Source organism: Staurois parvus, unplaced genomic scaffold, assembly GCF_062004578.1.
Source record: "Staurois parvus isolate SC_StPar_1 unplaced genomic scaffold, SC_StPar_1.0 ptg000682l, whole genome shotgun sequence".
Lineage (NCBI taxonomy): Eukaryota > Metazoa > Chordata > Amphibia > Anura > Ranidae > Staurois > Staurois parvus.
Window position 1 is genome coordinate 11,104,539 of NW_028318478.1, and position 105,568 is coordinate 11,210,106.

Below are 105,568 nucleotides of genomic sequence, written 5' to 3' on the forward strand. Positions count from 1 at the left end.
TGGCATCTAGCTATGCTGGAGCTGTGTGTCCTTGCTCAGTGAGGTGTCAGATGATATGTATCATATATTTCTGGTGGGTGCCCTCCTGTGTGGTCCAATGATTTGTGTTTAGATCCTCTTGCCATCTTATTAAGTGTCATGCAATACTCTCATAAAATTTGGATAACCCTGGCCACCAAAGGTAATAATTTAATTATTAGCCCTGGAAACAATATAGATAGTGAAAATAAGCTTCAGGCGCTGCCTATGATTGGTGCCAGTAGCCAGGACTGCTCCCTGTGGCTTGAATATCTACTGTATGCAAAGCCATGTCTGCTGCTTTTTCCAATCCTTGAGGAAAAGTCAGCGGTGGAGAGGACAACAGAACTGGTACTGTGTGTCTTCAGAGTTCTTTGGATTTGGGTAATTTATTACTTTGGAGCAGGATAATTACTTTTTTCAGTACTGACTAGGATTAAAGTAGAACTATAAGCAAAACATTTTTCCATTTTGGATAGGGGGGCATAACCCCAATCAATTTTTTTTTTTTTCCCACCTGTGTCCCATTGGGGAGATTCACCTTCACTTCCGGTCCCATAGACTAAACAGGCAGTGAGAGGAAATCCCTGCAAACTAATGGAATTCCTTGGGAATCCCCAGGCCACCAGAACTTGTCAACCCATTGGAAAATTTCCCCTCTATTACTTTTCTGGGGACAACCCAAAATTTAAGATATTCTTTTACTTTCACTGTCAATGATAATAGGTAAACAGGACATATAGGGATGGTGAATCTTCTCTATGGAGAAAGGGTGGGGGCACAGACAGCAATAGAAAACTAACTGGTGTTCTAATCCATCTCTTGAGATACTGCGAAAGATGTCATGTCTGTTTTTGTTCTCTGCAGTACATTTTGAGGATTGAGCGCTGTGTTAGGGTTGTATTTTTATGGACAAGCAGTGGAGAAATATTAGTCAGCAGACTGATCTCTGCCACCATGAGGAAATGCAGCAAAGAGAAACTTCTTCAAAGTAGAGTATTATGTGCTTCATCTGGGAGGGTGGCAAGAGATCGGCCACTTTGGTCTTGTCCCTGGGATCCAATATGGTGGACACCCAATAGTGTTTCCTCTACTTGATCATCTGAATGCATGGGTCCTTGAATAAGCATTGAAGCATGAAGAACCATATATGTTACAAATGTCCATCATCTGAAGACTTGAATACCTCATTATTACTGAGGACAATGTTGTCTTCCAACTGCTTACCCTGCCAATAATGCCTGGGGCTTGGGAATGATGAGGAGCCTGTCTGCCTTCCTCCTCCCCTCTTCTCTCCCCTGACTTATTCTCAGCCCCCTGCTGCCTCTGAATCCCAGGGATGAAAGCAGTGGACAGAGATTGCTAGTGACCAAGACATCAAGTCAGGCCAGACATGTTCAGAGAGATAAACCATAATCTTATGGTGTCACCTATCCCCGCCTGATTGCTGCCCACCATTTTAGTAACATTTTAGCAAAACATTACAGTGCAAAATCTCATATACTAGCAGAGGTAGTGTGTGATCACTTGCTGCTGCTGTAGCCTCTGCAGCATATCTAGGGTCAAATTCCAGTGTGTGGGAGTGTTGCATATCAATTTCTTGGCAGACAGCTGGTGTTGATTCTGCATTTATGCAAGGCAAGCTTTGGCCAGAAGCTCTTAAATTGTGTGCAAACCTTCTGGCCTGGTGAGGGCAGGAGGGATGGCATGTCCTGGAATTCAAAATATTTTGACAGGAAACGCTGTGCTTTGAGGTTTAGAACATGAATCAGGCAAGCCCGAGGTTCCCCAGAGGTGAGGTGGACAGCAACTTTGTGCCATTATCACACAAAGCCTTGCTGATTTTCAGCTGGCATGAGGTAAGTCATTCCTCAGCCTGGGCATGGAGAATGGACATTAGCTCCTGCTTGATGTGGCTCCTTTCCCCCAGGCATACAGGCAGCAACGATGCAATGCAATATTTTGCCTGGGGCAGTGCGTAGACTCTAGGGTGCCTTTTAGGGTTCTGGGATGATGATGAGGACTTTGAGGATGAGGCCAATGAGAAGAAGCAGGTAAAGCTCACAGAGCCACCACAAACTCCCATAAAGAGGATAAGGCAGCAGCACAAAGTAGAGTGATATTTTCGTGCTGCATTAATTTCCCAGACACCATAGGGAAAACCCAGTGAGCAGTGATATACAGTATAGCACTGCATTCTATGAGTCACACATTCCTTCACATGAAGGTAAAGATCAGGGATGGTCTTCAGAGAAAAGTAATGACAGCTGGGTACCTGCCACCCTGGAGCAGTACAGGTCATAAAGTGGCAGAAAGTTTCCACCAGTTTGCATGGAAGCAGTTGGTGTGCCAGCAGCTCTGCCAAGCTGGCTTTGAGAAGCTGGGCTTGCTTCTGCACCATTTTTTTCTGCAACAGCAACTGGGGAAGAAAAGTCTGAGTCAACCTTTTCTCAGTCAGGTGCTGCTTCCACTGATCTCTGTGTTGCTGAATCACGTATTTGTCCATTACAGTAGAACCCAAGCTGATGTCAATCTTTCCATTGCATATGCACTTCTGTCAAAGGTTGCAAATCAAAATGCTATTGTCAGCAGTAGACACAGTAAAAGATGGCTACATTGCAGAGGTAGCTGGACTGGCCTTTGCCTTTGAGGCACTGCCACCTGAAGGATTTGCTCCATGCTGTTCTTTTGTTCTTAGCAAGTTGCCCCTGACACTCAACACTTTCTCCTTCACTGCTCTTCAGCCTCTATCTCTGAGCTTTTGTCTTCTCCCTACCATGGCACCCATGTGCGGTCTGTCACCTCATCCTGCACTGCCTCTTCCTTGCTGAAGAACTACTTTGCATTGAGCTCTATCTGCTGCATATTTTCTGTCTGTTGCTTCTTCCTGCCTGTGCTCCTCTGCCTCTAGCGTTACTGAGCCACCCTCTTCCTCCATGGTTATCCCATTTCTTTTCTGTATGCCAAAAAGCTTGCATATCATTTAAATCTTCCTCCCTGCTGCAAGTCTGCTATGGTAACTATAGTCAGTAAATTCCACATACACCTCAGTTTGTGGTTGGATTAGCCAAGCAGGGGGAAGAAGGTGCTTTGGCAACATTGGCAGCCAAATGGCTATTCTGCACCTTGGAGGATATTTGTGTGGAAGGTTTATCAGGTAGTCAAATATCTGCTGCGTGTGCTGAGACTATACTTGTCAGCACACATGTCCTACCGTTAGTCACTGTGGCCTTACCTCCACTATGTCCTGCAGGACCTGCTCGCCATCTATTGTAACCACATGCAGCACCTCTGCCTCTCATTATATGTTACACGTACACATCTGGGCTTGGAGTCAGTAAGTCAGCACTACGTTAAGGTCCAGGTCCGGGTCAAACCAATGGGGTAGGTAGGCATCCAGGAGGAACAACTGCCCTGTGCACAGTGTTTTAATGTGGGGGAAGGTGGGGGGTGCCATGCTACCAATTCAACCTGTAGCAGTAGACACCAATGGCAATTTGTGACATTACTATGCTAAACTGGGTTGTGACTGGAGAGCCCTTTGCTGTCAGCCTGGGACATGACCTGTCATATGAGTTGGTGATCGCCTGTGCAGAGAAAGGCATGGGGGTGCTAGAGAAGTGACATGCTCCATCTGATATCATATACTCATCCCTGTCCTGCAAGTATGGTGCCTTCTGCAGCTGTTCAGGTGACACTATCATATAATATGTATTATGGAAAACAGAAAAGTGGAACCATAGTGCTCTCTATTTATAAAAAGATTTATTAGCGCCCAGATTAAAAACACTTACAAAATGTAAGAAACAAGCCAGCATGCAATGTATAATTTTGTTACACAGCTCTATAACTTTCACACAAACTAAATAATATACACCGATTTTGGGTTATTTTTTATCAAAGAAATAAAATAAAATACAAGTTGGCCTAAATTTATGAAGAAAGATTATTTGCAAAATGTTTAAACAGAAACTAAGAAAAAAATGGGATTCTTTTTAAAAATGTTGTTTTTTTTAATTTATATAGCAAAAAACAAAAAAACGCAGTGGTGATTAAATACCACCAATAGCCCTATGTGTGTGGAAACAAATTATAGAAATGTTTTGGGTACAGTATTGCACGACCGAGCAATTGCCAGTTAAAGTAGTGCAGTGCTGAATAGCAAACCGTGCCCTGGTCATGAAGGGGGTAAAACCTTCTGGAGGTCACATGGTTAAACTGAGTGGATTGAGAGAAGAACGATGTCAGAGTGTGGCTGTGGTCACAAAGGGGCATTCACAGTGGCCTAAAATATAATCATTTATTACAGGTCCTTATATAGCGCCATCAATTCACACCGCTTTATAAATGTAACGCCCTGTAGTGTAGTTAATTTATGTATAGTTAGAGACTTGCTAGAAGTCTGGGTGTGAGTCAGGAAGGTTACTTTAGTTTAGAGCTGGAGGGCTTTACAGGTCAGTCCTCTGGTACCTCCCCCTGCTCTAGAGACTTGGAGAAGTTTCTAGAAGCCAGTAGTCGGAGGTGAGGTAGGCCTGATCTGCATATTTATGGGAGTCTGAACAACCCCAGGCAGGAGACCTGGCAGTGTGGGAGATCGGCCCATAAATATGAGAGAGCCTGGTTAGCAGAGGAGTCGAGTGGAAGATGGAGTGAGGAAGTACTGCTGGTGTGGAGCCTGGGAGGGGTTCGGGAGAAGGAGCTTGAAAGAGGGACCTTTGCTGTTCTACAGTCTGCTGGGGAAGGATTGCCTGTCAGCAGAGGAAGAAGCCAGCCCAGCGTAAGGCCTGAAAGCAGCTTCACCTTTTAAAGCTAAAGGAACAGGACAGTGTGAGTACCTCTACACCCCCTGGGCCTACAAAAGAGTCAGGTGCCATACTCCACTAGTTCTCCCTGGGACATTATCTTTATGTGTCTCGGAATCCCTTGTCCTGGGATAATTTATCAAGACAGCCAGGTGGATGAGGAGATTGTCATCTGAGGTCTTTTAACCTCCCTAGCGGTATGATTATTTCAGATTTTTGGTGCTGAAAGCGGTACCATTATTTTGCATGGAAATATGTAGTTTTTTTTATTGTAGGCTGTAATATTTAGGAATAACTCACTGAAATCTGTACGAACAAGAGTCTATTAAACATCCCGGGTATGATAAAATTTGAAACACGAAATCATAAATTATAATTTAATAAATATTCATAAAAAATAATAATATAATACATTTAATTCAAAAATATAATCAAACCAAAAACACTGAAATTTGAAATATAGCGCCAAGTTCGCACATCGCTGAGCAAAGTTGCAAAATCGTTTTCAGTGTCTGATGATGAATTTCCCCACGAATCATCACTCAATTCTGCAAGTGGTTCTGATTTACTATCGCTGTTCTCTAGCTGGTCTAAACCCGCTTTTGACCTAAAGGGACACTTTTTGGACGCCATGGACTTTTCTAAGTTTCCAGGCAGAAAGAACAGACAAAATGCAGACAGGAGACGGGACAGAGCACTAGGGACAAAATGTATGTGAAATGGGTTGAAACAGCAATGTTTTACTATGTAAAATCGTTTTGAAAAAAATGACATTTTTTTAACATTTTCAAATTTCCCACTGCCGGTGCCGTATGTCCCGACGTCACAGGAGCCGGATGCCGGCATCAGCCGGAGGAGATGGCCGGGGACGCTGCAGGGGACACATCGCGGGAGCGCAGGACAAGGTGGGTGCTGCAGGGACTCCCTATGCAGCGCCGCATGGTAAGCCCGAGTGTAGCTCGGGATTACCGCTTTTGGTACTGACATTTTACCCCGAGCTACACTCGGGAATACCGTTAGGGAGGTTAAGAAGACTGAGTGCTCCTCGTAAGGACTGTGTGCTGATCCTTCAAGAGACATTTCAGAGGGAGTAGAAAGTTCAGGATCAATTTTGTTTTGCTTTTTGTTCATAGGAAGTTTATCATCCGAGTTGTTTCAGTTCCATTGGGCATCCCATATTCACCTAGGCCTCATCCAAGTTGTTTAATTCCTAATAAAACAACAAAACCAAGCTCATGGACTGTTTACTGACTTTGAATACAAGAGTGGAAAATGTGTGTTGCCTGGCTGTAACGGAAAATAGGGGGAGCCAAAACCAGCGGCTCTTAAGAAGGTAGTGCTACATCAGTCCCTACTTTCAAGGAGCTTACAATCTAAGGACCCTAACCCGCATTCATACATACCCATTCTAGGACCAATTACCTACCAGCATGTCTTTGGAAGTGGGAGGAAACCAGAGTACCCGGAGGAAACCCGCACAGGGAGAACATGCAAACTCCAGGCAGGTAGTGATGGCAGGGAGAAGTGCTAACCACTTAGCCACTGTGCTGCCCAATATGGGATCCCTTAGAGCTCATTCACACATCATCATTATGAAGAATGAAGCAATGCTCAGTAACGCATCTATAGCGTTTATGATATATTTATCACGTTTTTGTTGTTGCGTTTATGAAGCATTGAGAACGATTTACCAATGCTTGATAAATACCCATGAAAGTGCTGCTTTTCTAGTGGGAAGTTCTTAACCACTTGCCCTCCAGCGGATTTACTCTCCTTCCTGACCAGGCCATTTTTCGCGATACGGTGCTGCGTTACTTTACCTGACAATTGCGCGGTCATGCAACACTGCACCTAAATGAAATTTATGTCTTTTCCCACAAATAGAGCTTTCTTTTGGTGGTATTTGATTGTTTTTTAATTTTTTGCACTATAAACAAAAAAAGACCGACTATTGTGGAAAAAAAAATTTGTTTTTACTTTTTGCTATAAAAGATGTCCAGTAAAAAAATTTTAAAAATCAAATTTCGTCATAAATTTAGGCCAAAATGTATTCTGCTACATGTCTTTGCTAAAAAAAAATTCCAGTATGTGTAAATTAATTGGTTTATGTGAAAGTTATAGTGTCTATAAATGGCATTTTTTTTTTATACTAGTAATGGCGGCAATCAGCGAATTATAGAGGACTGCTGCGGGTATTCTGACACTGGGGGGGTACTGACTGTCACTGACATACCCAGTGACACTAATACAATGATCAATGTTAATAAAAAGCACTAACACTGTACTAATGGCACTGGGCAGGAAGGGGATAAAAGCTGGGACGATCAAAGGGTTAACTGTGTGCGTGCTTTAAACTGTAAGCACACTGCTTTGTATGGCTCTGCTATGACAGGGGAGATCTTTGTATTGTTTACACACAGGTCTCTCCCCCCGATCGCTGGGTGTTGGTGGGGAATCACCGGCCGGGACCCGGTGATCAACAGCTGAGGCCGCACGCCCCTCCTACCCAGAATGCAAAATCACTTATATATATATATATATATATATATATATATATATGTGACTTTGCACAGCCTTGCCGCGCTGTAGCAGCTATAGAGCGGCAGGAAGCTGTTAATGGGGAAATGGTGTACTTTGACCAGTGGTTATGTTGTGGTGTGATAGCAGACATTTCTGTGACTTCTCTGTAGACTTTGATCTCTTTGACCCTTGGCTTGGTACAGCTCTACTTTGCTTCAAACAAAAAGCTTTGCCACTAAAAATAATGTCTAATGCCTCTGCTCCTGTCTGGCATTGCCATTGGCTGGTTGTTGCTTTTACCCGCACACAGAAAATTGTGTTATCACATAGCTGCTCTGTACAAACAGGAAGTGGCTGGAGCTGCTCTGTCCTAGTTCTCTATTATTTCCCATTGCATTCTGGGATACAGGAACCTTCACTGTCTCTCCCTAGCACCTGGCTAACACTTTAATAATGCTTCACTAATATGTCATAAATGCTACTAAAGCGGAGTTCCACTCAAAAGTGGAAGCTCCACTTATTTGCCTCCTCCTCCTCTCCACTGTCATATTTGGTACCTTTGATCAGTATTTTTTTTTTTTTTTTACACAATTTGATTGCTTATAGCAAACAATTTCTTTGCTATAAGCAAGCATTTAACTGACTGAAATCGATTCATTCAGGGTTTTTTTGTTGTGATTAGCTGTGATTGGCCACGGCTAATCCCATGACACAGGCTGTGATTGGCCCAGCCTGTTCATGTGATCACTGTGACCATTCACAGCTAGACACACTTGTATACAATGGATGGCATGAAAGGAAACCATGACCATTGTTTACAACTGTCATGTGACCTGCTGTGATTGGTCACAGCAGGACACATGGTACTGGCAACGAGGTCTGTACACAGATCTGTCATCGGCCGTGTCCGAGGGACAGATCTCGCCACAGCGTGCCACAAGGCGTGATCCAGGAAGGACATCATATGATGCCCTCCTGCATCAACGAGAGGCCCGCCGGGCTGTTATTTTACTATAGGCCGGGCGGGAAGCAGTTAAGGTGCAGTTATAGAACATTACTATTGAAATCAACAGAGGTAGCTGACAATGTCCATGCCTCAAGAAATCACTATGCTGCTTGATTTGTACAACACAACGCTACTGCTCCTGTGTGAACAGCACTATGTGGTGCCCACTGTCATATTCAAGGGCTATTATGAGGCTTTAAAAATGCTGAATAAATGCTGTATTTACACAGGGTAGTGATGCACATGGGAACAAGCCCATAGTGCCCAATGTTTTCTAACATCTACACTACACAACTACCTAAGGTTGCCACCTCATCCCTTTACAAGTGAACACATAGGAATTACACAGGTTCTGTGGCTGAGTAAGGTGGTCATTAACCTCCCTGGAGGTATTCCTGAGTGTAGCTTGGGGTAAAGTTTCAGCATCACAAGCGGTAACCCCGAGCTACACTCGGGAATACCTTGCAGCGTTGCTCCGGAATCTCTTCTGCACTTACCTTGTCCTGCGCTCCCGCGATGTCCCCCCTGCAGCCTCCCGGCAATGTCTTCCGGGAGATGCCGGCATTTAAAAATGTGAAAAAGTGACATTCACTAAATACACTAAAATCACATAATAAAACATTGCTGTATCAAACCATTTCACATACATTTTGTCCCGAGTGCTTTGTCCTGTGCCCTGCCTGCATTTTTACTGTTCTTTCTGCCTGGAAACTGAGAAACGTCCATGGCGTCCAAAAAGTGTCCCTTTAGGTAAAAATCGGTTTTAGACCAGCTAGAGAACAGCGATAGTAAATTAGAACCACTTGCAGAATTGAGTGATAATGATTCATGGGGAAATTTGTCATCAGGCACTGAAAACGATTCTGCGACTTTGCTCAGTGTTGTGCGAACTTGGCGCTATATTTTTCAAATTTCAGTGTTTTTGGTTTGATTAAATTATTGAATTAAATTTATTATATTATTATTTTTTATGATTATTTATACAATTATAATTTATGATTTTGTGTTTCAAATTTTATCATACCTGGGATGTTTACTAGACTCTTGTTCGGACAGATTTCAGTGAGTTAAAAATTACAGGCCTACAATAAAAAAATTACATATTTCCATGCAAAAAAATGTACCGCTTTGAGCACAGAAATATGGACATAATCAGACCGCTAGGGAGGTTAAACTCACGGAGTGTCTTATCTGCAATTAATCATCCACAGAACCTGTGTCATTCATACATGCTCGGTTGTAAAGGGATGATGTGGCAACCCTTCAACTACCTCAAACCACTTCTGCAGTGTCCCCAGTCCAATAGTAGACTGCCGCACCCACTATGGTGTCCTTTTATAATGCAGCGGTAAATGACCGCTGCTCAGTTCTCTGGCACTCTCAGAGAGAGTTCTCCTCTGAATGCCGTTTTATGAAGCTGTGTAGACAGGGGTGGACTGATAACTCATGGGGCCCCCGGGCAATAAGGGATCATGGGGCCCCTGTCCTTGCCCACACTCAAAGCACACCAAAAAAGCCTATAAAAAAGGTACCAGGGGCATTTCATGAGGCCCCCTACCAGGGGCGGACTGACCAATTTCAAACTCGGGCAATGCCCGAGGGCCCGGGGTCAATAGAGGGCCCCATGAGATGCCCCTGGTACCTTTTCCATAGGCTTTTTTGAGTTTGGGCAAGGACACAGGGGCCCTATGATCCCCTATTGCCCGGGGGCCCCATGAGTTGTCAGTCTGCCCCCTACTGACCCCTGGCCCTAGGGCAGTGCCCGAGTGCTCAGTCTGCCCCTGGGTGTAGATCGCTCCTCCGAATGGAGAAGTGATCAACAAACACTTTGAACGCTGGAAAACGGCTGCTGTTACTATAATCTTGTGAGATTACAGTAAGAGATCAGACAAACACCGTTTACTAAGCAGAGGTAAATTATCGCTGCTTCGTTTGCGGTTCCCCCGATTCTCTGGGCTGGAGAATCTGGAGGGAGAACACAGATCACCACTGAATGGCTGACATCGCTCCTTCATATACTGGCCAATCTGTGTGCTCAGATGATCAGTGCAGAACATGTTGTCCGCTGGTCATCTGTTTCCGAAAGATTGCCGCTGACGTCTGTTTTATAAAAGGACATTATACTTCATCGGAGCTCCCGCACATAACCCCGCCCACCATAATAACTATAGCAGCTTCCACACACAGCCCCACCCACAACCTTCAGCTTCCTACAAAGCCCCACCTACTACGCTTGAGCTCCCTACGCAACCCCGCCCATTACACGGAAGCTCTTATACACAGTTCCGCCTACTACACGAAATACACTTGAGCTCTGCACACGGCCCCGCCCACTATTCTCATTACACGAGAGTTCCATACACAGCCACGCCCCATGTACAGCTGCCGGTTGTTAGAACGAGACGTGAGGCGCAGTTTCCGTGCGGCTGCGCAGTGCGCACAGAGGAAGCTCCTTGTCCCAGCAACATGGCTGAACTGTCAGCTGTCCTGAAGCGGCTGTGTAGAGTGGTGCTCTTCCTCTCACAGCTGTATGTGTTCTCTGGGCGCGGTAAGTGGTCTCCGTACAAGGTGGGCTACATGTGGGCCTTCCTCTTCCTGTAGCGCGGAAGGTACAATGACAGGACTGTGTGTCCTCATCATAGGGTGGGGGTTGGGATTTCATTGCTGTCATAGTGACCTGATGTGAGAGTGTGGAGGAGTCATGAGGTGACCCATTCTATAGGCATGTCATTGTATTGATGGGTGTTGTGTTCCTCATACACAGGGCTGTACACAGTGTGTTATCATTCCCCGGGACACATTGAGATGAACTGGAAGATGGCGCTGTATGCAGTTGTATGGTCGGATCCAATAGAGCATGTATGTTCTGATCACACCCAGTTTATGTATGAAGCATACGTCCATGTGTGCGTTGTATGCAGTTGTATGGTCAGACCCCATAGAGCATGTATGTTCTGATCACGCACTGTTTATGTATGAAGCATAGGTCCATGTGTACGTTGTATGCAGTTGTATGGTCGGATCCCATAGAGCATGTATGTTCTGATCACGCACTGTTTATGTAGGAAACATACGTCCATGTGTGTACTGTATGCAGTTGTATGGTCGGATCCCATAGAGCATGTATGTTCTGATCACGCACTGTTTATGTAGGAAGCATACGTCCATGTGTGTACTGTATGCAACCCGCCATATAGCCGCCTACAGCGCCATCTTCTGTTTCATGGTTGGCAGCTGTACGCAGCAGCTGGGGTCCCCGGAGAGGCGTAACGCAGACTCTGCATGCTGTAGGGCTCTGTGGGGAGGGATTAGATCCCCTCTCAGGTTTTTATCGCTTTTTCTATTTGTCCTGGTGACTGTTATCACTGAAAATTAAGGAAAGTCCCAAAGTTTGGGTTGTCTGCAGAACAGGAACAGACGAGAAATCTTCCAATGGGGACACTAGTTCTGGTAACAACCAGCGATCCACTCACTTTGGAGGGATTTCTTTTCACTTCCTGTTATAGCTATGGGACAGACCTGACAGTTATAACCCTCCCTTACTGTATCCCTACATTGCTTCAATCTTTTTTCAGTAGTGGCCCCCCAGTCTACAATGTAAAAACTAAGGAAACCTGAGCCTGGGAAGAAGCACACAACCACCTTGATGAAATTAACTTCACATCAAAGGACCCCCTTCATCAGTCATCCCTTCATGTCCGGGGCCCCCCCCCATATACATGAAAGCCTCTCCATCATATCCAAATCACCTCTATCCATGAGAGCTCCCCCCATGACATCCGAGTCACATCTATCTATGAGAGCTCCCCCCATGACATCCGAGTCACCTCTATACACGCGAGCACCCCCGTCACATCCGAGTCACCTCTATACACGCGAGCACCCCCGTCACATCCGAGTCACCTCTATACACGCGAGCACCCCCGTCACATCCGAGTCACCTCTATACACGCGAGCACCCCCGTCACATCCGAGTCACCTCTATACACGCGAGCACCCCCGTCACATCCGAGTCACCTCTATACACGCGAGCACCCCCGTCACATCCGAGTCACCTCTATACACGCGAGCACCCCCGTCACATCCGAGTCACCTCTATACACGCGAGCACCCCCGTCACATCCGAGTCACCTCTATACACGCGAGCACCCCCGTCACATCCGAGTCACCTCTATACACGCGAGCACCCCCGTCACATCCGAGTCACCTCTATACACGCGAGCACCCCCGTCACATCCGAGTCACCTCTATACACGCGAGCACCCCCGTCACATCCGAGTCACCTCTATACACGCGAGCACCCCCGTCACATCCGAGTCACCTCTATACACGCGAGCACCCCCGTCACATCCGAGTCACCTCTATACACGCGAGCACCCCCGTCACATCCGAGTCACCTCTATACACGCGAGCCCCCCGTCACATCCGAGTCACCTCTATACACGCGAGCACCCCCCCCCGTCACATCCGAGTCACCTCTACACACAGGAGCCCCCCCCATCACATTCGAGTCTCCTCTATACACGCTAGCCCCCCCCCCGTCACATCCGAGTCTCCGCTATGCACGCGAGCCCCCGTCGCATCCGAGTCTCCTCTATGCACGCGGGCGCCCCGTCGCATCCGAGTCTCCTCTATGCACGCGGGCGCCCCGTCGCATCCGAGTCTCCTCTATGCACGCGGGCGCCCCGTCGCATCCGAGTCTCCTCTATGCACGCGGGCGCCCCGTCGCATCCGAGTCTCCTCTATGCACGCGGGCGCCCCGTCGCATCCGAGTCTCCTCTATGCACGCGGGCGCCCCGTCGCATCCGAGTCTCCTCTATGCACGCGGGCGCCCCGTCGCATCCGAGTCTCCTCTATGCACGCGGGCGCCCCGTCGCATCCGAGTCTCCTCTATGCACGCGGGCGCCCCGTCGCATCCGAGTCTCCTCTATGCACGCGGGCGCCCCGTCGCATCCGAGTCTCCTCTATGCACGCGGGCGCCCCGTCGCATCCGAGTCTCCTCTATGCACGCGGGCGCCCCGTCGCATCCGAGTCTCCTCTATGCACGCGGGCGCCCCGTCGCATCCGAGTCTCCTCTATGCACGCGGGCGCCCCGTCGCATCCGAGTCTCCTCTATGCACGCGGGCGCCCCGTCGCATCCGAGTCTCCTCTATGCACGCGGGCGCCCCGTCGCATCCGAGTCTCCTCTATGCACGCGGGCGCCCCGTCGCATCCGAGTCTCCTCTATGCACGCGGGCGCCCCGTCGCATCCGAGTCTCCTCTATGCACGCGGGCGCCCCGTCGCATCCGAGTCTCCTCTATGCACGCGGGCGCCCCGTCGCATCCGAGTCTCCTCTATGCACGCGGGCGCCCCGTCGCATCCGAGTCTCCTCTATGCACGCGGGCGCCCCGTCGCATCCGAGTCTCCTCTATGCACGCGGGCGCCCCGTCGCATCCGAGTCTCCTCTATGCACGCGGGCGCCCCGTCGCATCCGAGTCTCCTCTATGCACGCGGGCGCCCCGTCGCATCCGAGTCTCCTCTATGCACGCGGGCGCCCCGTCGCATCCGAGTCTCCTCTATGCACGCGGGCGCCCCGTCGCATCCGAGTCTCCTCTATGCACGCGGGCGCCCCGTCGCATCCGAGTCTCCTCTATGCACGCGGGCGCCCCGTCGCATCCGAGTCTCCTCTATGCACGCGGGCGCCCCGTCGCATCCGAGTCTCCTCTATGCACTCGGGCGCCCCGTCGCATCCGAGTCTCCTCTATGCACTCGGGCGCCCCGTCGCATCCGAGTCTCCTCTATGCACTCGGGCGCCCCGTCGCATCCGAGTCTCCTCTATGCACGCGGGCGCCCCGTCGCATCCGAGTCTCCTCTATGCACGCGGGCGCCCCGTCGCATCCGAGTCTCCTCTATGCACGCGGGCGCCCCGTCGCATCCGAGTCTCCTCTATGCACGCGGGCGCCCCGTCGCATCCGAGTCTCCTCTATGCACGCGGGCGCCCCGTCGCATCCGAGTCTCCTCTATGCACGCGGGCGCCCCGTCGCATCCGAGTCTCCTCTATGCACGCGGGCGCCCCGTCGCATCCGAGTCTCCTCTATGCACGCGGGCGCCCCGTCGCATCCGAGTCTCCTCTATGCACGCGGGCCCCCCGTCGCATCCGTGTCGCCTCTATACACGCGAGCCCCCCGTCACATCCGTGTCGCCTCTATACACGAGAGCCCCCCATTACATCAGAGTCACCTCTATACATAACAGACCCCCCCCCCCACAACAGAGGCCTCCCTATACATTAGAGCTCCCATCACATCTGAGTCACCTCTCTACATGAGAGCCCCCCATCAAATCCGAGTCACCTCTCTACATGAGATTCCCCCCCCCATCACATCCGAGTCACCTCTATACATGAGAGCGCCCCCCCCCCCATCACATCCGATTCCCCTTTATACATGGGAGGCCTCCTTGTACATGAGATTCCCCCCATCACATCTGAGTCACCTCTGTACATGAGAGGCCCCCCCATCTCATTTGAGTCACCTCTATACATGGATGTGTATGTATATGTTTAGTTCCTATTTAAACTTCAATAACTGGACCTCAATTTCCTCAGCTGAAATTCTGGAGATATACCTTGGTCAGGGAGCATCTTGGGCTGTAATTGGATAGTGAAGGAGCAGCACACTGACCCCTGTGTTCTTACCTCTAATCACCCAGCCCCTTCCCATCATACCATGAACAAAATGCTGGTTGCTTATTGCCTGTTTCCTTTCAGTCTTAATCCTGGATTGTAGGGAACCACAGGAATATAAAAACAGTTATTGTTTTAATCGCCCCAGAGTTTCCAGATCTACCTTATATTCTCATAAACTGCAGGGTGGCTTGGGAGTTCCTAACTTTTCCAAATATTATTTGGTGGCTCAAAGCTTTCAGCTGTCCATGCTCCACTCCATGACTGATATTCCACTCTGGGTACTTCTGGAACTGCCTAACTGTGCCCCGATTTCCTTGCATTCCTTGCTTTTGCTTCCACATAAATTGTGCCCCTTGACTTTGAGCCCTATTATGCTTCATAGCCTGTGGACGTGGGACTGTTAGATATTTGGGCAACCTAATGTCCCCTTTTCTTCCTCTTCTGCCGATCACTCATAATCATCTTACCCCCAAGATTTGAACACCCTCATTCTTTCTCCTGGTGGACCTGTCACAGTTTTATGAAGGTGCACAGCTTTCTAACCACCTGCTCATTTCCATCCTGGGAGACCCTCCAGGAGACACAAGATCCACAACAGGGACACTACCATTATCTGTAACTACGACATTGGATTTCGTCCCTCCGACACACCTCCACACATCCTTATTGCAAAACGTTCTTTGAGCACTTGTCAGCATTCTCTGGGATCCCCTGGTCTCATCTTGACACTTATGCCTCTCTTGACAGCAGAACTTCCCTAACATCTCTTGCTTATGTGGCTCAATGGGAGCGAGATCTTGATTCACCTTTCGAGGGAGAGGACTGGAGCAAGACTTGGAAGATGGTGGCGAAGTGCTCTTTCAATATCACTACCCTAGAGGCCACCTACAAAGTTCTCCTGTGGTGGTACTGGGTCAGATTGCTAACAGCTACCTCAGTAGTTACAGGTGTTTCAGGAACTGTGGTCAGTGTGTGGACGTTCTGCATATATGGGGGCTGTGCCCAATTTTGATAGGTTTCTGGTCTAGGTTTTTTGGCCTGCTGCAAAAGCTGTTTCATATAATGTGCGCAAGGATGCCAGATTGCCCCACACTGGGCCTTTACACACCCCAGCAGAAATTGGCTTCCTATCTTTTTATCTGCACCAAACATACAATAGCTCAGGCTTGGAAGACCTCCTGTGTGGCTTTTCAGGGTTTGAAAACCTGGATGACTGCCATGATGATCAATGAACCGATGTCCAGCATCCTCAAAGATTCACATCCGAAATTCAAAGTTTTGGAACCCTGGATAAACTATTCCTTCCCAGTCTTACCTCCCACCAGTTATGACCTCTTATAGTTGCTGCCCATGCCAGTCCTGGGTCCGTGATACCCTTCCTTTTCTGACTTTTCAATCTGTGTACTTCCTTCTTTCCTCTTTTTAGGCTGATACTTATAAGTGGGGATTACTACCTCTTGAAGGACAATTGGACGATGATGGTATCATTGGTTTTGATTTTTCTACAAGCTTTCCTTGGTTATGGTTAGAACTACACTGACTTATCATTGCATGTTGCCGACTTGTATCACCTTTTGTGATTGTTTAGCTCTGCCCTGCGCATGCGAATCGTGAGCTGGAAAAACAGTTGTTTAAAACATTAAAATATTATGGATTTTTGAAACGTAAATATAACTGGTTAAATTGGAGGATTTATATTTGCAGTTACTGCTTCTTTACATAAATTCAGTAGATTCTATATTCTGAAGCGCAGTGAAGAACCAAAACGTTAAGATCACACTATACAGTGCATTCACTGGACAGTAACCACTGCAGCTGTTAACATCAAGTAGATGAATCCAGTAACTCTAGAGAAGAACAAAGCGCTATGGTGAATGTAGTAATGTAAAAAACCCACTAGGGAGTGTCTGGGTCAGGATGGACGGCCTGTCCGCTCAGAAGGAATGCAGTATGGTGGTGAGATGAGATGCGCCTGTCAAATGCAGGGACCACGTGATAGTGGCGTCCTGGGATGACGTCACCGCAGTATCCAGGACACGGAGGGGAAGACCAACATATGGCCGCAAGCTGAAGCAGAAGGCCTTTTGGTAGATACATTGACGACATTCTGCTGATTTGGGATGGCGCTTTAGATACATTTTTATAATTTGTGGAACATTGTAATTCCAATACTTTTGGGTTATTCTTCACCTATGTTTTCAACCCACACAATATTGTCTTTTTAGATTTAAACCTATCAGCAGAAGATGGTCAGATCTGCACTACTAATCACATAAAACCTACGGGGGCAACTCGTATCTACACTACTCAAGTTGTCGTCACCTGGCCTGGAAGAACAATATTCCAAATGGCCAATTCCATAAGTTGATGAGGAATTGTTCTAGGCTCGATGATTACCACATGCAAGGTGCCCTGTTGTCAGCTAAGTTTTTAGAAAAAGGTTATTCCCCCTACCCTGATTGACGAAGCCTTTATAAAACATGGTGGGTCTAATGAGGCACCTAAAACCAAAGCCCGAGACCAATCCAACACAGTGAGGTTTGTCACAGGACTCAGTGTAGCACACCGGGGTATCACCAAAATCATACGTAAACACTGGCACCTTGATCCTAGACTGGCTCCGTCTCTTCTCCATGCTCCCCTTATGAAGCGCATGCGCACGAAACAAGTCCTGGTAACCAGCCTTGCTGTTCAGCTTGCGGCCGTATGTTGGTCTTCCTCTCCATCTCCTGGATATCAAAGGTGACGCAATCCCGAGACGCCGCAATCACGTGGTCCCTGCATTTGACAGGGGCATCTCATCTCACCACCACACTGCATTCTTTCTGAGCGGACGGGCCATCCATCCAGACCCAGACATCCCCTTCAAACCACAGGCTTGTGCTTTTATGTGTACTCACAGTTTATCTTAATAAAGGTACACCCCCTAGTTACATTACTACAACCACCACAGTGCTGTGTTCTTCTCTGGAGTTTACATAAATCCAATAATCAAAGTATACCTAAAGGCATAACTTTTTATTTTATTTTAGAACCCGTCAGGTTTTTATTGCTGTCTGTGCCCCCATTACGGAGGTTCACTCCCTCTCTTTGTTCTGTTTACCGTTAACACATGCCAGCAGCAGGTTTATGGTAATGAGGGGTTTTAATTGATTGAAAGATGTCCTGAACACACCATCTCCATCCTATCTCTGTAGTGGCTGGCCTGTATATTCTCTCATCTTGATCCTCCATCTGTATGTGACCTCCTCCTCTCTTGTGTACCGCTACAAAGTGCCATGTTTTAACCCCCTAAATACCAGCTTGTTTCTTCACATTTTTTGCCAAATTCTTTTGAAATTGATCACATTGGGTGTCTATTTTTTAAAAAAAGGGTTCATTTTGAGGGGGTTGACTTTTTAAAGTTAATTCACTTCAATGGAAAGCCTGTATTTAGCTTGTCAAACTATTGACAGGCTCTCCTATTGAAATAAACAGAGTTCAGACTGTATGGGCTGAGGATTAGGGATTGGTAGATATTGTAGAGTTGATACACAACATTATTATACAGGATTTATATAGCGCCAACAGTTTGCACAGCGCTTTACAAAATGAACATCAGGAAAGTCACACAGCAAAGATTGTCGGGGACTTGCATTTCAGGTAAGTATGTAATATGGCAGAAGGGGGCCCTAAGAAAAGTATCAACCACAAGTGCACTTATCTTTTTATAAAATCTCAGGGGACCACAACGGTAAGATATTCTCTCCTCCTTTTAGGTTGGCACTTTCACTCCTAGCATCGTAACAGCTGTCCCTTGGCTATATGGCAGAAATATCCAGGGAGAAACTAATGGGATTTACTGTAGACAGAAAGTTAAATGAGGAATGGAACAGCGGTCTTGAGAGATGGGCTGGTCCTTTGGTTGCACATCCAAAGCTTTAAGATTTACCCACTTCCAAAATGAATAATGTAATTGCTGGTCTTTTTTAACAGGGTAGTAAGTCTAAGTGGAATCTCAGTGAAAGAAGAGTAAACATTTTGTAAAGATTTACCCTTTAAAATACAAATACAAACATTGTGCCATACTGTTCTGTTAACTGGAAAGCACCATATGCTAAACATTCTAATACTTTTTTCAGGATCATTGAGTTTTGAGCACTTCCAAGCTGCTGCGCAGGCACTGAAAGACCAACCCTTATCATCGTCTGTTCCACCTACCACCAAAGTTACAGGTCAGTACTACCAGCTCCAGGTTGGCACACACAGATCTGTGTGAACTTTGAAATGCACTCCATGTCCCCCTTTTTTGTGGGGGTGGGTGTATTTTACAGATCTTTATTCATTGCCTACACTAAGTAGTGCATGGTGCATATCTAATTCTTTAGCTAGTGTTTGGCTTTAAAGCTTAAAGTGGTTGTAAACCTCAGACATGAAATATGGGCTCATATCCCACTATAGTATACACTTGTCTCAATCCAGAGTACTGAGTGTCATTTAAGTCCACTGCCTCATTAATCTGCTATAAGCATGAGTCACGTCTGATTAATTTTTCTGACACCAAGAGAAAAATGGTGATGTGGAGGGCACAGTCTGTGATTTATAACGTCAGCTCTGTTGCTGTGTGAAGGGGGGGGCGGGGGGGCTTCCCTTCCCTCAGCTCTTTTCAGAACTGAGAGATCCTGTGTAGATTCTTCACTTTGAATGGATGTAGGGGAAAGAGAACTGCAGATAAACAGGTACAACGTATGTAGGAGGATTTGTTTCATCTCTGTATCACCTGAGGCAAGTCACTTCACTGAGTTTATGTAAGGGTTTACAACCACTTTAATTTTGGTGAAAAAAATGCTTTTTGGACAAGAATGGGCGCTGCCTTTTAAAGTCCTTCTTATTGTGTTTCATGCCTCTGGGGTGGAGTCATGCTCTTTTATGTGATTTCCTGAAAACAGAGTAACCGGTAAGTCCAAAGCTGGCCATACATTGATCGAAATCCGGCTGGTTCAGTAGGGACCAGTTGAATTTTGATCCATGTATGGGCAGGCTGGTTGTACACAAGTCAATCTATCAATTGACTTGTGTACAACCAGCCTGTCGGATATTTTTCTGAACAGTCGGTGCCATCTTCTATAGCTGGCAACACTAATCATTGTATTCTGATGGAGGGGATGGCTGTCAGATTGCAATACCACAGTGGAAAGGATTCCCCCATCCACATAAAATGGATGGAGGAATCAGATCATTTTTTTTTTGTTCGTTTAAACCCAATGGTTGAATGAAAAAAATGATCAATGCATAGGCTGCTTAGCTTTTGATTTTAACTAAACCGAAGATTTAAATATTGTAACGGCGCAGAGACATCAGTACACAGGGCATCTAGTTTTGGAGTTTTTACAATCCGTCATGTACATGTTTATAATACATAAAGAATATATCCCCTAATGAGTTTTATTTTGGATAATAGAAGAAACATTGTTTCCTAAATTTGACTGTTTTCTCTTTTCAGAAGTCATACCGACTCCTGGTTATATAGCTAAATGTCCAAGCAATGACCTCTGCACCAAGTTACCTGCTGACTGTATGACGTGCAAAACAAACCATTCTTGTATATATGGAAAACCTGTCATTTTTGACTGTACATCTAAACCTCATGTTATGTGTGTGGTAAGAAAATACTACATGTATGTTGAAAGCTTGAAAATATACATTCTTAGATCTAATGAGTATATCATGTATCATTGTTTAAATGTTTTGCCTTTGCTGTTGCCCTGCCATTTCTCTGCCATTGCCCATGTCATTGCCTTTCCTCTGGTTTTCTACTCTTGCTCTCTATACTTGTATCTCAGTTTGTACTTGTTCCAGCTCCATCATTTAAAAAGAGCTGAAGCCAGGGCTGTTAGGGCCGCTTCCCTCCATAAATTGCACAGTAATGCGCTGTGCTATCCTGTGCGATTCACAAGTGATCCTGGTGCAGTGCACTTTCATCACCAGACTGCACCAAAAGTAGTGTATGCACTACTGTAACATGAAATCCGGTGCAGGCAAATGCACTGCGTTTGCAACCTGCGTTTGGGGTGTCATTAACCACTTCAGTATCGGGCGCTTTCGCCCCTTCCTGCCCAGAACAATTTTCAGTTTTCAGCGTTGTCACAATATGAATAACAATTGTGCAGTCATAGAACACTACCCAAATGACATTTTTATCATTTTTTTTACACAAATGGAGCTTTCTTTTGCTGGTATTTATTCACCAGTGGGCTTATTTTTTTGCTAAATCGAAAAAAGACTGAAAATTTTGAAAAACAAAATGTTTTTCTTCATTTCTATTTTAATAAATTTTGCAAATAAATGATTGTTCTTCATAAATTTAGGCCAAAGTGTATTCTGCTACATTTCTTTGTCCACAAACTATGGTATATATCTGAAAATCGATCAATCCTGATGTCCTCATTTCTTGAGGCCCGAAAATGTCAGGACAGTGCGAATGACCCCTTTTTTGAAAGGAGACAGTCTGAGGTATTTAGTAAGAGGCATGGCAAAATTTTTGAAGTTGCAATTGTTTTTTTATTTTTATTACATTTTTTTCTTCTTTTTTATGAATATTTTATTTCTTTTTTAACAAACTGTGACCAGGGCAATACAATGTTACCATAGTAACCTTGTACTACTCTGGGGAAGTGATCAGGATTTTTATTTTATTTATTTTTTTTTACACATTATGATTGCGTATAGCAGTGAATTTCATTGCTATAGGCAAGCATTTTACTGAATTAAATCAATGAATTCAATAAGTATTGTTGTGATTAGCTGTGATTGGCCACAGCTAATCACATGGTACAGATGGGCTGTAATTGGCTCTGTACCAAGTGATCACTGTGACCAATCGCTGCTAACAACACAATTGTACACAATGAATGGTATGAAAGAAAGCCATTCATTGTTTACAATTGTCATGTTATATGCTGTCACTGCAATCACGTGGTACCGATAGTGGGTTGGTACAGTGATCTGTCATCGGTTGTGTCCGGTAGAAACAGCAGGTGACAGATTGCAGCTGCGTACAAGGCACGCTTCAGTAGGACATCATATGCTGTCCATCCGGAACAATGAAAGTCTCGCCCTGCCATCATATTGTAATAGGCGGGCGGGAACTGGATAACACTCACACTGACCAATCAAAATATGATTATAGCCGTGATCAAAGTATCTCAGCGCTGCTGATCAATGCTGGCCAGTTTGATTTGGTCTGATTGAATCTGAAATGGAGTCTAAATTGTTCGGATGGGAAGTAATGGCTATAATATTGTTTGCGGATTTGTTTTGCACATTGAATCAAAACATTTGAAGCAATGTTGGGCACCATTAGTGATGCTTACAGTAGTAGTAGAATCCATTCATTTTGGTCATGTACCTTTCTCTACTGTTTTTTCCTTTTGGGACAGTAGGCAGGATCTATTGACATTGGAAAGGCTTGCTCAAAGTAACATTTCTGCTGGCTGGCCATGTCTCTGAAGATGGATGTGGTAACATCATGACATTACCACATCACTTTATTGCTGCTGGTGACACTGGGGTTGATTTACTAAAACTAGAGTGCAAAATCTGGTGCAGTTCTGCATAGAAAGCAATCAGTATCCAGGTTTGTATGACAGATGAATTGAAAAAGCTGAAATTAGAAGCTGATTGGATACTATGTACAGCTTTACCATATTCTGCACTTTCCAGTTTTAGTAAATCATCCCTACTATGCCATGATATGGCAGACATCCTTTTGTTACAGATGTTTGTAAAATTCTGTTTTGTTTTTTTTTTCATACCTATTAAACTACATGTATAGTCTTCAGGGGCTTAATTAGCTGTGTATCCTCCTAACGGACCTTAATCGTCATTTTGTGCACAGGATGACAACCATCAAAGACAGGAAAATTTCACTATAAGCATGACCTGTCAGTTTTGCTGGCAGCTCCCGCCTTCCGATTACGAGTGCAGTAAATCTAATTCCAGCATCTGCAAGACTGTGGCCTGTCCTCGACAACGTTACAATGCCACCTGCAGTGTAAAGGACCATGTGCATTGTTTAGGTATGTGAACGCACCATCAGGATTATGTCATTATGTCAAGGACTAGCACACACAGGACCGTGACGGAGAAGTATATTGTGCTTGTTTAAAGATACAGTAACCTTTCACCATGCACTTGTATGTATTGAAGAGCTTATCATGTGTCATTAATCTAATCATATTAGGATACTGAGTGTATCTAATATCTAAGCTTTCAAAACTTTAGATTTCCTTTAAACGGCATTCCCAGAAAATATGAACACCCGCAGAGCATTTTCAGAGACTATTTTGTAGTAACAGAATAGACTAAAATCTGCTCTAAGGTGTGTGTGTGATGCCCATCTGAGAGTTTATTTTTTTTAAATAACGACCCATCCAGCTTACACCACAGATTCTTTAAAGTGGTTTCTTATCCTTGCTTCTCTGACAGTAAAGAACCCCTTACACAGTTTAAGGTTAAACTGCTTCTCCTCCATTCAGTACTGCACAGATACAGCCCAATAGAACAGAACCATTTGTTCCAGTCTTTATGTAAACCACTCAGGCTGGCTGTATATATAAATATGGATTCTTCAGTACCTTATCAGAAGTTAAAGTGGTTGTAACCTCTTACATATACCTAGTGAAGTGACTGGCCTCAGGTGATACACAGAAATGAAACAAATCCTCCTACAGTTGTATCTGTTTATCTACAGCTGTCTTTCCCCTACATCTACTCAAAGTGCAGAATTTACACAGGATCTCTCAGGTCTTAAAAGCAGGGGGTGGGGGGCTGAAGTTACATCAGTCAGGGGAGCTCTGAGAGCTGATTGGAGGGAAGGGACCCCCCTTTATACAGCACACAGAAACAGAGCTGAGGCTGTCAAGCACAGGCTGTGCCCTCCCCTGTCACTATTATTCTATTGGTGTCAGGAAAAGTGTGTGTGTGTGTGTGTGTGTGTGTGTGTGTGTGTGTGTGTGTGTGTGTGTGTAAACATGCCGTGTACTCTGGCAAAAGGTAACTTTTCAAAAACTTCTATGTTCAACATGGTATAGCTAGTAATATGTAGTGTTTAATTTGCAGGTAGACGTGTGTTCCCAAAGATGTTATATTGTAACTGGACCGGGGGTTACAAATGGTCCACGGCACTTGCACTAAGGTAATGGTAACATTTTGTTGTATTTTGAAACTACTACTGCATATGTTTTATCCTTCATACAACATTATAGAACAAAAGGTCAACCTGCAGGCAGGTATGAAAAACACACACACACAATTTAATTCAGCATTTATGAAAAATGTTACTAAACCGTCCCCTGATTTAGGCTACAGACGATGCTGTGGGCAGGACTTGGCCAGGTTCTGATTGATAGCCAACCCCCTGTGATATTCCCCCACCCCTCTGTAGTGCAAGCCAGCACATCCTCCATGAGAGTGACAACTCTGCTCTGAATTCAGAAACGGTGCAGCATCCTTGCCACACCACACAAGCTTCGTTAAGTGGACTTCACTGGCAGGCTTAACGGGTATTTTTGGAACTTTGCAGAGGGACTAAAAAGACTGTTAGTGTAGCTGCACTTTTAATTACCTGAGGCAAAAACATTACGTTTTAAAGGAAGGCCATAGTTGTAACAGACACCCATAATGGCACAGGACGGGGCAATCTACATTTAGTAACAAGAGACACACAGGTATTCAAACTTCACACCAGCAGACAGTCCCATCAGGAGGGAGGGCTGCTGGAGACCCCCCCCCCCCCCACCCCCCACCACTAAGCTTATACACATAAACGCATACATCCCATAATAGTTTGCTCCCAAGCCAGACAAACAATAGAACAATGGGATGCAGCCACATAACATTGAACAATTAACAACCCCCCCCCCCACCTATCTCCTAAACATGTCTACACAGTCTGAGACAAAGCTCACACAATATTAAGACAGATCACCCTGTACTCCTAACAGACACAGGGTGATTTACACATGTGGGATGTGGGGAGGTGAGACAAGGGTCTCCCCACCTCTCCAAAGTGAGCTGGGTTCCATGGGCCCCCCACCCAAAGTGACTCCTGTCACAATAGTTCTAATTTTAATGGAGTGAGCTTCCATCTAAATATACTGTCTGTGAAAGCAACCTGACTTTTTTTTCATTTTGTTCCTATTAGAGCCCATTATTTTATTATCCCTTAATTTATCCTAAATTACTGATTAACCCTAATTCAAGCGGAGCTCCAATCTATTCTGAAAAAAATAAGTCAGCTGCTACAAAAACAGTAGCTGCTAACTTTGAAAAAAAAATGGCCACTCACCTGTCTCAGGATCTAGTGGTGTGCTCACCGCAGCTGGGTTCACCTGCCATCCTCTTGTACCCGGTGCCGGCATCTTAAATGTGGGCATCCAGTTGTGGCAGCTTGTGGCTTCACAGCTGGGTGCCTGCTGCGCATGTTTGAACAACGCTGCACATTGTGAATGGTCCCACAGTCTTCTGGGACTTGTCAAGGAGAACTTCTGCTTCCAATCGCCTAGCTGCCCGGAGCAAAAGTGGGAAGCGGGTACCTGTCAAAATCTAAAGGTGCCAATACTTCTTTTGGGTGCAGCTCCGCTTTAATCCTTACTTCACCATCATCCACCGCCCTCCTTTCCCATAGCTAGAATTTTTCTGCTGACTTATTTTTGTTTTACTTCTATTTTATTCTAATCATTAAAGAAGTAATACTTAGGCCTCATGCAGACTACTGCTCTTAAACATGAGTTTTGGAGCTTTTAGCATTTTTTTTTTTTCTTTTTTGCCGAAGCCTCTGAGCTCAACTCCATAAAAGCCATGTACACATAAGCTTTTATCAGAGTTTAGCAGCAGCAGAGTTTTGGGGCAGTTAAACATCCCTCTCCTGAGAACTGAGAAAAACACTAACTGCAGCAAAAACGTGTGTGAACATGCCTAAGTGCTAACTGTGTTTAACGCTTGGGCGTTTATTCATTTCAATGGCAAGTACTCTGACCAATGAAATGTATAAATGTCCAAGCGCTAAATGTCTGCTGCCAATAGAATAAAAGTTTCAGTGTTCATGGAGCCTTCACCTTCCCTTTTTTTTTTTATCAGCAACACATCGACGTACCACAGGACTACATTTCATTTTTGTTTCTTTTTGCCCCACAAAATTAAAAAAAAAAACCCTCATTTTATTTGTAAATAACTATGTGGTGATGCTCATAATTTGTGTCATTTGAAAAAAGACAAATATACGATAATGTTCATACTTTTTTTATACACCATAACACTTTTTTTTTTTTTTCTGTTAACGCCGAGTGTTATCACACGTAAATAAAGTGTTTTTTTTTTATTTTTTATTTTTTTATAATGTGTTTTTGGGGGTTTTTTTGGTATTATGGTGTATGGATTGCATAAAAAATAGTTTTTGCAAGATATCAAAAGAAAGCCTTGTCTTAAGAAAATGATATATTTATTACTTTGTGAGGCAATGATAAAATTGTCAGAGACACATAGCAGAATGTAGAAATTTCTCAGATAAATAGGGGTGTACAAGTGTGAGAGATGAAGTGATTAAAGAGACCCTGTTGCCAGACCATTCATTTTGACAGCAATCTTCCAATAGGATTATATGTGTGTTATTTATTGATCTCGAAGAGCAAAAAGTGACCATGAGTTACTACAAAAGAGTCATCGTAATAAAAAAGATAAATGGTGAGATATCGTATAACATACACCATAGTAGACAAGAAGCACAAATAATATAGCGTAGAGCACAAGAGCATCTTGTCGTATTTAATGTATTGTATGCATGTTATTTAGCTCTAAAGGCCTCCCTTGTTTAGCCAACCAAAATTCCTGATGCTGCTGCTGGGTGCTGCCATCTTGGATGTGATGTCAGCAGACTCAGAGCTGTTACTTAAGTGACGCTCTATAACAAGGTTAGGCAAACTTGTCACTCCAGCTATGATAAACCTACAAATCTCATCATGCCTCTGGGAGTCATGCCTGTGGCTGTGAATCTTGCAATGTCTCATGGGATTTGTACTTTTACCATAGCTGCAGTGCTTAGGTTTCCTTTCCCTGCTCTGTACTTCTCCTCTTCACCCTGTGCCTGGCAGCTGTATAAAGGTTATGTAGTTAGGTGAGGAGAATAATTTGGCACACCCTGAAGAGGAAAGGGCAGTGGGATGCAAGGAAGAAGAGGGCTCTGCTTATGAATTGATTACTCTGGCACGTTGCAAATCAAATACTTAACTATTGAAAGGAAAACACCGCAAGTAAGGATTTAAAATCCAACTCTGGAAAAATGTTAAATTGTCCCTTGCAATGGAGCTGCAATTGCACTGCAAGGGTTAATTGTGTGCTTTGTCAAGGGGATAGGAGAAACCATTTTTCTTACCCCCAGCAGGCAGTCCTCCCTCACAATCCAGTGGTGGACTGTGCCTTAGTGTCCTCATGTCCAGTACAGGGTCGTGGACCCTGCTCTGGTCTTTGATGTCAGGATCCTTGCTTGTTGGAGCACAGGGGAGCAGACACTGCAGGGACTGATCTAACAGCAGGAAGGAGGTTCAGGTAAGCAAATCTCGTTTATTGTTCCCCTAGACCTAAACAAGGTCCTTGTAGTGTGAGTACAGCCCCACTGAGAGATAATTTTTAAGTTTGGCTTTAAATTTCTTCTTTTTTTTTTTTTCCTGCAGTCTTACTAGTAATCAAGTTTGTGACAGGGTCTCTAATGTAAACCTGTCATGAAAAACAAATAGAGGCCACCAATACTGACTTCTCACGAATTACTTTGGTGCAATATTTTAACAACTAACCTTGAGCAAGCATGAAGATAATGAATTCTGATTTGCAGTATGTTTACACTGTGCCTTAGGAGGAAGACACAACCAGGCAACTTGCATTTTTATAGGCAGGTCATCAATGGCAGCCCCCATATTTTTTATAGCAGGTGTACTTTAAAGCCCATTTGCTTTTAGACCTAGATATGCTTTCTATCACATACCAGTGGATGTTTAGAACATTTAATATTTCTGTATGCTCTTGGATCATTATTGGAATCTGTTCATGGATGTAGTATGTTTTACATATGTTTCCAATTTTATGTTTTGCAGTATCACTCTTGGAGGATTTGGTGCTGATCGGTTTTACTTGGGCCAGTGGAGAGAAGGACTAGGGAAGTTGTTCAGTTTTGGAGGCCTGGGAATTTGGACTTTGATAGATGTGTTTTTAATTTGTGTTGGATATGTTGGACCTGCAGATGGATCTCTTTATATTTAGCTTATTGGCTGCAAAAGAGAGAACAAGCCCCAGCTTTTTCACAATGCTTCAGTTTGTTCTGTTTTGTATATTTTATATAATGTACAGTATCTGTACTTAATCTGCCTTTTCATTAAGGTCAAATTGACTCAAAAAACTTTGATGCTTCTTGGAACTTAAGTTAAAAGATTCCAGTTTTCCTTTCTTTGAACTGATGTAAGAAAAGAGTTCCTCTGAGCTTGTTATGTGTTTGAATGATGGCACCTCTGTATTGTCAAATTTTTGTTGTTTGAACCTTATTCTTTGTGTTTAATAGCTTTGGAGTTTCCAAATACAATAGTAATTAGAACAAAAATGTTACTCCTATCTGATATGGTTTAGGCCTTTTTCACATTGCATGGAATTAGGGAATGCACAGTATAAATGTATATGCACGATCACACTTGAATTCCTTTATCCACAGTACTGGAGGGAAAGATTGCAACCCCAACTCCATTTTGCTTTCAAATGAGTTCATAACTGAGAGAGCTGAGAAAAATAGAGCTGAGCTGGCTCCAGGTTGGTTCTACAACAAAACCATTCTCGACTTTGTTTTGTCATACAGCTTTTACAGAATGAAACCAAACCTCTATAACTTCCAAGTTCCTTTTTTCTTTGTTACACTTGTATATGCAAAAGAATACTTGAAAATAAATATTTATTGTAAATACATCTTAGGTGTGCATTGTTATTCATTTTTTTTTTCTCTTGTGCATGTAGGTCCTAAATCCGGTAATTCTAGGATGAATGGATAGATTAAACTGGAGCTGTACACACACACATCTCCTAATAGATATGTTATGCTTTATCAATAAATGTGCTGATTAGTAGAAATTGTGGGTAAAATGTTTCTCTTTTCATGGTAGAATTTCTATAATATGCACAATATATTTTCTAACTTAATGCATTGGTGATATTTAAAGCTGATTTCCATGTTTCCTCTTATATTAAATAGTTTGTTTGGCCAAGTTGGTCCAAATAAAATATTTCCTTCAATAACTTTTGCAGTGACTCTAAGCACTGTATGAACTATATGTAGCTTCAGCTACATACAGTACACAATGCTGGGTTTCGGCTGTGAGACAGACTTCCTGTCTCACATCCAGAACTATACAGAGTCTGTCTGAGTGGGCTCAGCCATTCATAGACAGCTTTGTATCCTGTGAATGGTTACAAATCTTCCTCTGATTGGCTAAGGTGGAGAAGCAGGCTCATGATGTCACAATCTGACTCAGCCAATTAGAGGAAGCTTAGAAGAATACAAAGCTGTCTATGAATGGCTGAGCCTGCTCAGACTGAATCTGTATTGTTCCAGAGGTGAGATGGGAAGTCTCTGTCTCACAGCTGGAAGCAGGTACTGTGTACTGTATGTAGCTGAAGCTACATATAGCTCTTACAGTGCTTAGAGGCAGTGCAGCGCTTGGTGTAGGAAAGTGCGTGTGATATTTATTATATAATGTGGTTCAGTTCATCTTTATGAATGCTCCTACAAAATAGTGGGAAGTAACCAAGCACTGCACCAAAACTCATGTAGATATAAAGTGAGAGCAGAGTTTTTTACATTTCCCAGAGTCTTCTATATTTGAGCCAAACGTAAGACACTAGTATTGGTGACTATCAGTGATTTTGCTCACTCATTTCCTGTTGATGCTGTGGGACAGGAAGAGAAGGAAATTTTTCCCAGTGGGACACAGATGGTATGAAAAAATTGAAAGGGATTATACTCCTCCCTTAGATCTTGTTCACACTGGTGGTTGGCGGTAAAAACATGGTTCATCCCCCAGCCTCTCCTCCCTTAAGCTGCAAAGGCAGCAGACTGGGATGAACCAATGTAGCTGTGCCTGACAGTCACTCTTATTCTGCAGGATTGTTATCCAGCTTTTCATTTTCTCTTGGCTCTTTATAATGTCGATGTTCAACTTAGAATTGCTCCATGAAGATTAAATGGCCATATAACACATGTACTGTACCTTGATAAATACATGCACCAGGTGTGACTTCTGTCCACACTTACTAGCCACCCTATGCAACTCATGGTGTCATTCAGCAACCCCCTGCTAAGTCTTGTGATTGCAAAGCCTGACTGGGAAACACTTCTGTGCTCTAATGCTGTCAAATATGTACATGGCATGAGTTACATGGTGTTACTAGTAAGTGACTGTCAGTCCCCAATGCTGCTTGCTGAACAACCAGAGTGTGCACCGATGTCACGCATACATTTATCAAGAAGAACTCCAGATATGATCTGTATTGCACGGTTACATTGGTTCAGTTTAGCACAGCAGAGGTACTGTATATCTCATACCTGAGGGACCACATGGGAAGCTGACAGTCTCTGTAGTAGTTGACGCTACGGTAGTAATAGCCATGATCTTTCAGGTTCTTTGCCGAGTGACTTCCCCTCTGCACACTGATCGCAGGGATTTGCTAGCTCTGCACTGTCACCATTCACAGAACATTCACCATTCAAATACACTGCAATCTATGAATGGCAGCGATGCAGAGCGAGTGCCCACCACAATCCCCCCCCCAGTCAGTGAGCAGAGGGGCAGCCGCTCACACAGGATCTGGATGATCGCTGCTATCACTGTAGTAGGGTCGACTACTACAGTGATTGCCAGCAGTCCATCAGGTATGAGATATGCATATTCTATGTTGTACCAGGCTGGAACAATGTATCTGTGTAATACCTGGTGTTTAACTGGTTCTGTGCACACTTGGGTTGTTCTTCAACCAGCATTGGGAATGGACAGCCATTTACCAGTGAGACCATGCAACTCATGATGTCATCCCCCCCCAGCATGGGGCCTTTCAGTGACACCATGAGTTGCATGGTGGCATTGGTATATGGCTGTCAACTGCTGGCTGATTGCCTCCACACACACCCCAATGATGGCTGTACCCTGCCTTGCTTCTGTCGACAAGCATGGAGGGTGCTGCTGGGTAGACAGGAGAGAGGCCAACAACCATCTGTTCTTACTGTCCAGAAAGGGAGGCCTAAAATATCAGTTCCGGGTCCGTTTCACTTTCCCCAGCTGGAATTGGGGAAGAAGCTGATGAAATGTGATCTATATTCCATCAGTTTTATTATAGGACAGGTGAGACATTAGGAGTCTTTTAGACCCCTGATGTCTCATTAAAGGGAACCTTTCCCCAAAAATCATCACAGAGGAATTTTTCCCCAATGGATGAAAAAAGTTTATTAAAAAAGAAAAAAAAAAATGTAAAGTTCCACCCAAGAATTGAAAATCACGCTGTGAATGCATGTGTGAGGGAAGCCTGCACTTGGACATGTCGTTTGCGCTACATGTTACATATCGTTGTACACGGCATAGTGAGACCAATAATTCTAGTCTCATTATTTCCGGTTGACTCCAACCTAAGTTAAAGTGTCGCCTATAAAAAAAAAAAAAAATACATAGGATATCAAAACTTGTTACTGTTTTATGTTTTGACATGTTGGGTATCTACTTGTCACAACATCATGTTTGATCATCAGAACTAAAGTGATTTTGTAAACAAAAACAGCTCCGGCAGTGAAAGAGTTACTCTACAGGAGTGATGGTAGGCTGGCCTTCTACTTTCAGTGTGCTGGAGATCAGAGCCGCAGAATTCTCATACAGACTAGTAGATCTGTGTATTCCTAGCTGTTCACACTGATCCCTATGCAGATCTCACACACAGTGTACGGGTAGCAGAGCCATGTCCCTCACATGTAGTGTGTAGGGGAGTGTGTGTCCTAACATGATCTGCACTTCTCCAGTATCAGCAGTGTAGGCGGGATTAGAGCTCTCAGCCTATAAGGAGGAGGATAGAGGAGACCAATCAGCGGGTGCCTTCCTTCCTTGCTGTGTAAGTATTGCGGCGGAGGAGATGTGAGCGGAGCTCGGGGTGATCGGAGCGGGACGATGTCCGGGGAGGATCCGCACACCTTCTATCAGCTCCTTCCCAAAGTGGTGAGATCCTCCACATAACTATTTATACCAATCCAAAGGCTCCGCCCCTCACTGCTGCTCCAATCAGGAGTTCAGTCCAGGAATGGGGGGGATGTGTGTGTCGGGCTGTCAGCGGTGTGTATACTGCAGGTAATCCTGCTACATAGACCCCCAGAGATCTCATCTCTCTCCTCTGAGTCCTCTGATCAGCCTGTATGGAGCAGATCGGCATGTTCCAATGTTCCCATTCCCCTCTGTATTATCCAATGTACAAGAACAGGGGGACTACAGAGCATGTTGAGGTCACTTTTCAGAGGTGTTTGGCAGGAGGCAATATGATGCCCTCACACTGTGTTTGGGGGCCGGTCAGTCCAGATGCGTTCCGGGTGCGTTTCTGCATGCGCATTTTTGGTGCATTCCAGTACGTTTAGAGGCAGGAAAAATAAAAACCCCACTGCCATTGCGTCTGGGAGCAGCAGAGTTTTGGCAGAAGGAGTGAATACGTTTTGTGGTGTCCCAGGAGTTTTCTTGGGCATATTTTTTTTCATTTGGAGGAGGGGAGGTGCTGCGTACTCAGTTAATCACACCCTCTTGCCTGCATGTCTGATCGAAGGGCAGATGGATTCTAGGAAGTGAATACTACCTGAACCATCCCTTACTATAGGTGTGGCTAGAAATGCATGGGGGCAGAGGCGTCACTAGGGTTGGTGTCACCCGGTGTGGTAACATGTGGTGTCACCCCGGTCCCGGGCTCTGTGTTGGGAGATAGAAGGATGTCCTGTGCAGGGACCGGCCAGTGATGTGTGATGCAGAGGGGCGACTGACATATAGAGTAGGAGCCGCCCAATCAGAGGGGGGGGGGGGCGGGCTCCACTCCGGTGTATCAGGGACAGGCAGGGTGTGAATTGGCCTGCAGCAGCTGCTGTAATCCCCGGGATCGGACAGCCCCCCCCCCCTGCCGGGACCCCGACATCTCACCCCTCACATGGCATAGCTGTTCCTGGGGCTGCAGGTGGGATGAGGAGCCCCCCAGTACCCGGGGGGAGGACGGGGGACACTCCACTGGGATGGATGACAGCCACTGACAGCTCTTCTTTTCATTTTGGTGTCACCCCCGGTGGTGGTGTCACTCGGTGCGGCCCGCACCTGCTAGTGACGCCACTACTTAGGGGGGATGTTTTTCAAAGTGATTTATCAAAAAAAAAAAAATCATGGAGACATGGATGGATGGTTGAGTTGCTTTGAATATTAAAAAATAATGAAATAGTGTTTTCAGTTTGTGGTTCTCAAATACAGGTTTGTTCCACTTTCACATTTGAGTTTGACTTGCCTGGTCTAAAGCTTATGTTTATTGGTGATATCTATTGTTGCTGTAGGAGCTCCATGCCCATCTAAATGGTTCAATAAGTTCCTCCACCATGAAGAAACTGATGGCTCAAAAACCTCATCTTCAGGTCGAGAATGGGATGACCATGATAGACAAGGGACAGAAAAGAACCTTGGAGGAGTATGTTTCCTTTCCAGTGGTATTTCAATTAATATTTGTGCTGCATTGGTCCTATATACATTGGTCACTGTATATCATTTTTATTATTTTGTAGCTGGGAGCACAGCCTTATCTGTGCATTTTTTTTAATGCATAATTTACATCTGCTTAGAATAAGTTCACATTGTTACAAAGAACTATTGTTGCATTATGAAATATTTATATTTAGTATTGCTACATTTACTTATATAGATGGCTGAAAATTGGAATTATACTGTTATGTGAATTTGATGTTACTGCCTTTGACATGTTTACATCTCATTTATAACATATTATTATTTGCTTTGCAGATGTTTTCAGATGTTTCGAATAATCCACCAGATAACAGATACAGCTGAAGATATATTATTGGTATATATTGCACATTTTGTGGATAATATTTTCACTTGTTTGTATCTCACCTGCATTGGTGTATGTTGCTTTCTATGTGCCCTTGCGTTGATGTGCATAGACTGAAATGGTCTGTGAATGAGCCCTAAAACAGAACTGGGTGTGTTTGACTTTTGCCTGTTGATGTATTGACAATGTAGGTTACAAAAGATGTTATTAAGGAGTTTGCTGCAGACGGTGTTAAATACTTGGAGTTAAGAAGTACGCCAAGAGAGACCTCCACAGGTATACATCTTCTTTGCTACTCTTTTGTTTACAAACATATTTATATTCTCATAGTCTATAAGGGTGTGAGCATGTGGCTGATTACTGGCTGAAGCTGATTGTGGGTCAGCATGCTGGTGGGCTTAAACCCCAACTGTCCTACATCTATTGGGCTCCATCAGTGAGATCTTGTTGACGCTCTTGGATCTGCATCCCCTTAACTATGGAGTGTCACTTCTCTGCTCCATTTACCAAATTCTCCATAAAATAAAGAAAAACCCGAACAGTAGAGTAAGGCAGGCCATACATGATTCATTTTCTTTCAATCAACCAGCGGGTTGAACAAAAAAAAAAATCGATTCCACTGTACACACGTTTGAGGTGGATGGGGGAATTCCTTAAGTGTATTCTGACAGTGGAAAGACTATAGCCAGAAGCACTGATCGAGTGAAAATTTTCCAACAGGCTGTTTGTACAGACGTCGATCGAGAGTTTGGCTTCTGTACAAGCAGCCTGCCCATAGATGGATCAGAATTTGGCCAGGCCCTGCTGAACAGGCCAAATTTCCATCCATTTTTGGCCAATTGCATCAGGTGGACAGGGGGTCAGAAAATGAAGCTCAAAAAACACATCTGTGGAGTTTCTGACAGACCGTAAAAGTCATCATGTTGACATCATAGTTCACATTAACAGTGTCTGGGCACTCCAAAATATCTGTCTTGGAAAAACTGGACCTTCAAAGTTTGACATGTAGAGTATTCTGTAGGGCAATATATCACTTTAAAGCAGAACTCCAGGTATGATCTTTATTGCATACCTACATTGGTCTACTTACATTGGTTCAAGCTGGACTAATCTAAATATATATATATATATATTATACCTGAGAGGCTGATGTGGAAGCAGAGAATCACTGTAATGACTGGCACTACTACAGTGATAGCCGTGATTGTCCAGGTTCACTGACCACGAGGGTCAGTCGCTCAGCACTGCCCCATGCATAAAATACCTTGTATTTTGTTTTATGAATACTATGGGGGTTACTTACTAAAACTGAAGAGTGCAAAATCTGGTACAACTCTGCACAACAACCAATCAGCTTCAAGGTTTCATTGTCAAAGCCTAATTGAACAAGCAGAAGTGAGAGGCTGATTGGCTAGCATGCACAGCTGCACCAGATTCTGAGTGCACCAACTTTAGTAAATCTACCCCTATGTATTATCTGATTGGACAAGGCGGAATGAAGGGTCGGTGATGCTACAATCCCCACCTCCTCCAGTTAGAGAATGCATTGATTTTATTAAAAATAATACAAGGTGTTCTGTGAATGGTGGCAATGCCAAGCAAGTGACCTCATGGTCAGTGGGCAGAGGGGAACCCAAGTGTTCATGGCAGCCCCAATAGGCCCTCCAGTATGAGATATGCATACTTATATTGTTCCAAGCTTATTTATTTTTTTACAGGTACTTATATAGCTCCATCAATTTACAAAGCACTTTACATATATATTGTACATTCACATCAGTCCCTAACCCTCATGGGGCACACAGTCTAAGGTCCCTAACTCACATTCATACATACTAGGGCCCCATCACATAGATTTGCTGGAAGGAGTAGAGCACCTCCTGTCCTCACCAAGAGCAAGACCAGACCCTGCCCGCTGCTGGCTATCATGCACATCCTGCTGGCATGGAAGGTATCGTACTGAGCATCACACACAGCAGATGGGTACTGGGACAAGGAGGCACAGGAGGAACTGCAGACAGGGACAGGCTAGGGGTCTCTCACACACATCCCCCCCTGTGACTCCCCTCCCTCTCTCTCACACCCCCTCTCTCTCTTTCTCATCCCCTCTCTTTGACTCCCCTCCATCTCTCTCACACCCCCTCTCTCTCTTTCTCATCCCCTCTCTTTGACTCCCCTCCCTCTCTCTCACACCCTCTTTCTCATCCCCTCTCTCTGACTCCCCTCCCTCTCTCTCACACCCCCTCTCTCTCTTTCTCATCCCCTCTCTCTGACTCCCCTCCTTCTTTCTCACACCCCCTCTCTCTTTCTCACTCCCTCTCTCTGACCCCCCTCCCTCTCTCTCTTACCCCCTCTCTCTCTCACCCCCCCTCACCCCTCTCTTTGAGATTGAGATGCCTGGATTTCAGTCCATGGACACCTCCACTCTTAACTGAAAGTCCAAGGATCTCTGTGTCTCCACCACCATGCAATAGTTCTACTTCATTCCTCCTCCACTGAAGCATGCAGCATGTATGATGGTGGAGATGCTGAGATTCCCTGGATTCTCAGTTAAGGCTGGAGGTGTGCACACTTCAGTGTAGGAGGAATTAAGTGGGACTATTGCATGGTGGTGGAGACTCCAAGGTTCCCTGGATTTTAATTGGGAGTAGTAGTGCCTTAACTTTGGTTTCAGCGGAAAGAATAACACATCAGCGTTTGCATCAGTGGGAGGAATTATACCCTGTCACTGGTATCAGTAAACGGAACAATGCCCCATGCTTGGTGTCAGTGGGAGGAATAGTGCCCCATGCTTGGTGTCAGTGGAAGGAATAGTACCCCATGCTTGGCGTCAGTGGAAGGAATAGTACCCCATGCTTGGTGTCAGAGGGAGGAATAGTGCCCCATGATTGGTGCCAGTGGGAGTAATAGTGCCCCACGCTTGGTGTCAGTGGGAGGAATAGTGCCCCATCATTAGTGTCAGTGGGAGGAATAGTGCCCCATCATTGGTATCAGTGGGAGGAATAACACCCCATCATTGGTATCAGTGGGAGGAATAGTGCCCCATGCTTGGTGTCAGTGGGAGGAATAGTGCCCCATCATTGGTGTCAGTGGGAGGAATAGTGCCCCATCATTGGGGTCAGTGGGAGGAATAGTACATAGCTTTATTATCTCAATTTAAACATAACAGCAATAGCTTAATAGCAATAGGGTGCAATAAGGCTTAGATTGTAAGCCTTATTGCACCCTATTGCTATTAAGCTATTGCTGTTATGTTTAAATTAACATAGAGCTATGTTATAATTGCAGTTTTTTATATTTTGGACTCTTTATTCTAAAGAAAAATGTAATTTCATAAGCTGTAAGGGGGCGTGGTTGGGGCAGTGCTGGGGGTGGGGTTGGGGGATGGTCCAGGGTGGGGATGGAGGCGGACCTGGGCAAGATTGGGTGGGGCAACTGGTGGAGAGTAAGGTTTGTGCCTGGCTAGTAGGTCTAGACTCTAAATTTTAAGCCCTGTCCTAAGCACCCCTTCACATTTATTACCACTTATGTAAGCATACATATTTTTCCAAACTATCTCTTGTGCTACATACTATATAAACCATCTCAAGTCTATGATATACTGTATCATTAGCTGATTCCTTATGCTGAGAGCATGCATCTAATCAGGCAGAGGTACAGTTGTGTCCAAAATTATTCAACCCCCACTGAAATTGAGTGTTTTGGCCAGTTTGACATTGCTTTTGATCATTCAGTCATCTTGCTTACATTTACATTAAAGAGGCACTTGTAGGTCAGACAAATATAACATAACAGTTATAATGAAATAACCACAAATGTCTTTTCTGTGCTCACAGCATTATCAGTTTTATTCAACCCCCAAGTGACATTCAATCTTAGTACTTAGTACAGCATCCTTTTACAGTTATAACAGCTTTTAAACGTGAAGCATAGCTTGACACAAGTGTCTTGCAGCGATCTACGGGTATCTTCGCCCATTCTTCATGGGCAAAGGCCTCCAGTTCAGTCACATTCTTAGGCTTGCGCACTGCAACTGCTTTCTTTAAGTCCCACCAGAGGTTCTCAATCGGATTTAAGTCTGGTGACTGCGATGGCCACTCCAAAATGTTCCAGCCTTTCCTCTGCAACCATGCTCTAGTGGACTTGGAGGTATGCTTGGGATCATTGTCCTGTTGAAAGGTCCAACGTCTCCCAAGCCTCAGGTGTGTGACGGACTGCATCACGTTTCCATCCAATATCTCCTGGTACTGAAGAGAATTCATGGTACCTTGCACACGCTGAAGCTTCCCTGTACCTGCAGAAGCAAAACAGCCCCAAAGCATGATTGACCCTCCACCATGCTTCACAGTAGGCAAGGTGTTCTTTTCATCATAGGCCTTGTTCTTCCTCCTCCAAACATAGCGTTGATCCATGGGCCCAAACAGTTCTAATTTTGTTTCATCAGTCCACAGAACACTATCCCACAACTTTTGTGGTTTGTCCACATGGCTTTTGGCATACTGCAGTCGACTCTTCTTATTCTTTGGAGACAGCAAGGGGGTACGCCTGGGAGTTCTGGCACGGAGGCCTTCATTACGCAGTGTGCGTCTTATTGTCTGGGCTGAAACTTCTGTACCCACATCTGACAAATCTTTTCTCAGTTCCTCAGCAGTCACACGGGGACTTCTCTCCACTCTACGCTTCAGGTAGCGCACAGCAGTCGAAGTCAGCATCTTCTTTCTGCCACGACCAGGTAGCGTTTCAACAGTGCCCTTTGCCTTGAATTTGCGAATGATGCTTCCTAAGGTGTCTCTTGGTATGTTTAACATCTTTGCAATCTTCTTATAGCCATTGCCCTTCCTGTGAAGAGAAATCACCTCTTCTCTTGTCTTCCTGGACCATTCTCTTGCCTTCACCATGTTTGTAACCACACCAGTAAATGTCTAGAAGGAGCTGAGTATCACAGTCATTTTAAAGCTGCCTAATTGGTGCTTATTATGCTTGATTGCTGCTCGGTGACATCCACAGGTGTTTTCAATACCTGATGGAAAGCACCTGTATGAACCTCTGTTCTTCAGAGTGGTAGTCTTTAAGGGGTTGAATAATTGTGGCAATGAAGAAACCACATAAGAACCATTTACTACTGTATTACATAAACAATTGATGTCATTTTAGTTGCATTTGGGTAGTTACAACGTCCTTGTAGGATTTGATTCTGAATACAATTCCAAATGTACACTATAGTCCCTAAACCCCTTTACAGCATTGGGGGTTGAATAATTTTGGACACAACTGTACCTCCTGGGGAACACGTACACTGGTAGTGTTGTACCTGTAGTAGATAATCTCAGTTATCAGTAAAAGACCTTCATGAGCAGGTTTGGTTTTGGAGTACATTTTTTGGTAATTTCTCTTCTATGTACTGTATATATGTTGTCCAACTGGCTTATATACCCCTGTGTTTGCATTCGGAGACATTTATCATGTTTTTCCATCTATCATACAAATGTAATATCATTACCGCTTTACCTTGCAGGGATGACAAGAAGAACTTATGTTGAGACGGTGCTTGAAGGCATAAAACAGTGTAAAGAGGAGGAAGTGGACATTGATGTGAGGTATGATTGAGTGTATCTTGGTGGCAAAGTTGCTTTATTCACAATGTTTTTTACATTAATAATAAATAACAAAACCCTTACACATATTCTAATATTTTTATTTTAAGAATTAACATTCTCTGATAAAGTTAAAGCAGAACTTAACTGTATGTGAGCACCACAAAACCAAAAATGCTGTTTTATTCTTTTTTAATATTCATAGAAAATTCACCCATTCATCCTTGTTTCCTTGCTTTACTTCGTTGAGAAATCCCTTTGAAAACACCCCCTAGCATTTCTAGCTGTGGCATCTTGAGTAGATAATTAATGTAGCCTATATATTCTGGAATCCATCTGCCCTTAGCTCAGGCATGCAATCAGGAGGGAGTGTCTAGCTGAGAAAGCCCCTCCTCTTGATGAAAGAAAAAAATGATCCATGAAGACTCCTTGTTACGTGTTGCATCATTTCGGCCTAGGCCAGGAAACTGAAAGCAACTGAATAAATTTAAAAAAATACCCAAGGTTTAAAACAAGTAAATTTAATATACCTTCCTATCTATTTGCTAATACTAGCATCATAAGGATTAACCCCTTCCCCCTGCCACCTCCCAGCCCTTTAAGAGCTTTTAAATGTCAGGAGGCGGGCATTTTGGTCATGTGACCACTGTGATTGACTGTCAAAGTGGTCACATGACCAGAAAGTTCTCAATCGCTAGTATGCTTTGGGAGCTTTCCGGTCCCCACCGGTGTCTGCACTGGGAGCGCACAGGGCGCACGTTCTCAGCACAGAGGTGTTCATTTTCGTGTGCATATATGCAGCCTCTGGATGTTAAAGCCCACCCACCAAGAGGAAAACCCACCCGCTGAGAGGCTGCATATATGCACTACGTTGGCGGGAAGAGGTTAAAAATAGTTAATGTTGATTGAGAGAGTAAAGTTTGATATATATCCCAATATATCCACAAATTACATTTTTAAACCCTGTTTTTCAAGTGGCTGAGACAAGGCTGTCTCTTCAAAGTTGGGGTGTTTTGCAGATATGACATAGGCATGTGCTTATTTGTGTATCTATGCGGTTTTTGCTTATGTACTACATAGGATATGGTTGTGTGACAGTGAAATGGCAAAATCACTAGAAGAGAAATCAGATTAAAGGGTGCCTGGCGACCACAGGTTGGCCGAAAAAAGAATTCTAAAGACTTGGAGTATGTGGCAGCAGAATCTTTTACTTGCTATACACAGCTTATACTTGTGAACAGTGACTCCTACAATATGGGTTTAAAGGATAAGTTCACTTTTCTGGATAAAAATAATGAAGGCACATTTTTTGCAGGTAAAAAAATGTGCATTTATTATTTTTGTCGAAAGGAGCCTGGAAAGCATTGCACCAGCGATCAGCAGATTGCTGATGCCATGCAGGTCTCCTGCAGACCTGTCAGAATATCTGCTTGCCGTATGGGATGTACAGTCAAGCAGATATACTGACAGGAAGAATCAATGAACTACCATGGCGCTCTACAGCACTGTGGTAGTTCATTGAAAACTACAAGCCGACAGCCACTAAGGCAGTCGGGACTTGTAGGCACTCATTCACAGAACTCTGTGAATGAGTGAGGCGGCTGTGTGGGCAACGCCACGCCCTGCCACGCTGTTTTCAAGTCTGACAGATAGTACAGGCAAACTTCCCAGTACTATCTGTCAGAGGGAGGGGGCAATGGGCGTGGCTGCAGCTATGGGAACATGTTACATGTTCCACCCTAAAAACATGTTCCAAAGGTGAACTTATCCTTTAAGTTCGATGTACAGAAGCTGCAGTGACATTTTTGTGACCTGTTGTGCTACTAAGTTTCCAATATTCCTATATTTGATTTTTTTTGTTTTTTCATATATGCCCAGCTGATCCTACTCTAGTTATATTGGCTTTTCTATATTATTTTGCTCTTATTACTGTAAATGTTTTTGATTAGCTCTCTCACAGAGGATCTTCAGTGACCCCCCCACAAAAAAAAAAATTAACAGTCAGCAGCTACAAATACTGTAGCTGCTTACTTTTAATAAAATTACACTTACCTGTCCTGAGATCCAGTGCTGTCCTGACCCTGGCTGGTTCTTCGCTGGTCTTCAGGTCCCTGGTGCCAGCATGTTTACAAGGGATGTCGGCTGTGACTCTTTGCAGCTTCATTGCAAGCTATCCACTGCTCACGCGTGACTGCACTTTGTGAACGGTCCCGCAGCTCGTGAACTTCTGCTTGGATCATCTAGGGCTAGGCGATCTGGGCAGGAGTGGGAGCAAGTACCTGACAGAACCAGGTACCTACTCCTCAAGAAAAAAAAATTTAGCCAAAAGTGGTAAAGGAGAGGGAGACAAGTCGTAAAAGTGAAACAATTTTGATGAAGTTCCGCTTGAATTTGTCATCAGCAATTAGATAACTTGCAATTTGTCTATGTGATACATTACTTCTATGCATGCTATATTACAGGGACCTTGTTATATCTTTGCCTTTTGGCTGAATGTATACAACATAGGTGCATGTCTTTGTCAGCATTGATGTTGTTACTTTATGGCCAATTCAGTACAAATAAAAACTCTTTTTAATTAAAAAAATAAATGTGTCTGTACATTTTCATTTCCCACTGTTAAATAAGTACATACTGTATATAGATCATGTATTTATAAAAGAAAGATAGGAGTGTTGAAATTAGACACATGTTGGTAAATGTTTTCGCCTTTTAACCTGGCTGCATTTCAGGTTCTTGTTGGCCATTGACAGAAGAGGGGGTCCAACAGTTGCAAAAGAGACTGTCAAGCTTGCAGAAGAATATTTTTATGCCACCAATGATCAGGTTCTAGGTTTGGACCTCAGCGGAGACCCAACAGTGAGTTCAGCAAATACATTCCTTAATTAGTAGTGGTCAGGGGCGGACTGACAACTCATGGGGCCCCCGGGCAATAGGGGATCATGGGGCCCCTGTGTCCTTGCCCAAACTAAAAAAAGCCTATGAAAAAGGTACCAGGGGCATCTTATGGGGCCCCCTACTGACCAGGGCCCTCGGGCAGTGCTCGAGTTTCCAAATGATCAGTCCGCCCCTGGTAGTGGTTCTATCTATGTGACATTTTGCATACTGATGAAAAATGTTGTAGATATTTTTTTAATTTATACTGTGATTTATTTGCTGTCTCTTGTGGATAAGTGAGAAACATTTTACATTTTTCTTTTGGCCTTTGTCTTTGTCAACAGTTGTTTTTGGAAGGCTTGCAAAAAAAAAACACATAGTCTATAGTCCTATCAGAGTTGTGACGAGTGCACGGTATCAAAGGCAGTCGCCTGGAGTATGGAGGACACAAAGGGTGTTGGAGGGCAAAGGAATGCAATCTTTTTTTTTTTGTTGTTGTAGATAAAATCCTATGCAAAAGGGCATGATGGCCCCCCTAGAATAGGTTTACATCAATGTGGAAAACAGAAATATTTCTCCTATAGCTACTAGAATTTATTACTTTCAGTCATAAAACATATCAAATAAAAATACTTGGAAAGTATGAGCACCCCAAAAATGAACCCTTTTTGGTAAATAGACACCCCAAGGTGATCTTTTTTTACGCACTTTTTTGGAGATGAAGAAACATGCTGGTATTGAGGGGATTAAACCATGGAGCTTGGTAAAGGTGCACTAGATACAACACATAGAGGTCATATACAGAGGGAGGAAGAGGTAAAGGGGTTAATGTACAGGGAAATTACTGTGGAAGAATGGAGATGAGGATGTTATTGCGCAGAGCAATTACTGTGGAAGAATGGAGATGAGGATGTTATTGTTTAGATGTGCAAGATAAGGAAAGTGAAGGGTTTTTATACAAGTAACAGAAGAGATAGTATGGAGATCAGATGTGTGGTGGTGGATAGTGAAAGGGTTAAAAAATTACTGGAATCTGCTGCTGCCGATGATCTGTGCTGTTATCTGGAACCAATACACTTCATTAGTTCCTGTTTGCTCCCTTCTTCCATTGTAAGAGGAAGTGTGAGGCTCACACAAGTTAACTCTACACTTTTTACATTTGTGATTGGTCTCTCTATGACCATTCATAGTGATCCCAAGGTACAGAGCTGCTTGGATCTGCTCTATGCACAGTCAAACATTAATAGGCGCACTGGCTGCCCAATGGTTATTTCTGCGTGTTTATAAAGGACCCTGCAGAAACAAACTTCCAATTTTAGATATGCAGCGGAAGGTAAGCAGTTAAAGTGTATATCCAGTCAAATTTTTTTTCTTTAGTTTTGGATAGAGTGAGGAAGTGTTTTTTAATGTCTTTTTTTTAATGCTACATAGGGCTCTGTTAAAGAGATTTCCCCTCACTTCCTTTACTCTTGACAATGTTTTCACTAGACAGAAAGTGGGGAGGAATTTAGTATCAGAGGCACAAACAGAAATAAAATGTTTTTCTTTACTACAGTAGGGAAAAGTTAGAACAGTATTCAAATTTTTATTTCTGCCCATGTCCCTGTTGCAGATTTCCCCTCATTTCCTGTCTGATTAAACTGTTCAGCAAGACAGGAAGTGAGGGGAAATCTCTCTAACCAAGACTTGGATAGCTGTGAAAAGCCAAAAGGAGTTCTAATCTCTACCCGCGCTGTCTAAAACTAGAAAAATAATTGGCTTAACATACAATTTAACTCCTAACAAATGAAAAATGATAAACTACATATATGAAATGTAAATCCTTGCTGTAGTGAATGTTTTCATGTGAAGGAGATGTGATCCCTCTATTTTCCTCTAAATGTACACACTGTGCTATTTGGATGAAGCAATAACCTTGAGGAGGCCTCTCATATGTGGCCTGGTGTCATCTGCAGCCTTCATGACAAAAAAGAGCCTTATCTCCTATGTACCATCTGTTCTTGGAATATAGGATTAGTGAGATAATATGGAGAAACAAACACCATTTCTGGGTTTATGTAACCTACCTCGTGCTGCAGTTGTTTATGAATACATGTGAACTCTGTCTGATCCGCTGAGTGTTGGATGTTTGGCATTCACAAAGATTTTAAAAAAAATGCTCATCTAAAATAATATGGATATGACACGCAGTGTTTCTCAGATGTGATCCCCCAAATGTTACAGCATGCATACAGTATATGTAAACCCGGTCACTAAAATCTCATGTAAGCTTTTATATTGATATCTTTTGAAAAATTGTTTGAATAATGTAACGTTTGCAGCTTTCGTTAAAATCCTGCCATGACGGTCTAGGTTCAGGCAGTTTCTGTTATAGGGTAACAACGCTCCATCCCTCTCTTGATTTGCTGCTGCGTTGTCACTCTGTCACATGTACCTCTGATGGAGACTATATATGACCATACAGATATTGTCCCTTGTTGTCACTGTCAGGAAAGACTCCCTGAGAAATGCCTTACAATCATTGCTCGAGTACAGAAGAATTTGCTGCAAATAGGCTGCAGGAGATCAACAGCACTGATATGCAACAAAGAAAGAAAAACAGGGGTAAACAAATGGTTTATTAAAAATAAAAAACAGTTTGTTTAAGGGAAATACATGTAAGGGATACCATCAACTTCATCTCCATGCTAAGGATACCATCAACTTCATCTCCATGCTAGGGATACCATCAACTTCATCTCCATGCTAGGGATACCATCAACTTCATCTCCATGCTAAGGATACCATCAACTTCATCTCCATGCTAAGGATACCATCAACTTCATCTCCATGCTAAGGATACCATCAACTTCATCTCCATGCTAAGGATACCATCAACTTCATCTCCATGCTAAGGATACCATCAACTTCATCTCCATGCTAAGGATACCATCAACTTCATCTCCATGCTAGGGATACCATCAACTTCATCTCCATGCTAGGGATACCATCAACTTCATCTCCATGCTAGGGATACCATCAACTTCATCTCCATGCTAAGGATACCATCAACTTCATCTCCATGCTAGGGATACCATCAACTTAATCTCCATGCTAAGGATACCATCAACTTCATCTCCATGCTAAGGATACCATCAACTTCATCTCCATGCTAAGGATACCATCAACTTCATCTCCATGCTAAGGATACCATCAACTTCATCTCCATGCTAAGGATACCATCAACTTCATCTCCATGCTAGGGATACCATCAACTTCATCTCCATGCTAGGGATACCATCAACTTCATCTCCATGCTAGGGATACCATCAACTTCATCTCCATGCTAAGGATACCATCAACTTCATCTCCATGCTAAGGATACCATCAACTTCATCTCCATGCTAGGGATACCATCAACTTCATCTCCATGCTAGGGATACCATCAACTTCATCTCCATGCTAGGGATACCATCAACTTCATCTCCATGCTAGGGATACCATCAACTTCATCTCCATGCTAGGGATACCATCAACTTAATCTCCCCCATCCAAATAGGTTTTGATGTGGTCAGGGATTGTGAAAAGATGAATGTATTTCTCTTCCTGAGTGAGGCTGGGTTCACACTAGCCCACAGTTTGCAGGCTGGTTGCGGGTGCAGGAATCTTGGTCTACAATAGTGTGAACATAGGTTAAGAAAGGGTATGTTTTGTAAATACAAATGTATGGAATTTGAACATAAGGAGGGACATTCATGTTCTTGGAAAATAAACTCTGAGATTTTATATACACATTTCTTTGGTAATCTGGCCATTTTTAGAGTCACATTCCAGGCAATGCTCCGAGTCCAGGGCACTTCTTCTGGGTTGAATGTCTCACATAAGGATAGACTTGTTACTTCGTAATTTATTGACTCTGCAGCTTGCATCCAATAATTTGCTACCAATGCCAGCATGCTAACCTCACTCGGGGACAGGGCCTCTTTCTTGAGCCAGCCCTTAGGCCTCATTCACATGACAATATTGGCAGTGGTGGGGTAAGTATATTGTGGATATCTGCGGATGGGAGCCCAGAATTTTGCCTAGATCCAAGGCCAGGAAGCCTATCCAAGCTGACGGGAGACACGGCTGTCCATTGCTGTAAACATGAACTCGCACATCGATCTGTCACATGAACTTAGCTCACATAGTCGGTCCTAGACACAATGGGGATGATTTACTAAAACTGGAGAGTGCAAAAACTGGTGCAGCTGTGCATGGTAGCCAATCAGCTTCTAACTTCAGCTTGTTCAATGAAGCTTTGACAGTAAACCATGGAAGCTGATTGGCCCATAAAAGAAAGTAGTGTTATCCTATGTTTTCATTTACACTATTGTAGGCTAATGCATTTTTCAAGCTTCCGCTTCTAGGAGCAAAAAATGCATTTTTGGGAGTGTCTCTGACAACGGATCACTCATCAGCTGTCTGCTGAGTTTAAACAAAAGAAATGGCAATTAAAATTTGAGAGTAAAAACAGTGTGTGGGTTAACCCCCCCCCCCCCCCCCACTAGGCCCTTCGGGTCTGAAATGGATTTTAGGGGAACCCCACACCAGAATAAAAGAAAAAAGTTGTGGGTCCCCCTGCCAAATCCATATGGATTTTGAGGAGAACCCCATGCCAAAATTTAAGAAAAAATGGCGTTAGGGTCCCACCTAAAAATCCATATCAGACCCTTAACTGAGCATACAGCCTTTCAGGCCAGGAAAGGGGGGGACAAGCAAGCACCCCCCTCCTCCTGAACCATACCAGACCCAACCCTGGGCGGTGGTTGTGGGGGTCTTCGGGCAGGGGTGTATTGGTATCTATTCCTATTCTTCTACTGACACTAACAACGAGGCATCATTCCTTCCACTGACACCAACAATGAGGCACTATTTCTTCCACTACTGACCACAGGAGCTATGTAATTGTTTTGACTGCCACTCACACTGGGGCATTTTCTACTGCCACTGGCCACATTCTGACCACCTTCCCCCCCCCCCCAACACTTGAAGGACAGTAAACTGGCCCTTTGTTTAAAAAGTTTTGAGACCCCTGCCCTAGTAGAAGTTTACCTGGCAGTGTTTATGAGTTCTTTAGGGAATCAGCAGCGAGCATAAATCAGTAAGATCCAATGTAAATCTTTACTAGACACTTTGGGATTGATTTGCTAAAGGCAAACTGTTCGATTTGCAAGGACATTTTCCCAGAGCTTAGTGAATGTGGTGAAGTCCTGCTGATGCCTATCATCCTATCACATGCAAGCAAAAATGCTGTTTTTTATTTTCCTTAGATGTGATTGGGTATTCTTTGCAAGTGAAATGATCCCAGTGTTTAGTAAATCGGGTAAAATTTGCATAGTGCATCTTCCCTTACAAAGTCAACATCCTATTTGCCTTTATTAACTCAACCCCATTCAGTACGGTTATTCTGAGGTCTGTAAGATACCTAGGTTTGGAAGCAATTGCAGACTGATCATTTTGTATCGGTAGATGACTTTGACTAATGAGTGGAGTCCACTAAGTACAGTCACTGAATTGGAAGGTGTAGTATATGGGTACAGATGCTGCTAATGCTTCACATATTATGAATGTGAGATAACATTTTTTTCTGCCTATTTACTGAATATTATGATTGTTTACAGGTTGGACATGGAAAAGACTTCATGGAAGCTCTCGTGGAAGCTAAGAATTCTGGCCTGAAATTGGCTCTTCATTTATCAGAGGTACGAAGGGATGACAGAATCAGAAGAATAATATGAATTATATTTGCTAATCTTGCCATGGAGAACTGTCTGATATGGGAAGAATCATGTAATTTTGCTAATTATTTTGCTCATTAGTGGATATAAAGTGGGATCAGTTCAGGGTTGCTATTAATATTATTTTAAACAAGATTTATGTAGTTTATGCAGCACATTAAAATATAAAGGGAAACAATACAGTTGCAATACACTATAATGTGGTTAGGAAGGCCCTGCTCATGTAAGCTTACAATCTAATATGGAAGGATAAATAGTGGAAAGGGTAATAATTTTGAGGGATGAGCTGATGGAATAATTAAAAGTTCAGTTATAAGGTGGAGTCGGGATGGGCTTTCCTGAAGAGATGAGTTTTCAGGGATTGCTTAAAGGTAGCAAGAGTAGGAGATGGACAAACAGATTGCGGTAGAGAATTGCAGAATATGGGAGAGGCTCTGAAGAAGTCCTGGAGGCACGCATGGGAGGAAGAGACAAGGGAGCTAGAGGGCAGAAAGTCTTGGGTGGAGTGGAAAAGATAGTTTGGGTGATTTGTGACAAGATTGGTCATGTAGGTTGGGGCAGAGTTGTGAATGGCCTTGTATGATGTTGTTAGTATTTTGAATTTAATTCACTGGGCAATCGGAAAACAGTAGAAGGAGTGGAGCAGACTGAATGCAAGTGCATCTGGGAGGCAGAGCATTACATTTTTATTTATATAAAACACTGCTCTTTGTAAGGAGTTGACATGATCTAAATCCAGTGGTCGGTATTGCAAACAGAAACAGCTCTCCTATTGTTGTTGTAGGACAGCAGAGTGCATGCTCTTTGTGCCCAAATACATGCATGAATGACCTAGTGAAGATCTACAGTTTTCACTGAATGCCATAAAAGACAAATTGTATTCATAGTTACATAGTTAGGTTGCAAAATGACACTAGTCCATCTATTTCAACCAATTAAAAAAACACACACACACAAATAGAAAACCTCCATACATACTATCCTATAGCCATGGTTGATCCAGAGGAAGCCAAAAAACCCAATAAAGTTCAATCCAGTATGGGGAAAAAAAATCTTTCCTCATCCCCCAGGAGGTAATCAGATATTCCCTGGATCAACCACCTCTGGTGTTTAATACCTCTAAATATTAGTTTCCAGATATATTTTGTGCATTTTTTTAAAACAATCTACTGAGGTGGCCAGAACCAGTTCTTGAGGAAGTCTAGTTTACATTTTCATAGTAAAGAAGCCTTTCCATATGTGATGGGTAAATCTCTTTTCCTCCAGACATAAAGAGTGTCCTTGTCCTCTGTGATGACCTGAAAGTGAATAACTCTACTCCAAGTTCACTATATGGACCGCCTATGTATTTATACATGTTGATCGTAACCCCCCTTAATCTCCTCAAGAAAGAATAAATTAATTTCCTCTAGTCTTTCCTCATAGCTGATCTCCTCCATGCCTCTTATCAGTTTGGTTGCCCTTCTCTGCACTTTCTTCAGTTCCCCAATTATCCTTTTTGTGGATTGGTGCCCAAATCTTAACTGCATATTCCAGGTCTTACTGATGATTTGTACAGGGGTAAAATGATATATCTCTCTTCAATCTGTACCTCTTTTAATACAAGAAATTATTTTCCTAGCTTTAGAAACTGCAGCTTGGCATTGCATGCTGTTATTTGGTCTATGATCTACCAGAACACCAAAATCCTTCACTGCCATTGATTCCTCCAGTTGTACTCCCCCTAGTATGTATGATGCATGCATATCTTTAGCCCCCCAAGTATATAACTTTACATTTACCAACATTGAACCTCATTTGCCACATAGTTGCCCAATTACACAGTGCATTGAGGTTGGCTTGCAAGTTGGAGACATCCTGTAAGGACGTTATTCCACTGCACAGCTTGGTGTCATCTGCAAAAGACTGAAATGGTGCTTTTAATCCCAGATCCTTTATCATTTATAAATATGTTAAAAAGTAAGGGTCCCAATACTGAACCTTGGGGTACACCACTAACAACCCTAGACCATTCAGAGTATGAATCATTGATCACTACTCTCTGAATACGATCTTTTAGCCAGTTTTCTATCCATTTACAAACTGATTTTTCCAATCCTGTAGACTTTACCTTACATATTTGCCGTGTGTGGGAAACTGTGTCAAACACTTTGGCAAAATGCAAGTACACTGTATCCACAGCCACTCCATTGTCTACATTTTTGTTTACCTCTTCATAAAAATACATCAGATTTTTTGACCACTTTGGTCTTTTGTGAATCCATACTGCCCATTGCTTAAAATATTATTTTCTAGCAAAAACTATTTTATATGGTCTTTCTAAACGCTCAAGTATCATCTCAACTATAGAAGTCAAAGACCTTAATCCCTCTTTAAATATAGGCACCACATTGGCTTTATACCAATCCTATACCAATCCAGTGGTACTATGCCAGTCATTAAAGAGTCTCTGAAAATTAGAAACAATGGCTTAGATATAACACAGCTCAGCTGTTTGTGGACCCTTGGGTGTATACCATCTGTTCCAAGTGCTTCATTTGCCTTTATTTTGTTTAAATGTTTTTGGACCATATACATTTTTAGCCGATGTGGTTCATGTGGGGCTATGTCAATACCATCCCCATTATAGACTTGCACTTCCCCATTTTTCTTTTTATACACAGAGCTGAAGAAAGTATTTAATAAATTTGCCTTCTCTATGTCCCAAGTAACAAACTCAAAATTATCCAATAAAAGGCCTACATGCGCAGACCTGACATTTTTACTGTTAATATATTTGAGGATTTTTTGGGGGTTTGTCCTACTCTTTTGCAACCCATCATTCATTTTCAGTTTTTTGTATCCTTGATTTCCTTATTACATATTCTGTTATATTCTTTGTAACTTCTAAATCAGTGGTTCTCAACCTTTCTAATGCCGCGACCCCTTAATACAGTTCCTCATGTTGTGGTGACCCCCAACCATAAAATTATTTTCGTTGCTACTTCATAACTGTAATTTTGCAGTGGGAGGACTAGTGCCACATCATTGGTGTCAGTGGAAGGAGTAGTGCCCCATCACTGATGTCAGTGGGATGAATAGTGCCCCATCGTTGGTGTCAGTGGGAGGAATAGTGCCCCATCGTTGGTGTCAGTGGGAGGAATAGTGCCCCATCGTTGGTGTCAGTGGGAGGAATAGTGCCCCATCGTTGGTGTCAGTGGGAGGAATAGTGCCCCATCGTTGGTGTCAGTGGGAGGAATAGTGCCCCATCGTTGGTGTCAGTGGGAGGAATAGTGCCCCATCGTTGGTGTCAGTGGGGGGAATAGTGCCCCATCGTTGGTGTCAGTGGGGGGAATAGTGCCCCATCGTTGGTGTCAGTGGGGGGAATAGTGCCCCATCGTTGGTGTCAGTGGGAGGAATAGAGCCCCAACATTGGTGTCAGTGGGGGGAATAGTGCCCCAACATTGGTGTCAGTGGGGGGAATAGTGCCCCATCATTGGTGTCAGTGGGGGAATAGTGCCCCATCGTTGGTGTCAGTGGGGGAATAGTGCCCCATCGTTGGTGTCAGTGGGGGGAATAGTGCCCCATCATTGGTGTCAGTGGGGGGAATAGTGCCCCATCATTGGTGTCAGTGGGAGGAATAGTGCCCCATCATTGGTGTCAGTGGGAGGAATAGTGCCCCATCATTGGTGTCAGTGGGAGGAATAGTGCCCCATCATTGGTGTCAGTGGGAGGAATAGTGCCCCATCATTGGTGTCAGTGGGAGGAATAGTGCCCCATCATTGGTGTCAGTGGGAGGAATAGTGCCCCATCATTGGTGTCAGTGGGAGGAATAGTGCCCCATCATTGGTGTCAGTGGGAGGAATAGTGCCCCATCATTGGTGTCAGTGGGAGGAATAGTGCCCCATCATTGGTGTCAGTGGGGGGAATAGTGCCCCATCATTGGTGTCAGTGGGGGGAATAGTGCCCCATCATTGGTGTCAGTGGGGGGAATAGTGCCCCATCATTGGTGTCAGTGGGGGGAATAGTGCCCCATCATTGGTGTCAGTGGGGGGAATAGTGCCCCATCATTGGTGTCAGTGGGGGGAATAGTGCCCCATCATTGGTGTCAGTGGGGGGAATAGTGCCCCATCATTGGTGTCAGTGGGGGGAATAGTGCCCCATCATTGGTGTCAGTGGGGGGAATAGAGCCCCATCATTGGTGTCAGTGGGGGGAATAGTGCCCCATCATTGGTGTCAGTGGGGGGAATAGTGCCCCATCATTGGTGTCAGTGGGGGGAATAGTGCCCCATCATTGGTGTCAGTGGGGGGAATAGTGCCCCATCATTGGTGTCAGTGGGGGGAATAGTGCCCCATCATTGGTGTCAGTGGGGGGAATAGTGCCCCATCATTGGTGTCAGTGGGGGGAATAGTGCCCCATCATTGGTGTCAGTGGGGGGAATAGTGCCCCATCATTGGTGTCAGTGGGGGGAATAGTGCCCCATCATTGGTGTCAGTGGGAGGAATAGTGCCCCATCATTGGTGTCAGTGGGAGGAATAGTGCCCCATCATTGATGTCAGTGTGGTGGAGGGGGAAATAGTGCCCCATCTTTGGGGTCAGGGGGGGGAATAGTGCCCCATCGTTGGTGTTGGTGGGGGGAGGAATAGTGCCCCATTCTTGGTGTCAGTGGGGGGAGGAATAGTGCCCCATCGTTGGTGTCAGTGGGGGGGAGGAATAGTGCCCCATCGTTGGTGTCAGTGGGGGGGAGGAATAGTGCCCCATCGTTGGTGTCAGTGGGGGGGAGGAATAGTGCCCCATCGTTGGTGTCAGTGGGGGGGAGGAATAGTGCCCCATCGTTGGTGTCAGTGGGGGGGAGGAATAGTGCCCCATCATTGGTGTCAGTGCGGGGGGGGGGAGGAAATAGTGCCCCATCATTGGTGTCAGTGGGAGAAATAGTGCCCCATTGTTGGTATTAGTCACACAAATGATGGGGCACTATTCCTCCCACTGACACCAATGATACTTACCTTGCTGACCCCTGCTCCAGCCTGGGCTCGCTCTCTCACTTACCTGTCAGCTGTCTTCCTTCTCTGGCCGCTCTCCTCTTCACTTACTCCGGCAGTTCCCTCGATCTTCTTAGATCTACGCGCGCTGCCGCTCGGCTCCTCCTCTCCAAGCTCCACCTCCTCGCCGGTGATTGGCCGCCTGTGTGCCTCTCCTGAGGTACAGTTCCGGTGGCCAATCAGCGGCGAGGAGGCGGAGTTGTTGAGGGATCCCGGAGGTGTGGCCAGGTGACAGGGCAGCGTGTCATCCCGCCCACACATCGACTGAGTCAGAGGAGCGGTGTCTCGGTTCCTAAGACCATCGGAAATATGTGTTTTGCGATGGTCTTAGGCGACCCCTGGGAAATGGTCGTTCGACCCCCAAAGGGGTCGCGACCCCCAGGTTGAGAACCGCTGTTCTAAATGATGAAAATGTTTGTTCATTTTTATATTTTTTTTATATTTAAATATTTTATTGTTTTCAAATCACCGTATTAAATGTACATAAGCTAATAAAACAGACAGTATACATTACACATTTCTGTCATAACACTCCCCAGAAATAACCTTAATCTCGGTTACATTTTACCCTCACCCTTTCATTATGCATTTTTAACTTAATTCTAGAAATCCTGAACCTTAGCTATTACTAGTATTGTACTGTACTATATTTATCCCCTTTCCTTCTTTTCCTTATTTCACATATTCTAGGTATACCTCTGAGTTTTTAAACTGTACCCACTTTTCCCAACTTGTATGAAATACCTCCATTTTATCTTCCTCCATATGGTAAAGTTCCTCCATTCTATATACCTTCTCCACTCTTTCTACCCAATCCTGTATTTTCGGTGCCTGTTTCTTCTAAAACTTGGGTATCAGTCCCTTTGCTGCATTTAAATAATACAATAATCCCAGTTTTTTTATATTTTTAACCAAAAACTTGGTACCAAAAAGAAGGCAAGTCTCAGGGTCCTTAGGAATATTTACCTCTGTTATTTCCTGAATTATACTCACTATGCCCTCCCAGTATTCTTGAATTTTGTGACACTCCCACCATAAGTGTATCATTGTACCTCTCTCTCCACATCCCCGCCAACATAAAAGTGAGTTGTCTCCACTTATTCTATGCGCTACATTCGGTGCAATATACCATCTTACTAAACACTTATAATTAATTTCCATTTCCTTCATATTTACATTCTCGTGAATTAAACTATATATTTTCTTTTGTTTTCCCTCATCAATTATTACTTCTAAATCCCTTTCCCACTTCTCTATAAATAGTAGCCTTGTAGCCGTGATTAAACCTGTGAGAATTTTATATATTTTAGTGATCCCGTGCTTCCCATCTCCTCTTATGTCTAATAAGTGGTCAAAGGGGTTCCAATCTTCTTTTTTTCTTAATGGCATTGGGAGACTACCTACAAAATGTTTTAGTTGACCATACCGCCCTTCATCCATTCTCGTAAATATATCCCTCTTACTTTCCAGTTCACTAAGTGAACACAATTCTTCTCCCACCATTATATCTTTTAACTGAACATCTTTCTTCTTTATCCAATTCCCTGTAATACTCTCTTTACCTGGAGGAAAAAACTCTGTAGATCCTAGGGGCATTAACAATGAATTAAATTCCCACCCCCTTTGTTTGTGTAAAGTGTCTCAAACTCTCAAAACATTACGTGTAAACAAACTTGTGTTATCTTTTAATCCTCTAAATTGAGGAGGTAACCAAATGATTCTACTTAAATTCATGTGACTTAATGTATTTTCTATGTTTACCCAACTTTTCCCCTGTGCATTATGTGTCCAATCAAAAATTCTTGCCAATATTACTGAATTATAGTATCTCTTCATATCTGGTACCCCCAGTCCGCCTTTTCTTTTATCTCTACTTAAGATTTCATAGCTTATTCTGTACTTCTTATTTCTCCATATAAATTATGTTATAATTTTTTTAATTATTCTAAAATATGCCTCTGGGAGCTTAATTGGTATCATTTGAAATTTATATAGAATTTTGGGAACGATTACCATTTTTATCATTATCCAACCAATCCATGACTGAAATCCTCTTCCTAATTTCTTTATTTCATCCTTAATCTTGTTTAATAGTGGGATATAATTTAAACTATATAAATTCTTTAAAGATACAGTAAGTTTTATACCCAAATATTTTAGATCTCTTTCTCTCCAAATAAAAGGGAATTCCTCCTGTAACTTTTTTTCTCTCTATTTGTAAGGTTTATATTAAGATCTCTGTTTTAGTTGGGTTAATTTTTAAGTTTGACATTTCTCCATATTCTTTTAAAGATTTCATTAAGTTTGGTAATGTTATCCTCAGATTTCCTACATAGAACATGTCATCTGCATAAGCTGCCACCTTCTGCTTAATTTCTCCTACCCAAATTCCTTTTATATCTACATTGTTCCTGATGGTAGCCAAAAGAGTTTCCAAAGACAGTACATATAACAATGGGGACAAAGGGCACCCCTGTCTTGTTCCATTCTGCATCTCAATGTACTCGGCTAATTCCCCATTTACAATTATTGCTGCCCAGGGTTGGCTATATAATTTCCTAATCCATTCTCTTCATTTTTATATTTGTAAATGCTCTTTCCTATTTATAGCTATTTTAAGTTTGGACATGAGCCACAGAAATTACAGCAGCAGATGAACTTGCCCTGATATTAGATTAGCATAGATACTGTCATACTCATTTTAGGCTTTAGGCAACACCTTGAAAATGCAAACATTTGACCAGAAGAAAAAATAGAACTGAGAGATGCAATTGTCATATGACTATGCCTATTATACTTGACATTTGATGCTTGTTTAACTACTAATAAGCTGTGGCTTACACTCCATATATTGGCTGGATCATGATCTAGACACTAAAAAAGCCTATTAGGCTCTGTTCACACCAGTGTGATTTCAGATAGGACTTGAGTCGCACAGAATTGCATGACAAAGGAAATAACACAGTTTTCATTGGTGCATGTTCATATCAATGCACAGTGCAGTTTCCCTGTACTACTTTAGTGCGATTCCTTCACAATTTTGGCCCCATAGAATATGCAAACCACATTCAAGTTGCAGTACATAATTGCACTGAAAATTGGATCACAGCAGTGTGAACCTAGCCTTAATGGGTAATTCAAACTTCTATCAAGTAGTAGATTACTGATCTGTATTGCAGGTGCCTTGACCTGGAGTAGAAAATACTATAACATTTGCACTTTTTCCAGGTGCCAGCTCAGAAAGAGGAGACGGAACTTCTGCTCAGTATTCCCCCAGACAGAATCGGACATGGGACATTTCTGTGTAATTCTCCAGGTGTAGTGGAAGTGGTGAAACAAAAGAATATCCCGATAGGTACTAAAACTCTTGTATATACACCTAGGATCTTAGCTATGGTGTATCTTTATTGTGCATTCAGGGTATTTTTTTAAATTGTTTACATACCTCTAGCTGATATTCACTCACCGACCACTTTATTAGGTACACCTTGCTAGAACCGAGTTGGACCACCTTTTGCCTTCAGACCTGCCTTAGATCTTCGTGGCATAGATTCAACAAGGTGTTGGAAACATTCCTCAGATATTTTGGTCCATATTGACATGAGTAACTGTTGCCTTTCTGTCATCTCGAACCAGTCTGCCTGTTCTCCTCTGACATCAGCAAGGCATTTTCATCCAAACAACTGCCACTCACTGGATATTTTCACTTTTTCAGACCATTCCCTGTAAACCCTAGAGATTGTGCGTGAAAATCCCAGTAGATCAGCAGTTTTTTAAATACTCAGACCAGCCCACCTGGCACCAACAACCATGCCATGTTTAAAGCCACTTAAATCCTCTTTCGTCCCCATTCTGATGCTCGGTTTGAACTTTAGCAAGTTGTGTTCACCACGTCTAGATGCCTAATTGCATTGAGTTGCTGCCATGTGATTGGCTGATTAGCAGTTTCTGTTACCACGCAATTGAACAGGTGTACCTAATAAAGTGGCCGGTGAGTGTATTCCAACCGTATTACCAATTGACTTGGAAACATCTGGCTGGCTGGCTGGCTCGCAAATCTCTTGCTGATCACAGCAGAGCGGGTGGATAACACATCCATACCTGCTCAGTTTCTGGACACAGACTCTGCTATCCATTTACACCTGACTACCTTCCAATCCGATCCACCTTAACGGAAGAGGACCAATCCCCCAATCCCCTTCTGTTTTTTTTTTTTAGCAGACCGTATTGAACCTGGAGGTAGGTGGGTGTAAACGAAAACAAGTCTGTTTACACTCACCTGTCCTTAGGAATGGATCACCTCTGTGAAAAGGGCCTTAGTCTTTGATTAATACTTTTGCCTTAGAAACCAATTGCAAACTACTGATGCATTGGTATCTTGTACCAACCCATATGGCCAATGCCTTCCCTTGTTCTTCCTCCAGTTGTTTTAGGGGTTGCCCCGATCAAGGAGACTACTACCACATCTGGTGATCCTGTCCAATTTGCAAGTCTGCCAAGGTGTCTATTCATTATTTGCACCCTTCTTGAGCCTCTAGATAAACATGGACCCATGGGAAGTCCTTTTAAACAAACTTCCTCTTTCCTGTACTAGAATTGAATATCACCTACTCACTCACATATTCACACCCACTAGACAAACTGTGGCAAAAGCCTGGAAAACCTCAACCCTCTCTGTTGAGGCCTTTAAATCACAAACACACTTTTGCAGGTTGTATGAAGAAATTGACTGCCATTCAACAGGACACCCTACCCAAATTCTACAAAATTAGAGACCCTTGGGTCATGCACTTCCTTCCCACTTAATTTGATCTAACACTCATCAATCTGAACTCTTGAATTTCTTACATTCCTAATCCTTCCTCCCTTCCCCCACCTTCCCTCTCTCCCACCACTTCCTAACTCCTTCCTCTTTTTCTTCTCACCTACTTCTAGCTGGTTGGGACAAATTTGCATTGGCATGTGTTTAAAGCCCAGTACACATGGACCAAAAATCCTCCGGTTCAACATGAACTGGCCAACTTTCGGTCCCTGTGTACAGCTGTCTGTTCAACAGAAGCTGGTCTAATGACCGACTTATACAAAAACAGGAATGTACAAAAACCAGCGTAACCAGATCAGTGTATTTTGGGGGCGGGAGGAGACCCCTTTTCTGAATACAATGTCTCAGAGAGAGAGATCCCTGCATTTAAATTGCTTGTTTTGATGCAGGGATCTGTCAGTAGTGTGTGTACCCAACTTTACTTAAAGTGGAGTTCCACCCAAAAGGGGAAGTTCCACTTTAAGCCTTTGTCCCCCACTCCCCATTAGGATTGGCACCTTTGGGGAACGGGGGGGAGGGTGTACCCGAGTTGGACAGGTACCCGCTCCCACTTTTGCTGCGATTGCCTTCGATTGAGCTGCAATTTGTGTATATTTGACAAGCTGCCTCAGCTAGAAGCAATCCAGCAGCTGGGTAGCCGCTCGATCGCTTTCAAACAGCCCGGGTAGAGCTCGAATTCACCCTAGGCTTGCAGGCCCACCATGTATCGCAGGTGAAAGGGTTAAAGCATTTATAGTTGAACGTAGTTTTTAATGTGGAGTTAAACGGTCCTGTTTTATTTAATTTTTTTTTAATTAAATGGACCCCCAGGAGCTTTATGTCATAATGTGCTAGTGTAAGCTCGTAAGAGTAGGGCCCTCTTACCCCTCGTACGTTGTTTGTTGTTGTTGTACTGTGCCATGTATTGTCCCCCTATTGTACAGCGCTGAGCAAACCCTTTGGCGCTATATAAACTCGTAGTAATAATAATAATAATAATAATATGACAGACTTACCTGTCAAGCGATGCCTTCTAGAATTGTGCTGTCAGAGCTCCGGCTGGTCATGGGCTCTTCCATCTTCTCCCAGTCTTCCTCCCGGGTTTTCTGTGTTGAATGGTCCACCTACAATGGCGTCACTCCCATGTATGCGCATGGGAGTCTAGTTATCATGGCACAGATGGGTGTCGAAAATGTACACTGAGCTGGGCATGAGTGGGTCAGTGTACATGACCACTGACAGACAGGAAGAAGCATTTATGACAGAAGAGACCATTACTACTACTACATGTCACCTTTTTTTTTTTTTTTTTTTTTAGTTCTACAGAAAGCAGGGTATTGTAGGTTATCACTTCCATAACAAATCCAAAAAATAAGGGATATAGCTTATTTGAAGGAATATGGGGAGACCCATGCACATAATTTCTCTAGTGCCCAGCTGTGCATTCATAGAGTAAATAAGTAAGAGTAAAGTTACATAGTTGGTAAGGTTGAATAAAGACACCAGTGTGTGTGTGTGTGTGTGTGTCATATCCCTGTATGTTGTGTTCTCTAAGATGCCCATCTAAGAGTTGTGTTTTTTTTTGTTTTTTTGTTTCTTTTAAATAATGACCCATCTCGCATACACCACCGATTGTGGAAAGTAGTTCCTTATCCTTGCCGCTCTGACAGTAAAGAACCCCTTACACAGTTTAAGGTTAAACTGCTTCTCCTCCATTCAGTACTGCACAGATACAGCCCAATATTACAGAACCATTTGTTCCAGTCTTTATGTAAACCACTCAGGCTGGCTGTATATATAAATAGGTGATACTATAAATATGGATTCTTCAGTACCTTATCAGAAGTTTAAAGTGGTTGTAACCTCTTACATATACCCAGTGAAGTGACTAGCCTCAGGCGATACACAGAAATGAAACAAATCCTCCTACATCCTACAGTTGTATCTATTTATGTACGGCCGTCTTTTCCCTACATCTACTCAAAGTGCAGAATTTACACAGGATCTCTCAGCTCTGAAAAGCAGGGGGTGGGGGTTGAAGTTACATCAGTGAGGGGAGCTCTGAGAGCTGATTGGAGGGAAGGGACACTCCCCCCTTTCATACAGCACACAGGAACAGAGCTGAGGCTATCAATCACAGGCTGTGCCCTCCCCTGTCACTATTTTTCTATTGGTGTCAGGAAAACTCATCAGAAGTGACTCATGCACACTTGATACTCTGGATTGAGACAAATACACACTATAGAGAGATATGCTTTGTTCATATTTCATGTCTGAGGTTTACAACCACTTTAATTGAACTCATGCTAATGCACGGCATATTGCGTGGTATAATCTGCATTATTACAGCACACAAATGTAAATGAGCCCTAAGGAAGATTTGTAACTGCTACAAAAATTGTGTATGAACACCATCTAAGAAGCCTCAAATGCATGTGGTGTAAGGGGCAGTATTGTCCAAAACTCATTCTGCTCATTTCATGAAATTGCAAAGTGGGGCCTTTTGTTAACATAGAACAATAGCATGCACGGCAAAATAACACTTCATATTTCAATAGATTTTGTCAGGCCAAGTAGAATAATTGGTGTTGAACTCATAATGGTGAAGAAACAATTGTCCATCTTGTAACAGGTCGAGGTCCAGAACAGTTGCTGCAGGAGGATTGCATTATTTGCTAAAAAAAAAAAATCTGTTCAGCTTCTGCCTGTACTGAGTTGTATACCGTGGGCGGATTTACCCTGAACCCATCTAGGACAATGAGTCAAGCTTGCGGGGATATGAATCAGTGACTCAGGTGCCGCGTGATAATCATTTCTGTTGAACAGCCATGTTTTTCTTTCTGTTTGCAGTGTAAATTGAGCCTGAATTTCAAGCCGCTATTTATTCATGAATGTAGAATAATGAGGAGGCTGCCCAGCCAGATATATTTAGATATTAACAATTTGTTCCATGCCATGCACTAGTCCAGCTACTATAAGGTAGAGTTAAATATCAGCATAAAAGTAATATACTTAGTGACAGTCAGCATGTAATAATGTGTGCTTTTTTCTCTATTTAGAGCTCTGCATTACTTCAAATGTCAAAGGACAGACTGTTCCCTCTTATGACAAGCACCATTTTGGCTTTTGGTACAACTTGGGTCATCCATCTGTACTGTGTGTAAGTATTTTCACAATGTATCAAATAAAATGCACAACTTTTGACACAAAACAATTGCTGACTTGAAAAAAATGGGCATGCAACATGTGCAGCATTGATTTCTATAAAGCTGGAGACAAAAGGCAATCTTAATAAAAGTGTTTTACAAATTATATAATATACTAAATTAATATAATAAATTAATATAGTAATAATAAATTAATAATAAATTATAAATGAAATAATTAATAAATAATATAGTGAATTAATACAATATAGTAAATGATATAGTAAATTCCTTTGACAATAAGAGAAATTATTTGCATTTTAAAAATCTGATGGACGATGAATTTTTAAAAGGCCAAAATTAATCCAGTATCGATTACTTTTACAATACAGTAAAAAAATAAGTCCATAGAGATGAACTCTGCCAAATTTGGGAGGGTTGCAACCCTTCCTCAGTCATTGCGGTTTGTGGTCCCCCATTAGGAAGATTTTTCTTATTCTTTTTTAATTTCCTGCCTCTGTGACCGCTAATAGCGACACAGAGTGAAAAAAAGAAATAGTTTTGGCTATACATACATTTTAATCCCTGGGTTATACGGTTCATAAGAAAAGCCTTTGCCCTGGTTCACACTGCTGTGACTTCTCATGTGACTTGCTGCGATGTGCAACATAGAAGGTCACATGACAAGTAAAAACACATTCATTTCATCGAGTGCTCTCTTAATTGCTGCATATCAAGTCACAGCGACAAAATAAAATGTTCCTGCACTACTTTTCTGCATCTTCCTTGCTACATGGGTGCCATAGACTGCAATGTTAAAATTACAAATTGTTGCAAGGGAGTCTTTTCTTTGTCTTGTCTGCAACTTCAGAGGGTTTTGTAAGCGCAATATTATGTGTCACACTCTGTATTGTGATGATTGGCCAAAGTCACAAAACATTACTCGCATGAAAGTCACGTTGAAGTCGCAAGTCACAATGCAAAGTCGCACGACTTTGGGGTTGCAGCAGTGTGAACCGAGCCTTTATCAACAACATGTAGGGCTTGCATGTAAGGCACACGCTTTAAGGCATGTTATGTTAAGGCAGCCTGTTCATAGGAGTGTGCTTCTCAACACACCAAAATGCCAAGAAAAAGATGCTTGCACCATTTTTAGCAACACAGTGCACCACAATTGCATTACTGTGCTTTGTTGTGCATTGCAACGCAGGTGTGTTAAGAAATTGCTTTAAGATGCCATGTAGAATGAAGGACATTGCAGCATACCAAAACAATAGTCGATTCCTGCCTTAGTCCTAGTAAATGTGGTCAGTGTTCCAAGTTATACAATACATGGTGTTAAAAACGTACAAAATAATTCAAGGCGGTAACATTTAGTTTTGTGCACAAGACTATAGTGTTATATCTGTGGGACCTCACATATGTAGGGAGTGGTAATATAAGTTGATAGCCTTTCCATACTCATAGAGTCACCTTTGATATTAGTAGAGCTCAAAATGCTGCCTTGAAGAATGACCAGACATCCACCATGATTACAAAGCCTATTAAGCAAATGGATTACTGTACAAAAGCTTATGCAGCTGTTACTGGGTTCAGTGGAAGAGAGGATATGATTAGTGTTTAAAAATGGGAAAAAGGTTTAAAAAAAAGTCATCAGCCTAATGTGTCATGAGCCTCCACCCCTGCGGTCCCTCTGACTCTCTAAATTGGGCATCGAGAAAGCGCAGATGTCTTCTCTACCCACCCAGGGCAGCAAAAAGATGAGGAACAAGAGAACCCATCGCAAGCTGTAGCTGTGGCTTTGAGGAAGAACTTGGGTCTGCGGCACACAAGCGGTGGAGTCACACATATAATGCCAGTCTTGGCAGTAGGTGCCAACTGCTTTGCCACCAAAGCAGAGGTTCATAATAACGGCCACGTATAACTGATGTTGAGGAGCAAGAAATAGGGGTCAATTATAGCTGCCAGTGTTGAGGGATTAAGATCAGGGACTCAATGAGGTTGACTTACTAAACCTGAAGAGTACAAAATTTGGTGCAGCTCTGCATACAAACCAATCAGCTTCCAGGTTTTATTGTTCAAAGCTTAGTTGAACAAGCTGAAGTTAGAAGCGGATTGGCTATGATGCACAGCTGTACCCGATTCTGAGTGCACCAACTTTAGTAAATTTTGACCAATATAGGCTGCTGGACACCAGTGTTGATGGTTTGTATTATGAAGGTGCAACCTGTCAAATGGCACGAAGAGAAATTACCAGTTGGAGTGGCGGTGATCTTTATGTACACTATATTGCCAAAAGCCAGCCCCTCCAAATCATGTGATTCAGGTGTTCCAATCCCCTCCATGGCCACAGGTGTATAAAATCAAGCAGCTAGGCATGCAGGCTGCTTCTACAAACATTTTACTATTCAACCCTTTTACTTATTGTTATATCACAAGGGAAACCCATCCCAAGCCATCAAAGGGGCACAAAGTTAGAGTGGAAATATACAGTATATGTAGATCCAGGTTTCCAGGACAAAGGAAGACCTTCCCTGACTTTGCTAATCCTTTGACACCCCTGGGGAACCAGATACTTGCAATGAACTGAATACTTTGCTGTGGCTTTGGAATAGAATTGGCTCCTTTGGTGCTGGTAATGTCACAAGACGTAATGTGAGTGGTGCTGGTGATGCTGTTGACGATACAGCTGAAAACTGAAATGTTAGAAAAAAAAGAGGGCAACAAATATGTCAGTTTTAGCTGCAGGCATACTATACAAAGATGTCTGGTCAGTAGGGTTATGGCAAGTTTGCAAGAACATAACAGTGACTACCAAATTGACCTCTACAGTTTGTGTCTGCTACTAACAATGATCACACCTACAATATGCTGCTGCTTATACATGGATTGTAGATAGATACAACAACACTACACCATTACAAATGGCTATAGAAAAAAACAACGGCTGATTTACATCTCTGCCATTGTGGGAAAATGCTCATTACCACAACCCATTACAACATGCAGTACATGTGTTGATGCATTGTGGTGCCCTTCATTTTGAATAGCATCCCAAGGCAATGCATTGCAATGCACCATAGAGCATTGTTGCACAAAATTTGTAACATTTCCCATGTATGATGCATCAGAAGTCCAGTGTTTTTAATTGTGAAGTGACTAGCCTCAGGGGATACACAGAAATGAAAAAAATCATCCTACACAAGTTCTACCCATTTTTCTACAGTCTCCTCTTCTCTACTTCCATTCAAAGTTCTGAATTTATAAATCTCGTCTGAGAGCTCAGAAGATGGGGGGGGCGGAAGGCTAAGTGAGAGCTGATTGAAGGGAAGGGACACACCCCCTTCACACAGCACACCAGAACAGAGCTGAGGATGTAAATCTGCTGGAGTTCCCTCCCCTGTCACCATGTTTCTCTTGGTGTCAGGAAAACTTGTCAAAAGTGATTCATGCTGATAGCAGAGGAACAAGCATCAGATGGAAATGACACTTAGGGGTTTATTTACTAAAGCTGAAGAGTGCAATATCAGGCTCACTTATTATTCGTATTATACAGGATGTATATAGCACCAATAGTTTACACAGCGCTTTACAACATAAGGGCAGACAGTATAATTACAACACAAATTAATATAGGAGGGATCAGAGGGCCCTGTTTGTTAGAGTTTACAATCTACTGCATAGAAACCAATCAGCTTACAGGTTTTAATGCTAAAGCTTAATTGTACAAGCTGAGGTTAGAAGCTGATTGGTTTCTATGCAGAAGTGAGCCTGATTTTGCACTCTCCAACTTTATTATTATACAGGATTTATATAGTGCCAACAGTTTGCTCAGCGCTTTACAAAATAAAGAGAGACAATACAGTTCAATACAAGAAGGTTAGGAGGGCCCTGCTCCTTGGAGCTTACAATCTAAGAGATAGTAAATAAACCCCATTGTGCTATTAACTGAGACAAGTGCACACTATAGAAGGATATGTTTTGTTCATATTTCATGTCTGAGGTTTACAACCACTTTAAATGAACTCATGTTAACGCACGGCATATTGCGTTGTATAATGTGCATTATTGCATCACACAAATGTAAATGAGCCCTAAGGAAGATTTGTAACTGCTACAAAAATCATGTATGAACACCATCTAAGAAGCCTGGAAAAGCAAGAAAAGGGAAATAAGATGATATTTGTTGTGGAAACTTGAGTTCTGGAACGAATTGCACCTCTAATAGAACCTTTTTGTTTTTTACTTAATAGACAGATGACAAAGGAGTCTTCTCTACAGATCTTTCTCTGGAATATGAGATTGCTGCTAGTACATTTCATCTGAGACCTCATCAAGTATGGGATCTGTCAGCTCAAGCCATTGACTACATTTTTGCACCTGACGATATCAAATCACATTTAAAGGAGAAATGGTCATTGCTGAAGCCAAGTGTGTTTACACATGTAAAGTAATAACTCTTAGCAGAAGAAGTAATGGCATTGACTGACATATATACTCAGGTGTACAGGAGCAGGATTTTATGGATTTCAAAGTTACTCAGGTTCACATCATCTACGGATTCCAATTTTTCAATACTTTAAAGAAGCATGGTAAACTACTTGGGTGTGAGGTGAGGATTGTCCCATCTTATCACTGGTCCATCAGTTTAAAGTACTGAAGATTACATTTCAAGGTCCGGCCATAGCAAAACTACTTTAGGTAAATCCAGGAATGTAGGGTGGGTCTCATAGGTCTCATAGGTTTAGACCTAGACTGACATGACAAATACAGGTAGTTTTTGTATAGCAGTGCCCATATGGAAGAAATATATATTTTAAGAATATTCTTTCCAATTATATTGCCATATATTTGAAATGCTACAATTTTGGCCATATTCAATATATTTCAAAATATATTACAATAAATATAAATAAAATAAATAAATAAATATATATAAATAAAACTGCATGTGGAAATGCGTTTTTATTACACAATAAATGAAAAATACATTTCAAATATACTGTATGTCTTTAAAAATACAAATCTACATTTTTGGAATGCATTTACAAATATATGTAAAAATATATGTTAAAATTACTTTATATGTTAAAAAAAAATCTGAAGAATATATTTTTAAAAATATATTCTTCATTGTAACATATATTTTTACATATATTTGTAAATGCATTCCATTCATGTAGATTTGTATTTTTAAAGACATACAGAATATTCGAAACATATTTTTTAAAATATTTTTCATATATTTTGTAATAAAAACACATTTCAACATGCAGTGTGTGTGTGTGTATATATATATATATATATATATATATATATATATATATAGAATATGGCCAAAATTATAGCATTTCAAATATGTGGCAATATATTTGGGAAGAGTATTTTTAAAATATATTTTTCTTCCATGGGCGTGGTCTCCACAAACGACTCCATGTGCCACCCAAGGGCTGTATCTGACAATTATTTTCATAATCGATTAGTTGGCCTTTTTTATTGTTTCAATTAATCGGATTAAAACCTCAGAAAAAGTGTGGTGTATAAGTTAGTTAATATGTCCAGTTGAAAAAAAAGACAATTTTTTGCCGTAATAAATATAAATAACCAGCTATATGGTTAGGGGAAAAAGATATCTAATCCACTCTAAGAATAACAGACAGAAGAGATGTATATACTATTAAGAGGTTGGATCTTTTACATATCATCAGATCAAAATTTTTATTCAAAGGAAAGAAAAAATGTAAAAAGACCAAAAACACTGTTTTGCAGATTTTTTAGACAGGATTGTAATATCAGGGCTGAGTGAAAAAAAAAAAACAACAAAGATGGCTGTACTACCTAAGAAATGTTAGTGCAGCGACTCCTACCTCCTGCCAGAACACATTAATGGTTTAACAGCATGTCCCAACAAAAGCTAGTCAATAGAGCGGCTTCTGTTGGAAGGACAGCTGTACACATGGTCTGAATGTCGGTCGGTTCCTGCTGATACGACCGATATGTGGACCATGTGTACCCAGCTTCATGGTGGTCATATACAAATAAATTTTTCCTTCGAAAAATTTTCATTTTAAGAAAGTTTGTTCAATTTTCTAATCATTAGCGGGGTCCAATCAGCATTTTGTTTTCAACCACAGTGACGGGAAAATTTGAAGGATCAGAATAGAAAACTTTTCTCGATCGAACGAATTTCCGGACAGTATGTGGTTTTCGTTCAGAAATTACATTCCTTTTAAAACTGAATGTTTAAAAGCAAGTGAAATTTGTGAACAGCATTCATTCATTGAAATTCAAGAATTTTCATTTGAATATACTTGTCTGAAAATCGATATGTGTATGACCAGCATAAGACATTGAGTAGCAGCAGCAGCAGCATGCTTTTTATCACCTGTCATGATGGGGTTAAAAAAAAACACAAATTAACCCTTTTATAGTGCAAAAAACTGCAGATCACTACTGTAAGGGGTTAATTTGTACTGTGAAACAGTGAAAGTAATAAAATAATATATACCCAGAAGTAGGATAGATTGAGTATTGTAGGTGGGAGTCAGACATGAAGCTATATGTAGGGTGGAGGGGGGATATAAATCTTTTATATCAAAGTAGTACTAAAGGCTGAGTTTTTTTTTTTAGCATGGATATATTCATTTTAAATATAAGGCACAGTAATGGTAAACTTTTATTTTAAATGTATTTGTAATTTGTGCATTACCTCCAGTCTATCAGTCTCCAGCTTCTCTGGGTTCAGATGCTGGTCTTCCCTGTACTGAGCCCTTAAAGTGATTGTAAACACTGAGCCTGGGTTCACATATATGAGGTGTGGTATATCGCATATGACTCGCTCAGGAACCGCACCGCATTCCTGTGCAAATCACATGCGATTTGTGTGCGGTGCGATTGGAGCCATACATTTTGTATGGCTCTATTCACACCGCACCCGCACCAAAAACATGCAGGACCCTTGGGTCCCCACTAGAATCAGATTGCATGGGTATTCACACCCATGCAATCTGATTCTGCATATTGCACCACATTTTGCGGACCGCTTTTGGGGTGTTGTTAACATATACACCCGCAGCGGTTTGTATGAACGGGGTGCGATTCTGATGTGCTACAGAATTCAGTGTGTGTGTGTGTGTTTTGTTTTTTTTAAGTAAACTTGTTATACTTATCTGCTCTGTGTAATGGTTTTGCACAGAGTAGCCCTAATTCTCCTCTTTTAGGGTCCCCTGCCAGTACTTCTGGCTCTTCCTGCCTTCAGAGTACCCCTGTAGCAAACCGCACAGTATAGTATAGAGCGCCCCTATAGCAAGGACAAAAAACTTCTGCCTTTAGAATCACTCACTTCCCTCTCAGGCTCAGGACTACATGTCCCACAAGGCGTGCTGTTTTCAAACTGACAGCGGGTTCAGAGAGAAGAACCTCCGTCCACTGTCACCTGGGGGGATCGAGGGTGGGGGGGGCGCACTGTCACTGTGCAGGGAGTGATACAACAAGCTATAGCAGCTCACTGGATCTCTTCTTTTCCTCTCTCCCCCATGATTAGGAAATGACCATTAGAGGCAGAGAGTGGTGCAGGGAGCACAGAGGCTCAGATCTGCCCAATACCTGCTCCTTCTAATGAGTGTCTGCCCAGATACCACTCAGAGGAACCTGATGACTTCCTCCTACCCCTGTCCAGGCATAGGGAGGAGGCAGCTTCTCCCGGCTCAGTCACCCATCTGTACAGTCGCTTATCAGAGGGAGTCAGCCCGATGTGCAGATCTGTGCCTGGTCAAACCGGGACATACGGCTGATATCTGCAATACATGTAGTGTAGATATTAATTTATAGGGTGCAGAAACATTTTGTCAATTTTTTGGCACACATGGCAAATCCTTTTCATCATAGGCGCACTATATTTGGCACATCACCAAAACGTGTCACAAATGCAGTATAGTTTATTGGGCTTCCAGTGTTCACAAAAACTGGCAGAACAGGGACAAGGAGGGGTTTGATCCACACTCACAAGTTTCACCCACTCCACAGAAACATTATTATTATACAAGATTTATATAGCGCCAACAGTTTGCTCAGCACTTTACAATATAACGGGAGACAAAACAGTAACAATACAGTTCAATACAAGAGGGAAAGGAGGGCCCTGATCCTTGGAGCTTACAATCATTGACCCTAGGTTCACACTTTTGTTGATTTCAGTGTGTTTTCCAGTTTGCAGAAACACTCTACAGTCCATTTCACATAATTTCCTATGGATCTGTGCTGGTGCGTTTTTGTGGTTTTCTTTTTGTTTTTTTTTTAAAGGGTCAGGGACTTTATTTCCTGCAGTAAATTGTGTTTTTTGTGCAATAGACTTCAATGGAACTACACCAAAAATGCAGGTGTTGCATTTTTGATGCATTTTTTTTTTGTTAATAGGAAATTATGACAGTTCTGTTCATGCAGTGCGACTTCGAATGGGTGCGACTTGATTGTGACTTCGAATGGGTGCGACTTGATTGTGACTTTGGATGGGTGCGACTTGAATGCGACATTGGATGGGTGCGATTTAGATGCAGCTTTGATGTGACTTTAAACTCTCTGGCACTCAAGTAGCATCAAAGCTGTATCCAAGTTGCACCATTTAAAGTTGTATCAAAGTGGAATCAAAGTCAATACTTTCCTATTGCTCAAAAAACGCAACACTCATCAAAAACGTGTGTTAAAAAACTCACTGTGAAATCACAAAACCTGCATTGATGTGAACCTAGTTTAATGGACTTCTCTTTTAAGGGAACTAAAAAGATTTTAATCTGGGGAATACTCATGAATAGTAATGTATTGGAAATGTGGAGGTGTTCTCTGTACCAGTTTAATTTCTAATTGGAAAAGCAGTATTGGTTGCAGAGGTCAGCCCCACTATTATTTAGTTGCACTACTTTCCCACCATGTACCCAGTGGTGTATTTAGGTTTTGTGCTGCCCTAGGCAACACAAAAATCGCCCCCCCCCCCCTCCCACGGAGAGACCCTGACACCGACCAACACCCCCCTCCCCCACGAAGAGAGCCTGACATTGACCAACAACACCCCAGCCCCCCACCACCACCACCCAAGAGAGCCTTCTACTACCACCACCCCCCATACACTGGCCACCCCCCCAGCGAGAGTGAGAAGACACTTACCTTCACAGCTCCGGACATCCCCAGGAACAAGAATCAAGCTCTGCATACATCATCAAGCAGCCGCAGCCTCTCTCGGATCCCACCTGGTCCCCATGCAGCATGTGTCCCTTCTTCCATTCCTTCTTCCGGGGGATGGCACTGCCCCCCTAAAAAAAATTCAGCTGCCCCCCTGAAAAATGCTGCCCTAGGCAAATGCCTGGTTTGCCTTATGGTAAATACGCCCCTGTATGTACCCCATAATAGCTGAAGAGATGTGGATTTTAAAAGATACCTCTGTTAGGTTTTTCTATAAAAAGGTGTTTTCTATTATTATAGAATATCAATAGCCAACATTTTTATTTTACAGCAGGGAAGGGCTATAACCGCTGTCAGTTTTTTTTTTTGCTTTCCGTGTCTCAGGGAGATTTCACTTCCTGTCCTGTAGACTTAACAGGAAGTAAAAGGATATTGTTCCTATTTGAGGGCAGTCTCTTCTTTGAGAGTTGTCACAGGCATGGAAGATCTTCCCTCTATTCCTCGTGGCAAGTCAGAATTTTAGATTAACCTTCAGTCCTGGTTACATCGGTGATCAGGATTAATTGGAGAGATCCTTCTAATGGAGACAAAGACAACAGTAAAAACCAGGCAGTGGTTCTAACCCCACTATCTAAATACATTTTGACCTTTTATTATATTTTAATCTTAAGAAAACAGCGTTTGGTGTAGATATGATGTCGCTATTGCATTTCAGTTTTATTGATGGTGTCTTTATTGTCTCTGTCAAAATACCCCTAAATAAAAATCTTGCTTCACGCCCAATTGGTCTGTACTAGTACGGTACACAGGCTTCTCCTGCTTGCATCATATTGTTCTCAATGGAAATGTATTTCATGATTGATTGCTCGGTACAGACATTGCAGCGCAAAGTGGAACACAGATGTTCTTCTACAGTTGTGTCCAAAATTATTCAACCCCCACTGAAATTGAGTGTTTTGGCCAGTTTGACATTGCTTTTGATCATTCAGTCATCTTGCTTACATTTACATTAAAGAGGCACTTGTAGGTCAGACAAATATAACATAACAGTTATAATGAAATAACCACAAATGTCTTTTCTGTGCTCACAGCATTATCAGTTTTATTCAACCCCCAAGTGACATTCAATCTTAGTACTTAGTACAGCATCCTTTTACAGTTATAACAGCTTTTAAACGTGAAGCATAGCTTGACACAAGTGTCTTGCAGCGATCTACGGGTATCTTCGCCCATTCTTCATGGGCAAAGGCCTCCAGTTCAGTCACATTCTTAGGCTTGCGCACTGCAACTGCTTTCTTTAAGTCCCACCAGAGGTTCTCAATCGGATTTAAGTCTGGTGACTGCGATGGCCACTCCAAAATGTTCCAGCCTTTCCTCTGCAACCATGCTCTAGTGGACTTGGAGGTATGCTTGGGATCATTGTCCTGTTGAAAGGTCCAACGTCTCCCAAGCCTCAGGTGTGTGACGGACTGCATCACGTTTCCATCCAATATCTCCTGGTACTGAAGAGAATTCATGGTACCTTGCACACGCTGAAGCTTCCCTGTACCTGCAGAAGCAAAACAGCCCCAAAGCATGATTGACCCTCCACCATGCTTCACAGTAGGCAAGGTGTTCTTTTCATCATAGGCCTTGTTCTTCCTCCTCCAAACATAGCGTTGATCCATGGGCCCAAACAGTTCTAATTTTGTTTCATCAGTCCACAGAACACTATCCCACAACTTTTGTGGTTTGTCCACATGGCTTTTGGCATACTGCAGTCGACTCTTCTTATTCTTTGGAGACAGCAAGGGGGTACGCCTGGGAGTTCTGGCACGGAGGCCTTCATTACGCAGTGTGCGTCTTATTGTCTGGGCTGAAACTTCTGTACCCACATCTGACAAATCTTTTCTCAGTTCCTCAGCAGTCACACGGGGACTTCTCTCCACTCTACGCTTCAGGTAGCGCACAGCAGTCGAAGTCAGCATCTTCTTTCTGCCACGACCAGGTAGCGTTTCAACAGTGCCCTTTGCCTTGAATTTGCGAATGATGCTTCCTAAGGTGTCTCTTGGTATGTTTAACATCTTTGCAATCTTCTTATAGCCATTGCCCTTCCTGTGAAGAGAAATCACCTCTTCTCTTGTCTTCCTGGACCATTCTCTTGCCTTCACCATGTTTGTAACCACACCAGTAAATGTCTAGAAGGAGCTGAGTATCACAGTCATTTTAAAGCTGCCTAATTGGTGCTTATTATGCTTGATTGCTGCTCGGTGACATCCACAGGTGTTTTCAATACCTGATGGAAAGCACCTGTATGAACCTCTGTTCTTCAGAGTGGTAGTCTTTAAGGGGTTGAATAATTGTGGCAATGAAGAAACCACATAAGAACCATTTACTACTGTATTACATAAACAATTGATGTCATTTTAGTTGCATTTGGGTAGTTACAACGTCCTTGTAGGATTTGATTCTGAATACAATTCCAAATGTACACTATAGTCCCTAAACCCCTTTACAGCATTGGGGGTTGAATAATTTTGGACACAACTGTATATGGTAACGGCCTCATCTATCCAGCCACATGTCAGAAATAAAGGAAAGTGACTATGTGCAGAATTCATAATCCAGTACTGATTTCAGTGGGGTTATTAGTCATCTTGGCATATGCACAGCTGAGTGAAGGAAGAACAGACAGGGTAATGCCATTTGGGAAGCCGGTGGGATGGGACAGCAGAAGGCTCCAACCTCAATGTGTGGATACCATTGTTGATACCATCTGATCCTATGGCTTCTCTTCTGATCTTTGGTTGAAGCTTCATATGGACATAGTTACATAGTTAGTCTGGCTGAAAAAAGACACAAGTCCATCCAGTTCAACCTTAAAAAAAAAAAAAAAAATTCCTACAGTGGTTGTAAAGGCTTCATTTTTTTTTCAGAAAATAAAAAAAGATGTTATAATTGCCTGCTCTGTGCAAGAATATTGCACAGAGCGGTCCTTTACCTCCTCTTTTCTGGTGCTCTCCACTTCTGTGTGCTAAGGGGGCTTTGTGCATCCATAGACACACACACAGCACGGCTCGGCCCTGCCCCGCACTCCCTCCTCACTCACTTTGACTGACAGCAGCAGGAGCCAATGGCTTCTGCTGCCTTCAGAGCCTCCAGTGAATAGAGGAAGAGAGAAGAAGAGCTGCAGCAGACGGGCACAGCGCCAGAGAACTGAAGTGAGTGTTTATGGAAGAGAGCGTTGGGTGGAGCTGCTATTGAGAGGTTCTTTTACCTTAATGCAGAAACCTTTTGATTTCAGAATCATTTGAAAGCTTAATTCTAGACAAATACAAACAAAAAACCTCTTTAACCGCTTGCCTGCTGGACACTTTTACCCCCTTCCTTCCTAGGTCAATTTTCAGCTTTCAGTGCTGTTGCACTTTGATCGACAATTGCACAGTCATGCAACACGGTACCCATATGAAATTTTTCCACACAAATAGAGCTTTCTTTTGGTGGTATTTAATCACTGCTGGGTGTTTAATTTTTGCTAAACAAAGGAAAAAACTACTGAAAAATTTGAAAAAAAAAAAAAAGTTTTTCTTAGTTTATATTATAACATTTTGCAAACAGGTAATTTTTCTCCTTCACTGATGTGCGTTGATGAGGCTGCACTGAAGAGTACTGGTGAGGCTGCACTTATGGGCACTGGTGAGGTGGCACTGATAGGCGGCAATGATGGGCACTGTTAGGCGGCACTGGAGGGCACTAATAGGCAGCACTGATAGGTGGCTCTGATTGACAGCACTGCTGGGCACTGATTGGCACTGTTGGGGCTGTACTGATAATCAGTGCCCTGATTATCAGTGTAGATGTCTGCTTTGACACTTTTTGGTTATTGGCAGTATTGCCGATAACCAGGAACTTTTTTTACAACGTGATCAGCTGTGATTGGCCCTTTTCTTTGACATAATCAGCTGTGTCTGAAGGACACTGCGATCACAGAGAGCGCCGAGTGCATGGGAGGCACGGTTCTGGGAGGACATCATATTGCGCCCTCCCAGAACTAGACGTCTGCGCCGTCACTTGGCTATAGCGCAGTTAACAAGTGGTTAAAGCTTCATTTACACTGGTGAAAAGCAGGTGGTAAAAATAGGCAGTTGAGCCACGATTTTACAGCCCCTAATCACCTGCCTAAACCTGACATGGCAGCTGGTGGGGGGTACGCATGCCACAATGCTTTGCTTAATGGCTGCAGCAAAAATTATACCACTCATCAAGTGAATGGGGGCGCGTTGCAACCACATCTAATGCTTGTGGTTGCAGCAGGCTTTCAATGGCTAAAACAGGCATCTAGGAGGTGGCATGTTGAGTTTGAGCTGCCTTCTGAAAAGCAATCAACCACAGATCACTTTTCAGAGGGCCCAACAAGTATAAATGAGGCTTAATTCAGTTATGTATTATTGAAAATCAACTGTAAGGCCTTGTTTACACTGGCAGCAAGGGGTGCAGTAAAAACAGGAAGTTGAGCTACAGTTTTACCTCCCTCATAAAACATACCATGCAGCTGGAGAAGGTGGTGGCCGCAATGTTTTTGCTTCATGGACATGACAAATTTAAATGTGTAACTCCATTTTCGTGCAACAAAATATAGCAAATAAAAAATATAGCGTATATAATCGTGACACGATCCATGTTGTCATTTAATGTTATTAAAATTACCTTTCCAATTTGCAGCTGCTGTGATTTTCTGTAGAATTCAATACATTATGACAACCTGTAGGCATTCTGTCCACCATTGATGTACAGAACACCCCCAGAGATGTCATTTCCTGCTTGTGTGATTGGCTCACTGATTTTCCTGCACAAAGATACAAGTCAACGTGTAGTTATCCCCTGCAAGAGGAATTTCAGTTTTGGTTAACTACTTCTAAAGGGATGCAGATCTGCAGCTTTTCTCATTAGAACACTGAGAGTGCATCAGCTAATTATAACAAACCAGACCCTCAAATTCAGAATCAGTCTGTGCAGGACATGGTGAAACAAAGAACTATTCCTTCAGCGCAAACCTGCTAAACAAAGGGCCAGATTATTGTCCTTCAAACTTTAGGAGGGCTGGACTGTGGCCAGCGGGAGTAGAAAATGTCTTGGTGTCAGTGAAAGTAAACAGTGTCCTCTTTTCGGTATTAGGGGGAGGAATAGTGCCCCATTGTAGGTGTCAGTGAGAGGAATAATGCCCCACTGTAGGTGTCAGTGAGAGGAATAGTGCCCCACTGTAGGTGTCAGTGAGAGGAATAATGCCCCACTGTAGGTGTCAGTGAGAGGAATAGTGCCCCATTGTTGGTGTCAGTGAGAGGAATAATGCCCCATTGTTGGTATCAGTGAGAGGAATAATGCCCCATTGTAGGTGTCAGTGAGAGGAATAATGCCCCATTGTAGGTGTCAGTGAGAGGAATAGTGCCCCATTGTTGGTGTCAGTGAGAGGAATAATGCCCCATTGTAGGTGTCAGTGAGATGAATAATGCCCCATTGTTGGTGTCAGTGAGATGAATAATGCCCCATTGTAGGTGTCAGTGAGATGAATAATGCCCCATTGTTGGTGTCAGGGAGAGGAATAATGCCCCATTATTGGTGTCAATGAGATGAATAATGCCCCATTGTAGGTGTCAGTGAGAGGAATAATGCCTCATTGTTGGTGTCAGTGAGATGAATAATGCCTCATTGTAGGTGTCAAGGGCAGGAATTACAGTATGCTCCATTGTTGCTGACAGTGGGGTGAAACGTGGCCTAAGGGCCGGATAAATGCAAGCAAAGGGCCACATCCGGCCCTCGGGTCGCAGTTTGGAGACCACTACTTCAGAGCAACAAAAAGGTAGGAATCGGCTACAAAGCTTGAACAATCCCTGCAATGTACATTATTCACCCCGAGGGCATTGGGTTTTGTTTCCCTCAACAAAAGTGAAGTTGCTTTTTGACTTGGCATGTTTAGTCTGACAGGCGGCATGACCTGTCAGACTTGTTCATTGAAGTCAACAGGAATGCACTGTAGTCACAAGCCAAAGGCTTGGCTTACAGTGGTATGGTATGTATATGAGAAATCCCCCATTGGAAAACAGTTGTAAACAAGGCCTAAAGCAGAACTCCAATGGCACTTTCACCATCCCGTGCAGGATTGTCCTAAAGATATGCCGGGAATACACTTCAAATAGTGGAAACAGAAGGTGCAGCTCATAGCAATGCTCTGTGTAGAGCTGGGGGAGGAAATTCTGACAAATCTCATTGGGGACACACAGCAACAGAAGGAACAGCGTAATCCAATTCATACAAGAGATTATGGGGACAACTGTACAGAAGGATCTGTAGGTGTGTTTTATAGGACAGAAGCACCAGTGAAGCAGTATAAAAACAGTTTATTATACCACCTAATCAGGGCGGCTAAAGGGCTTATTCCAACATTTTGGTGGTCACAGGAGCCCCCAATAATGAGGGACTGCTTAGACAGGGTGGAATATATAAACAGGATGGAGGAACTATACCATATAGAGAAGGTAATATGGGTACATTTAGAAAGGATTGGGAAAGATGGTCTGACTTCAAGGCATCTGGAAAATATATGGAAGTAGTGGGAGGTTCAGGGATCTGATCTGAGGTAGGAGAATAAAGGGAATGTTTGGTAAGGCAGTAGCAGGAATAAGGAGAAGGGAAAAGAAAGGATGGTGGGAAAGGAAGAATGGTAAGGAAAAAGGAAGAGTTGGAAGCAGGGGCGGACTGACAACTCATGGGGCCCCCGGGCAATAGGGGATCATGGGGCCCCTGTGTCCTTGCCCAAACTCAAAAAAGCCTATGAAAAAGGTACCAGGAGCATCTCATGGGGCCCCCTACTGACCCCAGGCCCTCGGGCAGTGCCTGAGTTTCCAAATGGTCAGTCCACCCCTGGTTGGAAGTGAGGATTGAGGAGAAAGATCATGGGTATAGAATGGAAAGTTGTAAAGAGAAGGGAAGAGCCTTGTGTAGGTCTACAATCTTGTCCCTGACATCCTTGGACAGCTCTTTGGTCTTTGCCATGGTGGAGAGTTTGGAATCTGATTGTTTGATTGCTCCTGTGGACAGGTGTCTTTTATACAGGTAACAAAATGAGATTAGCAGCACTCCCTTTAAGAGACTGCTTCTAATCTCAGCTTGTTACCTGTATGAAAGACAGCTGGTAGCCAGAAATCCTGCTGAATGATAGGGGATCAAATAATTATTTCCCTCATGAACATGCAAATCAGTGCATCATTTGTTTTGAATTTTTTGTTGCTATTCTGTCTCTCAGTGTTACAATACACCTACCATTCGATTTTTAGACAGATCATCATGCGAGTGGGCAAACATTCAAAATCAGCAGAGGATCAAATACTTATGTCCTTCACTGTATATGGACCGGGGTAAATTATTAGGGGGTTTGGGTGAGGATTGAAAAATTTAGGGGGATGTTTGTGTTTTGGATGCAAATGATGCTTTACTGTGCTTTTGTAAGGAAAAAAAGTTTAATAAAAGATTGAAATAATAAAAAAAAAAAAAAGGGAACAGTGACAAAGGAAGTAACCCCATTGTGTCCAAACGTTACAGAAAACCTCTGCCCCTTTGGCATCAATAGTTTCCAAGTAAGGCCTCATTTGAAGCTGGGGGGCAGTAAAATAAAGACCACTCCCTATCTGCTCCTCCTTATGCTGCAAAGGCACTAGATGGGAATGTACACATACCATGGCAGCACCACCCAATCAATACAACCCATTCACCTGAACAGGGCCAGGTTTTTAGGGGGTTAAAACAGGCAGTGACGAGACAACATAACACCACCTTACCACCCATGAAACGCCCTCTGAAGGGTTATCTGTTGCGGATTGCACTTCAGAAGACACAGCAAATATTAGCAAGCCCTATGTGACCTGGAACAAGTATGCAGTTCTGGGTTAGTAATTCAAAGTAGTGGAACCATTGGCATTTTCTTACAAGGATAAAATGATATAGTGCAGAAAACGATTAAAGCTGTTTTTATTCTTAAGGTACTTTTTTTTTACTTTTTTCCATTGGCCTCTCTGCATCTACAGTGTATGGCCAAAAATCCAGTAAAGGACTCAGGCCCAAAAAGTCCACCCTAGAATTCTGTTGGCTGTAATGCACATGATGTCCAGCAGGGGTCATGCGATCACCAGTCTCTGAGCAGAGGCTTTAAATCCTGATAATCCTGGAGTACACTCAATTAATTGTGCAGAGAATTTCCTCCTATTATAATCCACTAAAGGCAGCATTATATGATTTTAATGGAGGTAATTACTATGTACACCAATAGGCACTGAGAAATGATGTGACCATTTGAAAAAGGGGACAAAATCTGTGGCTTTTGTACATGTCATTAATTTTTAGGATAATACTGAAAATTCTTATAAAATAAATTGCAGATGATCTGGTTTGGAATAAATTAGAATTCTAAGACTGTGTTATAGTTTTATGCTGTTACATGCCAGATACTGTAAGTACACATGGACAGAGGTTTTAGCTAAACCTATAACCAATAAAAAAAGGTTTTCATTGGAGTTCCTCTTTAATGAAAACCTGTACATTTAGATGTGCAGCTAAATTTCTATGCCTTTGAAAAGTGATCCAAGTCGAGGTCACTTTTCAGAAGTGTTTGGCAGGAGGCAAGGACACAATATGATGCCATCGCATTGTCTGTTTGAGGGTCAGTTCACACCATAGAAACACAGTCCGGATGCATTTCGGATGCGTTTCTACATGCACATTTTTTTCGGTACGTTTTTGATGTTTTCCATTTTTTTTCCCCCCTCTCTTTTTTCTTAAATTTAAATAGGGACATGCGTGTACCAGTGCGTTTTTTTGTGAATTTTGGGGCATTCCAGTACGTTTTTGATGCATTTTACTACGTTCCAGTACAGTTCTGTGCAGGAAAAAAATGCAGCCTGTTCTACTTTTTTTCTGCAATTAGGACACACTGGAACTACAAGCACTGATGTGAACTATGACATTGACAGCCTTTTAACCTACTTTCTGTGCATTTTGGATGCAGAAAAAAAGCAACTGAAATGCATGCAGTGTGAACTGTCTCTTAATCCCGTAAATGCCATACCAACATGCCATGGCTGTGGTGAGTTTGAGGAACTTCCCGATTCATTTAAGTGGGTCACGTTCTGTGGCGGTACCTCACACTGAACATGCCAGGGGTGTTAATATTTGATCAAAGGCGCAGAGCATCACAACCATGGCACGTGAACACCCCCATTCTCTGCCTTTGCATCTTAAAGTGTTACTAAACCCACAACAGTAAAATCTGTCTGTATATGCAGGAAAGCATGCTTGTTATACTCACTATGGAGCCTAAGGGGTTAATCATCAGAATTGTGTAAAAAGGCTGTTTAATCCTGACTTCTCTGATCCTCCCCTTTTTCTACTGTCCCCAATCCATCTGCTGATAGTACAAAGCTCTAAGAAACACTCTGCACATGCTCAGTTTGGTGTGTATTGCTAGAAAGTTTTTCTTTCTTTGGGAGGGTGCATGTGATCAGCACAGGGCCAATCAGTACTGTTCAGACAGAGGGTCAGGGGTTATACAGCCTCTTAGGACAGCCAGGGGAGAATGAAAACTCCTCCTACAAGCTTTAACTGGTGCTCAGCTGGATACTTATAGAAGTCACAAGACTTGCAGTGAAAGTTGGAAAATTTACTGACCAGATCACTAGGTGAAAATAATGGTAAAAAAGTTTAAAAAAAGAAAGCTAATGCAGAAACCACTTCTAAGAATTGGTAAGCTGCAAATTACATTTTTGTTTTGGGGTTTAATTCTGCTTTAGGGGCCAGTTCACACTACATGTGTTTCAGTTGCTTTTTTCTGCATCCAAAATGCACAGAAAGTAGGTTATATGGTTGTCAATGTCATAGTTCACATCAGTGCTTGTATTTCCAGTGTGTTCCGGATGCAGAAAAAAAAGTAGAACATGCTTTATTTTTCCTGCACAGAACTGTACTGGAACACAGTAAAACGCATCAAAAATGCACTGGAACACACATTGCATTAAATTGCAGAAAAAGAGAGAGGAAAAATTATCCATAAAGCATCAAAAACACACCAGAACGTGTCAAAAACACATCAAAAACAACTCGGAATGCTTCAAATGCATCAAAAATGCACCAGAACCTGTCACAAATGCACATGTGGAAACGCATCTGAAACGCATCTGGACTGCATTTCTATAGTGTGAACCGACCCTAAGGCCGTATTGAACCCAAAGCCAAAAATGTAATATATTGCGGCTTACCAATCATGATGTGGCGGCTGCACCAGTTTTCTTTTCTTTGGCATTTGTTTTCACCTGGAGATCTGGCCAGTAACACAACTCCTGTATTAGGGTGTCACCACTCTGGATGAAGGAGTACAGGGGGCACAGCAGACAGCAACATTATCAGTCGGGGGGGACTGTTAAATGTACTAGCTGATTTAAATACTTTAACAAATTGATGCTCCAGCTCACACTTTATATTCAGATACGCAAACAGTTTTCTTTCATTTTTGGGTTAAAAGTTTTTACATGCGTAAATGAAAGTTGACCATTTAATCACCCCTCCCAGTGGTAAATGGTTTTTCTCATTCATGTAACCATTCTGCTGGAGAGCTTGTGCTTCTGAGTAAGTGACTTGATAGCCGGATCACCAGAAAATAGAAGAAAGAAAGAAATCCTAAAAAAGAGAACTAATACAGCCATCACACCTAAGAACTGCAAAGCTGCAATATAATAAATATTTGCTTTTGGAATTGAATTCAGCTTTAAGTTTTGGGGGATATATTTATTATTATTATTATTATTATACAGTATTTATAAAGCGCCGATAGTTCACTCAGCGCTGTACATTACAGAGGGGGACAGAACATGTAACAGAACAATACCAATACAATGCAAAACATGAGGGGATCGAGGGCCCTGCTCTTTCGAGCTTACAATCTAAACACTGCAAAGCTACAGAATCCAAACTAGTTCTGCCATAACCAAGTTTATCAAGAAAACAAGCATGCGTTAAGTGAAGCCAAGCCAGAACAGTGACTCAACATAATCTGAGGTGAGAACAGCACCAGCAACTCGTCACATTTGGTCTTATGCAACAATCTGTTCATAGGCTTTAAAGCCTAGGAGAGAGGACCTGGGTGCTGGAAGTGCCACCTCCACCAATAGGAGCTGTCCACATTGAGCAGGCAATGATGTAGACACCCAAAGAAGGACCTCAAGAGGTAAACAGAAGAATGGAGAAGGATCATCATGTGACCTTGGCTTCGGGTGAATAAAATGGGCATTTTTTTTTCATAACACAGAGGAGGTGGCAGGAGGTGTTGCCAATATCCTGGAGTTGGGCTTTAAATGATTATCTGTGAAATCTGTATAATCACTTCCTTATTTACCTTTACTTAAAGCAGAACCAAAGTCTCCATACTTACTTGTTCCTGAATCTTCTTCTGAGTGCCAGTCTTCCAGCCTCTTCATTGGCTGGCGGGGTGATGATCTCAGTCCTGCGCATGCGCAGGAGGCCGTCATTTTGGCACTCAGAGACGGCCCAGTACTGTAAGCTGAGCTGCCCGTGCTAATTGAGAATTCAGGCACACATTTCTCACACAATACTAAGTCTTTGTGTACACTTTCAGGGGAAGTAAAAATAGGCGGCTGAGAGGCGTTTTTAGCGTCCTCCCCCTTATGTTGAAAATGCAGCCGGATGGGAGCATAGACATGCTGCAACCACCTTGCTTTGCATTGCAGCAAAAAAATATCCCCCTGTCACATTCAAGTGAATAGGGCCATGACACAACTGCAAGCCAAATGCTAGGCATGTGGTTGTGGCGTGGTAATTCCCATTGAAAAAAGGCATTTAGGTGTCCAATTTTTTCAATTCTCATTGAAAAAAAAAAACAAAAGCAAGCATTCAGGAGGCAGCAGTATTGCCTCCTGAAGGCCTGTCAGCCACATCTTTAATGATCTGTGAAAAGTGAACCATCGCGGCTCACTTTTCACAGACGACACAAGTTAAAACGAGCCCTTACATTGAGCTCAATGTTGGCTGAACATACAACACCCCTTCACACACCTTGAGTACCAGTGCTGGATTTATAAGGGGGGTAAAACGGCACCTGCTCTGAGCCCCCTTGACAGAAGGGGCCCTCTCTATACAAAGAAAATATGAAATAAAATAAAAAATATATAAAAGAATAAAAATTAAATAATAAAATGCACAGCGGCTAAGTGGTTAGCATGTCTGGCTCACAGCATTAGGTTGTTGGTTTGAATCCCAAACATGGCACTACCTGCATGGAGACTGCATGTTCTCTCTGTGTCTGCATGTGTTTCCTCTGGATACTCTGGTTTCCTTCCACACGCTAAAGACATGCTGGTAGGTTAATTGGCTCCTATCTAAAATGTCCCTAGTATGTATGAATGTGAAATAGGGACCTTAGATTGTATGCTCCTTGAGGGTTGGGGACTGATGGGAATGTACAAGATATACAGTATGTAAAGCGTTGCATAGATTGAGGCAAAACTGCTGCCATCACCTGTAAAATTTTGCCTGCCATCACCTGTAAAAGTTTTTACTCTGGACTGGTATATTGTATTGTTTTTAAAAATGAATTTTGGCAGTACTTACCAGGGGCAGACTGACAACTCATGGGGCCCCCTGGCAATAGGGGATCATGGGGCCCCTGTGTCCTTGCCCAAGCTCAAAAAAGCCTATGAAAAAGGTACCAGGGGCATCTCATGGGGCCCCCTACTGACCCCGGGCCCTCGGGCAGTGCCCAAGTTTCCAAATGGTCAGTCCGCCCCTGGTACTTACATTCTTAACCCCTTTGCACAGGCGCTCCCAGCCCTTTAACGGGATTTAGATGCCGGGAGGCAGAGATTGTGATCATGTGACTGTGTGTGGCTGTCACAACGGTGACTTGATCAGAAAGCTCCCAATTGCAAGTAGAGATCGGGAGCTTTCCATTAGCCACCGGTAACTGTGCCAGGAGCATGCACGGTGCACGCTCTCGGCACAGTTCTGTTTTTTTTGGGTATGCATATATGTGGCCTCTCTGCATTAAGGCCCACCCGCCGAGAGGCCGCATATAGGCATGCAACAGGCAGGAAGGAGTTAAGGAAGGTGGTTTATGACTACATGTGTGTGTGCACATGTGACCTCAGAATTACTTTTTCTCATGCATCTTGAAAATGTGTGACTGTCATTGAGAATGTAAACCACCCATGTGTAGGCAGGTGCAGTCTGTTTTCCCCACTGTAGGTGGTGCCTAAGCCTGGAGATGAAGTCCAAGGGAAGCATGGTTTCTCTATAGTTTCCTGGGACAAAGGAGCAGCGTTCCATGTGACGGCTACGCTGCAGCCATGTGACCCTTGGTGGCTATCTTGGGTCAGCCAGCTCTATTTATGTCCCTGCCTCTTGGTTTTGGTGCACATTTTGTGATTGGCCAGTGTAGGAAGAAAGACCTGCTTGCTATAAGTAACTAGTGGTAGGGAAAGGTTCCTATTAAGGAGGGAATGGGTAGGGACTTGCTAACCTGGAAGAAGCCTCCCGTCTTGGGACTGGACCAGCCAGGTGGCACTTCCCCCTCTGAAACAGTCGCTGTCAGCATCTCTCTTTAGCCACATCTGACTGCATTGAATTGTGAGTGATTTCCCTAGCAGCGCTCTTCCACCAGGTTGTTTGTAACGCTGGCATTCTATTCAACTTCCAAGTTTACTGCCACTGGACGTGTATTTACTGCCCGCACCACACTGCACATCCCCACATGTGTATGATGCCCCCCCCCCCAACTTGAAGTTTCTCGGGCCCCCTAAGGTTTAAATCTGGCCCTGTTTGGTACAATGGAACTTTGCAGAATATGCTACATGCAGGGTAGTCTTATAATATATCTCATTACAGATGGCATCTCCATAGGCTGTGACCTGCTTCCCTGGCTTATCATTGTATTCTACAAACTCAGCCAAATATTCCTCTTGGCTGATCAATTTTATATGAGCTGCTGAATCCCTTATCAGGATATTTTAAGAAGACACTAGAAAGAGTAATGCAGTGCATAGTGACTCCAAAAATATCTAAGCCAGAGACAGCAAGCATTTAACTTTTCATGTAGTTGGCAATTGGAGCACACTTACTCTTCTCAGTACAGGTATCCCTAAAGCTAAACTGTGGGGAAAGTTGAAAAGTATCCTCTTAACGGGGCTCTGCCCACACTGTGTGGGATAAATGTTCGTTTTTGTCTAGGGTACCCTTTTATGTGCTTATCCCTCGCTCCTGCAGGCTTCCTCCTTTCCCTTTCTGCAGGTTCCTCTGCAACTGGTCCCCCACTTCTCTTTGGTGGTCTGTAGGCTGCAAGCACTCTGATGTCATCACATACAACGCAGGACCAGCACTACTGAATTGTAAGAGAGGATTATTATTATTATACAGTTTTTATATAGCGCCAACGGTTTGCTCAGCGCTGTATATTACAATGGGAGACAGTACACGAGACAGTACAATAACAATACAATTCGATACACGAGGGGTTCGAGGGCCCTGCTCCTTGGAGCTTACAATCTAGGAGGGAGGGGATAGTGGTACAGGAGGAAATAGCTGTGGGGGATGGAGTGGTAGGAAGAGTGGAGGAGATCGGCAATTAGCTTAGGGTGGGGTAGGCTTCCCTGAAGAGATGGGTCTTCAAGATTCAAGAGAGGAGGGTAGGTGATAGTCTGATGGATTGGGGTAGGGAGTTCCAGAGGATGGGGGAAGCCCTGGAGAAGTATTGGAGATGGGCATGGGAGGAGGAGACCAGGGAACTAGAGAGTAGGAGGTCTTGTGAGGAGCGGAGAGTACATTTTGGGTGGTATTTAGAGACAAGGTCAGTGATGTAGTTTGGGGCAGTGTTATGAACAGCTTTGTACGTCAATGTTAGCATTTTGAATTTTATCCGTTGGGCAATCGGAAGCCAGTGGAGGGATTGGCAGAGAGGGGTGGTGGATACGGAGCGGTTAGTAAGGTGGATGAGTCTGGCCGCAGAATTCAGGATAGACTGAAGCGGGAATAGCCTGTGGTGAGGTAAGCCGGTGAGGAGGGAGTTACAGTAGTCGAGTCATGATATGATAAGGAAGTGAATGAGTTGCTTAGTAGTTTCCAGGGTTAGGAACGTGCGTATTTTGGAGATGTTGCGGAGGTGGAGTCGACATGAGTTTGTCAGCGATTGGACCTGGGGTTGGAATGCAACAGGATGCAGAGGGCCTATCCACAATCCAGAAGGTCGGAGGGTAGAAGACAGCACAGGGTGTCGGGGGAGTGAGGTTAGTAAAGCTGCTTTTTAATGGTACACTAGCAGTGGAAGGGGTGCCACTGCAACGGTAGGTTTGAATTTTCCCTGGATTTCAGCTTTAAATACCTCCTTCTTGCCCAATTCAGTATCCATGCTCCTATTTGCAAATGCACATATTTATGTACATTCTGTGTATTAAAACTTTATAGTGGTTACATTTGAACCACAGTCTCTGTATTACCTATAATGCCAATAATGGCTGTTTAGGATATTAGAAAACGTCCGTGAGATCTCAGGAGAACTGTTGGCTCGGTAATCCTGGGAACTGGTAGCTTTGTTCTAACCTCAATTAATCGCTGGCAGCTGGGGCTCTTCCCACAGTTTTATTGACTTTTGAAGGAAATTAAAAGCTAGAACATAGTGAGAATTCAGCAGCTGTGACGGTGGCACGACCAAACTTTCTATTGAGAAACCTTGGATTAATGCAGCTAAAGGAGAACATAGGCGCCAAACATGGTTTAGTTAGCATACATGTTTGCTGATTTTCCTACAAGATTACTAAATTATAGCATTATCTAATCTTTGCTGACCTAATGACTGTAAACGTGTCATTGTGCAGCTGGAACTGAACCTTTTATTTTACCAACTCTAAAGAAATTTAGCACCTAAAGTGAACCTGTCACATTAGTGTACCTTAAAATATGTCAATCCAAACTGAGTTTCAGGTGGACATGAGAAGGCCCACTCTTATTACATTAAGGAACACCAGGGGGTGTTCTTCATTCAAGATCCCATTAATTATTGCACAGGTCACATGTTTAAGAATGTTGTCATGCATGTTGGACAGTGTTTGTTATGTCTATGCAGAACCCAGCCAGGAGTACAGGTACATATTCACAATACTTGGCCAAGAAATGCCATGGGATTGACTTCCTTGCTGGGATTCCCAGAGATAAAAGTCTGGAAAGCAACCAATACGTCATTGCACAAACAAAATAAAGCAAGTGAACCATATTTCCATTATCTAATTTGGGTCAGCTAGTGATGTTTTAAAATGTGTTCTTATCTAATACTTTGTTATCAAGCTATGCCAGTAAGGCCTCATGCACACAGGGCATTTTTGCAGCCAGTTTTAGGGGCATCAGGCATCTTTTTGTACTGTTTCCAAACGGCCCTCTATGTTATCCTATGTGTTCATGTACACATAGACTTTTAGAAGCTTGTAGTGGCATTAGCATTTACCAGCAGGAAAAAAAATCCAAGGTCAGTGCGTCCAGGAGCAGCAGTGTTTTGGCAGAAAAAATGCTTTTAATGCATGAGCATTAACTCATTTCAATGACCACAATTCATTCTGGCCAATGAAATGAATTAACGCCCAAGAGCTCGACACTTGTAAACGCGCCTAAACACTTGTAAAAGCGTTAGATACTTTTACCAGCATCAGGCATTTTTTCTGCAAAAACCCTGCCAGTAGAACAGCTTCTAGGAGAGCTTTTTTTTAATGTCCTGTGTGCATGAGGCCTAATGGTTCCTGCTCAGGAAGCTGGAAGGCTTTGAAAATGTATTCTCCTTTACTGGGATTTAGCAGAGTCAATCTTGCTCTAGTCTAGTGAGATTAAAACAGGCTCTAGTCTAGTGGCAAGAAGCTTGCCTTGTGCCCTTTTAGAAATTATCTCCTGCTCAGTAAATAGGACCAGGATTCAGCTTAGCCTTCAGTAGACCAGTTCACACTACAGCTTTCTCCTCTTCCTTTTGTTGTGGCACATTTATGTATCCTATTAACCATATTAAGGGGCAAAAATTATATTTGGTTATATTTTGGATTGTCATATTATTATTATTATAATACAGGATTTATATAGCGCCAACTGTTTGTGCAGCTCTTTACAATTGTAGCACTACCCCCTTAGGAGTTGCTGGAGATTTGGGTCCCCCTATAGTCCTGCACAGCCAGGCAACATGCATTTTCTCAAACTTGCATTCCATAGAGAGTAACCAGTCCTTGAGCTTGCTTTTTCATTTTATTAGAGTAATTGAACTTGAATAAGGTAAGGGATGTTAGGGATGCCCAAGGAACAGTGAACTGAGGACAAACTCCTTAGCAACTATATACAAGTCCGTAGAAGATTTTCTGTTCTTGGAGAGCTCTCTAGCCTCTCCTGGTGTACCACCCAAAACCCCACATAGTTCTCCTTTATCCAGCTGTCTGGAGGAATCCCTGCACAAGTGGATCCAGTGCCTGCCACTTTAACATGAAACAGTCCCAGGTAAGGAGGTAATCAGGTTTCCCACCAGAGTGCTCTTCTACTCTTAACTGGCCCAGGGGGTGTAGGACTACTCACTCAGTCTCTTTTCTGTGAGCTGGTGAAGGTAGGTGGCTGCCTTCAGGCCTTCTGCTGGGCTGACTCCTTTCCTGGCTCCACAGATAGTCCTCCATCCGGGGACTGGTGAAACAAAGTGATCCTCCTTTCCAAGTCCCAGCGTGTAGGTAGGCCCCTTCCCACTGGGCCCCCTCCCAGGCTCCTGCATCCCAGCCTTCCTCACATCTTCCACCCAAACTTTCCTGCTGCTGAGCAGGCTCAGTCAGGGCTGGTCCCATGCCAAGCCTCCTGCTTGGGGATTGGTCAGAATCCCTTAAAAGTGCAGACGAGCTCCTTCTCACCCCTGCCCACTGCTTCAAGAATCTTCTACAAGATTCTAGAGCAGGGGGAGGTATCAAGGAACTGATCTGCAGAGCCTCTCAGCCCCGACCTAAATTTGATCCAGCTGACTATTGCCCAATATAATGGGGTACAGTACAATTACAGTTACAAATTACAAATTGAGGGTCCTGCTCAAGGAGCTTACAATCTAATGGGAGGGGGAGGTGGTACAAAAGGTATAAGCTGCAGGGGGCGATCTGATGGGAGCGACTCAAGTATAGTTTTTTAGGTGGAGATGGGATAGGCTTCCCTGAATAAATGAGCTTTCAAGGATCGCCTAAAGGCGGACAGGGTAGGAGCTGACCGAAAATACTGGGGTAGGGATTTCCAGAGGATGGAAGAGGTTCTGCAAAAGTCCTGGGGGTGAGCATGGGAAGAAGTAACAAGAGAGCTAGAGAGCAAGATGTCTTGGGAGCACTGGAGAGGACAATTTGGGCAATATATGCAGATGAGGTTGGTGATGTAGCAGGGGACAGTGTTGTGGATGTCTTTGTACGTTGTGGCTAGTATTTAAAATTTTATACGTTGGGGTAGTGAAAGCCAATGAAGGAATTGACAGAGAGGGGCAGCAGTCACAGTCTGGGTAGTGAGGTGTACAGTATAAGTCTAGCAGCAACATTCATAATACACTGAAGGGGGGATATCCTGTGTAAATGTAGGCCAGTGAGGAGGGATTTGCTTGAGTTCTAATAATGAAGCACTTTCTTTTATATGTAAACCCAAAATGTATTACCAATCCTTAAATGTAGTGGCTGAAAGAGTTTTAATATTTTAGGGCTTTATTTCCTTTATGTTCATCTGGTGATCCAGACAGTAAATCTGTTTTTAAACTTCAATCATTTAACACTGACAGGGTGCCAACAATGGTCAGCTTTTATTCATTATGTACATCCTTTATCCCAAAAGGAAATTAAAACCTGTTTCTGTAACTGTGTAAAAAGTGTTACGCGATGATTAGTTAACATAGTTCTCCATCCACACAAGCAAGGTGGAAATAGGAATCCTCCCCAATGGAGCATTGTATCCTGGCAGCGGAACTGTCTGCTGTCAGAATACACTGATCAGCGTCTGTATTGTTAGATTGACTTCTGTTGAGCGGGAATGGCCATGGATGGATTGACATGTGGCTGGTCCCTGCCATGGCCACTGATAAGGGGGCACCACTGGTCCTCTTGTAAAGGGCCCGGGCCAGCAGGGGGAATCAGATGTGGGCAGGGAGGGTGATCAGTGTGTGTGTGCGTGCATGCATGCCCGCGCGTGTGTGTGTGGGGGGGGTGTTACTGGATTCAAATGCCTGTATGGCTCTCTTTGCAGCAGCTGAAATCTGGCTTCTCCTCTCCCCCCAGCCAGCTTTCAGGCATACAGGGGGTCGTTTCCAGTAATTGCCTAATGAACATTTTTCACCCTCCCTATGCACTATCCTCTTCCCCCTGCTGCCCAGGTCCCTCTTTGTCCCCCCCCCCCATAAACTTCTGTTGAAGAGGCACAGCTGCACATAGATTGAAATTTGGCCAGTCCCTGCTGAATCTATGGCTTGCTTTAGCTGCAGTTCAACTTTAATTTGTCAGTCAAATCTATCTAAATTTGCTATTGCATCTAACACTGTCCTCTCCACAGGCTGGCAATGCTGCTGTCCAAGGGTTTCTCCATTGCTCCTTCATCCAGAATTTAGACACCCGAAGACAGAATGGGGTTTATTTACTAAAGCTGGAGAGTCCAAAATCAGACTCCCTTCTGCATAGAAACCAATCAGCTTCCAGGTTTCATTGCCAAAGCTTCATTGAACAAGCTGAGGTTAGAAGCTGATTGGTTTCTATGCAGAAGGGAGTCTGATTTTGGACTCTCCAGCTTTAGTAAATAAACCCCAATGTGTCACCAGGGGAAAATAAAGGAAGCCTGAAAATAAGAAAATGAATGCAGCCACCATACCTAAGATTGGTAAAATGTAAAATTACATTTTTGTTTTTGGGTTTAGATACGCTTTAGGCTCCATGTACACGAGACGTTTGGAAAACACTTCTGAACGATGGAAACTGACTGTTGGAAAACGTAGGTTAAAAAAGTCTGTTTAGCCGCGTTTGCATACCGCGTTTATGAGCGTTTGCATTTAGAAGCGTTTTTTTTAAGATAACCTCAGGAGACCTTCCCAAATGCCCAGAATGCAGTGAAAAACAGTAAAAAATTAACTATTTCAGACATTTTGAGAGAAATAGAGAGAGCAGAAGCAGGGAGAGCAGTATGTGTTGAGATGACCTGTCTTTTCTGGTTGTATTCACTATGGATCCCATCATGAGCATAATGCAGCATGGTCTACCATTTTTTCCTTAACGCAAAACCTGGAACTGACTGCGCTGGTGTCCTAGGTCCATTTGAATACCTGGAAAACACTTTGCATGCATTTCTGATGATGAAAAAAGGCTCTGCACAGCATTTGGATATGGAACAGTTAAAAAACACTTCTAAACGCAAACGCTTACAAACACGGTTAGCTGCGTTTAAACGTGTTTGGCGTTTGAAACACTGGTAAAATCTACTCCTGAACGCAAGTTTGGTGCATTCAATAAAACGACTGTAAAGTCAACTGCCTGTAAACGACTGTAAACGACATAGTGTACATGGACACATAGGAAAACATTAGGGAGAGTTCAGGGGCTGCTGAAAAAAAACGCAGAAAAGCTTCTAAACGTGAGTTTATCAGCTGCAGTGTACATGAGCCCTTACTGGCAATAAGTCTGACAATGATATTTAGATTATGAAGGTCATTCTTGTACTTTTGGTAACCAGTAAAGCTTCGCAGCCTATTTTATTGTTAATGTTTAAATATCTTTGGTCATTTTTTTATTGAATGAAACGTAGCTGTTGTGTACTTGGGTGACACCTGCAACCTCATGAGTTTCACCTTTAGCCACAGGGTATGGTTTTACAGTTTTGGCCCCTACCCTTTGGCTTTCATATTCAACTAAATCCTGAGCCACTTAGCACAGCTCAGAGCAGAGATGAAAAAAGATTATTCTATATTTTACAGCTGTATGTAGGCTATTACTTGGGAAGAACCCATATTTTCTAACAAAACATGCTGCAATATTTCTGATACTTACAGACGTTTTCCTGCCTGCACCAGCTTGGCCATTGTTTAGCACGCTGCCCATGTGCCATTTCATACAATCATAGCATTTGCCATGATGCGGTACAACAGATAACTCAACAGTAATATTTGTTTTCTCATTAAATGCAATACGCTTAAAAAAATAATTACAGTATATAAATCTTGAGTTTTGTTTTAGTTTTTTTGTTTTTTATTAGTTTTTTTTTCAGTACAACCTTTGCTTTACATCATTTACAGTCAAACAAGTGAAATTACACATATGGTTCAAGATTCAGTTCTCAATTGTTATATCCTGTGCCTTCACAATTCTGTATGTATTTAGTCCCCAGAATACCTTAGAATCGTTCCAGAGATCCCCAGCTGCACTTATTCTCTTTTTGCTCATGTGTACAATTCATTCTGCTCTTTCAATACCTTCCTTTGTAGACACCCATTCAGATGCACTGAGAGCAAAGACTACAAGTTCAAGTGATGTCGAGTGATGAGCCCAAGTGAAGTAACATATTCCCAGCAACCCTTTGGACAAGCATGTTCCTCTTTCTCCTTGGGATGGTGCAGACTTTAAGTGTGCTGTATGCCCGAGGGCCCGGGGTCAGTAGGGGGCCCCATGAGATGCCCCTGGTACCTTTTTCATAGGCTTTTTTGAGTTTGGGCAAGGACACAGGGGCCCCATGATTCCCTATTGCCCGGGGGCCCCATGATTTGTCAGTCCGTCCCTGGCTGTATGACTACTGTTCCAGAAACAGGTCTGAGAATGTAATAAAGCAACTTATGGGCAAACTGCATAGCTAAAGTCTACATCATGCAGTGTCCTGCTCCTTCCCTAGAGCATGCACATCTTAAGGCCCCATGTACACAGGACACTTCTGAACAATGGAAACTGACTGCTGGAAAACGTAGGTTAAAAAAATGTCTGTTTAGCCGCGTTTGCATACCGCGTTTATGTGTGTTTATGAGCGTTTGCGTTTAGAAGCGTTTTTTTAAGATAACCTCAGGAGACCTTCCAAAATACCCAGAAAGCACTGAAAAACAGTACAAAAAATAACAATTTCAGACATTTTGAGAGAAATAGAGCAGAAGCAGAGAGCAGTATTTTTTTAGATTTTTTTCTTGTGGTGTTCCAGCTCATTTCTGTGCAGAAATTATTGCAGCAGTATCTACCATTTCTTTTTATGCAAAACCTCAAAGTATGGTGTGCTAGGTCCATTTGAGTCCTGAGAAAACGCTTTGCATGCATTTTTCATGATGAAAAAGAGGCTCTGGGCAGCATCCGGAAATGGGAGAATTAAAAAAAATTTTCAAATGCAAACGCCTATAAACGTGGTTAGCCGTGTTTAGCTGTGTTTACAAGTATTTGGCGTTTGAAACGCTGATAAAAATCTACTGCTGAATGCAAGTTTTCTGCGTTCAAAAAAAAGACTGTAAACTCAACTGCCTATAAACGAATTAGTGTACATGGACACATAAGAAAACATTAGGGAGAATTCAGGGGCTGCTGAAAAAAATGCTGTTTATCAGCTGCGGTGTACATGAGCCCTAAGAGTGCCCAGGGATGTGTAATTTCACTCTGACCTTGAAGGAACAGCAGTACAGTGACAGAGGGCAATGCAAGGAATCATGTAGTTTTTCAATTAGCTGGAAGCTGATGTACCACCCTTTCTGTTGGCTATTCTTAAGAGCTGGAAATACAAAAAACACAGACTACAGGGATGGACAGAGGATATGCACAATTTTGCAAAGTAAAAAAAACTATTTCAACAATACTAATACATCATTTTGAATCAGCAATTATTACTTAACATAAAGAATGAGACTTTGGTATTCCTTTACTAGCTGATATAGGATTCCCAGTGCCCTATGGGTTAACTAAAGAGATAGCACAGTGGTTTGTACTTGCCTTTTGTCTAGCTATGTTTAACTCATATGTTCGACTCTGAGTCCTCTGATAAGGGATAAGTAGCTGATGAGGAGCCATCTACTTGTGTGTAAATTAGAGCTGGAGATCCAGAGGATTTTGAATGCTATATTTCATATTTAATTGACTGATAAAAAAGAAGATCTGTATAAAAGCACTATACATTCTTCTAATGAAAGCTGTGTTAATTGGCAGTTTCAGTAGCAGACACCACACAGCTGTGACTGATGCCCTAAAATAGAAATGTGCTTTTATAGTGTTTGGAAAGAGTTGTGGGACTTTCCTGCACCCATAGACTGGCTGACCACAGTTCGGGAGGAAGTTGAAAGCTTTATTATCAGCTGCAGAGGAAGTTTTGTCACTAGTTGTGGTTATAGCATGAGGTTCAACTTCTCAGAAAGCCATACTACAGATGCATCTGACCCCGTTTGTGTTTTTTTCTTCACTTTTCGGAATGACCTTCAGGACTTTGGCTGTCTGTACATACTAGAACTTGTTGTTTCTTCCATAACCCAAAGATTGGTGGTTGTGCAAATGTGGCTGATTTTCTCCATATGTGGTGTAAGTCAGAGACTCAGTATAGAAGCAGCAGACATCCAGATCATTAGTGTTAGAAGATGCTCAGCAATGGCATTGTACATATTTCCTTAAAGCAGTATTGAATCAAAAGAAAACATTTGTTGCAGCTTACCAATTGATAGATGTGATCACTGTATTAGTTTCCTTTTTTAGGTTTTCTTTCTTCCATTCATCTTTCATTCACCCAGAAACTCTGTTGTGTTTCAGAAGCTCAAGCTCTCCAGCAGAATGTATTATTTTACATGGATGAGACCATCCATTTATCACTGTGAGTGGTGATTAAAAGATTTTATTTATTCATGTAAAACCTTTACCCCAAAAGGAAAAACAAAACTGTTTGCTGTAACTGATTATAAAGTGTGAACTGGAGTGCGGCTTCAATTTGTTATTGTATTCAAATCTGCTAATACATTTAACACTCCCATCCCCCAGGCTGACAATGCTGCTTCTTGCTGTGACCTCTGCTCATTCTTCCACAATGGTGTCCCACTAATATAGGAGGTGTGTTACTGGCCAGATCACCAGGTAAGAACGAAGGGGAAAAAAGCCTAAAAACAGAAAACGAATGCAGCCACCGCATCTAATGATTGGTAAGCTACAATATAATACATTTTTGGTTTAACACCGCTTTAACTTTACATAAGATTTATAGGTAGAGAAAAGCATTCTCTACACCTGTTGTAACAGATCTGCTGATTTAGAGCCCATAGACACCAGTCAGATCCATTGCGGTGCATTTATCACATACGGCCTAGCAGTGCATTTATCACACACATGTAACACAAATGTTGAAGTGTGTTGCATTAAAGCAGCCTATCAATTTGATAGGGCTGCCTAATGCCCAACAATAAATAATAATCCTAACTACTGCATTTTTGCTAGTGTTGCACACCGCAGCACAGAAACATGCATTATCATGCTATGGTGCACTGCAATTAAGACGCGTTGGTTGGGGTGCTATTCACAATGAATGTCACCCCACCGCATGTAACATGTACCACAGTGCAGTGATGTGAATGAGCCTTTAGGCTCCGTTCACACCAATGCATCTTTTAGTGCTTTTTGCAGAAACACACTACAGTCCATTTAACATGGTTTCCTATGGAACACGTTCACATCTATGCTTGTTTGACCTGCTGCATTTTTGGAAAGGGTCAGGGACTTTTTTAAAAGCAAAAAAGCAGCGTTTTTGCTACAATAGAGTTCAATGGAGAATCTGCTGAAATGCATGGTAGTGCATTTTTGCCGCAATTCTGTTGGTTTTGCATTTTTATTCTGACAACCAAAAAAAATCCACTTTAAAAAAAAAAAAGTGAACAAAATGCGGTAAAAACACGCCAAAATCGTGTGTAGAAAAACGCAAAACAAACTGCAAAATGGGCAAAAAAGCAAACTGCATAGGTGTGAACGGAGCATTAAGATGGACCAACTTCAGTACAACCAGCTTGCCCATAGATGGATTGAATCTCAGCTGGTCTCTGCTGAACTGGACATCTATCCATGGCTTTTCATGGTGTTCAGTTATAGTAGCCAGTACTCCGAAAAGAGTCCAGATTCCAAGTCTCCATAGGATTGAATGGAAATTGCAGAGCACCTGAATGGACCTGGGAGAGAAGATGTGGACATGATTTTGCTAGAATGAGGACAGGTGGGTATAATGCAGGCCATAGACGGGGAGAAAACCAGCCAGTTTTTTTTTTTTTTTTTTAAAAATGAAAAATCAGTCGTTCAATCAGCCGACGTTACCACCATTGGTAAAAAAAAGTCGGCTGATTTTTGTCCCGTCTACGGCCGGCAATTAATATAATAGCGGTGTCCCTGCAGAGAGCTCCGCTATATTTGACATTTAAAAGAAGAAGAAATAGAATATGAATAATAAGAAGAAAAAGTTGCAACATTGTATCTATTTGTATCCATTTCGGATACAGCTGTTTCTATTCGGATACAAATAGATACAATGTTGCAAACCTTATACTTTTAAATATCAAATATCATAGCGGAGCTCTCTGCAGGGACACCACTAATAGATTTGACATTTCTAACTGTTGCGGTTGCGTGAAAATCGGCTGATGGGCAAAATCGGCCAGTTTTTTTTCCCAACATGAACGATTAAAAACGTGTCAAATTCAAGAAAACCGGCCGACCAATTCAGCCACTAACGATCTGAAAATCGGCAGATTATTTTTATGGACGAATTTTCGTCCGGTTTTCTCCCCATCTATTGCCTGCATTAGACTGGGAGTGGTAGATAGGGGAAGTATATGCGTAACTGCAGTAAAAGTGCAGTTATACTTTAGGGGGTAAAAAGACAAGCCCTGTAGGGTAGATTAGCGCCACATATCACCAATGTATGTAGGCTGCCATTGATAGGGTTCCTGGGTATTTAACCAGTGTACTACATTCCCAGTTGTAGGAAACACCTTCAAATTTCCTTCACCAGCCATCACATATTTTGCACACTTCTGCTTAATAGGCAGCTCATCTTATTCAACAAATCACCAGCATCAAACACTTCTGTCTGAGTAGAGTCCAGTGTTAATTTTGATGTCAAATTTAGCGGGTGACACTATTTGATCCAGGAGGGATCAATCATTAGATTTCAGCCAGTGATTTCTGGCTGAAATCACATGATCGGTCCCTGTCCTATCCTGTCCTGTGTTGACATACACAGGGCAGGATATGATGTCATTCTTCTCTGCCTGGACACATTCCGTTCCAGACAGAGAAGAAGACATCCAAAAAGTGAGTACACAAGCACTACACTACAGTTAGAACACTCTAGGACACATTTAACCCCCTGATCGCCCCCTCCAGTTAACCCTTCACTGCCCTGTCACCAGTGTTACTGATTAGTGAAGCGATTTTTACTGATCAGTGTCGCTGGCGACTTCCGATAGAGTTAGCGCCCCTCCCAGATAGCGCCAGCTTGCCCGCCAGTACACCAGTAATCCCGTTTAACCCCTTGATGCCCCCCCCTCCAGTTAACCCCTTCACTGCCCTGTCACTCAGTGTCACTGATCAGTGAACCAATTTTTACTGATCACTGTATCAGTGTCGCTGGCGACTTCCGATAGAGTTAGCGCCCCTCCCAGATAGCGCCAGATTGCCCGCCAGTACACCAGTAATCCCGTTTACCCCTTGATCGCCCCCCCCCTCCAGTTAAACCCTTTACTGCCCTGTCACCCAGTGTCACTGATCAGTGAACCAATTTTTACTGATCACTGTATCAGTGTCGCTGGCGACTTCCGAAAGAGTTAGCGCCCCTCCCAGATAGCGCCAGTTTGCCCGCCAGTACACCAGTAATCCCGTTTAACCCCTTGATCGCCCCCCCCAGTTAACCCCTGCACTGCCCTGTCACCAGTGTCACTGATCAGTGAACCAATTTTTACTGATCACTGTATCAGTGTCACTGGCGACTTCCGATAGAGTTAGCGCCCCTCCCAGATAGCGCCAGATTGCCCGCCAGTACACCAGTAATCCCGTTTAACCCCTTGATCACCCCCCCCCCTCCAGTTAACCCCTTCCCTGCCCTGTCACCAGTGTCACTGATCAGTGAACCAATTTTTACTGATCACTGTATCAGTGTCGCTGGCGACTTCCGATAGAGTTAGCGCCCCTCCCAGATAGCGCCAGTTTGCCCGCCAGTACACCAGTAATCCCGTTTAACCCCTTGATCGCCCCCCCCCCAGTTAACCCCTGCACTGCCCTGTCACCAGTGTCACTGATCAGTGAACCAATTTTTACTGATCACTGTATCAGTGTTGCTGGCGACTTCCGATAGAGTTAGCGCCCCTCCCAGATAGCGCCAGCTTGCCCGCCAGTACACCAGTAATCCCGTTTAACCCCTTGATCACCCCCCCCCCCAGTTAACTCCTTCACTGCCCTGTCACCAGTGTCACTGATCAGTGAACCAATTTTTACTGATCACTGTATCAGTGTCGCTGGCGACTTCCGATAGTGTTAGCGCCCCTCCCAGATAGCGCCAGATTGCCCGCTAGTACACCAGTAATCCCATTTAACCCCTTAATCTCCCCCCCCCAGTTAACCCCTTCACTGCCCTGTCACCAGTGTCATTGATTACAGTGAACAGATTTTTACTGATCACTGTATTAGTGTCACTGGTGACTTCCGATAGTGTTAGCGCCCCTCCTAGATAGCGCCAGTTTGCCCGCTAATGCACGGGATTTTTTTTACCAAAAACATGTAGCAGAATACATTTTGGCTTAAATTTATGACTAACTTTGAGTTTACGATATATTTTTTATAGCTGAAAGTAGAAAATATTGTTTTTTTTCAAAATTTTTGTGGTTTTTTTGTTTATAGCGCAAAAAATAAAAAGCGCACAGGTAATCAAATACCACCAAAAGAAAGCTCTATTTGTGTGAAAAAAAGGACGTAAATTTCGTTTGGGTACAGCATTGCATGACCGTGCAATTATCATTTGAATTAGTGCAGCGCTGTATAGCAAAAAAAGGCATAAATTACAGCATCTATACGATAGTTTGTAGACGCTATAACTTTCACACAAAGCAATCAATATACACTTATTGGGATTTTTTTTTACCAAAAACATGTAGCAGAATACATTTTGGCTTAAATTTATGACTAACTTTGAGTTTACGATATATTTTTTATAGCTGAAAGTAGAAAATATTGTTTTTTTTCGAAATTTTCGTGGTTTCTTTGTTTATAGCGCAAAAAATAAAAAGCGCACAGGTGATCAAATACCACCAAAAGAAAGCTCTATTTGTGTGAAAAAAAGGACGTAAATTTTGTTTGGGTACAGCATTGCATGACCGCGCAATTATCATTTGAATTAGTGCAGCGCCAAACAGCAAAAAAAGGCCTGGTCATTAAGGGGGGTAAATCCTCTGGGGCTCAAGTGGTTAAACAGTGATAAAAAAATAAGAAAAGCCTTTTCTGATTTTTTCAGCAGCTTAGTAGATGCTCCCTACTTATTCTTATGTGGTGCAGTGTTAATTTTCATGTCAAATTTCGATTTCGTTTTAGTCATATTCTTTTGACTAAAATGCTGATTTAATTTTAGTCGTATTTTAGTCATCTGAATAGTAATAGTTTTAGTCGTATTTTAGCTGAGTAAAATAGTGTTAATTTATTGGACGAAAATATTTTTGTTGACGAAATTAACACTGTTAGAGCCAGTGTTCGGTGGTGTGCCCCTGCAGTACTCTGACTTCTGACTTTATTGTCATCTGCACCGGAGATGAGTTTTGGATGAAGGCATGCCAGCAAAAGCTTACACTTCAAACATGAGAGCTCAACGTTTAGAGGCAGAAAAAAAACCCTTCTGATTTGCATTTTTGATTGGAGCTTTCTGGCAGAAAAAAAACGCTAAACTCTCCTAAACTTGCCTAAACTGTGTACAAAAATGCTCTATATCTGCATTATTTTTCTGCCAAGGGAACTGGCATTTCTTTTTAAGCCCAGTGTGCAAGGAGCCTAAGACTCCCAAAAACAATTAAATGCACTTTTCTAAATCGGAAAAATATTAAATGTGTTTGGAAATCTTTAATGCCTCTACAACATATCCAAAGCAGGGTGCAGGAGCTGACAAGGAGGAGAATTGTTTTGTTTACAAACAATTCTTCTCCCCGTCGGAGGTGCTCGGCAATCACCGGGCACCAGTGAGTAATCACCGGCCGGGACCCAGTGATTGACAGCCACGGCCGTAAATAGCGGTGCTGGTAGGTAGCACGCCCCTTCCTGGAAATGCAAAATCATGTATATATACGTGATTTTACACACCCGTGCCCCCTGTAGCAGTATTTCTGCCATAGGGCAGATTGAAAATGGTTAAAGTGTTACTAAACCCCAGACCCTGCATTCACTATATCTGTTCTCCCACAGTACACATAACATGGAAGTGAAATTATTTGTAGCAGTATTTCTGCTATAGGGTGGTTAAAGCAGGACAAAACAAAAATTTAAAAGGCTAGGCTGTGCAAGATGTTGCCATCATACCTCGACCACTGTTGGTGTTGTGGAGATGATATGGGCACTGTGCTCCACATATGTTCATCCTGAACCCAAATAAGTCTATTTTGGGAAGCTATTTTTCAGTTGTGCGCTCATATCACAGGAAGGTCTTACCCGGAGCTACTGGAACTGGTCCTCATTTCTGTCATTCCTGGCTTTCCTCTAGTGGCCAAAAAGGGCCCGTTCCATTTCCTTCACTCTGCAACACAAACCTTAATACCAGACATTGGAAATCAACTACTGTGCCTAGTATCATGGAATGGGTGGACAAACTTAACCATATAATGACAATGGAAGAGCTCACAGCGAGCCTACAGGAAAGGTACTCCAAATATCTAAACTTTGATATACCTGGATTGAATTCTCAAACTGTGACACATTGAGGTCTTATTTTTGAAACTACTAGTGATGAACACAGTAAGATGGTGCAGGAGCCCTCTCCCGGATTGGGATACCACTCATCCACTCCTACTTTTTCTTTTCCCTTTCCCTTACACTTTTATCTCTTTTCTTCTTCTTACTCCCAGCCTTTTTCTTTTTTTTCATTTGTTTTCTTTTTTTTGTTCAACCTCAGCAGACAGAATGGAAAAAAAACCTGAGAGATCACTGCACTAACACAAGCGATGTTGGTTCGGCAGTCTCTTCCATTGTACCCTTCTGTTCTAACAGGGGAACTGCCCCCCCCCCCCCCCGCCAGCGCTGTGAGTGCTGATCGGATGTTGGTTTTTAGATATGTGCGTTTGACAGACGTCGGTTGCAAGACAATTTTGGCTGATTTGTGGCCTGTGTATACAAGACTATAGTAGAAAAAGAGTGTGTCCTGCTAGCATGATGCTGATTTTGTGGAGGTCTGGCATGTCCCTGCCGATTCATTGCTTCCTCACAGAGAACAAAGGTCCCACTCTGTAACTGCTGGCAGGGGACTAGCTTTTCTACTCAGGCTGTGGCTGCTTTAGGAAAAACAAATTGTAAGACTGTGAACACGCATATGCAGGGGCGGACTGACAACTCATGGGGCCCCTGGGCAATAGAGAATCATGGGGCCCCGTTGTCCTCTCCAACACCCAAAAAAGCCTATGAAAAAGCCAATGAAAGGTACCAAGGACATCTCATGGGGCCCCCTACTGACCATGGGCCCTCGGGCAGTGCCTGAGTGCTCGAATGGTCAGTCCGCCCCTGCGCATATGTTTGGCTGAATCTTGAATGTATTTACCTGATTTAAACAGAAAGCTTAATGTGGCTTTAATATCCATTCAGGAATGTTGTAATCTTTAAAAGAAAATACTTTGGAAGTATGGCACATCAACACAATTTACACTCGTTACTGGTGTGTGGCTTGATGTTCTTGAGTCTAATTGTTATGAGGATTGGTCTCCTTTAAGATGTATTGTACACGGGTGACATTATGGAAAGAACTCCTGGCATGCAGATCCTTCTAGGACCAAACTGGGCCTTAGTAGTTGTGGGTCAGAGAATGTAGGGTATTCGAGGCATTCGATGAAGATGTACAGAGAGAGAGGAAACTGTGGTTGACTCTGTAGAGAAGCAGCATGGAATGTGCCGCAGGACAGTCTTAGATCAGAGTATTAATACAATAGGGAAGGCAGGAATATTGTAAATTGTGAGACTGTAATCAGTGTGTTGGACTCAAATCAACTTAAGTAAAGTAGGAGGCAACACCAAATACACCCTTCTGTGTAGATCTGTCTGCAGCTGTCTTTCTTCTTCAGTCAGTTTTAGAGACTTGGATTTTATGATACAGTTTCAAAGACTATTGTATAGCATAGGGCTTTGATGATGTTCTTGAAGCCTTAGCATACACAAGTCATTTTAATCCAGGGTTCTGTGAAACTCTAGGGTCCTCCAGAGGTTGCTTGGGGTTCCTTGAGCAGTGGATGTTTGAGCCTGCACTGCCAAAGTCAGAGCCATGATGATACCAATGATATTTTTAGCAGTGGCGTTGCTATGGGGGTTGTGGACTGCACCCGGGTGACACTAACACAGCAGAGCAGAGAGCAGGAGGCAGAATGAAAACACTTCTGTACACACAGCAGGAGAAACATCAGCGCTGAAAAGAGGGTGGGAGCAGGAGCTGCCGGAGTTAACTTTCCAAGGTTATCAGCAGGTAATTGGTTGCTAGGTGGTCCTAGCAACCATTCACAAGCTTGTTAATATGAAGAATTAACTCCAGCAGCTCCTGCCCTCTATTCAATGCTGCTGTGTCTCCCGCTCTGCATGCCTGAGTAAGGCTGCGGACATTGTGTAATCTGAAGGAAGGGGAATAGCTGCAAGGGGCTATGTAATGTGCAGGAGCTGTGTAATGTAAAGGGGCCTATAGGTGCAGGGGCTGTGTAATGTAAAGGGGTCTATAACTGCAGGGGCTGTGTAATGTAAAGGGATCCAGAAGTGCAGGGGCTGTGTAATGTAAAGGGGTCTATAGGTGCAGGAGCTCTGTAATGTAAAGGGGTCCAGAAGTGCAGGGGCTGTGTAATGTAAAGGGGTCTATAGGTGCAGGAGCTCTGTAATGTAAAGGGGTCCAGAAGTGCAGGGGCTGTGTAATGTAAAGGGGTCTATAGGTGCAGGGGCTGTGCAATATAAAGGGGTCTATAGGTGCAGGGGCTGTGCAATATAAAGGGGTCTATAGGTGCAGGGGCTGTGTAATGTAAAGGGGTCCAGAAGTGCAGGGGCTTTGTAATGTAAAGGGGTCTATAGGTGCAGGGACTGTGTAATGTAAAGGGATCCAGAAGTGCAGGGGCTGTGTAATGTAAAGGGGTCTATAGGTGCAGGGACTGTGTAATGTAAAGGGATCCTGAAGTGCAGGGGCTGTGTAATGTAAAGGGGATTTTCCTGCGTTTTACCCACAGTTATAGCTGCAGTCCTATAGATTTCTATTAGGTTGCCATTTTTTTCTGCATTTTCTGAAAGCACACCAAAAGTTCCTCATGCTGCATCTTTGGCGCACTTTCAAAAAACTGAAAAACATTATTGGGGGGTGGTTGACACCATGTTTTACCACACCAGGTGACACCAACCCTTGTGACACGAGTGCTTTTTAGCTGACTGTAAGGGCTGCACTCTTCCAACTGACCACCTCTGAAACAGGTATTATTCTCACTGCCCTCCCCCAATAAGATGATGTATTCTTTCCATAGATGTAAGAAGACACATCTGTCACTGACCATAATGTGAGGGGTCACTTCTCTAGTCGGCACCAATGTAAGAGGATACCTCTCCCACTGACCACAATGTACCCTTCAGTAAACATCAGTACCTTGAGACATTTCTCCAGTGACCACCAATGTAATGAAGTCTGTCTGCATTTCATTTTGGGCCATTATTTTTTATTTTAATTTTGTATTTATTATTGCACTGAATTTTTATCATATAGATCAACAGGGTTTAAAAATGATCCACTTTGGGAGTCAAATCCTCTAAGTACACCATATTCTATATTACTTTTTTAATATTATACTTACAATTTACTGATCTTCCCCTGAGCTACATACACTCACAGGCCACTTTATTAGGTACACATGTTCAATTGCTTGGTAACACAAATTGCTAATCAGCCAATCACATGGCAGCAACTCAATGCATTTAGGCATGTAGACGTGGTTAAGACAATTTGGTGAAGTTCAAACCGAACATCAGAATGGGAAGAAAGTGGTTTTAAGTGACTTTGAATGGGGCATGGTTGTTGGTGCCAGATGGGCTGGTCTGAATATTTCAAAAACTGCTGATCTGCTGGGATTTTCACACACACAACCATCTCTAAGGTTTACAGAGAATGGTCCAAAAAAGAGAAAATATCCAGCGAGCGGCAGTTGTATGGAGGAAAATGCCTTGTTGATGCCAGAGGAGAATGGGCAGATTGGTTTGAGATGATAGAAAGGAAACAGTAACTCAAATAAACACTTGTTACAATCAAGGTATGCAGAATACCATCTCTTAAAGCACAAAACGTCGAACCTTGAAGCAGTTGGGCTATAAAAGCAGAAGACCACACTGGGTGAAACTCTTGTCAGCTAAGAACAGGAAACGGAGGCAACGATTAACACAGGCTCAGCAAACTTGGACAATAGAAGATTGGAAAACCGGTGCCTGGTCTGATGTGTCTTGATTTCAGCTGCGACTTTCAGATGGTAGGGTCAGAATTTGATGTAAACAACATGAAAGCAAGAATTTACCTTGCATCAACGATTCAGGCTGGTGGTGGTGGTGTAATGGTGTGGGCGATATTTTCTTGGCATTAGCAAGGTGTACATAATAAAATGGCCGGTGAGTGTATGTAATAATTTTAGAAGGAGTTCCCTGAGACCTGAACATATCAAGGGTTCCTCTGGAGTAAAAAGGCTGAGAAAGATTGGGCTACGCACTTCCATGGGTGGTGTTTTGCAATAAAGTTGAAGGTACTAGTTCAATGTAGAAAATTGTCTTTACATTATTCATACAGCTGCTGTTGGCTAGCAACTGTTCTGGTCCTGCAATACACTTCCTTACATAGATTATTAACACAGCAAAGCCCATTATTGGGTTTATTCAAGGTTCTGACTGAACTGAAGCCCAGATAAAAGGGGAGTGTTTTTGGCCCCAAAGATGCATTCTGTCTTTTAATTGTGAACCAGTAAATTCATTTTGGACTCTTATCATTTAGTCTGGCACTTCTTCTGTTGATACCTGTTTTTAGAATCTACCTTTTGAATGAAGGAAAGAACCTGTACTGCAAAGGCCATCCTCCATCCATCTCTATTAAGGTGCTTCTGCATTAGGGTGAAAAAACGGTCCACTACCTGTTCCCCTCCCCCCAAAACACTTACCTGATTCCTCACCTCGAGTGGACAGGGCTTACTGGTGCTGTGTGTCTATAGAGGTACACAGCCCGGATCAATCGCCTACACGGTTGGCCTCCAGCACGATGCTTGCTGAGGGGGCATTGGGAGGAGCCTGGGATCAGACAGCACTGGCGGGGGACTCTAAAAGAGGAGGTAAGACTGCTCTGTGCAATATCGTTGCATAAAGCAGGTAAGTATAACATTTTTTAATATCACTTTAAGGCCTGTGTAGGTGGGTACATGCAGCATGTTTCAGCTGCATTTAGCTTTCTTTGAGATTTGATTATTTGAAATACTGCTGGGAGAATTCCTAGTACGGTTCTATTCACTGGTACCTAACTCCCTCTCATATGTGTTTAATCACTCTTGAACTGAAATCTGCATAAAGACCTTATCAAGGCCCACTTAAACAAGGCACCAGGCATACCATAGCCCAGTCATGGAAGTCTCTTAAGCTTCTAAAAGTTAAAACATGAGTAACACGTGTAATGACTAAACGATTAATGAAAAATTAATGACAACAAATTTGGCCTCCTTTGATAGCTTATTTGCAGCCTAATCGGAGAGCCCTGAATATGTGACCACAATTAGGTGGTTGGACACATAGATGCAAGGTGTGCTCATTAAGTCTGCACCTCTCGC

The 105,568-nt window shown here is 43.0% G+C and overlaps 2 protein-coding genes across 2 annotated transcripts; both read left to right on the plus strand.

The window, feature by feature from the left end:
• Positions 1-10,707: 10,707 nt before the first annotated feature.
• Positions 10,708-28,994, plus strand: TM2D3 (TM2 domain containing 3). Its single transcript, XM_089652469.1, has 6 exons — positions 10,708-10,894; positions 19,136-19,228; positions 20,497-20,654; positions 22,891-23,071; positions 24,114-24,189; positions 28,139-28,994. The coding sequence occupies exons 1-6, from the start codon at positions 10,813-10,815 to the stop codon at positions 28,302-28,304; spliced, it is 756 nt and encodes a 251-aa protein (XP_089508595.1). The 5' UTR covers positions 10,708-10,812; the 3' UTR covers positions 28,305-28,994.
• A 3,145-nt stretch (positions 28,995-32,139) lies between these two features.
• On the plus strand, positions 32,140-66,325 carry MAPDA (N6-Methyl-AMP deaminase). The gene is made up of 10 exons (XM_089652349.1): positions 32,140-32,278; positions 33,634-33,764; positions 34,094-34,154; positions 34,334-34,418; positions 39,658-39,739; positions 42,469-42,595; positions 48,256-48,336; positions 56,623-56,749; positions 61,255-61,355; positions 65,595-66,325. Exons 1-10 carry the CDS (start codon positions 32,231-32,233, stop codon positions 65,793-65,795), a joined length of 1,044 nt encoding a protein of 347 aa, XP_089508475.1. The 5' UTR covers positions 32,140-32,230; the 3' UTR covers positions 65,796-66,325.
• Positions 66,326-105,568: the final 39,243 nt, after the last annotated feature.

Excerpts from the sequence above, each read along its gene's own strand:
- TM2D3 (XM_089652469.1), top strand. The coding sequence starts at position 10,813 with ATGGCTGAACTGTCAGCTGTCCTGAAGCGGCTGTGTAGAGTGGTGCTC. Across the intron at positions 23,072-24,113 it reads GGACCATGTGCATTGTTTAG|GTAGACGTGTGTTCCCAAAG; the intron begins GTATGTGAACGC and ends TTTAATTTGCAG. Across the intron at positions 24,190-28,138 it reads TCCACGGCACTTGCACTAAG|TATCACTCTTGGAGGATTTG; the intron begins GTAATGGTAACA and ends TATGTTTTGCAG.
- MAPDA (XM_089652349.1), top strand. The coding sequence starts at position 32,231 with ATGTCCGGGGAGGATCCGCACACCTTCTATCAGCTCCTTCCCAAAGTG. Across the intron at positions 32,279-33,633 it reads ATCAGCTCCTTCCCAAAGTG|GAGCTCCATGCCCATCTAAA; the intron begins GTGAGATCCTCC and ends TTGTTGCTGTAG. Across the intron at positions 34,155-34,333 it reads CAGCTGAAGATATATTATTG|GTTACAAAAGATGTTATTAA; the intron begins GTATATATTGCA and ends TTGACAATGTAG.